The sequence below is a fragment of the Callorhinchus milii genome, unplaced genomic scaffold (genome assembly GCF_018977255.1).
Source record: "Callorhinchus milii isolate IMCB2004 unplaced genomic scaffold, IMCB_Cmil_1.0 Scaffold59, whole genome shotgun sequence".
Classification (NCBI taxonomy): domain Eukaryota; kingdom Metazoa; phylum Chordata; class Chondrichthyes; order Chimaeriformes; family Callorhinchidae; genus Callorhinchus; species Callorhinchus milii.
Window position 1 is genome coordinate 209,583 of NW_024704800.1, and position 131,662 is coordinate 341,244.

Here is a 131,662-nt window from a genome sequence, read left to right on the forward strand (position 1 = left end):
TGTGGGACGCTGCTGTGCGCAATTGGCTGCCACATTTCGGCCACAAAATGTACAGTCAATCCACTTTACAGTATATCCTGTGAAGCACATTGAGACGTCTTGAAGATGTGATATCAAATACAAGGATTACTATTATTATTATAATCCTGTCCACAACATAACTGGGCAAGAGATGTGAGCTAAATAACTGTACTCGCAGAGGGACAGCACATATTGTATTGGAGTTGTCTAACTGCCGCTAACTGAGGAGTACTCCCAGCAGTAGTGAATGGATCATTCACAGATCCACTGCCAGGGCTACACTGTGCTTTTTGGGGTTCCACAACTGGATTCAGAGATAGTTTCTGTATCTAAAGTACCAACTGAATAATAACAATAATAATAGCTCTGCGCAATTGGCTGCCGCATTTCAGCCACAAACTTTACAGTTAGTTCACTTCACAGCGTATCCTGTGAAGCGCTTTGAGACGTCTCGAAGATGTGATAAAGCGCTATATCAAATGCAAGGATTATTATTATTAATTATTATTACAAACACACAATACAAAATTACATTTACATGATACCCTTCACATTGGGAGGACGTCCCAAGTCAGGGATTTAGACCCGAGAGGGTGGGGGGGGGTTGGGATCAGGGAGGTGAGGGTAGGAGAAGAGAATCTTGAGACAGGCCTTGAAGGAGGCAAGGGAGGGGGTGAGGCAAATGGACTGGAGTTTCAAAGGTGGGGACAGAGAGGCTGAAGACCCAGCCGCCAATGTTGGGACAGGTAGAGCAGGGGACGTGGAGCAGACCAGAGCCCTCAGAGCAGAGGGAGCGGACAGGTAGATAAAGGGTTAGCAGGTCACAGAGGTAGGAAGTGGCAAGAACATGTCACTATACTTCACAGCAAACTCCTGTCGAGCACTTTGAGCGAGAAAAGGCAGGGATCATCAAATACAAGCACAATTATAATACAACAAGTCTTACATCGCCCGGCTGCCACTGCCTCTCCCCTCAGGCTGCAGAGACCCACATCCACGCATTCATCACATCTCGGCCCGATTATGCTAACTCCCTGCTTATCGGTCTTCCCAATTCTTCAGTCCAACAGCTGAAGATTATTCAGAACTCTGCAGCTCGTACCCTCTCCCCACACCAGGGTCTGTGATTCCATCACCCCCACCCTCGCCTGGCTCCACTAGCTCCCCATCTCCCAGAGGATGGAATTCAAAATCCTCGTCCTCGCCTTCAAAGCCCTCCATGGCTTTGCCCCTCCCTATCTCTGTGAAAGGCTAACCCCATACCATCCTGTCCACTCCCACCACTCAGTGGGCTCTGGCCTGCTCCCCGCCCCCCTCCTGCCCGCCCCATCATCGGAGATCGGGCCTTCAGCCTTTCTGCCCCCACCCTCTGAAACTCCATCCCACAGTCCCTTCGCCTCACTCCCTCCTTTGCCTCCTTCAAGGCACATCTCAAAACCTTCCTCTTCGACCGGGCCTTCGGGCATCCTCCTCACCAGACCCTCCCTGCCCTCCACCCTTCCTGATCCCAACCCCCAGCTCGGGTGCAAATCTCCCTCTTACCTCCTCTCCTCCCCCACCCCCCTCGGATAGTGACTAGTTGGTCGTTCGACATCCGACAAGTGTGGGTTTGAGCCAGGGTTTGAGTGGGTTTCCTATGTTCCTAGCCCTCACTAGGTGGTACCAGGAAACCAGGAAAGCCCTGCGAGTTTCCCAGTGGACAACACAGCTCAGCATGAAATGCATGAGAGCATTGCCACCATCCAAGACTGTTTATTATTGTTAATATCTTCCAGTCCGCAGTTCTGGCAAACGTCCTTTCCCATTGAACGATGGTTCCATCAATTGGCCTACAGGAAAACCTTTCACACACACACACAAAAATCAATTCTCAGCAGTGACACAGCTGTGAGCACCAGCAGAAAGGCCGTCCGGCCGGTGTTTCTGTCCTCTCCTTTCCTGGCCTGACACACAAGGGCTCAGCTGTGATGGACTGCTCACAATCAGAGCTGCATCATCTGAGCAAAGCACATTCAGCATCAATATAATATATTATACTCCTTGCATTTGAATAGCGCCTTATCAAATGCAATTATTATTTTGCCGACAAAATATAGTCAATTCACTTTACAGTATATTCTGTGAAGCACTTTGAGATGTCCTCACGACATAATAAGGTGCTATATCAAAGGATTATTAATATTATTATCACGCTCATCATTTCCAAGGCAACCAGCCTTCTTGACAATGTCCCTCGTGAGTGAATCATACAATATTTCAGCACAGAAGGAGGCCATTCGGCCCTTCTTGCCTGTGCCGGCTCTTTGAAAGAGCTACCAACTAGTCCCACTCCCCCGCTCTTACCCCACAGCTCTGCACATTTTTTCTTTTCAAGTACTTATCCAATTCCCTTGTGGAAGTTACTATCGAATCTGCCACCACCCTTTCAGGTCGTGCGTTCCGGATTGTCAGAACTCGCTGAGTGCAGGGAAGAAACAGCCTGTGTAGCCCAGGGACATCGAGGCCATTGTAGCCCTGGCTAGGATCAGCTGGCTCTGTGGGGGATAGGATTTTAACCCATAGCCCTCCCTCTCTGCTTGACCCAACACTGCTCCTAGTGGTGGAGCCTCTACCTCTCTTCGTGGGACATCAGGTGAGCCTTGTTTTTACAACAACAACTTGCATTTATATAGCGCCCTTCAGAAAGGGCAGCGTCTCAGAGCGCTTAACAATGGCAGAGCCTGACACTGAGCCAGGGGGTCGAAGAGGAAGGTCTTCAGTCATGATCTAAAAGAGGGGAAGGAGGGGCAAGCTGGAAGGATTGGGGAGAGAGTTCCAGAGATTCGGGGTGTAGTGGCTGAAAGCACGGTCGCTGATGGTGGAATGAGGGCACGAGGGGCAAGCACAAGGGATTTGTAGAAGAGTGCGAGGATCTTGAAAACGATCCATTCTAAAAACATAGAAACTGGAGTAGGCGATTCATATACCACTGATCTGTACCTCAAGTCCAATTACCCGCCTGTGCCCCGTACCTCTTGATACCCTGACCTAACAAATATCTATCCACCTCAGTCTTGATAGGGGGCGAGAGACAAGCAAGAGGTTGGGGAGTAAGCAGGTCGGAGAGGTAGGGAGGTGTCAAGTCATGAAGGGATTTGAAGATGAGTGTGAGGATGTTGACATCTTGAAAATAAGAGGAATTAGTCAAAGCAGCTTTGCTAATGGCTGTGGTAACCAGGGAAACCCTGTTTTAACGGGACACTGACTCCCAGGGCAAAAATCATCTGGTGACTGAGATTAATCCACATGATTTCAATACATAATCCAGTTATTCCAAGAGGGGAATCTTCCCGGGTGGGGGGGTGGGGGTAAACGGTGTCTCCTTGGACCTGAATTGGCTCCAAGGTGACGTGTCTGGCAACAGAAGGTTGGAATCGAGCCAGCCCTCTGTAACGGTCTCTAGTCCGATTCCTGAGCCAGGCGAGTCCGCAGTATTCCAGAGCACTGCTGATGACAGCACAGCCCGGCCTGGCTCATCAGCAGGACCTGAAAAGGCAGACCAGTCAATGGGGGCAGGGAATCCTCCCACTCGGCTCCTGTTAACCCCGAAAGCCTCAGCTTTAACTAACGGATAGGGTGGTCCTAGCTGGACAAGCAGCGGGAAAACTTGGCCAGACAGCGCTCTCTCAATGAGCAAGCTATGTGGGTTTAGCTAACAGGGAATCCATACAATTGGAAAGGAGTCATGTACTGGTATAAAGGAGATCCCGGTGAGGAGAGAGGGGGAAAGAGAGAGAGAGAGAGATCTCATTGTTAGTGCATTGTGTGGAATGTGTTGCGTGTTACCTCCACGCTGGACTGAGGGAGTGTGTGTGATTGTTGTTGAGGGGGGGGAAAGGTAAAAAATACAGACACTGATACCCTCCTCACTCTCGAAACACAACGAGAGTGAAATCAAGAGAAGCCTGTGTGTGTATATATGTATGTGTGTGTGTATATATGTGTGTGTGTGTATATGTGTGTGTGTGTGTATATATGTGTGTGTGTGTATATGTGTGTGCGTGTATATACGTGTGTGTGTGTGTGTGTGTTGCGTGTGTGCGCAGAGCCAAGCAAAATCGCTGTAAAAAAAAGGCATCTCATCTCTCGCTCTCTATCTATCTCTCTGCATTAAAAGAAGAAGACATGGTTCGATTTAATTTGTGTGCAGAATGCATTGCGTCTGCAGAGAATGAAATGCGATGAAATGCAACGGGACAGTGTGAAGAAAAATGCACACTGCTCTCTTTCTCAGCATTAAATGTGAAAAAATGCCTATTTTCCCCACTCTCTTTCTCATCATTAAACATTAAAAAAACATTTTCCCCCTCTCTTTGCCTCCCCCCCTCTCTCTTCATTGCAGATCACTCAGCTTTGTAGCAAGGCTAGCTTTGCAACATGCTTAAAAACGCGACAATGCACAAAGCGATGGGAATCCTTAAAGTAAAATTAAAAATATAAACCATCTCTCTCTCCCTTCCTTCCTGTCTCCCATTTGCCTCAAAAAATACAGCAAAATACCTTAGTCACCAACAAAAAAACCTGTAAGTCACAGATCCTTATTTTTAAGCAAAAAAAACAGGTCACAAATCCTTAATGTTGCATTTTTTTTGCACTTAAACCACAGGAATATTTAACGAAGGTTAATCAAAAACACTATTATATGTTATATTTTTGCACATACCTTAATAGGGAGACTTTTCCCACACCGTGCTGGGGCGAAATTTAGATTTTAAATCCACATTTCTCTCTCTTTCTTTCTCTTTCTCTCTCTCTCCGCTTTTTTCTCTCTCGCTCTCCCTGGTCAGAAGGTGTTCACTGGCTGGCTGGCTTTGCCTTGCTTTCAGTCCTGCCAATGAAATAATCCTGTGAATAAATTCTGTGCTTATTTTAACGCTTCTCTGCATCGGTGTGGCTGAGGTTTTTGCAGGCAGATGGCTGGATCTGAACGTATTGAAGGCACACACACACACTGGAGAGAGGGAGAAAGAGAGAGGCGGACTGATACAGACGCCAATAATGAGAGGACTCACAACAATGCAGCAATCTGGAACACAAGTCATCATTCAAGCACATGAACGGATCTTCCTGTGTTCAGACTGCATTGTTGTATTTTTCTAAAAACCAAAAACCTTTTACAAATAACAACAAAATTACATTGATATAGCGCCTTAATATCACTTACTTTTGCTTAAAACACAGTCAATTCATTTACTATGTATCCTGTGAAGCGCTTTGAGACTTATCAAAGACACGATGCGGCGCTGTATCGAATGCCAGGATTATTGTTGTATTATTGCAAAATGGGGTAATAATCCCTTCGCAAAAAAGAAATAATAATAATAATAATTAGGTCACTCGATCCACGACAGCAAGTAGGAACCCGGTCGTTAGTCGATCGGCGGATCGCTTTCCAGGGGTAATAATCCCTTCACAATAAAAAATAATAACGTGGTCACTCAATCCACGACTGTTTGTGGGGACACTGCTGTGCGCAATTGGCTGCCGCGTTTCGCCTACAAAATATACAGTCACTACACTTCACAGCATATCCTATGAAGCACTTTGAGACGTCTCGAAGACCTGATAAGGCGCCGGATCAAATTCAAGGATTATTATTCCAATTATTATTATAAAGCGAGACTGCAGCAGATTAAGCATCTCTCTGCAAATAAAATGAAACAAAGCATTGGAATAGGAACCTCAGAAAATATTAATTTGGAGGTCCTGAGCCATTGAGTGTGGTGTATAATGAACAGTGACTTATTCCAGATAATTCCAGCTCCCCCACCTCCAACCCCCCTTACTCTCTCCTAGATAGCCCACTGTTCTGTTCCACTTGCCTCCCACCAAGCCATCAGGAATAACTCTACTCACTCTCCCATCTCTCTCTGTGTCTGTCTCAGCACACCAAAGCGATGAAGCTTCATGCAAATTTACTCATGCAACCACACACACATTGTCTGGAGAGAGTGTGTGTGTGTGTGCGGTGTGTGTGTGAGGCGGTGGGGGGGGGAGAGAGGGTCTAATTGTCAGTCATAATAACAAAGGAAACACTCTGATAATTCTGTTATCGTTTGCTGCGTTTGGTTAACCCACAAATGCGTCCATATTTCCTTTCCCCCATTCCAACACACACACACACAACCCCAACATAGATAAACACACACACAAACATATACAACATACATAATCACACACAACACATCAGACATAATCAGACACAAAACACACCAACACCAACCCTCCTCAACATAAACACCAATGTCACCTCCTCCACACATGTACACACCACATACAAACTGCGATACATAAACATACATAACACAGAGAAACAGACAACACACACAAACAAATGCAGAAACATACAGAAACACAACATACACACACACCAAAAGAAACATACAATACACACAACGCAACACTATCCCTCCCAAACGCAGCCTGACACAGCAAGCCAGCTGGTTTAATTGGAAAGAAGCAGCTCCCAAATTAAGAATGAAATTACGAATTTATAATAAAATATTAATCCTTGCATTTTGTTTGTTGTGATGATAAGTCACTCCACTGATATGTCTCAAAGCACTTCACAAAATATATTGTAAAGTGTCGCGACTGTCNTTTTTTTGGCGAAACGCAGCAGCCAATTGCGCACAGCAGTGACCCACAAACAGTCGTAGATTGAGTGACATTTTTATTTTTGGAGGGAGGGGGTTTATTACCCCCAGAAAGCAATCTCCCAATCATCTAACAACCCTGCAAGGATAAAAGGGTTCCTACTTAATGCTTATGAGGCGAGTACCCTAACCAATACACTACAGGACTCCACAATTTTGCTCAATCTTAAAATTAAGACAAGAAGTCTTTTCAGGCTAAAACCAGGGGGAATTTCAGGACTGGTGAGTGGGAAACCTGCTCGTCTGTTATCCCACCTCCCGCCCCTCCAACCTTGCTGCCATGACTGAGAGATCAGGTAATTAACAGTCATACACTCCTCAGCACTGTCTTGGATTGTGATTAAGTGACAATGCATTTTGTATATAATACCTTACATTTAGCCACAAGGCAATCAGGAGACAGGGATGAATTTTTAACTTATTATAATAATCCTTATATTACAATAATGTACACAGTCAATACACTTTACAGTATATGCTATAAGGTGCTTTGAGATGTCTTGAACAAGTGATATGGCGCTATATCAAATGCAAGGGTTGTTATTATTATTATTAATATTCCCATCAGGAAGATGTCCCCAAAGCAGCCAGTAAGTAAGTGAACGACCAATTTTATCTGGAGGACATGGGAGAGAGAAAGTCCATTCTCTTTTTCCCGACAGCGCCGCAGGAGAACTTTAACTTTAACTTGAACTGGACAAAGATGGGGAGGGAGGTTTAACATCTCATTCAAAGACCGGCACCTCCGACCATGCAGCGCTCCCCAAGCAGTGCACTGGAGCGTCATCTTGATGAACACCAAGTCCTAATGTGGGCTTGAACCGCTAATACTTCAACAAACTCGCAAGGAATCCTGGAGCGTATTGGTTAGAGCACTCGCCTCACAAGCGAGAGGACCCGGGTTTAATTCCTGGGCAGGGCAAAACCTTAAGCAAAATTCCTTACTCCAAACGCCCAGTAAATAATAATAATAATCCTTGCGTTTGATATAGAGCCTTATCACGTCTTCTCGAGGTCTCAAAGCGCTTTACAGAATAGACTATAAGGTGATTTGACCGTATATTTGTGACCGGTAAGTAGGAACTCGGTTGTTAGTTGACAATAATCCCTCCAAAAAAACAAATAATAATGTGGTCATTCAATCCACGCCTGATTGTGGGACGCTGCTGTGCGCAATTCGCTACTGCATTTCGCCCCCAAAATATAGTCAATTCACTTTACGGTATATTCTGTGAAGCGCTTTGAGACGTATCGAAGAAGCGATAAGGCATTTGTGTCAAATGCGAGGATTATTATTATAAGAAACTGAAACATAAGGATTATTAGCGACCATGTTGTAGGCACACATTTTGCACACAAGTGACAAATTTTACCATTACACAAGTACAACAATAATAACTTGCACTTGTACAGCGGCCTGTATGCAGGGTGGCGTCTCAGAGCGCCTAACAGTGGCGGAGCCTGACTCTGAGCCTGGCGGAGGGGGAGGGCAGGTGGCTGTAAGCACAGGACATCACAAGTAACAGGGAAATCACAAGACTTACTTATTAACTAATCAAGAAAGACAGGGATAATAAACAGGAGATATGCTGACAGAAATTTTCCAAACAAAAGTAATGTGTAGCAGCTGGTCTGAGATCTATACCACTGACGGGGCTCGAGGGACTTCAACTCCAGCCGGTAACCCAATTTATTACGTTCTTAACCCCCCAAAAAAGCCAACGCTGTGATTAAATGATAACTCGAATTAACAAACTGCAAACTCAACCATGATGTTCTTCTTTATATCCTAACACAGTCCCTGTGTTGTAGTCCCGAACGAAAAGGATTTTTTTGGAGCACTTTATCATAATACTCCTTGCATTTAATATACAACAATTTATATACGCCCTCCACCCAGGGTAGAGTCTCAAAGCACTTAACAGTGGCAGAGCCTGATATAGTGTCTTATCACGTCTTCGAGACGTCACAGAGCTTCACAGAATATACTGTAAAGTGAATTGACTGTGGATTTTGTGGGCGAAATGCAGTAGCCAATTGCGCACAGCGATGTCCCACAAACTGTCGTGGATTGACCAACCAATTTGTTATTATTTATTTATATTTTTGAAGGGATTATTACCACCGGATAGTGATCAGCCAATCGACTAACAACCGGGTTCCTAGTTACTCCTGGGTAAACAGTGTGTGTGTATGTGTGTGTGGAATAAGAAAACCTGCCTAAGGCTTCGCACTGACCCGCCTGGGAATCGAACCTGGATCTCTGGCTTGTGGGGCGAGGGGTCTAACCCCTGAGCTTCAGGGACTAATCTGAAGACGAAGCAGACGGGGGCACAGGAGTTAGTTTTATCCGACTCTCGGGCATCTCTGACAACGGTATTCCCACCAAAGCACAGTCTCCTCTGCTTTCTGGAACTCCATCCCAGACTCCCTCCGACTCGCTATCTCCCTCACAAGCAAATCAGAGGAGACCCGGTTCGATTCCCGGGCGAGTCAGGACACGGTGAAACGTTGGGCAAGTTTCCTTACTCCCCCCACACACCCACACAGCGCACACACACACACTCACACACCCACACAGCGCACACACACACCCACACACACACCCACACAGCGCACACACACTCACTCACACACACACACAGCGCACACACCCTCACTCACACACACACCCACACAGCGCACACACACTCACACGCACACCCACACAGCGCACACACACTCACTCACACACACACCCACACAGCGCACACACACACCCACACAGCGCACACACACTCACACACCCACACAGCGCACACACACTCACACACCCACACAGCGCACACACACACACTCACACACACACACAGCGCACACACACTCACACCCACACAGCGCACACACACTCACTCACACACACACAGCGCACACACACACAGCGCACACACTCACACCCACACACCCACACAGCGCACACACACACACTCACACACCCACACAGCGCACACACACTCACACACACAAACAGCGCACACACACTCACACACAGCACACACACACACACACACACAGCGCACACACTCACACCCACACACCCACACAGCGCACACACACACACTCACACACACACACAGCGCACACACACTCACACCCACACAGCGCACACACACTCACTCACACACACACACAGCGCACACACACACAGCGCACACACTCACACCCACACACCCACACAGCGCACACACACACACTCACACAGCGCACACACACTCACTCACACACCCACAGCGCACACACACTCACACACCCACATAGCGCACACACACTCACTCACACACACACACAGCGCACACACACTCACACACACACAGCGCACACACACTCACACACACACACCCACACACACACTCACACACACCCACACAGCGTACACACACACACTCACACACACACAGCGCACACACACTCCCCCCCACACACCCACACAGCGCACACACACACACTCACACACACCCACACAGCGCACACACACACACTCACACACACACACAGCGCACACACACACACACACACACAGCGCACACACACTCACATACACACACAGCGCACACACACACTCACACACCCACACAGCGCACACACACACACATTCACACACCCACACAGCGCACACACACACACACTCACACACCCACACAGCGCACACACACACACTCACACACCCACACAGCGCACACACACACACTCACACACCCACACAGCGCACACACACTCACACACCCACACAGCACACACACACTCACACACCCACACAGCACACACACACTCACACACCCACAGCGCACACACACTCACACACCCACACAGCGCACACAACACACACACTCACACACCCACACAGCGCACACACACACACACTCACACACCCACACAGCGCACACACACTCACTCACACACCCACACAGCGCACACACACTCACACCCCCACACACTCACACACCCACACACACCCCCACACGCCTGTGTCCCCGGCAGTCAGTCGCTTGTCAGGCGATTGGGGGATCACTTTTCGGGGGTAATAATCCCTTCAAAACAATAATAATTCGGTCACTTCAACCCCCGGCGGCTGTTTGTGGGGACGTCGCTGAGCGCGATCGGCTGCCGCCATTGGCCCCCAAAACACACACACAGTCACTACACTCGACGGCGTGTCCCGTGAAGCGCTTTGAGACGTCTGGAAGCCGTGATGAGGCCCCGAGTCACACCCCGGGGGGGGGGGGGGAGGGGGGGACTGTTATTGTTATTATTGTCATCTCAAACCGCACCTGTTAACCGCACTGTTCCTCGTGTTTCCGCCTCAGCGCCAACACCGCACAACCACATCAGACAATACCTGAATAAGAATGACCTGAACCCCGTGACCCCGAACCCCTCCAACGGTCCCTCTCCCCCTCTAACGGTCGCTCTCGCGCTCGACGCCGCGCGCGGCCATTTGGGCGGGAAAACCTGTGGACTGTACCATTGCCCCCACACACACACAGCGAGGGGGGGGGAGAGGGGGAGCCCGGGGTCTCAATACCCCTTCCATCACAACCCCCTCCCCATCGATATCCGCCCTCCCACCGCTCTGCAGTGTGTCCAGTCCCCCCCTCCCCTCCCCCCGCCTTCTGATTCACTTGCTTCATTGCCGGGAGGGGGGTATCCAGTCAGTCCCCCCCTCTCAGTGGTTCAGTCCTAAGTGGAGGGGAAACTGACCCCCACCTTTGGACTGTACCACCATCTCCACAGAAGGGGTAGTCCGGGGGGTCGCCATCCCTCAATTGCCCCCGCACAGCCCCCCCCCCGCACTATGCCCACTCCCCCTTTACTTAACGTTAGTAAAGTTACACAAATGCAATCGTGGTGGTGTTGTTGTTTATTTCGGGGTTAATGTCCGGTTCATTGGGGCTCTTCCCCCCCCGCGCCACGTGGTTCATGCCCGAGGGGGGAACGCCCCCTGAACTGCACCATCCTCCCCGGGGGGAGGAATCCCAGTGGGAGATACCATCACTCAACCACCCCCACAGCCCCGCCCTCTATTGATTAACCCTCTCATTGGTAATCAATACCGACAATAACAATAATAATAATTGTCTGAACCCCAAACCTCGTCACGTGGTCTCCAAACCCACCGCTCCCCCCGAGACCACCGCCGTCACCAAACCCACCGCTCCCCCCGAGACCACCGCCGTCACCAAACCCACCGCTCCCCCGGGACCACCGCCGTCACCAAACCCACCGCTCCCCCCGGGACCACCGCCGTCCCCAAACCCACCGCTCCCCCGGGACCACCGCCGTCCCCAAACCCACCGCTCCCCCCGGGACCACCGCCGTCACCAAACCCACCGCTCCCCCCGGGACCACCGCCGTCACCAAACCCACCGCTCCCCCGGGACCACCGCAGTCACCAAACCCACCGCCCCCCCCCCGGGACCACCGCCGTCACCAAACCCACCGCTCCCCCCGGTACACCCCCGTCTCCAAACCCACCGCTCCCCCGGACCACCGCCGTCACCAAACCCACCGCTCCCCCCGGGACCACCGCCGTCACCAAACCCACCGCTCCCCCCGGGACCACCGCAGTCACCAAACCCACCGCCCCCCCCCGGGACCACCGCCGTCACCAAACCCACCGCTCCCCCGGTACACCCCCGTCTCCAAACCCACCGCTCCCCCGGGACCACCGCCGTCCCCAAACCCACCGCTCCCCCCGGGACCACCGCCGTCGCCAAACCCACCGCTCCCCCCGGGACCACCACCGTCGCCAAACCCACCGCTCCCCCCGGGACCACCGCCGTCACCAAACCCACCGCTCCCCCCGGGACCACTGCAGTCACCAAACCCACCGCTCCCCCCGGGACCACCGCCGTCGCCAAACCCACCGCTCCCCCCGGGACCACCGCCGTCGCCAAACCCACCGCTCCCCCCGGGACCACCGCCGTCCCAAACCCACCGCTCCCCCCGGGACCACCGCCGTCCCCAAACCCACCGCTCCCCCCGGGACCACCGCCGTCGCCAAACCCACCGCTCCCCCCGGTACACCCCCCGTCTCCAAACCCACCGCTCCCCCCGGGACCACCGCCGTCCCCAAACCCACCGCTCCCCCCGGGACCACCGCCGTCGCCAAACCCACCGCTCCCCCGGGACCACCACCGTCGCCAAACCCACCGCTCCCCCCGGGACCACCGCCGTCACCAAACCACCGCTCCCCCCGGGACCACTGCAGTCACCAAACCCACCGCTCCCCCCGGGACCACCGCCGTCGCCAAACCCACCGCTCCCCCCGGGACCACCGCCGTCGCCAAACCCACCGCTCCCCCCGGGACCACCGCCGTCCCCAAACCCACCGCTCCCCCCGGGACCACCGCCGTCGCCAAACCCACCGCTCCCCCCGGTACACCCCCCGTCTCCAAACCCACCGCTCCCCCGGGACCACCGCCGTCCCCAAACCCACCGCTCCCCCGGGACCACCGCCGTCGCCAAACCCACCGCTCCCCCCGGGACCACCGCCGTCGCCAAACCCACCGCTCCCCCGGGACCACCGCCGTCGCCAAACCCACCGCTCCCCCCGGGACCACTGCAGTCACCAAACCCACCGCTCCCCCGGGACCACCGCCGTCGCCAAACCCACCGCTCCCCCGGGACCACCGCCGTCGCCAAACCCACCGCTCCCCCGGGACCACCGCCGTCCCCAACCCACCGCTCCCCCCGGGACCACCGCCGTCGCCAAACCCACCGCTCCCCCCGGGACCACCGCCGTCCCCAAACCCACCGCTCCCCCCGGGACCACCGCCGTCGCCAAACCCACCGCTCCCCCCGGACCACCGCCGTCACCAAACCCACCGCTCCCCCGGGACCACCGCCGTCACCAAACCCACCGCTCCCCCCGGGACCTCCGCCGTCACCAAACCCACCGCTCCCCCCGGGACCACCGCCGTCACCAAACCCACCGCTCCCCCCGGGACCACCGCCGTCACCAAACCCACTCCTCCCCCCGGTACACCCCCCGTCTCCAAACCCACCGATCCCCCCGGGACCACCGCCGTCACCAAACCCACCGCTCCCCCGGTACACCCCCGTCTCCAAACCCACTCCTCCCCCCGGGATCTCCGCCGTCTCCAAACCCACTGTTCCCCCCCGATAATAATAATAATAATAATAATAATCCTTGCATTTGATATAGCGCTTTTCACGTCGGGAGGACGTCCCAAAGCGCTTCACAGAATATACTGTAAAGTGAATTGACTGTATATTTGTGGGCGAACGCGGCAGCCAATTGCGCACAGCAATGTCCCACAAACAGTCATGGATTGAAAATGACCAATTTATTATTGTTTTTGGTTTTGGAGGGATTATTATTAGGCTCTGTGTGGAGTAAGGAAACTTGCCCGAGGTTTCGCCCTCTGCCTGGAATTGAACTCAGGTCTCTCACTTGCAAAGCGAGTGCTCTAACCATTGAGCTACAGGACTCCACGATACACCCCCCATCTCCAAACCCACCGCTCCCCCCGGGACCACCGCCGTCACCAAACCCACCGCTTCCCCCGGTACACCCCCCGTCTCCAAACCCACTGCTCCCCCCGGTACCACCACCATCTCCGCTGCCAAAAAACCCAAACCCGTCTACTCGAGCGCAGATGGCGGAAAACTGGCCTGACAGTTCACCACCAACTGCGGCTCGAGCATCTCCACAGCTACCACCGTTCTTTGACACACACAAAAATGGTTTCCATTCCAACATCATCTTGGAGGCTAAACACAACCCTAAAATCCTTTTTCCACCTATTACCTCCTCCGTGCCCCCCCCTCAGGCCCCTCAATCTTCATATCAAATGCCAAGTGCGAGGAGGGCATGGACTTCTTTTCATCTAAAATACTTAACATCCGCCAGGCAGCCTCATCTACCTGCCTCTTGTCACCCACCACCACGCACTCTCCGTCCCCCTCACCCTCCCCATCATCTGCTCCTACCACCACCCCCATCCTATAATCCGTCCTTCCCATCTCTCCCTCCTCCCTCACACCCACCAGCACCTCCATGAAACCCACCATCTGCTGCCTCGACCCCCTCCCCACCAACTTTCTAACCTGCCCTTCCTCTCAAAAGTTCTAGAACATGTTGTTGCCAACCAACTCCGCGCAAACCTCTCCTCCCACTCCCTCTTCGAACCCCTCCAGTCTGGTTTCTGCCCACAGTACAGAGACTGCGCTTGTGAAAGTCACAAACAACATCCTTTCTATCTGTGGAGTCCTGTAGCTCAGTGGTTAGAGCACTCGCTTTGCAAGTGAGAGACCTGAGATCAATTCCAGGCAGAGGGCGAAACCTTGGGCAAGTTTCCTTACTCCACACAGAGCCTAATAATAATCCCTCCAAAACCACAGACAATAATAAATTGGTCATTTTCAATCTACGACTGTTTGTGGGACATTGCTGTGCGCAATTGGCTGCCTCGTTCGCCCACAAATATACAGTCAATTCACTTTACAGTGTGTTCTGTGAAGCGCTTTGTGATGTCCTCCCAACGTGAAAAGCGCTATATCAAATGCAAGGATTATTATTATTATTATTATCTGTGACCAGGGCTCCCTTTGCCTCCTTGTTCTCCTGGATCTCTCTGCCGCGTTCGACACAGTCGATCACGCCATCCTCCTCCACCGCCTTTCCTCCGTCGTCCACCTTAGTGGGACCGCATTCGCCCGGTTCGAGTCCTACCTCACAAACCGCAGCAATACATCTGCACCAACGGCTTCTCCTCCGCTCTCACCCGGTTACGTGTGGGGTACCCCAAGGATCCATCGTTGGCCCCTCCTCTTTCTGATCTACACGCTCCCTCTTGGGGATGTCATCCGCAGACATGGGGTACATTTCCACACGTACGCGGGCGACACCCAACTCTATTTTTCCACCTCTTTTTGCGCCCCCCGTCCCCCCCCTCGTCCCCTGATGTTCTGTCTGTCAGACCTCAGGGGTTGGATGAGCGCAAACTTCCTTCAGCTGAATGTTGACACGACGGAAGCCGTACTCTTTGGCTCTCGTCAACGTCTAAAATCTCACGGCTCTCACCTCCTCCACCGATCCGACCCCCCCCCTAAAGCTCTCCGAACCCATACACAACCCAGGGGGTCAGGCTCGACCCCCAATTATCCTTCCTCTCCCACATCCGGCCCCTCACCAGCACCGCCTTCTTCCACCTCTGACGCATCGCCCGTCTCCACCAATACCTCTCCCCAAAAGCCGCTGAAGCCCTGGTCCAGGCCTTTGTCACCTCTCAGCTGCACTACTCCAACGCCCTCCTCCTCCCCTCCACCACCATCCATACAACCCATGTCATCCAGAACTCTGCCGCCCGCATTCTCACCCGCACCAAACCCCTCTCCCCGATCTCCCCAGTCCTGGCCTTCCCCCCACCCCAAACCCCACTGCCCGATCCCCCCAGTCCTGGCCTTCCCCCCACCCCAAACCCCACTCCCCGATCTCCCCAGTCCTGGCCTTCCCCCCACCCCAAACCCCATTCCCCGATCCCCCCAGTCCTGGCCTTCCCCCCACCCCCAAACCCCACTCCCCGATCCCCCCAGTCCTGGCCTTCCCCCCACCCCCAAACCCCACTGCCCGATCCCCCCTTCCCTCACCCCTTCCCTTCCTATTTTCAGGTCACCACTGAGACTTTTCTTTTTGACTGTGCCTTTGGTCACCGTCCCCCCTCCCCCTCCCCCTGGCTCCTCTCCCTCCCCCTGGCTCAGCGCCAGGATCCGTTACTGTAAAGCTCTGAGACGCCCTCCGACTGACAGTGTGTCCCGTGAAGCACTTTAAGACGCCTCAAAGCCGTGATAAGGCGCTGGGTCAAACGCCAGGTTTATTATTATTATTATTATAAACTCAAGGGAATCCAGGCCAAGTTATAATCCTTGCATTTTGACCCGGCGCCTTATCACGTCTTCAAGACGTCTCAAAGCGCTTCACAGGATACGCTGTAAAATGTAGTAGTGACTGGATATTGTGCAGACGAAACGTGGCAGCCAATTGCACCCAGCGACGTCCCCACAAAGAGTCGTGGATTGAAATGACCAAATGAATATTATTATTTTGAGGGGATTATTACCCCCGGAAAGTGATCCTCCAATCGACTAACATCCAGGTTCCTACTTACTGTTGGTAAACAGAAGAGTGTAGAGTAAGAAAACTTGCCCAACCTTTCGTTCTGCTCAGGAATCAAACCCAGGTCTCTAACCACTGAGCTACACACTCCACCAAGTTTATGCAAACCTGCTCTCATCATTTAACCCTTCAAGCCCTGGTGAACCGGTGTCCAGAGGAGTTTCAGGACTGATCTGCCTGTTCCTGTTACCAATTTACATTCCCATTCCAGGCGGCAAGACTTGACAGAGAATTCCAATCAAATGATTTGTTTCCTGTTTACTGAACCAATGAGGGTCATGGTCAGAGATGGAGCAACATCCAGTCTGAGCAGATTACAAAGAAAACTGCAATACTCTCGGCTCTTTCAGATCAAATCACTCATTCACTTCATGGCTGTTTGCGGGGAAATAAGAATCTTCCGATGAAAGAAGGTCCATCCAGTTCGACTTCCACCATCCTGGCAGTCACTTGCACATGTCATGTCCTCAAACTACAGACTGTATTATTCCCAGATATTATTTCCTAACAGAAATCTATCTCATTTGTTCTTGAAACAAACATTTTCTGTTTCCACTCCCTCGGGATCCTGTTTTGTTCCATAAGTTTACTGCTCACTCCCTGAACTAGCATTTCCGAGGATTTGTTCTGAATTTACTCCCCTTTCAATCGCAGGCCGTGTCATCTGGTTCGACTGTTCAGTATAAGATAAAACAGCTTATCACAGACTACATTATCTCGTCTCTTTAGAATCTTAAAAACGTTAACCGTATCACCCCTCAAGCTTCTCTTCAGGGACATTGTTGCTGGCAAATTTGATGCCTTGTTCTGGATTCCTCCACCAGAGGAAACAGTTTTTCTGTATCTACCCTATCGAATCCTTTGATCATTTTATAGAGATTCGATAGGGCACTGCTGATGGCGGCACAGCCCGGCCCGGCTCATGGGCAGGACCCGGAGGCCCGACCAGTCACTGGGGGCAGGGAATCCTCCCCCTCAGCTCCTGTAACCCCACAGCCAAAGCCCCAACTAACTAACGGGGAGGGGGGTCCGAGCTGGACACGCAGCAGGAAAGCTTGGCCAGACAGCGCTCGCTCTCTCTCTCTCTCGATGGCTGAGCTGTGTGTGGGTTTAGGTGGTTAGACTCCAGCAGTTACCCCATCGCACACTCTGGGCTCCCCCCCCCCCCCCACAAGCCTTGGCTCTCGCCCAACCTGCGCCTAATACTCTCCGGAATTAGGTAACCAGAGGGCGTCCCTCCAGGGGAGAGAGAGAGAGAGAGAGAGAGCGCATTCCATCCCAACAATCTCTCTCTGGGGTTTCCGGGTGTGGAGGGGATGTGGGGAATTCTCAGTCGGATTTGGAGACTCTTAAGCAACGGTGACGGGTTTCCGTGTGTGTCAGACACCCGACCGGTCACGGTGACGGGTTTCCGTGTGTGACAGACACCCGGCGGGTCACGGTGACGGGTTTCCGTGTGTGTCAGACACGGCGGGTCACGGTGACGGGTTTCCGTGTGTCAGACACCCGGCTGGGCAAAAAAATAATTTTAGACACAGTGAGAGTGAGTGAGTGAGTGAGTGAGTGAGGGAGGGAGGGAGGGAGGGAGTGAGTGAGTGAGGGAGTGAGGGAGTGAGACAGGTGGGTGTTCATGGGGGTGTGGGGGGGGGGGAACTCACTGACTGTTAATCGACACAGCTGATTGATCGCTGACGTTGCGAGACACTGTGTTAAAGCTAAAGGACTGCGTAGTCAGTGAGTCTGGGATCTCTCATTCACCACAGAGCCCCTTGTGAATGGGTCGTGTCAGATATGGTTTGTCATTGATGCCGGATTGTGATCACACACAGTAACTATTTATCCTTCCGCTCTGCTGGCTTTTCCTGCCGCTCGACAGCGGGTATTATCAGTGGGATTAGGGCAGGACAACGGCCCCCAGGGCACTGATCCCACCTTTGGCTGACCCAACCAGACCCTCGTCTGTTTACAACCCAAAACATCCAGATTTTCGTACCCTTGAGCCGCGATCGAACCGGACAGCACTTTTTTTTAGTTCCTTCCGATTTCTCTCCCACTTGATATATAATAATCCCACTTAATAATAATTATCACGTTGGTGAAACGTCTCGAAGTGCTTCATAGGATATACCGTCAAGTGTAAGGACTTTGTGTTTTGTGGGTGAAACGCAGCAGCCAATTATGCCCAACGATGTCCCCACAAACAGTCGTGGGTTGAAGTAACCAAATAAGTATTATTATTTATTTTGAAGGGTTTATTACCCCTGGAAAGCGATCCACCAATCGACTAACAACTGGGTTCCTACTGACTGCTGGTAAACAGAGGCGCATGTGCATGACTGTGTGTGTGTGTGTGTGTGTAAGGAAACTTGCCTAAGGTTTTGCCCTGACCTGCCCGGGAATCGAACCCGGGTCCTCTCACTTGCGAGGCGAGGGGTCTAACCAATACACTACTTGTTGATGTGAATGCTACTCATGAATTTCTTCCGAGGAGAACATACAGAAAGCAGGTCTGCCCTGAAGCACGCCAGGTCTCTCCGTGCATTTCAAACAGTCTCTTCCTGTTCTGGTCAGTTGTGTATAACAGAGCCCCTCTTGGCTGTTGGCCGCCCCATTGCTGTAACGGAGACCAGATGGCTTTTGCTATCAAAGCAAACAAAATTCTGCTATCTCCATAGCCAGAACACCCACCAACTCCTGCTGTGTGTGTGCTCCACACCCCCAGGGCTGAAATTCTACCCATTCTTTGCCTTCAAGTCCAGACGTGCTTCTGCATAGGAACAGGACGAGGTCATTCAGCCCCTCAAGCCTGTTCCACCATTTTGTTACATAATAATAATAATAATAATCCTTGCATTTGATATAGCGCTTTTCACGTCAGGAGGACGTCCCAAAGCGCTTCACAGAACACACTGTAAAGTGAATTGACTGTATATTTGTGGGCGAACGCGGCAGCCAATTGCGCACAGCAATGTCCCACAAACAGTCGTAGATTGAAAATGAACAATTTATTATTGTTTTGGGTTTTGAAGGGATTATTATTAGGCTCTGTGTGGAGTAAGGAAACTTGCCCAAGGTTTCGCCCTCTGCCTGGAATTGAACTCAGGTCTCTCACTTGCAAAGCGAGTGCTCTAACCACTGAGCTACAGGACTCCACCATCATGGTTGATCTGTACCTCAAGCATGTTCTCCTTATCAATAGCCGAGCTGTGTGTGGGTTTAGGTGGTTAGACTCCAGCAGTTACTCCAACCCACACTCTGGGCTCCCCCCACCCCAAGCCTTGGCTCTCGTCCAACCTGCGCCTAATACTCTCCGGAATTAGGTAACCAGGGGGGCGTCCCTCCAGAGGAGAGAGAGAGAGCGCATTCCATCCCAACAATCTCTCTCTGGGGTCTTCAGGTGTGGGGGGGATGTGGGGAATTCTCAGTCGGGTTTGGAGACTCTTTAGCAACGGTGACGAGTTTCCATGTGTGTCAGACACCCGACCGGTCACGGTGACGGGTTTCCGTGTGTGACAGACACCCGACCGGTCACGGTGACGGGTTTCCGTGTGTGTCAGACACCCGGCCGGTCACGGTGACGGGTTTCCGTGTGTGACAGACACCCGACCGGTCACGGTGACGGGTTTCCGTGTGTGTCAGACACCCGACCGGTCACGGTGACGGGTTTCCGTGTGTGTCAGACACCCGACCGGTCACGGTGACGGGTTTCCGTGTGTGTCGGACACCCGGCCGGTCACGGTGACGGGTTTCCGTGTGTGTCGGACACCCGGCCGGTCACAGTGACGGGTTTCCGTGTGTGTTGGACACCCGACCGGTCACGGTGACGGGTTTCCGTGTGTGTTGGACACCCGACCGGTCACAGTGACGGGTTTCCGTGTGTGTTGGACACCCGGCTGGTTACGTATTCAATTTACGTATTCAAATTTAAGATGGAGCAGAACTATAGAACTGTAGAAATTTACAGCACAGAAGAAGAATATTGTAAAGTGTAGTGACTGTGTATTTTGTGGGCGAAACTCGGCAACCAATTTCGCGCAGCAGTGTCCCACAAACAGACAGGGATTGACTGTCCCATGATTTTATTTGGGGGATTGTTGGCGCAAGAGAGAGAGAGAGAAACTCCCTGTTTTCCCTGGCAGGGCCGGGGGAGATCTTTAACTTCCGCCTGAACAGAGCACAGAGGGAGGTTTTTAATGTCTCACCCGAAGGATATTTTAAGAATATTCCTTGCATTAGATACAGCGTCTTGTCACATCGTCGAGACGTCTCAAAGCATTTCACAGGACACATTGCAAATGAATTGACTACGTTTCTTGGGCGAAATGCGGCAGCCAATTGTGCCCAGCGACGTCCCCACAAACATATGATGCACCCCAAAAAAAAATGGTAAAGTGGAGTGACTGTGTGTTGGAGCTGACTTGCTGGGATACAGCGATGTTCCATCTGTAGAGCAGGGTTTGTGCACTAGACCCTGGTGGGTGACAGAATGGTGTCAGCAGCTGAATTCAGGGCTGTTCACTGTCCTCAATCCCTTTTTTAGTAATTAGTTCAACAGCGTGTGGCGGAGATCAGACAGTCAGGAGAGTTGGCGATGTACCCACTTCCTTCTCTCTCTCTCTCTCTCTTTTCCACCCTCCCCCTTCCCCCTCGCTTCACCCACCTCCACCGCACATCACCACCCACCATTGTGGAGTCCCATAGCACAGCGTAATAATAATAATAATAATAATAATCCTTGCATTTGATATAGCGCTTTTCACGTCAGGAGGACGTCCCAAAGCGCTTCACAGAACACACTGTAAAGTGAATTGACTGTATATTTGTGGGCGAACGCGGCAGCCAATTGCGCACAGCAATGTCCCACAAACAGTCGTAGATTGAAAATGACCAATTTAATTATTGTTTTTGGTTTTTTGGAGGGATTATTATTAGGCTCTGTGTGGAGTAAGGAAACTTGCCCGAGGTTTCGCCCTCTGCCTGGAATTGAACTCAGGTCTCTCGCTTGCAAAGCGAGTGCTCTAACCTCTGAGCTACAGGACTCCACATGGTAATGGTTAGAGCCCTCTCCTCGCATACACACAAGCGAGAGGAAACGCGTTCGATTCCCGGCCGGGCAAAGCAAAACGTTAGGCAAGTTTCCTTACTCAACTCACACACACACACACACACACACGCGCCTGTGTTTCTCGCCAGTCAGTAGGAACCCGCTTGTTAGTCGATTGGGGGATCACTTTCCGGGGGTAATAATTCACCCCCTTAAAAGAAAAATGGTCACTCAATCCACCACTGTTTGTGGGACGTACAGTCAATTCGTTTGCGATTGGCTGCCGCGTTTCGACCACAAAGTATACAGTGAATTCACTTTACAGTATATTCTGTGAAGTGCTTTCAGACATCTCAACGACTGTGGGACGCAGTTCCAGAGGGTGGGGTTAGAGAGGCTGAAGGCCCGACCACTGATGGTGGGTGGGCGGGCGAGGGCTGTGGAGCAGGCCGGAGGGAGCGGACAAGTTGAAATGGGGTTAGCAGGTCACAGAGGTAAGGGTGGGGGGTGGGAGGGAAGCCGTGGGGGGCTTCTAAGGCGATGACCAGGATTTTGAACTGTAAACTCTGGGGGACGGGGAGCCAGTGGAGTCGGGCGAGCGAGGGTGGAGCCTGGTACGGTAAATACTGAAGGTTCTTGGTTTCGGCTCAATACTTAAAACAAAACCGAACCCTTTTGGTCAACAGTGCAAATGTGATACTCTCTCTCTCTCTCTCTCTCTCTCTCCATCTGCCCATCGTTAAGTGCTCCTCCTGCTTTGAGTTGTTTGGTTGATAGGCACGACATGCGAAGCCAAATCAAACAGTTCAGTGAACGTTCCTGACCTGACAGTCTACTCGTTCCTGGGCGCAGATATTAATCCTTGCATTTTGATGCAGCGCTTTATCACGTCTTCCGAGACGTCTTGAAGCGCTTCACGGAATACACTGTAAAGTGTAGTGACTGTGTGTTTTGTGGACGAAACGCAGCAGTCAATTGCGACCAGCGATGTCCCCACAAACAGGCGTGGGTTGACTGACCAAATTATTATTTATTTTTGGAGAGATTATTACCCCTGGAAAGCGACCCGCCAATCAACTAACAACCGGATTCCTACTTACTGCTGGTAAACATAGGCATGTGTATGTGTGTGTGTGTGTGTGTGTCTGTGTCTGTGTGTGTATGTGTGTCTGTATATGTGTGTTTGTGTGTGTATGTGTGTGTGTGTGTTAAGGAAACTTGGCCAACGTTTTGTCCGGACATGTCCGGTAATTGAATCTGGGTCCTCTCACTGGCGATCTTAACTGAAGGATATTCATCACAATAAGTCTTGTCTATGTGCAAAAGAGTTACCATGTACAGTGATATGTGCGACAGGCAATGTTTCTTTTATTCTCTTAATAAAAAAATAAATAGCGTACTAAAATTACAAGTTTGGGTTGCTATGCTTCATCTATTAAGACTACTACGAAGCCTGCTCAGCGTGGGTTACAGCAAAGCAAATCACAATGACAGGAGAGTTACAATAATAATAATAATAATGATACAGCGCTTTTCATGTAAGGAGGATGTCCCAAAGCGCTTCACAATATATACAGTAAGGTGGTGTGACTGTGCGTGCTTTCGGTCACCCTCCTATCCCTACCCCCCCACTGCCCTCCATCTCTCTTGATCCCTACCCACAGCTTGGGTTCAAACCCTCAATTATCCAGTGCCTTGGAACGTCCTCCTGACATGAAAGAAAGGCGCTGTGTTGAGTGTAATTTTGCTGTTGTTGTTGCTGTTTTGTGGGCGAATGGGGCACCCAAACTGCGCAAAGACGAGTTTAAATGGGATTTGTTTGAGCAAATTAATGTGCGTGATGTACAGCGCGGCTAAATAATGTGACTGCACCAGTTGTTGTACAATGCTCTTGAGCACTTACAAAGGAAACTTGTGAAACAGGCGTAAAAAGCTGATTCAAGCCCTGAAGTGATGCTGTTTCGTTGGTCTGTCTGTCTGTCTGTCTGTCTGTCTGTCTGCCTGTCTCTGTGTCTGTCTATCTAACCTGTGATGTACAGCTCTGACAGAATCAGGGTCAGAGTCAGTTTGCACATCAGTCTCTAGCAGTGGTGAGTATTTATTTTGATCAGGAGGTGGGTGGGTGGGTGGGTGGGTGGGGAAAGAGTACTATTTCATCTCCAATTACCTTTTGTGAGCACCTCTCTCTAGGCCCTGTTCCCAGGGGATTCGTCTAGATCTGGGTTGGGGTCCAACCTTTTGGCTGCAGAGTGGGCCGCAAAAGTAATATTTTTGTGTTTCCCCTCCAGAAACATGACATGACATAACATTTACGGGTTACGGGGGGCGCAGGTGGGCCAGAAGAAATGGAGGGAGGGAGTGGGAGCCGGTTGCGGCCCACGGGCCGCCAATTGAACCAACCTAGTCTAGATGTTGCTCTTAATTAGTCTCTAAGAGATGTGCATGCCAGTGTAGCCCAGGGCAGAATATCTTGATCAACTTTCCATGACAAACATCCAATCAACCCCTCTCTGACATGCATGTGGTGGAGAGAGAGGGGAGGATCTCATTGGCCTCAAATTCCGCCTAGACTTAGCCGCAGACCATTCTGTTTTAAAATTTACGAGCTCCTAGAAATGTGGAAAATTATAAAATGCAGAGTCTTAATTTGGAAACAGTCGCTCCACAGCGCTTTATTAATAATAAAAAATTAATAATTTTTGCACTTGATACAGCGCCTTATTGTTTTGTTGAGACGCCTCAAAGTGCTTCACAGGATATACCGTAGAGTGTAGCGAGTATATTTGTGGGCGAAACGCGGCAGCCAATTGCACACAGCAGCGTCCTACAAACAATCGTGGGTTGAAGTGACCAATATTATCATTTTTTTTCTTGAGGGATTATGATCAGGTGTGTGGAGTAAGGAAATTTGCCCAAACTTGCCCCAAGTTTTGCTCTGCCAGGAATGGAACCCAGGTCTCTCGCTTGTGAGGCGAGTACTCTAACTACTGAGCAACAGGACTCTCCCACCCACCCCACCCCCCAAACCTGCTCGGTCCCCGCTAGAAAAATACGTACGAAGAAAGGATGACAGTGACTCGCAGCAGCTCAAGGTCTCAATATCTGGTGGTGAATTGGGAAAATTCCATTCTAGTGATGGGTTTCTCGTTGGCAAACTGGGTGTTTACGATCCGGGAGTTCGGGCTGCCTACAGCCCTCAGCCAGGTCATCCTGCACAAGGAAACAACAAAGAGAAACTGGAATCCAGCACGCACAAGACAAGACACACGAAACACGGGCTCACAGTAACACTCGTTAGATAAAACCAGCTGGAAAATGTTATCCAGTTCCGCGACTGCAACAACAACAACAAAACTACACTGAGGATTTGGGAGGGAAGGGGGGCAGGTGACTGTAGGCACTAGTCGAAGAGGAAGGTCTTCAGGCGCGACCTGAAGATGGAGGAGGAAGGGGGAGAGGCGGAGGGAGGGATAGAGGTGGAGTGTTCCAGAGTTTCGGGGCATAGTGGCTGAAAGCGCGGCCACCGATGCTGGAGCGGAGGGACAAGCAGGAGGCTGGACCCAGCCGAACAGATACAGCAGGTGGTGGGTTCGGGAGTAAACAGAGGTAAGGAGGTGCTGGGACAAAATATACAGTCACTCCACTTGACAGTGTATCCTGTGAAGCGCTTTGAGACGTCTCAAAGATGTGATAAGGCCCTGTATCAAATGCAAGGATGATTATTATTATTATTATTATTATTATTAATCTGTCCCCCAAGCCCCACCGTGCCGTGAAGGCGAGCGTGTCGGAGTGGGAGGGAGGGGCTCACCTTACCATTGTACGGAGCAGTCAACATTCCTCAATCTGGGCTTCTCTCCATGTGCTGTCAGGAGGTCGCTGTTCCAGGGTAACATTACAAGGATACTTGCAGACTTTCGAAGCAAGACTTTTTGTGTGGAACCTGATCCTCCCCTTCCTATCCCACACAGTGCCCCCAACTTCACCCCCCTCCCCCCCACACCCTGGGGGCACCGAGACGCTGGGGGAGGCAGGAGAAGGGGGTGGGGAGTGGGAAGGAGGGAATTTCCAATCTAAATCAAAGCAGCGTGTTGTTTTTGTTGGTTACAGTCATGTCCGTGATAGGATTTTTTTTGCTAAAAGCTGATCAATCAATAACTAATCCACAGTGGCTGAAACTTGTGTCATTGATTCAGATTCTGTTGCTCATTTCCAATAGTAATTATAATTCTAATAATAATAATCCTGGCATTTGATCCGGGGCCTCATCATGTCTTCAAGACGTCTCAAAGCGCTTCACAGGATATATTGTAAAGTGTAGCGACTGTGTATTTTATGGGCGAAACGTGGCAACCAATTGTGCGCAGCGACGTCCCACAAACAGCCGTGGATTGAGTGACCAAATTATTATTATTATTATTTCTTTTTTGGAGGGATTATTACCTCCAGAAAATGATCCGCTAATGGACTAACAGCCAGGTTCCTACTTACTGCTCAGTAAATAGAGGCGTATGTGTCTGTGCGTGTGTGTGTGTGTGTGTGTGGGGGGGAGTAAGGAAACTTGCCTAAGGTTTCGCCCTGACCTGACCCAGCTGGGAATCGAACCCAGGTCCTATCCCTGGTGAGGCAAGGGTTCTAATCACTGAGCTACAGGATTCCACACAGACTCTCTCTTGAAAAGCTAGTGAAAGTTTTCTGTGACAGACAGACAACAAAATTACATGTGTGTAGCGCCTTTCATGGCAGGAGGACGTCCCAAGGTGCTGGACAATTAGTGTTTGGGACCCGAGCTGGGGGTCAGGATTGGGGAGGGTGGAGGGCGGTGAGGGAAGGAGGGTGACTGAAGCCATGGTTGAAGAGGAGGGTCTTGAAACGGGCCATGAAGGCGGAGGGACTGTGGGATGGAGTTCTAGAGGGTGGGGGCAGAGTGGCAGAAGGCCCGCCTGCCAATGGTGGGGCGGGCAGGGCGGGGAACGTGAATCAGGCCGGAGCCGCTGAGCAGTGACAGACAAACGCCCATCTCTGAAGGTCGCACTGAAAATCATCAGGAATGTAACCACCGTATTAAATTGAACTCTGGACTGGAGCAAACTCCAAAAATAAAATGATTTTAAATCCGAGGCATTAATCATCAGATGGTGAGGAACAAAAATAACATAATCTAACAGATAGCAGCAAAGCAATTTCAGTTTTATTCCCTGCGATGGGGAAATGAGAGCCAAACTCAGAAGAGAGAACAAGAGAAAAGAAATCTGGGTCAATTCAAATGTCCGTGTTAACTCCCAGGTACTGACAGAGAGTAGGAGTGAGAGAAAGAATTGAACTAAGGCGTGAACTAGGGGAGAGTTTATTCACTGGGAAACAGATGCCAGTGATGATGATCACAATAATAATCCTTGCATTTGACCCAGTGCCTTATCACGTGGTTGAGATGTCTCAAAGCGCTTCACAGAACATACTGTAAAGTGTAGTGACTGTGTATTTTGCGGGTAAAATGCAGCAGCCAATTGCGCCCAGCGACATCCCCCACAAACAGTCATGGATTTAGCGACTAAATTTTTTGGGGAGGGGTTATTACCCCCGGAAAGTGATCTGCCCATCGACTAACAACCGGTTTCCTACTTACTGCTGGGTAACCAGAGGCGCGTGTGTGTGTGTGGGAGGGGTGGGGTGGGGAGTAAGGAAACTTGCCTAAGGTTTCGCCCTGTCCTGTCCCGCCCGGGAATCGAACCCGGGTCCTCTGGTTTGACCCCTGAGCTAATGTACCACACAGTTTGCCAGACTTCATCATGAACGAGGGACAAGTGACAATCAGATTGAAATGGAACTTCTGTAGAAGCAGTGACTTAGTAACTGGAGCGGTGCAGTCGCTCCTGATGACCGGGCCTCCAACTAATTTGAAAGGAATGTTCCCCGTGTGCCGGGCTGGGCTGCCCTCCCCCAGGTAATGGTTTCATAATACTATCTGGATTGTACGAGCCTATGTGTGATTTCAGCCCTTAAAATCTCCCTCTCACCACGGGTTTTTAATGGAACACATCTTTCTGTTCCAGTAATGGTGCCCATTTATAACCTGACCTCATTCTCACACCTTTCCCAGATGAATTTCCAAATTGTGTTAAATGGCCTCTCAAAAATAGCGCTCCTGGCCTAGTTATTTGTAAAGGATAAAGGACGAATCTTTCCCTTTCTTAAAAAAACTAAAGGGACCAAAAATGGATGTGAGAGGAGCTATAACGAACACCGCAACTTGTTAATTTGTCCTTTGACCAATTTGCCCATGAAGTAATTAAACTTGACTTAACTTCTATCATTTCTTTTAGAAACTTTAAGTGATTTAATGCTCTTACGAGGAGCACTTTAAGTAGGTCACTTGCGACACAACCCAATTCCTATGTCCGTGGTATTTTAATATAACCCAATTAATTTTTTTTTGAAGGAATTATTATCCTCGGAAAAGCGATCTGCCAATCAACTAAGTTGGGTTCCTACTTACTGCTGGTAAAAAGAGGCGTGTGTGTGTGTGTGTGTGCAGAAAGGAAACTTGCCCAATATTTTGTCGTGTCGGGGATCAAACCCAGATCTCTCGCTTGCAGGACTACTACAAGAGGCACACGGAACATCACTAGTTCTGTGTAAAAACCTTTTCCGATTCAACTAATCTGAAAAAGGTAGACACTTCTGGATGTATCGCAATGGGAATAGTTAAACCGAGCTCTTAAACAGTAAGCGAGTTTGGCAAAGTGCTGGATAATGTAGCATAATGCCTATTACAAAGTAGTTTCTGAAAGCTTACATTTCCTGCGTTGACTGAATTATTTGGCTGATTTACTGCCTTTGGCACTTTCTCAAAATGTGTTTTACAATTCTCTTTACAGCTGGCGTTAATGTTCACTGCTGATTAACCAACAAAAACTACAATTTAAGATTTTCTTCTCTTCCCCCTACAGTCCGTTGCCAAAGCCACGATATAATTTAGTCCCAGGAGGATTGCTGACCGGGCAGCAGCCGGCTGCCGTGCCTGACGCTGAGCCAGACCCTTGGAAATATACAACAAAGATCCCTATTCCCGGAATCATTTACACGGAGTCCTGTAGCTCAGTGGTTAGAGCACTCGCTTTGCAAGTGAGAGACCTGAGTTCAATTCCAGGCAGAGGGCGAAACCTTGGGCAAGTTTCCTTACTCCACACAGAGCCTAATAATAATCCCTCCAAAACCAAAAACAATAATAAATTGGTCATTTTCAATCCATGACTGTTTGTGGGACATTGCTGTGCGCAATTGGCTGCCGCGTTCGCCCACAAATATACAGTCAATTCACTTTACAGTGTGTTCTGTGAAGCGCTTTGGGACGTCCTCCCAACGTGAAAACGCTATATCAAATGCAAGGATTATTATTATTATTATTATTATTCCTAGTATTCACCATAACATCATAGAATCTTACAGCCAGCTCTTTGAAAGAGCTACTGACTAGTCCCACTCCTAACCCAACTAGTCCCCACTCCCCCGCACTTACCCCAACGAGTCCCACTCCCCCCGCTCTTACCCCAACTAGTCTCCACTCCCCCCGCTCTTACCCCAACTAGTCCCACTCCCCCGCTCTTACCCCAACTAGTCTCCACTCCCCCCGCTCTTACCCCAACTAGTCTCCAATCCCCCCACTCTTACCCCAACTCGTCCCACTCCCCCAACTTTTACCCTAACTAGTCTCCACTCCCCCCGCTCTTACCCCAACTAGCCCCACTCCCCCACTCTTATCCCAAAGCCCTGCACATGCTTTTCCTTTTCAATTCAATTCTCTTTTGAAAACTATTGAATCTACTTACACCAGCCTATCATGCAAAGCATTCCAGACCGCAACAACTTGCTGTGTAAAAAAAATTCTCCTCAACCCTGAAAAGTTTTCCTTTTCAAATACCTATCATATTATATTAGATATTTGAAAAGGGCCCCCTTCTCCCTCGCCTCCTTCAAGTCTCAAGACCCTCCTCTTTGACCAACTGCGTTTTCGGTCACCCTCCTACCCCCACCCTCCCTGCCATCCACCCCCTCCTGATCCCAACCCCCAGCTCGGTCCAGCGCCTGGGGACGTCCTCCTAATGTGAAAGACGCCATGTAAATGTCATGTGTTGTTGTTGTTGCAGTACTCTGATATCCTTTGCACTTACATGGTATTGACGTTCTCAACTGGGCCCTGCACTTGTCCCACTACAGTGCCCCTTACCGTATTCTTCACCCAACCCACCACGGACAGTTTTTTGGCTTGGTCTTCTGTGTACTGCGAAGAGTGAAGACAAATCACAAAGCACCGTTGGGGGAGTGTAAAATATCAAGGCCCATCTCAAGACCCTCCTCTTCGAGTGTGCACCTTCCTACCCCCACCCTACCCGCCCTCCACCCCTCCTGATCCTAACCCCCAGCTCGGGTCCAAATCCCTGACTGTCCAGCGCCTTAGGACATCCTCCCGATGTGAAAGGCTCCGTGTAAATGTTATTTGTTCTTAAGGAACAACAACAACAACAAATTCATTTTTGGAAAAATGATAATATAATATGCTATAATAATAATCCTTCCATTTGATACAGGGCCTTATCATGTCCCTGAGACGTCTCAAAGCGCTTCACAGCGTACACTGTAACTGTATATTTTGTGGACAATTGCGCACAGCGGTATCCCACAGACAGTCATATATTGAGTAACAAAATTATTATTTTTTACATTTTATTTTGGAAGAAATTATTAACCCCGGAAAGTGATCCGCCAAACAACTAACAATAAGGCGTTATACCAAATGCAAGGATTATTAAGTCTTCCTCTAAGTGTGGGTCTTTTTTTTATGTAGATGTAACGTTTATGCAAAGAGTTAATGTGGTTCAGTCGCTGGAATTCTAAGGCTCGGCTTTAGTGGTGCTCGAAAGCAGGATGAGATTGTTTAGAAATGAATAAGTGCAATGTTTATTCTTCAGTGGATCGGCTAGTGAGGTTTGCTACACGGGATTGCCAGACACATATGTAAATATTAATATATCTTAAGGTCTGACATTTACAGCTGTCGTGACATAGAGTATACAGTGTTTGAAGCAGAATTTACTTTTAAAAAAAGCACTGAAACAGCTAACTTGTGTGATTTTAATTGCAAAACTCACCCCTTTGACCACTTTAATTGATTTCCAGCCTGCTCTCCCCATTCTCCTGACCTGCTCCGCTAGCCTGCCCTAACCTAATAATAATAATCCTTGCATTTGATACAGAGCCTTATCATGTCGTCGAGACGTCTCACAGCGCTTCACAGAATACACTGTAAAGTGAATTGACTGCATATTTTGTGGGCGAAACACAGCAGCCAATTTACTGTATCATTACATTAATGATTAAGTGGAAAGACTGGGTTTGATAGTCATGCGGCATATAAACACTGGCACGGACAAGTTGGGTCAAATTGCCTGTTTCTGTGCTGTACAATCTATGTAAACATGGTATAAGGTTACCATTTTAATAATTAAGTCTCCTCAAATATGGAGCCCAAATAATTATTGTACGGCTATAAGGCATTTAATGTCCAACTCACACATGTCAGTCATTTTCCATCCTCTGTAAGGCCTTTCAATATCATCTAATTCAATTCACTTCTTAATTGTCAAAGTATGAGATTTATTCTAATTCAGAGCCTCATTCAATCACCCCTTAATTGGTAATATATGAGATTTATTGTACTCAAGGGCACAGAGACCTGTCAATCAGGGTTATTAAGCGGACTGTAATATGGTATGGTCTGAAGTCATTAAAACAAGCAACATGAGGAATCTTCACCTCTTAACACGGCTGAACTATCCCTAAGCTTAAAAAGGATTTAATTCTCTTCATTAATATTTGTTTTCCCAATTTTTTTCTCTTCCCCTCCTAAAGATATTTGACTCGTTTTCTCCTTCCAACTAGGATGCCATGATCTAACACAGGGTGGCCCAACTTGGGCCCGCGGGCCACATCCGGCCCCTGCCCACAGCCCCTCCATTTCATCGCCCCCCACAACCGCTCCCTCCATAATCCCTAAATGTTATCTTATGTTTCTGGAAGAGAAATACAAAAATATTGCTTATGTGGCCTGCCCATATTTCTCAAGTAGGGTATCCGGCCCTCAGCAGTCAAAAGGTCTAATCTAATAGAATGGCGGAACAGGCTTGAGGGGCTGAATGGCCTACTCCTGTTCCTATGTTCCTATGATGCATTTCCTGAGACACAGACACCCTCCAGTCGCTTGCCCAAGTGACCAATAATAATAATAATAATCTTTGCATTTGATATAGTGCCTTATCACATCTTCAAAATGTCTCAAAGTGCTTCACTGAATATACTGTGGAGTCCTGTAGCTCAGTGGTTAGAGCACTCGCTTTGCAAGTGAGAGACCTGAGTTCAATTCCCGGCAGAGGGCGAAACCTTGGGCAAGTTTCCTTACTCCACATTCCTAATAATAATCCCTCCAAAAAAACAAAAACAATAATAAATTGGTCATTTTCAATCCACAACTGTTTGTGGGACATTGCTGTGCACAATTGACTGCCGCGTTCGTCCACAAATATACAGTCAATTCACTTTACAGTGTGTTCTGTGAAGCGCTTCGGCACGTCCTCCTGACGTGAAAAGCGCTATATCAAATGTAAGGATTATTATTATTATTATTATTACTGGAAAGCGAATTGACTATATATCTTGTGGGCAAAATGCAGCAGTCAATTGCGCACAGCAGTGTCCCACAAACAGTTGTGGGTTGAGTGACCCAATTTGTTTTGAGCGATTATTACCCCCAGAAAGAGAGGAGAGAGAAAGAGAGGGCGAGAGGGAGAGTGGGGGGGGTGACCAATTTATTATTATATTGTTTAAGGAATGATTACCCCCGGAAAAGTGATCTGTCAATCGACTAACAAGTGGGTTCCTACTTACTGCTGGGTAAACAGAGGCACGTGTGTGTGTGCGGAGTAAGGAAACTTGCCCAAGATTTTGCCCTGCCCGGGAATTGAACCCAGGTCTCTCGCTTGCGAGGCGAGTGCTCCAACCACTGGGACTTCACTGCAATCTGCCTCTTGTCACTCTCAAAAGTAGATGCAGCCTAGTCCCGAGTGGATGAATTGCCCAGACAAAACCAGCCTGCTTAATCTCATTTCCACAATAACTTTTCTTCCTTATCTATCACTTTAATTGTTTATGTCTCAAGAGATGAGCATGTTGCTTCATAACTTTATTAAATGTATTCTGACATTCAACAGAAAGGTGAGGTCTAACCCTGGGTGGTAATCATTCACTTCTTCGCCCTCCCTCCCCACCCTCACTCACAGAGGAGATAGTTTACCTGATACAAAGAGACTATTTCCTCGGGTGGGTGGGGAAATCCAAAACAAGGGGTGTCATCTTAAAATCAGAGCCAGGCCATTTAGGAGTGAAATATATATATTTTATATGAATAAATATTTATATAAATATATAAAAATGTGTGTTTCGCCCACAAATATACAGTCAATTCACTTTACAGTATATTCTGTGAAGCGCTTTGAGACGTCGAGAAGACGTGATAAAGCGCTATATCAAATGCAAGGATTAATAATAATCCCTCCAAAAAACCAAAAACAATAATTAAATTGGTCATTTTCAATCTACGACTGTTTGTGGGACATTGCTGTGCGCAATTGGCTGCCGCGTTCGCCCACAAATATACAGTCAATTCACTTTACAGTGTGTTCTGTGAAGCGCTTTGGGACGTCCTCCTGACGTGAAAAGCGCTATATCAAATGCAAGGATTATTATTATTATTATTATTATTATGATTATTATGAAATTAGGAGGCAGCTTTTCACCCAAAAGCGAGCAGAAATCTGGAACTCTTCCCCCTCGCCCAAATAGCTGGGGATTACAGCTGGATCCATTCACATCTTCAAGACCGAGGTGGATAGATGTTTGTTAGGTCAGGGGATCAAGAGATAGTGGGTAAGGGCGGGTAATTGGACTTGAGGTACAGATCAGCCATGATCGTATAGAATGGCAGAACAGGCTCAAGGGACTGAATGGCCCTCCTCCTGTTCCTATGTTTCTTTGTTTCACCTTCCCCTACCCCCAAATAAGCAGAACTGAGGAATCTTTCACTACATACCCCCAATTCACAAGGTGGGAGTACACCATTCAGCAAAATTACACTTAGCTGTGGTAAGAAAAAAGATTCCTCAAGATTCAAACGTTCTTACCTTTCGAAAGAAGACACCTGGAGTTGGGGAAAGAGAAAAACATACTTGATATTGGACCAACGAACAGAACAGTAATATATAATAATAATAATAATGATAATAATCCTTGCATTTGATACAGCGCCTTATCACGTCATTGAGACGTCTCGAAGCGCTTCCCAGATTATATTGTGACGTGAATTGACTGTATTTTGTGGGCGAAACGTGGCAGCCAATTGCACACAGCAGCGTCCCACAAACAGTTGTAGATTGAGTGACCAGATTAGTATTTATTTATTGATTTGTTTATTTATTTAAGGGATTATTATTCTCAGAAAGCGATCTGCTAATCGTCTAATAACCAGGTTCCTACGTACTGCTGGGTAAACGGAGTTGCCTAGGTGGGATCTGGGTCTTTATAAATCTTGACCTCAATTGATTAGGGTGATGCCATGGTTCAATAAAAAAGTCATCTGGACTGAAAATAACCAGTTGTTTTTAGTTCTTACAAATGATTTTTCGCCCACAAAATATACAATCACTACACTTTACAGTGTATCCTGTGAAGTGCTTTGAGAAGTTTTGAAGATGTGATGCGCTACATTGAATGCAAGGATTATTATTATGATTTGGAGGCAAACGTTCATCAGCAATTCATAGACCTCAGGTACATTTGTACCGAGCTTAACGAAGGACTGTACACACTATCCAACGTGTAGATTTCAGATCGGCATTACTAGTCTGTAGCACCATCTAGAGGAACAAATTGTGCATTCGTTTTAAAACAACGCAGATGGAGGGGACTTACTGTCATTGTACAGTCGGATCCTAGCTACAGGATCAATCCCTCTGCCTTGCCCCCTCTCCCCCCATTTTCAAGTCCCATCTGAAAACCTTCCTCTTTGACCGTGCTTACCTGGAGGGTGCTGCATAAGTGCAAGTTGTCGTTGTTAGCTATAATATTAATAATAATAAGCCTTGCATTTGATGTAGCACCTTATCATGTCTTCGAGGCGTCTCAAAGCGCTTCACAGGATACACTGCAAATTGTATATTTTGTGGATGAAACGCGGCAGCCAATTGCAGCCAAGCAGTGTCCCATAAACAGTTGTGGATTGAGTCATGAAATTATTATCCTCTAATCGACTGACAAACCCGTTCCTAGATAAGCAGAGGCATGTGGAGTAAGGAACCTTGCCTAATGTTTCGCCCAGCCCACCCGGGAATCGAACCCGGTTCCTCTCGCTTGCGAAGCGAGTACTCTAACCAGTACACTACAGGACTCCACAATAACGTTATAAAATTGTGATTAAGTGCATAAATAAAATGCAATAATACCCACCACGCAAATCCCCGAAGACCTCATAATCCACAGACTTCAGTCCTGGGTTAGAGTAGCTCTGGTCTGCATTATCATCCTGGACTGTCTTGGAATTCATTGGTGCTTCTGGCTGGTGTTCACAGGGCCCTGGCAGAAACAAAAGTAGGCTATAGTCATGAGAGAAAGGGAGAGGTTAAGGAGCGGCTGAGGGAAATAGTATATTACAGTCTAGACCTGCATCCTTGCCCGATTCCACTGGCTCCCCATCACTCAGAGGATAAGATTTTGGTCCTCACCTTCAAGGCCCTCCACGGCCTTGCTCATCCCTACCTCTATGACCTCCTAACCCCCTACAAACCTGTCCACTCCCTCCGCTCCGCGGGCTCCGGCCGGCTCCACGTCCCCCGATGTCATAAGGTGTTATATCAAATGCAAGGTTTATTGACCTGCCCGGAAAGACCAAAATCCACACTCTCCCAGGCCAGAAAATTCATGGGCTAGAAATATATTGAGTATATTGAAGTCCTTCAATGGAATAGTCTGCCCACTCATTTAATGTTTGTCATTTTTAACATTTAACACTGACGTTTTGCCAATATTCTCAGATTTTATGATCATTTGTTGCGGTCTGGAAGTCACTGCCTGAAAGGGTGGTGGAAGCAGATTCAAAAGGGAATTGGAATAGGTAATTAAAAAACTAATAATTTAGTCACTGAAATCACAACTCTTTGTGCGCAATTGGCTGCCGCGTTTTGCCCACAAAATACAGTCACTCCACTTTACAGTATATTCTGTGAAATGCTTTGAAACATCTCAACGACGTGATGAGGTACTATATCAAATGCAAGGATTATTATTATTGTTACAATAATACACTAATATAGTTATTCCCCATTTTGTCCCTGAAAGGTTACAGAGTTGAGCAACCAAGATGATTCCTGGTGTTAAGAATCTGAATTATGAGAGAAAATGAATGAAACAATTATTCTAAAATGTCACCCTTTAATCAGATGCATTGGAAATAAATAACCTGAAATGCAAAACAATCTCATTTTATGTCTGTTACATTGATGTACACTGTGTTACCCTGAAATACTCCATTGCACTTGAACAACAAGGTTATAACACTCAGGTGTGTGTGGCTTAGCTGCAGTTGTCATAGAGATTCCATGTTACCACCTCCCATTCATTTTACGCTCACGAATAACATTCTATGTTAAAAAATAATTATCTTTGCAATGGGTTGTGGCTGCTGCTTAGCAAATTGTACTTATTTATAACAGTAAAAATAATAATCCTTGCGTTTGATATAGAGCCTTGTCAAGTTGTCGAGACGTCTCAAACTGCTTCACAGAATATACTCTAACGTGTAGTGACTGTTTATTTTGTGGGTGAAACGCGGCAGCCATTTGCGCACAGTAGTGTCCGACAAACAGTCATGGATTGAATGACCAAATTATTATTTTTATTTGAAGGTATTATTACCCCCGGAAAAGCGATTTTCCTTACTTTTTCCTAAGTGGTTAGAGCACTCACCTCGCAAGTGAGAGACCTGGGTTCTATTCCCGGGCAGGGTGAAATTTTGGCCAAGTTTCCTTACTCCACGCGCCTCTGTTTACCGAGCAGTAAGTAGGAACCCAGTTGTTAGTCGATTGGCAGATCAGGAGGGGAGAGGCGAAGGGACTTTGGGGTGGAGTTCCAAAGGGTTGGGGCAGAAAGGCTGCCGATGTTGGGGTGGGCGGGGGACATGGACCAGGCCGGAGCTGAACAAAAACAAAAAATGAGATTTGTATAGCGCCTCTCATGCCGGGAGGACGTCCCAAGTGGATGGGGATTTAAGACTATGAATTGACCCATCCGCAGGAGCACCAGAATGGTGTGGTTGGAGCAAGGACATTTCCAATCTGTACGTAGTAGTTGCCATGGAAACCTTCCTTAGAAACAGGAGGTTGCTCCCGAGTACTGCATCAGAAGGAAAAAAAAGGCTTGTTTGACAGTGCGACTGCACTGTATTTCCTCGTATTGAATGGATTTATTTATGCCTTTGCTCGTCTGTATTTAATTGTGGACGTGGATGAGTTTCAGGTAGCTGCTCGGTATATTGTTTATTCACCCAACCCGTGCATTTTCATCTGATTCTCTTTCAATTGATATCAAAACCTGCGGGATCTAGTCTGCACGGCTTCTCTCTGATGGAGATTCAGCACAATCTATCACCAGCCATGGTGTGACCCTGCCTTCGAACATAAACCGGTATGTATTAAACATTCAACCAATTTCACCACCAACGCTATGGTATTAATTGCAGAAACGTGATCAGATGAACATGTTCATTTCACCGTCAATGTCAAATTGTGTGCTTTGAAATTGTCACTGAGCGTCCACAGAAAAAAAATGCAGTATTTTCAGGAGGATTTTTTTTTGCAAAAGGCCTGTCAATAATAATAATAATCCTGGCATTTGATACAGCTCCTTATCACGTCTTCGAGATGTCTCAAGGCGCTTCACAGAATATACTGTAAAGTGTATATTTTGTGGGTGAAACGCGCCAGCCAATTGCGCACAGCAGCATCCCACAAACAATTGTGACCAAATTATTATTATTATTTTTGATGGGATAATTATTTATTGTTTAACATTATTTTCAGTAAATAACACTTTTACTGTAGCAAGACTACAGTTCACCTGCTATTTGCGTTATGAAATATTTGTCAATTCACATTACAGTGTATCCTGTGAAGCGCTTTGAGACATCTCGAAGACCTGATAAGGCGCTATATCAAATGCAAGTATTATTATTGTTATTATTTGTCATTCTGACTTGGAAATTAATATACTACATGAGCAACTGCTATATACTACATTCAATCACTGCAGCAGGAAGGGAAAGTCAAACATATACAGGAAAAGCATAATTTAAAAACAAATCTCATCTGCTCAGGAGGTATTTGTCAAATTTAGATACCTAAAAGGTATCTTCATCAGCAATTTTGACTGATGGATAGCTTGTGTTATGACTGCGTGCTGTCTCATATAGGGAATGTCCTTTTGAAACAGTCAGTATGTTTTCCGCATACTGCAGGAAAAACCTTGACGTGATAACAAGCAAAGAAGGTATTCACAAAGGATGCAATCCCATCGAGACTTTTCAAGATGATATCTTGCCTTGCAGACATCCTTTCCTCCCTGAATAAAGGCACCTCTCCTGGTCTGACATGTCAGTTCTCTTCCAGAAGAGACTCTAGCATAGATCCTAATCAATAACACCATATGCAGCATAATATCGCCATGAAACGGTGAACGCTATTTGACGTGCATCCCTAAAAGAAGGATGGTTCCAGTAAGAATCTTTGTATATGGAGTCGGCGTACACTTGCAGAATGACGGCTATAATGCAAGGTTGATAATAATAATAATCCTTGCAATTGATATTGCACTTTATAACATCTTCAAGACGTCTCAAAGCGCTTCAGCTAACATATTGCAAAGTGAATTGACTGTGGGCGAAACGTGACAGCCAACTGCACAAATCAGCGTCCCACTAACAGTCGTTGATTGAGTGACCAAATTATTCTTATTTTTAAATCTAGTTTTCTTCTTCGTTATGCCATTTCCCACATACCATAGCATTGCACTTTAGTACCGAGATGAAGGGAATCCCTCTGGATCAAGATGAAATACCAGCATTCATAACAGATTTGCAAAATCGCAGGGTATCTTGGCTGATAGATTGAGGCAATCTTGTTTAGCTGAGGTTAACAGAAGGCATACAAATGATGCTCAAAAGCAATGCTTTTCAGATTACCCCATGAAGTGGCAACAATTCCAGTTGACTGACCCTTAACCTTACCGAACGATTTCTTATCCAGTAAATATTAACAAAAGAAATATTCAACCAATTATTTTGTAACTCTAGTGGATGGGGTTGACAGGATTCTTCAAAGCTTTTGTTCACAATAGGTCAAACACCTTTTAGGATCTATTATGGACTTGCCAATCCAATTCTGAATTATGTTGGTAGCAAAAAGGGAATAATGATTTCCTGCCGCAACTCATATTCCAGGATAATCTTTTATGCAGGGCTTTAGAATGAGATATGGGAACATCTCTAACCACTGAGTCCTGTAGTCCTGTAGCTCAGTGGTTAGAGCATTCGCCTCACAAGCGAGAGTCCTGGGTTTAATTCCCGGCAGAGGGTGAAACCTTGGGCAAGCTTCCTTACTCCACACGCCTGATAATATTCCTCAAGAAAAAATAATCCAGTAATAAATCGGTCACTTCAATCCACAACTGTTTGTGAGACGCTGCTGTGCGCAATTGGCTGCCGCGTTTCACCCACAAATATACAGTCAATTCACTTTACAGTATATTCTGTGAAGCGCTTTGAGACGTCGAGAAGACGTGAAAAGCGCTATATCAAATTTAAGGATTATTATTATTATCTTATTAGTTTTAGGATGATATTGAGTTTCTAACTCTTACTTACTAAATGCTATGCTTGTGATAATTACACTGTAAATTCCGCCCTGTATATGCTACTGTTCCATTCTTCATTGTGCATAATATATATTTTGTATTATTAATAACAATCCTTGCATTAACAATGAAGCTATAGCGCTTCATCATGTCATTGAGACATTTCAAAGTGTTTTGTAGAATATATAAGCTTTGGAACTCTCTCCCCCAATCCCTCTGCCTTGTCACCTCGTTCCCCTCTTTTAGATCACGACTCAAGACTTTCGTCTTCGACCTTGCTGACGGTCACCTCCTCCCTCCCCTCGGCTTGGCGTCAGGCTCACTGTTAAGCGCTCTGAGTTGCTGCCCCGCATGAAGGGTGCTAAATAAATACAAATTGTTGTTGTTATATTGTAAAGTGAAGTGACTGTGTATTTTGTGGGCAAATCGCGGCAGCCAATTGTGCGCAGCAGTGTCCCACAAACAGTCATGGATTGAGTGACCGAATATTATTTTTTTTAAATTGCAGGTACCCCTATCGACCTATTAAAATGCTTCCAGAAATTGCCCCTCTTGCCACGTAAACTCTTCATCAATGGATATTCAACCAAGTTTTATTAAAGAGAATCAACTGCTTTTGAGAATGAACACAACCACCTTCCCTACTCTAGCCAACTGTTCCCTGCGCGAGAATGAGACAGGGGTCCAAGAAGCTGTCCATAAAGCTACGGTAGGCACTTGCATCCTGCTGCTTGTGCTGGTATTCTCTCTGGGCACGTATGGAAATGTTGTTGTCTTCTCCTCCTTCTTCAACCCAGCGTTTAGGAAGTTTAGGACGCATTTCGACTTCATGATCCTGAATCTTTCATTTTGTGACTTCTTTATTTGCCTCGTCACGGCACCCATGTTTGGTTTTGTTATGCTTTTCGACAACGGCAATAACATGTCAGATACTTTCTGCTTCACATTCCACCTCACGAGCACGGGATTTGTCATCATGTCCTTAAAAACGGTGGCTGTGATCGCTGTCCATCGCCTCCTGATGGTACTAGGCCAACAAACCAACCGCTCATCTTCATTCATCTGTACTCTTCTACTAATCATCATCTTATGGGTCATCAGCTTCACTCTAGCTACCTTGTCTGCCATGACGAAATACCACAGCTCAAAAATCTGTGTCCCATTACTCGGGCTCATCAATGATGATGGCAAGGCCATTTTGTATGCTTATGTGGTAGATTTTACTCTCTGTGTAGGTATTGTGGCAACATCCTATGCTATGATTGCTCAAACTCTGCACAAGAATGCTAAGGTGCGTCGATGTCCAGTAATCACAGTGGTTGATCCCACAAAACCCAACTGTTTTATCCCACCAGAGGGATCAGGCCTCTCTTTATACCGAAAGCAGAAATGCAACAAAGCTCCCCATGTGCAGACACACCTCTTCACCCAGAACCCAAATAAAAATGCTGCCAATTCCAGCAACAAACTGGACCAGACTCTGAACCTTTCAGCTGCTAAGGACTCCAAGGCAGTCATGACTTGTGTGATGATAGTGCTATCAGTGGTGTGCTGTTTGCCATTGGGAATAGCACTAGTACATGATGTCTTATCTACAGAGGCCAGCTTTATCATCTACCAGTTCGAGCTTTGTGGGTTCACATTGGTGGTGTTCAGGTCAGGCCTCAATCCATTTATCTATTCCCGAAACAACTCTGGCCTCCGAAAGAAGGTGGCTTGGTGCGCCCAGCTCTTTGCCCTGTTGCTGTGCTGCAAGCAGAAGACACGGTTGAAAGCGGTGGGAGACGGCAGCTTGGTCGTGAATAGGAACAAGTCTTCTCACCATGACACCAACTCAGCTTACATCCTCTCTCCAAAACCACCGAAAAAGCTGGTAGATCAGGCCTGCGGGCCGAGCCATTCAAAGGATGTCTTTACCTCTGTCGGCTGTCACCAGAACGCACAGAGTTCCTCTATGCCAATCAACACTAGGATAGAACCTTACTACAGTATCTACAACAGCAGTGTCTCGCAGGATGACAGCACCCCTACTACTCTCCAGCCCAGGAGATCTCCTTTTGGCTCCGCCCATTCTTATACTGGAATGTATTACCACATTTCCAAAACCTCGGACTTCGTGCAGGACTGTGACAGCCCCTCCGCCAAACACATCCCCATCCCATCTGTCTGAATCAATTGGTGCCATAGGAATGCAGGACTGAATGCTACCGATCATCTGTTTACAAAGAAAATCAGAAGGGTCACCGGAAATACTGACTAAAGTCTGCGTTTCTTCCTTTCCAGCAAGATATTTTGGTTACCAATACGAGTTGAGCAGGTCCTTTGAATGGGAATTTTACTGTATTTAATGCTGCATACACCATACACAATGAACAGTGCTTAATAATTAACAATTTGTAAACATCCTATAGCATGGCTCCTATATGTCTCGCTGTTAAATCATATGGATGTGTGCTGTAAATTACATAAGCTGTATACCTATAATATCAGAATATACCTGAAGGCAGGAAAGGTTGTGGTTGTGACAGAGGGACTCGTACTAATTTATCTAAAATATTAGATAGGTGCAAATGATGTGTATCCCTATGCAAGCTCATAACTTGCATTTATTATATTTTTTAGTCAGTCGTGTGTCTGACCCATCTGAAAACCCATCACCGTTGGTCTCCAAACCAAACTGAGAATTCCATGCATCCCACCTACACATGGAAATCCCAGAGATAAGATTGTTGGTATGAAATGCGCTCTCTCTCTCTCTCTCTCTCCCTGGAGGGACACATCCTGTTTACCTAATTCCAGAAAGTATTAGGCGCAGGTTAGCAAAAGTCAAGCTTGGGGACTCCAGGTTATATAATGGGGTAACTGCTGGAGTGCAACCAGCTAGAACTGCAATATATGTGTTTATATATTTATATATGTATGGATACATATATGTGTATTTACATAGGGCACTGCACACAGGTCTCGGAGCACTTACTGTTGATATACTAAATACTTTCCCCTCCCCTAATAACATCAGTTAGTTTTTCATGTACAGAATGGGGATTGGAGTGATAAATGGGGTCCATAGATGGTACTAGATCTGATTCCTTTGGTAAATTCCATTTTGAGTACAAAGACAGCATGTCCTGATACAAATAATATTAATTTTCATTCGTTTTTATCCACCTTTTTAGGTCCCCCTTGCCCTCCACATTTCCAAGTGAGTAGGCAGCTTGCTGTCAGACCAGTATTAGGAGGTGCGAAGTGGAACCTGGGGTGACTCATCCTTTACATGCCACCTCGTAGGGGAAAGGGTTCATGACCAGATTGACTTGTGCTTCATAAAGCTAATTTAACATTTAACTAACATTAATTAAATCTTAACATTCTGGAGTCCCAGCGTAGTGGTTAGTGAAACTTACCTCGCAAGCAAGAGGACCTGGGTTCAATTCCCAGGCAGGTCATGACAAAAGCTTAAACAATTCTCCTTACTCCACACGCCTCTGTTTACTTAGCAGTAAGTAGGAACCGGGATTTTTGACGATTGGCAGATCACTTTCCGGTGGTAATAATCCCTCAACAAAAAAAATTGGTGATTCAATCCACAACTGTGCGACACTAATGTTCACAATTGGCTCCCATGTTTCGCCCACAAAATACAGTCAATTCACTTTCTAAGCCATGGAGCGCTTTGAGATGTCTCAACGATATAATAATAATAATAATCCTTGCATTTGATATACCGCTTTTCACGTCAGGAGGACGTCCCAAAGCGCTTCACAGAACACACTGTAAAGTGAATTGACTGTATATTTGTGGGCGAACGCGGCAGCCAATTGCGCACAGCAATGTCCCACAAACAGTCGTAGATTGAAAATGACCAATTTATTATTGTTTTTGGTTTTGGAGGGATTATTATTAGGCTCTGTGTGGAGTAAGGAAACTTGCCCAAGGTTTGGCCCTCTGCCTGGAATTGATCTCAGGTCTCTCACTTGCAAAGTGAGTGCTCTAACCACTGAGCTACAGGACTCCAGATATAATAAGGCAGAATGTCAAATGTAAGGATTAAGGATTATTTAACAATCAAATGTGGCTAAATCCATATTATAAACTGTTTGGCTTTAAAAATTCTCTCGGCTTGATATGCCATGTAATAAATTCCTTATGTTCCAACCAAACTATCATGGATGTGTGAGCCCACACATCATTTGTACCTGAAAATGTAACAGGTCTGGGTTAGTTTAATCAATTCTAAGATCAACTACTAATTGGCATACAAAATGGTGCGACGTGATCCCACCAAGATCGCAAGCTTTTGTTTTTTTGGGTTAGCCGGGTATCTGACCCATCACCTTAAGAGTATCCAAACCCAACTGGGAATTCCAAGCATCCCACCTACACATAAGATAGTTGGAATGGAATGCACTCTCTCTCTCCATGGAGGTATACATCCTGCTTACCTAATTCCAGAGAGTATTGGCGAGAGCCAAGGCTTTGGGGGAGCCCAGAGTGTGCTTTGGGGTAACTGCTGGAATCTAGCTTGCCACTGATATCGCTGTCTGGTAAGCTTTCCTACTGCTTGTACAGCTGGGACAATGGAACTGATCAGCTGAAGCTTCCCTCTTTTGAATAATTTGTATATGATTATACATACTTACTGATGGTGCTTATTGGAAAAATGTTCAGCTGGAGATGAATACATGATACAAACCACAGGGCACAGATTGGTGAAAATGGAGCAAACATATTGATAAAATAATTCTGTTTATGCTTTGATTGATATGATTGTTTTCCGCTCCTTGCATGCTTTGTGGATGTAAAACTACATTAAATGTCTACAGAATAATGTGTGCGGTATAACTTTAGATAAAATACAATACAAAATTGCATTTATATAGCACCTTTCACATCTGGAGGACATCCCAAAGCACTGGACAGTCAGGGATTTGGACTCAAATGGGGGGGGAGGGGAGGGGTGAGGTTCAGGTAAGGGAGAGTGGAGGACAGGGAGGGTAGGAAGGTAGCCAAAGGCATGGTTGAAGAGGAGGATCTTGAAACATGACTTGAAGGAGGCAAGGGAGGGAGGGAGTGAAGGGAATGTGGGATGGGGGTGGAAAGGCTGAAGGGCCGACTGCCGATGGTGGGGCCGGCCGGGCCGGCTGAGCGGAGAGAGCGGGCAGGTCAATCAGGGGTTAGCAGGTCGCAGAAGTAGGAAGGGGGAAGGCCGTGTTGGGCCTTGAAGGCAAAGATGAGAGTTTTGCACTCTCTCCTCTGGGGAATGGGGAGCCAGTGGAGCCGGATGGTTCAACAAGGAGTTGGTTATACATAACCTTGTGCAGGGTCACCTCTGTCATAACTCAAGAGACGGTCGGTCCCCACTCCTACTTCTTTTGAGTTTGAGGCGAGATGAAGAGAGGGCAAGGACGTACACAAACCTTTCTGTACTTGCCATTGCTAAGCCTTGAATACAACATTGAAAATAAAGGATAGAAGGCATTATAATGGTATAATTTTTGGGGGTCATTTTTAAAGGTGTGACAAAAGGGGGAAATATATTTTTCCCGTTATAATTCCAGTCAGTCAGTTACAAACTGCTGCTCTCTCCATCCTTTATCACTCTCCCTCCCTCTATCTCTCTCTCCCCCACTATCTCTCCCCTCCCCCCTCTCTCTCTCTACCCCCTCTATCTCTCTCCCCATCCCCTCTCTCCCTCCTCTCTCTCTCCCCCTCCTCTCTTCCCCCCTCCCTCTCTCTCCCCCTCTCTCTCTACCCCCCTTCTCTCTCCCCCTCTCTACCCCCTCTCTCTACCCCCTCTATATCTCTCTCCCCCCCTTCTCTCTCCCCTCTCTCTCTCTTTCTCTCCCCTCTCTCTCTCTCTCCCCTCTCTACCCCCTCTATCTCTCGCTCCCCTCCCCTTCTCTCCCCCCTCTCTCTCCCCCCCCCTCTCTCTCTACCCTCTCTCTCTCTCTCTCTCTCTCCCCCTCTATCTCTCTCCCCCCCTTTCTCTCTCTCCCCCCTCCCTCTCTCTCTCTCCCCTCCCTCCCCCCCTTCTCTCTCCCCCCCTCCCTCTCTGTCTCTCCCCCTCCCTCTCTCCCCTCCCTCCCCCTTCTCTCCCCCCCTCTCTCTCTCTCCCTCACACTGCCGCTTGTCTTGTTGTTTCGGGTATTATTACCTTTTAATGTCAGCCTCTCTATGTGGTACCACTGGTCTCCAGGCGCATGCGCCGCTCCCTGCTCGGCGAGACCAACGGTCGGCGCACGAGACGCGGGAGCCCCGCCCTCCCTGCTCGGCGTCCAATCAGGTCGGCGGTGAAGGAGTCACGTGGTTACCTCCCTGCTCGGCGTCCAATCAGGTTGGCAGGATCTCGAGCCACGTGACACAGGCCTACCCGGCGCTGAGTGGATCACGTGGTCCGGTGGAGGCGCCAAGCCGTTTGAGCGCCAAGAGGCACGTGGCGCAGTGACAGTTGGTGGTGGAGGGAAAAGGGCGGGAAATTTGAAGCGTGGAATCGCCTCAGAAGAGAGAGGGAGAAGGAGAGAGAGGAGAGAGCAAAGGGAGGGAAAGAGAGAGGGGAAGGGGAGAGAGAGGGGGAAGGAGAGAAAGGGCCAAGGAGAGAGGGGGGAGGGGAGAGAGAAGGGGGGAAGGGGAGAGAAAGAAGAGAGCGAGGAAAGAGAGAAAGGGAAGCGGAGAGAGAGAGAGAGAGAGGAGGAAAAAGCCAAAGGAAAAGGGCTGACAAGACAAAACCAAAGGAATCAGCACATAAATGGAACCGGCAGTGCTTCAGGTAGTGAAGACCGGTCGATGACGTCTTCCTATCAACCCACCGTCCATCGCTCATCGACGTTAACCTTCAAAATGGAGGTCGACATCAACAGTGGAGGAGGGGTGGGGTGGGGTTGGGCGGGTGTGGGGGCTGTATTTGTGTGGGGGGGGGGGAACAGGCGAAGAAGTGATCCAAACATGTTGGTGCTTCCAATTCCCCCCAAATTTAAAATTCCCCCAATCCCAGGCCAGGCTGTGCATCGCTGGCACCTGCTCGTCATTTTGGGAAAGACAAAGCAAAAACCCAGATTGAATTTCTAACGTGACGTTGATCACCCTCACGCCCTTGAGGTGTCTCAGAGCGTTCAAAACTGTTTTTTGGTCAGCCAGGTGTCTGACACACGCGGAAACCCATCACCGTGCTGCAGATATCCAAACCCAACTGAGAATTCTGCGCATCCCATCTACACACGAAAATCCCAGAGATAGATTGTTGGAATGGAATATGCTCTCTCTCTCTCTCTCTCTCTCTCTCTTTCTTCCTGGAGAGTATTAAGTGCAGGTTGGCAGGAGCCAAGACTTGCTTAGATATAAATCAAAATAAACCCAAAGCATTTGCCCCAAGTTATTAGTTCAGTTTAACACACTGCTTACAGAAATGTCACAGTATCAGTTTCACTCAGAATTTATTATTTTTTGGTTGCCAGATTATAGAGTATCTCATAATTCATGTTAAAAGCCACAGAAGAGACAGAGTGCTAGCCGAGCTGGACGGAGATCTTATTGTGTCGGTTAACGCCATAAATTCCACATTCCACAATGAACGGCTTTTCTGTAATATAACAGGTAAGGTAAACAGTAACATATCAAGTGGCAGAATGATAACCCTTGTGTTTAATATATTGCTTTTAATGTTGGCACATCTCGGAGCACTTTATAGTACAGTAAATTAAGTGGTGTGTGTTTGTAGGCAGACTTGGCAGTTCATTTTCCCACAGCTCGGTCAAGCAGCCAAAGAAAGAAAGGAATGAGCCATTTTTTTCCGATAATGCAAAACACAATGCAGAATTACATTTGTAAAGCATCTTTCACGTCGGGAGGATGTCCCGAGGCACTGAACAATTAGGAATTAGGACCCGAGCGAGGGGGGGCATTGGGATCAAAAGGGGTGGAGGGCATGGAGGGTAGGAGTAGGAAGTGAATGAAGGCACAGTCAAAGAGGAGGGTCTTGAGGCGTGTCTTGAAGGGGGCAAAGGAGGGAGTGAGATGGAAGGACTATGGGCTGGAGTTCCAGAGGGTGGGAGAAGAGAGGTTGAAGGCCTGATCGCCGACGGTGGGGCGAGCCGGGTGAGGGACACGGAGCGGAGGGAGCGAACAGGTTGATAACGGGTTAGCAGGTCGGAGAGGTAGGAGGGGGCAAGGCCATGAAGGCCCTTGAAGGTGAGGATGAGGATTTTGAACGCGATCCTCTAAGGGATTGGGGATCTAGTGGAGCTGCTGACAGCTCAGGGCTCAGCTGACAGCTATCAATAATGTCACAAGATCTTTAGGATCTAACTGACAACACCCTAGACTCGAGCTGTGGGGCTTGAACCTACAATGCGACCAAGAGGTGAATTTGTATCCAACTGAGCTCAGCCGACAGCTATCATGTTTAACAATTTTTACATAATATTTGTTATATATTTGGCATTGTACCTTTTCACGTCAGAAGGACGTACCGAAGCACTTCACAGGATATTCTGTAAAGCGCAGTGACTGTGTGATTTTGTGGGCGAACATTTTTTAATAATCATAATAATCCTTGCATTTGATATAGCACCTTATCACATCTTCGAGACGTCTCAAAGTGCTTCACAGAATATACTGTAAAGTGAATTGACTGTATATTTTGTGGGCAAAACATTTGACAGAACAGTAATAATAAATAATAATGATAATAAGCTAGCTTAATTGGCACTTTTTTTGTCAGCCGGGTGTCTGACACACCTGGCAATCCATCACATGCTTAAGAGTCTCCAAACCCAACTGAGAATTCCACGCATCCCACCTTTACGTGGAAATGTAATTAATTATAAGTCATAGATTAAAGTAACATTTTTACCTAGAGATATGTGAAAAAAAGTCTGTGATCTTATTTTCAATTGATTCCAATCTTATCAGTTGCCGCCGCAGGACAATGGATCTCTAGCGATCATATGTCTGAGTTTTATGGAGGTAAGAATTTCTTATTCATTTTAAAATCTTATCTCTCCAAAAATGAGTATTAATTTCTCTCCATATTTTCCACTCCCTTACTGTGGCACGTGAAACCTGAGTGATTTGTTTTTTGGCCAGCCGGGTGTCTGTCTGTCCCATGCAGAAACCCATCGCCGTTGCTCAAGAGTCTCCAAACCAAACAGAGAATTCCATGCATTCCACCTACACATGGAAATCCCAGAGAGAGATTGTTAGAATGGAATGCGCTCTCTCTCCCTGGAGGGACGCCCGCTGCTTACCCAATTCCGGAAAGTATTAATTTAGGTTGGTGAGGAATTGAATTTGCCTGGGAATCAAACCCGGGCTCTCGCTTAGGAGGCGAGCGCACTAACCAATATGCCACAGGATTCCACAAACAGCAATTACCAAGTGAAATGGTTTAAAATTCTTTTGACATAAGCACTATATCAAAGACAAGAACTATTATGATAATAACTTTTGCTTCAGTAATAGGAAAGCTGTTACCCGAGCTATCGCTAAGTATCGTCCAGCCAGTTCAGGAGAATGATGCTATCAGTGAAAATGGCAAGTGTTCAGAATTCAGACTGGCATTTGAGGTGTGGTTCTTTGTATCTTCCATGTTGTAGATCCTTGTTAAATCCCACTAACTGGCTGCTTTCTCTCAGGTCATGAAAGGCATTAAAAGTTATTAGATGATATATAACAGACATTTTGCAACGACGACTTGCATTTATAGGTCCCTCACCCGGCCCGGCCCGCCCCACCATCGGCGGTCAAGCCTTCAGTCTCTCTGGCCCCACCCTTAGAACTCCGTCCCATAGTCCCTCCGCTTCATTCCCTCCATCGCCTCCTACAAGCCATGTTTCAAGACCCTCCTCTTCAACCGCGCCTTCGGTCACCCCCATGCCTCCACACTTCCTGCCCTCCACCTCTCCTGATCCCAGCCCCCACTTTGGGTGCAAATTCCTGACTGTCCAGTGCTTTGGGACGTCCACCCAACGTGAAAGCCGCTAAAGAAATATAATCTGTTGTTGTTATATAGCGCCCTCAGGCAGGATAACATTTTGGAGTGGTTTTATCTGAACGTGTTTGAAAACTGGTGGTTCCCTCTGATCTAGGACTGAATTGATGAATTTCTGATTGCAACATTTTAAGTGCAGTCCTGTAGCTCAGTGGTTAAAGCACTTGCTTTGCGAGCGAGAGACCTGAGTTCAATTCCAGGCAGAGGGCGAAACCTCGGGCAAGTTTCCTTACTCCACACAGAGCCTAATAATAATCCTCCAAAACCAAAAACAATAATAAATTGGTCATTTTCAATCTACGACTGTTTGTGGGACATTGCTGTGCGCAATTGGCTGCCACGTTCGCCCACAAATATACAGTCAATTCACTTTACAGTGTGTTCTGTGAAGCGCTTTGGGACGTCCTCTCCCGACGTGAAAAGCGCTATATCAAATGCGAGGATTATTATTATTATTACTAAGAAACTTTTGGTTTGCTCTTTGTTAGATTTCAGACCGGAGTTCCATTGTGATGAATCACTGCCTCGCCATTGAGAATTTTCTACACAGGATCAGTATTGTTCATCCACAGGTATTGAGTATCAAATGCTTTCATAGAAACTGGATAAGGTATGAAAAATAAAACATAGAGGCAAGTCAGAATGGTATTGTAACACAAGTAGAATTTCTTTCTAAAAAGAGCCCAAAAAATTAGGTTGTAAGATAAAGAGAGAACTTTTAAGCATAAAAAAAATTAAACTTACAATCTCTAAATATCAATATAAATATAGAGATTTAAAAATGGAGTCCTGCAACATGTTGGGTAGAGCACTCACCTCTAAGTAGGAACCCAGTTGCTAGTCGGTCAGCGGATCGCTTTCTGGGGGTAATAAGCCCTTCAAAATAAAAAATAACGTGGTCACTCAATCCACGACTGTTTGTGGGACACTGCTGTGCGCAATTGCCTGCCAGTATCACCCACAGAACATACAGTCAATTCACTTAACAGTATACTCTGTGATGCGCTTTGAGATGTCTCGACGACATGATAACAACAACAACTTATTTCCCGACGTGAAAAGCGCTATATCAAATGCAAGGATTATTATTATTATTATTATTGTATAGCGCCTTTTACGTCACGAGGACGCCCCAAGGCGCTGGCGGACGTCCTGAGGCACTGGATAAGGTGCTATATCAAATGCAAGAATTATTATTTGTTTTTTTAAAAATCTCTCTTTCAGATACAAATCCAGTTTTGTGTCAATGTAAATGGCGCAGTATCGTCTCAAACCTATCGGTAAGAATCAAAACCACTTTACTTAAAACTTAAAACATTTGCTGTTAATATGAACTATTCCTTTAATAATCTGCAATATTTTGTATCTTTCTAGTTATAGTTCAGTTGGGATATTGATTTTTTTATACACACGAGAGTTTCAGGTTAAATTTTTAAGAGTAAATTGATGCATTAAAAGCATTCCAGTGGAGTCCTGTAGGTCACAGCACTCGCCTCGCAAGCGAGAAAACTGCGTTCGATTCCCGGCAGGACGAAACATTGGGCAAGTTTCCTTACTCCACACGCACGCCTCTGTTTATCCAGCAGTAAGTAGGAACCCAGTTGTTAGTTGATTGTCGGATCGCTTTTCCAGAGGTAATAATTCCTTAAAAAAGATAATAACAATAAATTGTTCACTTCAATCCATAACTATTTGTGGGACACTGCTGTGTGCAATTGGCTGCCACGTTTCGCCCACAAAATATACAATCAATTCACTTTACAGAGTATCCTGTGAAGCGCTTTGAGACGTTTTGAAGACGTGATAAGGCGCTATATCAAATGCAAGGGTTATTATTATTGTTATAACACTCATCCTGTAGCTCAGCTTAAAGCTGAAGATCAATAATGATTTTATTGTTTGTTTCAGGGGTGAGAAGCAGGACTGTAAATTTTGCCGTCATGGACAAAATCTGCTTTGTAACAGTCTTCACTATATCGCGTAAGTGTGAAATAGTATGTAAATTAATGACAGAGGAATCATTGTGAAACAGCCTTTAAGACCGGCATACTTTTACTCACAATTTTGGTACAATGGTTTGGCCAAAAGCCTCCGATCGATACTATTGTTGTTGCTGCCAAACGAAGCGTGACATTTCAGTCCTGCTTCACAGAATACCAGCCTTAAAATGTAGCGTCCTGTAGCTTAGTAGTTAGAGCACTTGCCTCGCAAGCGAGAGGACCTGGGTTCATTTCCCAGCAGGACGAAACATTAGGCAAGTTTCCTTACTCCACACACACGCCTCTGTTTACCGAGCAATATGTAGGAACCCAGTTGTTAGTCAATTGGCGGATCGCTTTTCCAGGGGTAATAATTCCTTCAAAAAAATAATAATAATGTATTTGTTCATTCCACGCCTGTTTGTGGGATGCTGCTGTGTGCAATTGGCTGCCGCAATTCGCCCACAAATATGCAGTTAATTCACTTTACAGTATATTCTGTGAAGCGCTTTGAGACATCTCGAAGACGTGAAAAGCGCTATATCAAATGCAAAGATTATGATTATTATGATCCAAAAGTGAATGGAATAAGAATTCTTTATGTAAGCTATACTCTTACCTTGTATCTGTGTGGTCTGCCTGAACAGAGGCTTCAAGAGTGCAGATGATTCAAGTTGCAGCAAATTGCATCCTGTGGCTGGGATGCCTTTCTCTCTTTCAATCCCTACACAACTGGCGGAAGATGGATTTGGGGGAGCCTTTGAGTTATTATCAGTAGCTGCTCTCTGCCCCTGCCTTAAGAACTATCCCAACAAACCAGCTTATGTTTCTACACTATCTGTATCCTTAACAAAGATGGTGCACGAGGCCATAAACCCTTTGGAACTCCATCTCACAGTCCTTTCACCTCACTTCCCCCTTGCCTCATTCAAGGTAAGTCTCAAGACAATCCTCTTCAACTGTGCCTTCTAACCTCAGCCTCCCTGCCTGCCACCCCCCCTAATCCCAACCCCCAGCTCAGGTTCAAATCCCTGACTGTTCAGCGTCTTGGGATGTCCTCCGTACGTGCAAGGCACTGTGTAAATGTAATTTGTTATTGTTGTTGAAGAGGAGGGATATTAAAGAGTATGGGGAGAGGGAATCGGCAGGAGAGGGAATTAGATTGGGTGGACAAAACCCCCCAGCATGGGGCAGCCTTAATGGGCCAAATGGCCTGTTTGTGTCCTGCAACGTGCTCTGTTTCAATGAAATGAGAGTGCTACAATAGTTCAGACAATACGACTGTTTGTGGAACACTGCTGTGCACAATTGGCTGCCGCATTTTGCCCAGAAAGTACACAGTCACTCCACTTGACAGCATATTCTGTGAAGCACTTTGAGACGTTTCAACGATGTGATAAGGTGTTGTATCAAATGCAAGAAATATTATTATTAATACATGATCAGTAATGTTGTGTTTCATGGGGGAGTTTGAACTGTTCATATTTTTGGGGTTTGCAAGTTCATGCAGACAGTGAGAGTTACAGATGTCTGTGAGTGTCTGAAGCATGCTCACCACAGAACAGTATTCCTTGACGAGATACATATCTTTCTATATGGACCTGATGACTTGCCGTCTTTGTTCAAGCATCGACAGAATTCCTTATCCTTCTTCACGGATCCATCACATCTAGCGGACTGGAAGAAATACGATCAATGTCTCATACAAAACACTGACCAAAGGATGGTAGAAGGAATGTTTCTATTCTTTATTCCTCTATCAGGGCAGTTTTTTTACATATAATGTTTAACTATAATGTTTGGGACATCCATCGCTGAGCACAATTGGCTGCCGTGTTTACAATATATTCTTTGAAGCGCTTTGAGAAATCTCCATGATGTGATAAGGCGCTGTATCAAATGCAAGGCTCATTATATTATAAAGTGTAGTGACTGTGTATTAAATGGTTAAGATTAAGTAGCATTTTTGGTTTGAAGACTGAAACTTCCTGATTTCAGCTAAACTATCTTTGCTGCAGAAAGGATCATGTGTTTCAAGTGCTCTGGGACACTACCCTGCGTGAGGGGCGCTGTATAAATGCAAGTTGTTGTTGTTGTGTTCTGCCTTGATTTCAATTCCGCTCTGTATCCCTCCCTCCCTCCCTCCCCGCTTTCAAATCCCACCTAGAGACCTTCCTTCTTTGATCGTGCTTACGGTTACCTCCCTTCTCCCTCTCTCCCTGGCTCAATGGCAGACTCTGCCACCATCAAGCGGTCCGGGATGCTATCCGTATGAAGGACACTGTGTAAATGCAAGTTGTTGTTGTATATTTGTGTTGTGTTATAGGTCTTGTCTGTCCAGATGTCAGCTACACAGTGCAGTCGATCCCAGAGAACACCTGGGATGAATGCGGTGAAGCACAGTCACAGACAATACTACTCTTTCTATTCATTAAATACTGGGATGAATTTCATTTGGAGCTAGTGGATGTAATAGGTAATTTCATACAGCCTCGATTTCTGGATCCTCTCCCCTCTGGTGGATTCAAATGCTGGAAAATAGCAAATAGCATCAATGTATTTTAGAGAAAACTTGTTGCAGATATGAAAAGAAAGGGAAAGGTAATATAGTCCTGTAGCATAGTGGTGAAAGCACTCACTTTGCAAGCGAGAGGACCTGGGTTTGATTCCCGAGCAGGTTCGGCAAGTTTCCTTACTCCACACGCCTAACTAATACACTACAGTATTGCTTTATGTTTGGGGGGGGTGGGCAATATTTAGTTTATGGGAACCAATTATCATCATAATTTGTTTTCATTACTGAAATATTTGTGTGAATTAAATTAATTTTGCAAGTGAGAGACCTGAGTTCAATTCCAGGCAGAGGGCGAAACCTTGGGCAAGTTTCCTTACTCCACACAGAGCCTAATAATAATCCTCCAAAACCAATAATAAATTGGTCATTTTCAATCTACAACTGTTTGTGGGACATTGCTGTGCGCAATTGGCTGCCGCGTTCGCCCACAAATATACAGTCAATTCATTTTACAGTGTGTTCTGTGAAGCGCTTTGGGACATCCTCCGGACGTGAAAAGCGCTATATCAAATGCAAGGATTATTATTATTATTATTATTATTATTATTACAGGGACTCCACACTAACACACATAAGATCAGGAGCAGCTATTTGGCTTATCTTTAGATGATAAAAAGGTGCAATGATGATAGCGAGACTCTGTTTGAAATAGGCATTGATTGTATGGCTCGTGAGCGTGTTGGTTTTTCTTTTGAAAGATGGGCAAAAAAATGTTGAACAGCATCTAGACCAGATTCTTCATTGCAACAAAGAAGTTGTGAAGGAATCCATTCAGTCTGTGCTTCACAAGGTTCTGGATGAACATTTCACATCAAAGAAGGTATTATACAGTTCAGAAACTTAGAAAAGACATAGAGTACATAATACGATCAACATCTAATACAAAACACCAACCAAAAGATGGTGGCATACAAATTGTACCTCACAAGTCCAGTCCTTTGAAAAACTTGTCAAGTAATCCAACAACTTGCATTTATATTGCGTCTCTCACGCAGGGTAGTGTCCCAGAGCGCTTGATATTGGTGGAGCACGGTGCTGAGCCGAGGGAGAGGGACGGGGGAGGTGACCATAGGCACGGTTGAAGAGGAAGGTCTTAAGGCATGGCCTGAAGATGGGGAAGGAGGAGGCAAGGCGGAGGTAGACTTTCCAGAGCTTCAGGGCATAGTGGCTGAAAGCACGGAAGTTGAACGACCAGTGACTTGGGGTGGGAGCTAAGTGAGGGTCTCCTCAAGGCTGAACTGGCCCCAAGGTTACATGTTTGACAATATCGGAATTGAGCCCCCCCCCTCCCCCCCCGTGATCGTCTCTAGTCCGGTTCCTGAGCCAGGAGGGGCCGCAGTATTCCAGGGCACTCACATGACAGCACAGCCCTGCCTGGCTCATCGTCAGGACCTGGTAGGGCCGACCAGTCACTGGGGGAAGGGAATCCTTCTACTCAGCTCCTGTTAATCCTGCAGCCAAAGCCCTAACTAACGGGTAGGGTGGTCCTAGCTGGACAAGCAGCGGATGCTGAAAAACTGTAGTTACCTGAAATACTATATTTCTGCACAGAACCACAGAAGGACCCAGGTCGCAATCCCTGTCATCCGTGATGCCATTCACAGTATTATTTCGAGCAGCACAAATGGTGATTTCAGGAGAAAGTGTCTGCAAATGTTGAAGGTATGCTTCAGAGCCCTTTAATAATAATAATAATCCTTGCATTTGATATAGCGCTTTTCACATCACGAGGACGTCCCAAAGCACTTTAAGCGCTTTGCTGTGGTTGGCATGGATGACAACAACAACTTGCATTTATATAGCACCCTTCATGCGGGGTAGCATCTGGAGAGCTACCTATCTCCACCCTCCATCCTACAGTCCCTTCTCCTCATCCCCTCTCTTGCCTCCTTCAAGGCCCTCCTCACACACCCAATTACAACACACTGGCACAGGAGGGGGCACTGAGAGATGCATGAATTAGATTGCGCCAAGCAATATTGGACAGTTGCTGGACAGTCAGGGATTTGGACCCGAGCTGGTGGTAGGGATTAGGAGGGCTGGAGAGCAGGGAGGGTGGGGGTAGGAGGGTGACCAAAGATACGGTCAAAGAGGAAGGCCTTGAAGGAGGCAAGGGAGGGGGGCGAGGCGAAGGGACTGCATGTTGGCAGTTCCAGAGGATGGGGGCAGAGAGGCAGAAAGATCCACTGCCAATGGTGGGGCCAGCAGGATGGGGGTCAATTTACCGTCTCGTTCTTAAGATACTTGCCTTTGACTCTCTAGGTTTCAGATACCCAGGAGGCCAAGACATCCGTTCAGAGCATTCTACAAAATATCATCCAGAATCGATTTCATTTCAACAGAGCCTGTGACGCAAAGCGAGTATGTCTTCAAATAACCTGAGGAGAATCGGAGTCCCATAGAGCATAGTGGTTAGAACTTACGTTTATAAATCGTAAATCACCCCATTCAGTTTCCTATCAAAACCACTTAGATTTCTTTACTACTCGTATTAATCACCTCCTAACTCGTAACGCCACCTCCCCTACCCTCCGTAACTCCCGCACTTACCGATTGCATTGAATCACAGGAAATGACATCCTTAACCATCAACGCATGCACCCTAACAGTGCCAATTTCTAAGATCTTTTATTAATGCATTTTGTTGCCATTTGGTTTCAGTTGACATTTCTCATGTGTGATTGACCTCAAGTATACGAGCCACACACAATTAGTGTTGCTTATCTTTCTGCTGAAGGTTTATCCCGCAGACAGTGACCAGGTGCATTCCAGTTTGGATTCTGTAATCCCAGAGACCAGCCAGAAGAACATCTCTGACACAGACAGCTTCCAGAGAATCCACACAGACCTTAAAGGTTCTCAATCAGGTAGCAAGCTAGACTAGCATCAACTGTAGTTATTTTGTATTCTTTGTATCTATCATATTCCCCCGTTCCACATTATAATTATCCTTACATTTGATATAGTGCCTTATTGTGTTGTTGAGACATCTCAAAGTGCTTCACAGAATATAATAATAATCCTTACATTTGATATAGATCCTTATCACATCTTCGAGACATCTCAAAGCGCTTCACAGAATATACCATAAAGTGAATTGTCTGCATATTTTGTGGGCGAAATGCGGCAGCCAATTGCGCACAGCAAAGTTCCACACACAGTTGTGGATTGAGCGATCAAATTATTATTATATACATATTTTTGATTGGATTGTTACTCCAGAAAGCGATCCTCCAATCGACTGACAACTGGGTTCCGGCTTACTGCTAGGCAAAGAGAGATGTGTGTGGAGTAAGGAAACTTGCCAAAGGTTTTATCTCACCCGGGAATCGAACCCAGGTCCTCTTGCTAGCAAGGCAAATGTGCTAACCACTATTCTACAGGACTAGACTCCAAAGGAAACCTGCTTTGTGTTTCCAAGACATATATGCATCTCTAAGAGCCGCCCCCCCCTCCCCGCCCCCATCCCATCCCCAGGAGTTTATATTTTATCTCTCCTTGTCTGCCTCGTGCCTTCTGTTTCTGAGAGAGTGCAGATGATTGTTGGAGTCTAAACAGGATGCAAGATTAAGTGTGCAGACTCTGTGATAGTCAAACAGTTTACCAAGTTCACAGCATACGTGAATGCAAGTCCGTGAGCCAGCCAGCCAGGCAATACCAGATTTAACCAAACAGTGCTTCTTGTATAACCTCACAGTTCCGGCGATTGTGTTTTACAGACCCATCCCTCAGAGCAACGGATTGTGATATTCCTTGTGGGAGCAATGAGCCATGTGTGACAAAAAAGAAGTTCCTTTTTACCAGGAACATTGGACAAAAAGCAGGCACCAGGAAAAGAGGAGGAGGGGGAGTTTCCAGGGCGGAATCCTGTGAAGATCAGTACTGTACAGCTGTCAAAGAGCCAATGACTGCCAAATACAGCCATCCAAATATTAATCCAGACTGGGTCAGCTGCCTGCAAACCGACAGCTCAACTTCTGTTCCTACAGCATCAATGCCAGGGAAAGCTGAGCATGTTGAAGTGCAGTTAAAGCGATGCAGAGCAATGACCATCACTGGGGAAATGAGCCATGTGAAAACAAAGGAAGATCAGGTCTGTGGCTAAATGTATTCTGTGAAGCACTTTGAGTGGTCTCGATGACATGATAAGGCGCTATATCAAATATTCTCATGCAAAATCATCATTTGTAGAGTCCTGTGGCATAGTAGTTCGTGTGCTCGCCATGCAACTGGGTTCAATTCCTGGGCAGGGCGAAACGTTGGGTAAGTTTCTTTATTCCATACATACACCTCTGTTTACCAGCAGTAAATAGGAACCCACTGTTAGTCGATTGGCGGATCACTTTCCGGAGATAATCCCTCCAAAGAAAAGTGGTCATAAGAACATAAGACCATAAGAATTAGGAGCAGGAGTAGGCCATTCGGCCCCTCGAGCCTACCCCGCCATTCAATAAGATCATGGCTGATCTTCAGACCTGGTCATTCAAATCACGTCTGTTTGTGAGACATTGCTATTCACAATTGGCTATTGTGTTTCACTCATAAGGTCAGTGCACTTGACAATATATACTGCAAAGCGCTTTGAGATATAATGATAATAATAATAACAATAATAATCCTTGCATTTGATATAGTGCTTTTCACGTCTTCTCGACGTCCCAAAGCGCTTCACAGAATATACTGTAAAGTGAATTGACTGTATATTTGTGGGCGGACGCGGCAGCCAATTGCGCACAGCAGCGTCCCACAAACAGTTGCGGATTGAGTGACCAAATTATTATTGTTTTGTTTTTTTGGAGGGCTTATTATTAGGAGTGTGGAGTAAGGAAACTTGCCCAAGGTTTCGCCCTCACTTGCAAAGCGAGTGCTCTAACCACTGAGCTACAGGACTCCGTCTCAACGACATAAGGCGCTATATCAAATGCAAGGATTATTATTATTATAAGAATGTATCCATCAATTGTTGGATATATTAAGATCTTTTCTTTTAACACAGAGAGATACAGATTACCCAACCTCTCAAGTAATAATCCTAAATAATTTACTGTTCTGTTTGCAGGAAGAATATTTGTGGCTTCAGGAAGTATCCAACCTCTCTGATTGGACACACTGACATTTACAGTGGGGAAAGGCGAACAGGTTATTAGTTCTAAAGCCACAAACACACGCAAACACACTAACAAAAGCAGCTGCATAGTGAATGTGAGCTCCACAGTATAAAATGGTGCGCTCATCTCTTAAATTAACTGTACCAAAATTTTTAACAAAACCAAAAGGGAAAGCTGCCAAATAAAATTAATTCTTCGTTGCTTGGAAATATTCGTTTTTTTTACAAAAAATACTTTGGGAAGAAAACGCCCAGAGACTGGGGTCAATTCCTTTACCAAACAAGTCACCTTTGCTACAATCCCTAACCGATGCCTTGGAGTCCTCTGAACTCCTCTCCCTCTGGCCTTCAACCCTCACCGACCCCTCTTCTCCTCTCTCCCTCCTCCACAATACCCTCTCCTCCACACTCGATACTCTTGCCCCCATCACTTCCCGCACTGTCTCCTACTCCCGCTCCTCCCCCTGGTACACCACCCACCTCCGCTCACTGAAATGCCAGGTGCGGGCTGCTGAGCGCACCTTTGTCAAATCTGGCCTAACGGTCCACCGACAAATCTGGCTGGACCTCCTCAAAATTTACCGCTCCACTCTAGCCTCGGCCAAGTCGTCCTTCTACTCCAGGATAATCCTGGAGGCGAAGAACAACCCCAGGCTACTGTTTTCCACCACATCCCGACTCCTCCGTCCCCCCCGCCACCCCGCGCAGGTCATCTCCTCCAACCTTCACTGCGAGGAGATGCTGGATTTCCTTGAATCCAAGATCAAGGGAATCCGCTCCGCGGTCACTTCCCCTCCAACTTCCACCCACCACCCACCCCTTCCCTCCCACACTCCGACTCCTACCCATCCTCCCCTACACACCTTCGTACCCGTTTCCCCACCCTCTGTCACTGAACTCATCCTATCCCTAAAACCAACCACCTGCTCCCTTGACCCCATCCCCACTCCACTCCTTATCTCCCAGCTCCATTTTCTTGCCCCACACATCACTGACATCATAAACCTGTCCCTCTCCTCTGGCTCTGTCCCCATTCCATTAAAAACTGCCATCATCACGCCCACCCTGAAAAAACCCTCCCTTGATGCGTCGCAGCTATCAAGCTACCGGCCCATCTCCAACCTCCCCTTTCTCTCCAAGGTCTTGGAAAGAGTTGTCGCCTCCCAACTGCGCTCTTTCCTCTCCACCCATTCTCTTTTTGAACCCCTTCAGTCAGGTTTCCGTGCTGCCCATAGCACAGAAACTGCCCTGGTCAAGGTCACCAATGATATCCTGACCATCTGTGACCAGGGCTCCCTCTGTCTCCTCGTCCTCCTCGATCTATCGGCAGCATTCGATACGGTCGACCACGCTATCCTACTCCACCGCTTGTCCTCCCACCTCAACCTTCAAGGCGCTGTCCTTGAATGGTTTAGCTCTTACCTTTCCCACCGTCTTCACTTCGTCTCAACGAATGGCTTCTCCTCCACCCCCCGTACTGTCTCATGTGGTGTCCCTCAGGGCTCTGTCCTCGGTCCCCTCCTCTTCACCCTCTATATGCTCCCCCTGTGGTGACATCATCCGCAAACATGGGGTTAACTTCCACATGTATGCGGATGACACCCAACTCTACCTTTCCTCCTCTACTCTCAACTCCACGACAACAACAACAACAACAACAAGATTCCATTTATAGAGCGCCTTTCACGTCAGGAGGACGTCCCAAGGCGCTGCACAGTTGGGTCATGACCCGAGCAGGAGGGAAATGGTCAGGGTGAGGGGAGGGAAGGGAGGGAGAGAGGAGGGGGGAAATGGTCAGGGTGAGGGGAGGGAAGGGAGGGAGCGAGGAGGAGGAAGAGAGTCGAGAGGGGAGCTGAAGGCACGGTCAAAGAGAAAGGTTTTGAGACCGGCCTTGAAGGAGGAAAGGGAGGAAGCGGCGAAGGCACTGGGGGATGGAGTTCCAGAGCCTCGGGGCTGAGAGGCTGAAGGCCCGACCACCGATAGTAGGGCGGTTGGGGCGGGGGACGTGGAGCAGACCGGAGCCAGAGGAACGGAGGGTACGGGTAGGTAGGTAGGGGGATAGTAGGTTGGAGAGGTAGGAGGGAGCAAGGCCGTGAATGGCCTTGTAGGTGAGGATGAGGATCTTGAAATCAATCCTCTGGGGGATGGGGAGCCAGTGGAGGCGAGCGAGGGTGGGAGTGATGTGGTCGCGGAGCCTGGTGCGGGACAGTACACGAGCTGCAGAGTTCTGAATGACCTGCAGCTTGTGGAGGGAGGGCCGGGAAGGCCGGCGAGGAGAGAGTTCCCATAGTCCAGCCTTGAGGTGACAAAGGCGTGAACCAGGGTTTCAGCAGCGTGAGGGGTGAGGTAGTGCCGTAATCTGGCGATATTCCGGAGGTGATGGAAGGCGGTGCCAGTTGTGGTGCGGATGTGAGGGAGAAAGGACAGCTCAGGGTCGAACAAAACGCCGAGGTTCCTGACTGGCTTTGAGAGGTGGAGAGTGCAGCCTTGGATGCTGATGGTGTCAGCGCCTGAGGTGCGGAGGCGCTGACGTGAGCCAATCAGGAGGGCCTCGGTTTTTCGCACGTTGAGCTGAAGAAAGTTGTCTCTCGTCCAGGACTCGATGTCGGACAGGCAGGCTGTCAGGACATCGGTGGTCGTGGAGTTGAGAGTAGAGGAGGAAAGGTAGAGTTGGGTGTCATCCGCATACATGTGGAAGTTAACCCCATGTTTGCGGATGATGTCACCGAGGGGGAGCATATAGAGGGTGAAGAGGAGGGGACCGAGGACAGAGCCCTGAGGGACACCACATGAGACAGTACGGGGGGTGGAGGAGAAGCCATTCGTTGAGACGAAGTGAAGACGGTGGGAAAGGTAAGAGCTAAACCATTCAAGGACAGTGCCTTGAAGGTTGAGGTGGGAGGACAAGCGGTGGAGTAGGATAGCGTGGTCGACCGTATCGAATGCTGCCGATAGGTCGAGGAGGACGAGGAGACAGAGGGAGCCCTGGTCACAGATGGTCAGGATATCATTGGTGACCTTGACCAGGGCAGTTTCTGTGCTATGAGCAGCACGGAAACCTGACTGAAGGGGTTCAAAAAGAGAATGGGTGGAGAGGAAAGAGCGCAGTTGGGAGGCGACAACTCTTTCCAAGACCTTGGAGAGAAAGGGGAGGTTGGAGATGGGCCGGTAGCTTGATAGCTGCGACGCATCAAGGGAGGGTTTTTTCAGGGTGGGCGTGATGATGGCAGTTTTTAATGGAATGGGGACAGAGCCAGAGGAGAGGGACAGGTTTATGATGTCAGTGATGTGTGGGGCAAGAAAATGGAGCTGGGAGATAAGGAGTGGAGTGGGGATGGGGTCAAGGGAGCAGGTGGTTGGTTTTAGGGATAGGATGAGTTCAGTGACAGAGGGTGGGGAAACGGGTACGAAGGTGTGTAGGGGAGGATGGGTAGGAGTCGGAGTGTGGGAGGGAAGGGGTGGGTGGTGGGTGGAAGTTGGAGGGGAAGTGACCGCGGAGCGGATTCCCTTGATCTTGGATTCAAGGAAATCCAGCATCTCCTCGCAGTGAAGGTTGGAGGAGATGACCTGCGCGGGGTGGCGGGGGGACGGAGGAGTCGGGATGTGGTGGAAAACAGTAGCCTGGGGTTGTTCTTCGCCTCCAGGATTATCCTGGAGTAGAAGGACGACTTGGCCGAGGCTAGAGTGGAGCGGTAAATTTTGAGGAGGTCCAGCCAGATTTGTCGGTGGACCGTTAAGCCGGATTTGACAAAGGTGCGCTCAGCAGCCCGCACCTGGCATTTCAGTGAGCGGAGGTGGGTGGTGTACCAGGGGGAGGAGCGGGAGTAGGAGACAGTGCGGGAAGTGATGGGGGCAAGAGTATCGAGTGTGGAGGAGAGGATATTGTGGAGGAGGGAGAGAGGAGAAGAGGGGTCGGTGAGGGTTGAAGGCCAGAGGGAGAGGAGTTCAGAGGACTCCAAGGCATCGGTTAGGGATTGTGGGGGTAACTTCTTCCAAGGGCGGTAGAAGATGGTGGTGGGTCTGGTGGAGGTGGGGAGGGGGGTGGAGGTGGTGAAGGAGATGAAGTAGTGGTCGGAGATGGCCTTGTCGGTAATAGTGACATCCGAGACACTGAGGCCCCGGGTGATCACCAAATCGAGTGGGTGGCCGTGACTGTGAGTGGGGGAGTTTATGTGTAGGGAAAGGTTGAGTGAGGAGAGCAGGGAAGAGAAGTCTGTGGAGATGGAGCAGGAGGGGGTGAAGTGTAGGTTAAAGTCGCCCAGGATGATGAGGCGATCAGAGGAGAGGCAAAGAGATGTGAGGAGTGTTGAAATGTCAGAGATGAAGGTGGGAGAGGTTTTAGGGGGCCGGTAGAGGAGGAGGATTTTAAGGGAGAGGAATGAGGGGTGGGAGAGGGTGAGGTGCTCGAAGGAGGGGAAAGAGCCAGAGGAGTAGGGGGATAGGGCAAGTGGTGTCCTTGAGATAAGGGCAACACCACCGCCACGGCGGTTGGGGCGGGGGATGTGGTGGGAGGTGTAGCCGGGTGGCGTGGCCTCCGTGAGGGGGAAGGTGTCGCCTGGGGTGAGCCACGTTTCTGTCAAGGCCATGATATCAACGTTCTCATCAAGGATGAGATCGTTGATGACCAGGGCCTTGTTGCAGAGGGAGCGGACATTTTGCAGTCCGATGTGGAGGGAGCGGTTGACAGAAGGGTGTGTGGGAGGGGAGGGGGTCCAGGTTGTGAGGCAGGGGTGGGGGAGATGGGGATGAGGGAGGAGAGGTTGACTCCCCGGGTCTGTGTCCGGGGTGGGTGGCGAGTGTGGTGGGGAATGGGGCAGTCGGTGTGGCTGCTGCTGGACAGCCAACGCCGAGTGCCGCGGTGAGCCCGGCGGAGGATTCCCAGACTGGAACAGAGGGAGGTTGTGGGAGGGTCAAGTGGGGATAGAAGACGAGAGGGACGGAGAGAGAGGAGGAGAGAGCGGGAGAGATGGAGAGGGGGGAGGGTTTGGGGGGAGAGAGGAGGGGGGAGGGAGGGAGGGGGTGAGGGGGCTCGGGTCAAAGCGGCAGCCATAGTGCGCACGCGGGGACCGGGAGCGAGCGGTCAGGTGGATGGCATTATCCCGCAGATTGGGGCATCGAACCCAACAGGACCATAGTGGGCTCTGATGTGAGCCCTGGGGGGGGGGGGGGGGGGGCGCAGAGGGTTTTTTTTTTTTTTTTTTTTGTGCGCGCGCACTCACCTGAAAACTAATCTATGACGTCGCAGTTCCCCCGCTCCGCCCCCACACCTCCCTCCCCTCCCCCTAGTTGCACTCGCTCCGGCGTCGAGTTTAAGTACCTGGGTCAGTAGGCCCAGGCTCCTCCCCGCGCTGTCCTGCTGCCGCTCCCCGACTCAACCAGGACCACCGATGTCCTGACAGCTGCCTGTCCGACATCGAGTCCTGGACGAGAGACAACTTTCTTCAGCTCAACGTGCGAAAAACCGAGGCCCTCCTGATTGGCTCACGTCAGCGCCTCCGCACCTCAGGCGCTGACACCATCAGCATCCAAGGCTGCACTCTCCACCTCTCAAAGCCAGTCAGGAACCTCGGCGTTTTGTTCGACCCTGAGCTATCCTTTCTCCCTCACATCCGCACCACAACTGGCACCGCCTTCCATCACCTCCGGAATATCGCCAGATTACGGCACTACCTCATCCCTCACGCTGCTGAAACCCTGGTTCACGCCTTTGTCACCTCAAGGCTGGACTATGGGAACTCTCTCCTCGCCGGCCTTCCCGCCACCTCCCTCCACACTGCAGGTCATTCAGAACTCTGCAGCTCGTGTACTGTCCCGCACCAGACACCGCGACCACATCACTCCCACCCTCGCTCCCCTCCACCGGCTCCCCATCCCCCAGAGGATTGATTTCAAGATCCTCATCCTCACCTACAAGGCCATTCACGGCCTTGCTCCCTCCTACCTCTCCAACCTACTATCCCCCTACCTACCTGCCCGTACCCTCCGTTCCTCTGGCTCCGGTCTGCTCCACGTCCCCCGCCCCAACCGCCCTACTATCGGTGGTCGGGCCTTCAGCCTCTCAGCCCCCAGGCTCTGGAACTCCATCCCCCAGTGCCTTCACCGCTTCCTCCCTTTCCTCCTTCAAGGCCGGTCTCAAAACCTTTCTCTTTGACCGTGCCTTCAGCTCCCCTCTCGACTCTCTTCCTCCTCCTCGCTCCCTCCCTTCCCTCCCCTCACCCTGACCATTTCCCCCCTGCTCGGGTCATGACCCAACTGTGCAGCGCCTTGGGACGTCCTCCTGACGTGAAAGGCGCTCTATAAATGGAATCTTGTTGTTGTTGTTGTTGTTTGCGCCAGTTCAGCTCCAAAGAGACCCCGCTTACCTCCCCCTCCCCCTCCCTGAAAATAGCACCATACGTGCATTTTTAATACGGCTCGGGATTATTATGAGTATGGAGAATGTGTGAATACTCTTCACAGGATCACAGGCGTGTTTGGAAGCTTTCTCAAGGGAATTTGGGAATCCCCACAGCTGGGATGAATAATGAATGTACTTCACTTGAATGTACTGTCTTGTGCCAGGACTTTCCATTCACAAATGTATCAACAAGCATGGATGCCAGCATGGGTGAATAAGCGGAGTCTCATTCGACCTGAACCGGCCCCACGGTGACATGTTTGCCCACGGAATGTGGGGATTGAGCCCCCCCTCTGTGACCATCTTTAGCCCCGGTTCCTGAGCCAGGAGGGGCCGCAGGGTCCCAGAGCACTCACTGCTGATGGCAGCCCAGCCCGGCCCGGCTCATGGGCAGGACCTGGAAGGGCCGACCAGTCACTGGGGACAGGGAATCCTCCCCCTCAGCTCCTGGTAACCCCACAGCCAAAGCCCCAACTAACTAACTAAACTAACTAACTAACTAACTAACTAATGGGGAGGGGGGTCCGAGCTGTACACGGTGTAAGGTGAGCAACTTTACAGTGTGTTCTGTGAAGTACTTTAAGATGTCTCAACGACATGATAAGGCGCTCTATGAAATGCAAGGATTGTTATTATCTATAATAATACTAATACGGTCACCCTAGGTTTCACAGCACATACGCACAAAATACACAGTCACTACACTTTACAGTACATTCTGCGAAGCACTTTGAGACATCTCGAAGATGTGATTATTGTTATTGTAACAAAAACAAGTCCAATTGGGCATAAAAACAGCCCAACCCTCTGGCAATACAATACAGCTCAGGAGCGAGGTGTGTTTGTGTGGAAAGGGCGCGCAACTCGCTCCATCACGTGGTTGATTTTTGTGAATGGGAATGGTTGGCGTTTGGTGCGCTTGCGTACTCCGTGCCACTTCGGTGGATCGAGTGTGGGGATGCCTTGGCGTGCCGTGCGTGATGACGCAGTGCGTGTAGCTGCCTGCCTGCCTGCTGAGGGCCAACCGGCGTGGGCGGCGTGAGTTGCCCGCCGCAGCTTGGCTTGCGTAGTGACGCAGTGCGTGCCAGCCCGTTGTGCGCGGTGACGCAGGCGCGTGATGACGCAGGTGCCTGGCTGCCTCTGGAGGTCGGGGGCAAATGGCCGCTGCCGCCGCCGAGCTGTGCTCCGTCTCGGTCGCGGCCTGCCTGCTGCTGGCCTGCGGCTACGTGGGCAGCCTGTACGTATGGAGGAGCCCTTTGCCCAGGTAAGGGGGTGGGTGAGTGTGTGGGGGGTGTTGTCGCCATGGTGACACAGCGGCGGAGGGGGGGGAGGGGTCGCCATGGTGACACAGTGGGGGTGGGGAAAGGGGAGGGATCGCCATGGTGACACGAGAGGGGGCGGGGGGGGGGGGTCGCCAGGGGGCGGGGTCTCCATTGTGACAGGGGGCGGGGCTAGTTGCCCCTGGCAACTCCAGAGTAAAGCTCAGCATCAGCAGCATCACCGTCACAGGGCGCGCCGTCGAGTGTAGTGACTGTGCGTGTGTCCCGGGGGCCGATCGCGTCCGGCGACGCCCCCACAAACAGCCGGGGGTTGAAGCCCCCGAATTATTATTATTGTTTTGAAGGGATTATTGTTATTACACGGAGTCCTGTGGCTCAGGGGTCGGAGCGCTCGCCTGGCAAGCGAGAGACCGGGGTTCAGCCCCAGCCCGGGGGAAGCCTCGGGCAAGTCTCCGTCCTCCACACGCGGCTGATAACAACCCCTCCAAAACAAACAATCACAACAAATTGGTCATTTTCAACCCGCGGCTGTCTGTGGGTCAGACGCCGCTGTGCGCAATTGGCTGCTGCGTTTCGCCCACAAATATACGGTCAATTCACTTCACAGTCTATCCTGCGAAGCACTTTGAGACGTCGAGAAGACGTGAAAAACGCTATGTCAAATGCAACGATTATTATTATGTTACCCCCGGAAAGTGATCCCCCAATCGACTAACAAGCGGATTCCTACTGACTGCCAGAGACACAGGCGTGTTTGTGTGTCTGTGTGTGCGTGTCAGTCTATGTGTAAAGGGGACTAAACAGAGGTGCTGGGACAAAATATACAGTCACTCCACTTGACAGTGTATCCTGTGAAGCGCTTTGAGACGTCTCAAAGATGTGATAAGGCCCTGTATCAAATGCAAGGATGATTATTATTATTAATCTGTCCCCCAAGCCCCACCGTGCCGTGAAGGCGAGCGTGTCGGAGTGGGAGGGAGGGGCTCACCTTACCATTGTACGGAGCAGTCAACATTCCTCAATCTGGGCTTCTCTCCATGTGCTGTCAGGAGGTCGCTGTTCCAGGGTAACATTACAAGGATGCTTGCAGACTTTCGAAGCAAGACTTTTTGTGTGGAACCTGATCCTCCCCTTCCTATCCCACACAGTGCCCCCAACTTCACCCCCCTCCCCCCCACACCCTGGGGCACCGAGACGCTGGGGGAGGCAGGAGAAGGGGGTGGGGAGTGGGAAGGAGGGAATTTCCAATCTAAATCAAAGCAGCGTGTTGTTTTTGTTGGTTACAGTCATGTCCGTGATAGGATTTTTTTTCTCCCTCATATCCGCACCACAACCGGCACCGCCTTCCATCACCTCCGAAACATTGCCAGAGACTACGGCACTACCTCACCCCTCACGCGGCTGAAACTCTGGTCCACACCTTTATCACCTCAAGGCCGGACTATGGGAACTCTCTCCTCGTCGGCCTTCCCGGCCCTCCCTCCACACTGCAGGTCATTCAGAACTCTGCAGCTCGTGTACTGTCCCACACCAGACACCGCGACCACATCACTCCCACCCTCACCCTCACCCTCACTCCCACCCTCACCCTCACCCTCGCCCTCACTCCCACCCTCACCCTCGCCCTCGCCCTCACTCCCACCCTCACCCTCGCCCTCACCCTCGCCCTCACTCCCACCCTCACCCTCGCCCTCACCCTCGCTCCCCTCCACTGGCTCCCCATCCCCCAGAGCATCGAATTCAAGATCCTCATCCTCACCTACAAGGCCATTCCCGGCCTCGCTCCCTCCTCCCTCTCTGACCTACTATCCCCCCACGTACCCTCCGTCCCTCTGGCTCCGGTCGGCCCCCCATCCCCCGCCCCAAACGCCCGACCATCAGTGGCCTTCAGCCTCTCAGCCCCGAGGCTCTGGAACTCCATCCCCAGTGCCTTCGCCGCTTCCTCCCTTTCCTCCTTCAGGGCCGGTCTCAAGACCTTTCTCTTCGACCTTCAGCCTTCAGCTCCGCTCTCGCCTCTCTACCCCCTCCTCGCTCCCTCCCTTCCTTCCCCTCACCATTTCCCCCCTCCTCACTCCCTCCCTTCCCTCCCCTCACCCTGACCATTCCCCCCCTCCTCACTCCCTCCCTTCCCTCCCCTCACCCTGACCATTTCCCCCCTCCTCACTCCCTCCCTTGCCTCCCCTCACCCTGACCATTTCCCCCCTCCTCGCTCCCTCCCTTCCCTCCCCTCCCCCTGACCATTTCCCCCCACTGATCGGGTCCTGACCCAACTGTCCAGTGCTTTGGGACGTCCTCCCGACGTGAAAGGCGCTCTGTAAATGGAATCTTGTTGTTGTTTCGCCCTGACCTGACCCGCCCAGGAATTGAATCTGGATCCTCTGGCTCGCACGGAGAGTGCTCTAACCCCTAAGTTACAGGATATTAATAACAATTCTTGCATTTGATGCAGCGCTTTATCACATCTTAGATATGTCTCCACGCGCTTCATGGGATACACTGTAAAGTGTAGTGACTGTGAGTTTTGCAGGCTAAACCCGGCAGCCAGTTGCGCACAGCAGTACCCCACAAACAGGATTTCACCGCCAAGTGTAGTGACTGTGTGTTATGCAGCAGCTGATTTGCACACAGCAAAGTTTCCCCCACTTACAGCCGAGAAGCGTTTTTTTGATTTTTGAATGTAGTGACTGTGTATCAAGCGTTCTGGGACGCTGCCCTGCGTGAAGGGCAGTATGTAAATCCAAGTTATTCTTGTTGTTGTATATTTTGTGGGTGAAAAGTGGCAGCCGGTTTGCCCACAGCGATGTCCCACAAACAGCCATGGAGTGAGCGACCAATGTTATTCGAGGGATTGTCGTCCAGGACGCCAGGAGAGAGAGAGAAACTTCTTCTCTTTTCGAATAGCGCCGTGGGAAATCTTTAACGTCCACCTGAACGGGGCTCGGACAGGGAGTGAGTGAGGTTTAACGTCTCATCTCCGACAATGCAACTCCCCCCCCACCCCACCAGCGCTGCATTGGAGTGTCAGCTTAGACTGTGATTCCAAGACCTGACGTGGGGGCTTGAACTCACAACCCTTCTGACTCAGAGACGAGAGCGCTGCCCTCTCTGCTCCGGCTCACAACGCGAGCCTGTGAACCCAGGCAGCCCCCACCTCCCACCCCGTCCTCCTCTGCTAACCTGCACTCTTCCCATTTATGTGTGAGAATCACATCACACAGTCTTAAAGTGACACTCGAATGCAACACCTGGGGAGTGTGTTCCATTGTTGAAGGCGCCGTCCCTCGGATGAGATGTTCAGGCAGACATTAAAGACAAGACTTGATAAAGCGCTGCATCAAATACAAGAATAATTATTATTATCATCATCCTGTAGCTCAGTGGTTAGAGCACTCGCTTTGCAAGTGAGAGACCTGAGTTCAATTCCAGGCAGAGGGCGAAACCTCGGGCAAGTTTCCTTACTCCACACAGAGCCTAATAATAATCCTCCAAAACCCAAAACAATAATAAATTGGTCATTTTCAATCCACGACTGTTTGTGGGACATTGCTGTGCGCAATTGGCTGCCGCGTTCGCCCACAAATATACAGTCAATTCACTTTACAGTGTGTTCTGTGAAGCGCTTTGGGACGTCCTCTCCCGACGTGAAAAGCGCTATATCAAATGCAAGGATTATTATTATTATATTATCAATTATTAGAGCTTAGTGGCGAGAGCACTCGCTTTAGAAGCGAGAGACCTGGGTTCATTTCCCGGCAGAGGGCGAAACCTTGGGCAAGTTTCCTTACTCCACACAGAGCCTAATAATAATTCCCTCAAAAAACAATAATAAATTGGTCATTTTCAATCCACGACTGTTTGTGGGACATTGCTGTGCGCAATTGGCTGCCGCGTTCGCCCACAAATATACAGTCAATTTACTTTACAGTCTATTCTGTGAAGCGCTTTGAGACGTCGAGAAGACGTGAAAAGCGCTATATCAAATGCAAGGATTATTATTATTTTTATTATTATTATTATCAGTCTGGCAGTCATGCTTTCATCCACTATGCTGCAAACCTCAGTCACTCCCTCCCTGTAACCCTCTGCCTCGCTCACCCACTCCTGCTCCATCTTCAGGTCGCACCTAAAGTCCTTCCTCTTTGACCGTGGCTACAGTCGCCTCCCCTCTCTGTCCTCAGCACGGCGTCCGTCCCTGCCACTGGTGAGTGCTCTGAGACCCTGCGTGATGGGTGCTGTTGTCTGTCGTAATTCTGGGCATTTTACTCTAATTCCAGTTAATACAAGTGAAAGCTTGCAAAATGTGTCCCGCCTTTCTCAGGCAAGTCTGGGCTTTCAAAAACCTCCTTTCTTCTCCCCCTCCCCCCCCCACCCTCCACCCCCCTCCACCCTCCATGTCAGAGCTTTCAGCAACCCCCCAAACCAGTTTGCTTGTCTTCAAAAACCCTCTTAAAATCCTATGACTTTGACAACACTTGCAATCCCCCGCTTTCCCTTCTGCTTGCCAAGTGGAGTTCCGTGGCCTATAGGTTAGGCCGTCTGTGGCACATTGTGGGACACTGCTGTGTGCAGTTGGCTGCCGAAAATATAATAGCAATAATAATCCCTGCGTTTCACCCAGCGGCTTATCGTGTCTTTGAGACGTCTTAAAGCGCTTCACAGGATACACTGTCAAGTGAATTCACTGTATATTTTGTGCGTGAAACACGGCAGCCAATTGCGCTCAGCGACGTCCCACAAACAGTCGTGGATTGAAGTGATCAATTTGTTATTGTTTTTTTTTCTTGAGGGATTATTATCAGGCGTGTGGAGTAAGGAAACTTGCCCAAGGTTTCGCCCCCTCTGCTGGGAATCGAACCCAGGTCTCTTGCTAGAGAGGCGAGTGTTCTAACCACTGAGCTACAGGACTCCAAATACAAGGATTATTATTATTACAAATCACTCGCCTTGCAAGCGAGAGGACCCAGGTTCCATTACTAGGTTTTAGGCAAATTTCCTTGCTCCACACGCCTCTGTTTACCTGCAATAAGTAGGAACCCTGTTGTTCCATGACTGTTTGTGGGACGCTGCTGTGCGCAATTGGCTGCTGCGTTTTGCCCACAAAATACACATTCCCTACACTTCACAGAACAATCTGTGAACTCTTTAAGACGTCTCGACGACTTGACAAGGAGCTATATCAAATGCAAGGATTATTATTACTGCTATAAAGCATTTCATCCCTACGTCTAAGCTGCTGCCTATTGTAAGACCAGGTTATTTACGGTGTGGGTTACTTAACAGCTCTTTGCGGTTACTCTAGATGGGCTGGCAGAATATTTTTGATTTAAAGGAGATTTTAATTGCAATGACTAAAGCTGTCGTGGTCTACAACTTCAGCCCTGCCTGACACAGCCACAGTGCAATGTGTTTTGAATCCCAGTGGGGTTTATGTGCTTAATGTAGGGAAAGTGTATATATTTGATCTCTTTCTCCCTCCCCCACTCACTCTCCCTCCCTCTCTTCCTGTCCCTCCCTCTCCCACCTCTTCCCCCTCCCTCAACCACCTCTCTCCTCCCTCTCTCCTTCCCTCGCTATCTCTCTCCCTCTTTCACTAAGGTCAGCGTTTTCAAATTAAGAACTTGAATTTCCTCCACAGCCTCAGCAAACAGACGGAGAGGCACTGCGCCACAGCTCTGCCTTTATACAATAAAAGAAATCCTTGCATTTGATACAGAACCTTATCATGTCGTCGAGACGTCTCAAAGCACTTCACAGGATTTATTGTAAAGTGGGCGAAGCGTGGCAGCCAATTGCGCACAACAGTGTCCACAAACAGTCATGGATTGAGTGACTGAATTTTTTTTAAGGGATCAGAGGGATGAAATGCATGATTTAGATAGTGCCAAGCGGTAACGATAATTATAATCCTTGCATTTGATAATGACATCTTTGAAGCGGCTCAAAGCGCTTCACAGGATCTATTGTAAAGTAAATTCACTATGTTTGTGGGCGAAACGCCTGCAGCCAATTGTGCACAGCAGAGTCCCCACAAACAGTCATGGATTGAGCGACCACATTTTGAAGGGATTATTACACCTGGAAAGCAATCCGCCATTCGACTAACAACCGGGTTCCTAGTTACTGCTGGTAAACAGGCGCGTGTGTGTGTGTGTGAAGAAAACTTGCCTAAGGTTTCGCACGGGAATCGAACACGGGTCCTCTCGCTTGCGAGGCGAGTGCTCTAACCACTGAGCTACGGGACTTCTGTTTGTTGGTAAATCCCGGAGCTAAATAACCACTTAGCTATGAGACCCACGATATCCTCCAGTCCATCTTGTGTATCTCTCTGTGTTCCAGGGACCATCCGACAGTCATCAAAAGGCGGTTCACCAGCGTCCTCATAGTCTCAGCACTTTCCCCTTTAGGCCTCTGGATATGGCGGGAATATACAGGTAACAAGGTATGCTCGCACACTCCGGCCTCCTGCTGGTCCCTCGGCCCCTCCACTCCACCATCGGTGGCCGCACTTTCAGCCACTGCACCCCGAAACTCTGTCACTCTTCCCTCTGTCCCTCCCTTCGCCTCGCCCTCACCCTCCTTCCCCATCTTCAGGTCGTGCCTGAAGACCTTCCAGTTCGACCAGTGCTTACGGTCACTCCTCCCCCCACCTCCTCCCACCACCTCCGGCTCGGAGTTGTGCTCCGCCACTGTCAAGCGCTCTGGGACGCTACTTACCGCGAGGTAAACAGAGGTGTGCGTGTATATGTGTGTGGGGGTGGGTGTGGGGGTTAAGGAAACTTGCCTAAGGTTTCGCCCTGACCTGACCCGCCCGGGAATCAAACCCGGGTCCCTCTGGCTTGCGAGAGGAGGGGTCTAACCCCTGAGCTACAGGGGCTGTGGCTTACGAGGCGAGGGGTCTAACCCCTGAGCTACAGGGGCACCATCTCCAACCTCCCCTTCCTGTCCAAGGTCCTTGAAAGAGTCGTCGCCTCCCAGCTGCGCTCTTTCCTCTCCATCCATTCATTATTCAAACCCCTTCAGTCGGGTTTCCGTGCTGCCCATAGCACAGAAACTGCCCTCTGGTCAAGGTCACCAATGACATCCTGACCATCTGTGACCAGGGCTCCCTCTGCCTCCTCGTCCTCCTCGACATATCGGCAGCATTCGATACGGTTGACCACTCTATCCTCCTCCACCACATGTCCTCCACCTCAACCTTCAAGGCCCTGTCCTTGAGTGGTTTAGGTCGTACCTCTCCCACCGTCTTCATTTTGTCTCTGCAAATGGCTTTTCCTCCACCCCCCGCACTGTTTTGTGTGGTGTCCCTCAGGGCTCTGTCCTCGGTCCCCTCCTCTTCACCCTCTATATGCTCCCACTGTGGTGACATCATCCGCAGACATGGGGTTCACTCCCACATGTATGCGGATGACACCCAACTCTACCTTTCCTCCTCTACTCTCAACTCCACGACCCCGATGTCCTGACAGCTGTCTGTCCGACATCGAGTCCTGGACGAGAGACAACTTTCTTCAGCTCAACGTCCGCAAAACTGAGGCCCTCCTGATTGGCTCACGTCAGCGCCTCCGCACCTCAGGCACTGACACCATCAGCTCCGCACTCTCCACCTCTCAAAGCCATCAGGAACCTCGGGGTTCGACCCTGAGCTGTCCTTTCTTCCCCACATCTGCGCCACAACCGGCACCGCCTTCCATCACCTCCGAAACATTGCCAGACTACGGCACTACCTCACCCCTCACGCGGCTGAAACTCTGGTCCACACCTTTATCACCTCAAGGCCGGACTATGGGAACTCTCTCCTCGTCGGCCTTCCCGGCCCTCCCTCCACACTGCAGGTCATCCAGAACTCTGCAGCTCGTGTACTGTCCCACACCAGACACCGCGATCACATCACTCCCACCCTCACCCTCGCCCTCACTCCCACCCTCACCCTCGCCCTCACCCTCACTCCCACCCTCACCCTCACCCTCGCCCTCGCTCCCCTCCACTGGCTCCCCATCCCCCAGAGGATCGAATTCAATATCCTCACCTACAGGGCCATTCCCGGCCTCGCTCCCTCCTACCTCTCTGACCTACTATCCCCCTACTTACCTGCCCGTACCCTCCGTCCCTCTGGCTCCGGTCTGCTCCACGTCCCCCGCCCCAACCGCCCTACCATCGGTGACCGGGCCTTCAGCCTCTCAGCCCCGAGGCTCTGGAACTCCATCCCCAGTGCCTTCGCCGCTTCCTCCCTTTCCTCCTTCAAGGCCGGTCTCAAGACCTTTCTCTTCGACCGCGCCTTCAGCTCCGCTCTCGCCTCTCTACCACCTCCTCGCTCCCTCCCTTCCCTCCCCTCACCCTGACCATTTCCCCCCTCCTCGCATCCTCCCTTCCCTCCCCTCACCCTTTGCCCCCTCCTCGCTCCCTCCCCCTGACCATTTCCCCCCTCTTCGCTCCCTCCCTTCCCCCCCCTCACCCTGACCATTTCCCCCAATGCTCGGGTCCCGACCCAACTGTCCAGCGCCTTGAGACGTCCTCCCGACGTGAAAGGTGCTCTATAAATGAAATCTTGTTGTTGTATCTTGTTGTGGCTTGCGAGGTGAGGGGTCTAACCCCTGAGCTACAGGGGCTGTGGGGTGCGAGGTGAGGGGTCTAACCCCTGAGCTACAGGGGCTGTGGGGTGTGAGGGGAGGGGTCTAACCCTGAGCTACAGGGGCTGTGGGTGCGAGGTGAGGGGTCTAACCCCTGAGCTACAGGGGCTGTGGGGTGCGAGGGGAGGGGTCTAACCCCTGAGCTACAGGGGCTGTGGGGTGCGAGGGGAGGGGTCTAACCCCTGAGCTACAGGGGCTGTGGGGTGCGAGGTGAGGGGTCTAACCCCTGAGCTACAGGGGCTGTGGGGTGCGAGGGGGGGGTCTAACCCCTGAGCTACAGGGGCTGTGGGGTGCGAGGGGAGGGGTCTAACCCCTGAGCTACAGGGGCTGTGGGGTGCGAGGGGAGGGGTCTAACCCCTGAGCTACAGGGACTCGGCGAGTCTGGTTCTGACTTCCTGCGTGTTTTGATCAGACAGGTCCCTCGCTGCTATCACTGATGGGGTTCCGCTTGGAGGGGGCTTTGGCTGCTGCCTCTCTACCGCTCCTGCTGACGATGGTGAGTGAGCTGGACTTTAGCGCTGTGACTGGGACTGGGACAGGACGGGGCTAGGTTTCACTGTGACGTTTAAGTCATTGAAACACAGGTGCTGTGGCATGCAATCTTCATTCAGGTGCTATCGGAAAACTTCCGAGCTGAACATCAGTCAGTTGCAGGCAGGGGTGGGATCTTGCTGTGCACTGGATCTTGTTGAGGTTTCCTGCAAAATACAGGCACAAAAGGCAGCAAATCTCTGTCTTGAGACATTTCGTTGAACGATGTAAAGTCGCGAGGTTTTCCCTTGTTTGAATCTTGTGGTAATTCCTGCTATAACGTGGCTGGGATTCAGGGTGAGAGTGGACAGAACTTCTATCAGCCACTGGTGGGCACCCCATGTTGTTATAATACAACAACAACAAGATTCCATTTATTGAGCGCCTTTCATGTCGGGAGGACGTCCCAATAATTAATTGACAGATTAATAATAATAATAATAATCCTAGTATTTGACACAGCGCCTTATCACGTTTTCGAGACGTCTCAAAGCGCTTCACAGGACACACTGTCAAGTGAATTGACTGTATATTTTGTGGGCGAAACGCGGCAGCCAATTGCGCACAGCAGCGTCCCCACAAACAGTCGTGGACTGAGTGATCTCCAAGTGCTTCACGGAATATACTGTAAAGTGTAGTGACTGTGTGTTTTGTGACTGAAACTGAATGTCCCACAAACAGCCGTGGAGTGAGCAATCAATTTGATTTGGGGTGTTTGTCGGCCAGAACACTGTGAGACAGAGAGAGGGGGAGAAACCCCCTTCTCTTTTCCAACAGCCCTGCGGGAGATCTTTAACATCCGCCTGAACAGGCAGATGGGGAGCGAGTGAGGTTTAATGTCTCAGATTTAAAGGCGGCGCCTCCGACAATTCAGCGCCTTCTCTCTCTCTCTCTCCTTAACCCCCAGCACTGGGCTGGAGCTTCAGCTTAGACTGTGTGATTCCAGGTCCCGACTTGTGGCAGCTTGAACCCACAACCTTCTGACTCCGAGACGAGAGAGAGAGAGACCGAGCCAGGCTGATAGTTGTTAATCTTTGTTTGCTGTTCCACAGGTGTTGTTCTTTGGCCCACTCATTCAGCTGTGTATGGATCTTCCGTGGGGCTTTGTGGACGGGGTGAAGGTTCTTATTGGTGAGTACGTAAGGGCAAGCTCCTCCTGACGGTGTTTTGTTCAGTGATCCACACCCTCCACATCAAACGTTTGAGATGTCCTCCAACGTGAGAGCTGTTGTGGACCGGGGTTCTATTCCCGGGCAGGTCAGGGCGCAAACTTAGGCAAGTTTCCTTACTACACGCGCACACACGCGCCTCTGTTTAACCAGCAGTTAGTCGGAACCCAATTGTTAGTTTTCCAGGGTAATAATCCCTCCTCCCACAAATAATAATAATAATAAAATGGTCACTCAACCCATGACTTTGTGGGGACGTCGCCGGGTGCAATTGGCTGCCGCGTTTCGCCTGCAAAACATATAGTCACTACAGTTTACAGTGTATCCCGCGAAGCGCTTTGAGCCGTCTTGACGACGTGATAAGGCGCCGGATCAAATGCAAGGATTATTATTATGATTATAATCGGTCGAACCTCCCAAAGCTTTTGCTGTTGCCCTCTGTAACTCCATCCATTGGCGTCTGATTAATGACCTGAACACAGTCAGTCTGTGGGCAAGTAACATCGACTCAACAACAACAACACATGACATTTACACGGAGCTTTTCACATCGGGAGCACGTCCGCAGGCGCTGGACAGTCAGGGGTTTGGACCCGAGCTGGGGGTTGGGCTCAGGAGGGGTGGAGGACAGGGACGGTGGGGGTAGGAGGGTGTCAGGAGGCGCGGTTGGTCGCAGAGGAGGGAGGGAGGGAGGGACTGTGGGATGGAGTTCCAGAGGATGGGGGCAGAGAGGCTGAAGGTTGATGGGGTCGGGCAACCTCCTGTACTTGAGGTTAATGTGTTGCCCCCCGGTGCAGACGTGCGGTTCTGGGTGCAGTGTGTGACGGACATGCGGTGGCTGAGGAACCAGGTGGTGGCGCCGTTGACAGAGGAGCTGGTCTTCCGAGCCTGTATGCTGCCCATGCTGGTGCCCTGCACCGGCCTCAACCGGGCCATCTTCACCTGCCCGCTCTTCTTTGGCGTCGGTGAGTAGATGTGAGTCCTCCCACCCCTCCCTGTGACTCCTCCCACCCCTCCCTGTGACTCCTCCCACCCTCCCTGTGACTCCTCCCACCCTCCCTGTGACTCCTCCCACCCTCCCTGTGACTCCTCCCACCCTCTCTGTGGCTCCTCCCACACTCCCCGTGACTCCTCCCACCCCTCCCTGTGACTCCTCCCACCCCTCCCCGTGACTCCTCCCACCCTCCATGTGACTCCTCCCACCACTCCCCGTGACTCCTCCCAACCCACCCCCTGACTCCTCCCACCCTCCCCGTGACTCCTCCCACCCCTCCCCATGACTCCTCCCACCCCTCCCCGTAACTCCTCCCACCCCACCCCGTGACTCCTCCCACCCTCCCTGTGACTCCTCCCACCACTCCCTGTGACTCCTCCCAACCCTCCCCCTGACTCCTCCCACCCTCCCCGTGACTCCTCCCACCCCTCCCCATGACTCCTCCCACCCCTCCCTGTGACCCCTCCCACCCCTCCCCGTAACTCCTCCCACCCCTCCCGTGACTCCTCCCACCCTCCTGATCCCATCAGTGTGTGTATTGCACCATCGATGGTCGGGCCTTCAGCCTCTCTGCCCCCACCCTTTGGAACTCCATCCCACAGTCCCTCCAACTCACCCCCTCCCTCCCTCCCTCTCTCCCTCCCTTCCTTCAAGACCCTCCTCTTTGATCGCGCCTTCATTCCCCCTCCTGCCCACACCCTCCACCCCCTCCTGATCCCAACCCCCAGCTCGGGTCCAAACCCCTGACTGTCCAGCGCTGGGCACGTCCTCCTGACGTGAGAGACGCCGTACAAGTGTCATGTGTTGTTGTTGTTGTTGAATGGGTCTTTGTGAGCGAGCGGCCGTGCCTTCGACCACCTGGCCCCGAAACTCTCGTCAGTCTCTCCCTCAATCCCTCTTCCTCGCTCCCACCTTCCCCATCTTCAGGTCACACCTGAAGACCTTCCTCTTTGACCAGTGCTTACGGTCACCTCCCCCCGGCCCAGCGTCGTGTCTGCCACTGTCAAGCGCTCTGGGAGGGGCGACCCTGTGTACACGCAAGTTGTTGTTGTTGTCTTGTGGGCACTGACACCTTCTCTGTCTCATTCTTGTCGCAGCTCATTTCCACCACGTCATTGAGCTGCTCAAATTCAGGCAAGGGACGGTCTCTGGAATCTTTCTATCTGCAGGTACAAGCCACGTGGCCGACAGCCACCAATACAGTAAGGTGTCTGACAGCACGGGATTACTGCGGTCAGACTGGCTCAGTGCGGCTCTCTCACAATCTAACAATCAAATGCTGTATCAAATGCATGGATTATTATTATTGTTTATATTATAGAAAATAAGTGCCAGTTTCTGTTGTATGATTATTAATATTAATAACAGGTACAGTCGGATTGATGCAGGTTATTTCCCTTCTCTTCCCAGTTTTCCAGTTCTCCTACACTGCCGTGTTTGGGGCCTACACAGCATTCATTTTCATCCGGACAGGTCAGCTCTTTCACATTCTCTTCCTCTGGCCTCTCCTGTCTCCTCACATCCTCGTGAAACCCTGTAGCTCAGGGGTTACACCCCTCGCCTCGCAAGCGAGAGGATCCGGGTTCGATTCACAGGCAGGTCAAGGCGAAATGTTAGCCAAGTTTGTTTACTCCACACAGACACACACACAGACAGACACACACACACACAGACACACACACACACACAGACAGACACTCACACACAGACACACACAGACACACACACACAGACACACACACACACAGACAGACACTCACACACAGACACACACACAGACAGACACACACACACACACACACACACACACACACAGACACTCACACACACACACACACACAGATAGACACTCACACACAGACACACACACAGAGACGCACACACACTCACACACAGACACACAGAGACACACAGACACACACACACAGACAGACAGACTCTCACACAGACAGACACACAAACACACACAGACACTCACACACAGACACACACACACACACACAGATAGACACTCACACACAGACACACACACACACACACACACACACACACACAGACACTCACACACAGTCATACACACAGAGACACACAGACACACACACACACACACACTCACACACAGTCATACACACAGAGACACACAGACACACACACACACACACACAGACAGACAGACTCTCACACACAGACACGCCTGTGTTCCTCAGCAGTCAGTAGCTTGTTAGTCGATTGGAGGATCGCTTTCTGGGGGTAATAATCCCTTCCAAAAAAATTATTTAAAAAAATAATAATTTGGTCATTGAATCCACGGCTGTTTGTGGGGATGTCGTTGGGCGCAATCGGCTGCCGCATTTCGCCCACAAAACACACACAGTCGTCACTACACTTTACAGTATAATAATAATAAACCCTGCATTTAATACAGGTACTTATCACAATGTCGAGACGTCTCAAAGCGCTTCACAGGATACACTGTAAAGTGAAGTGATTAATTTTTGGACAGAATTGTGTTCTGTAATGCACTTTGAGACGTCTGAACAACGTGATAAGCTGTGATATCAAATGCAAAGATTATTATTTTATTGCTATGCTCAAACGGGAGAGATGATTCTGTTGATAAATTCTGTTCCTCGCTCACTCTCCTATTGCAGGTCACCTGATCGGGCCGGTTCTCTGCCACTCCTTCTGTAACTACATGGGATTCCCAGCCATCGGAGCTGCTTTCGATCACCCCCAGAAGCTCACCATCCTGCTCTTCTACCTGCTCGGAGTCTCCCTCTTCTTCCTGCTCCTCTTCCCCATGACCGATCCCGTCTTCTTCGGGGAACTTCCCGTCTGCCAGCTCACCAAACCAGACACCGGGCTGTCCATCTGCACCTGATGTCAGCCTCCCTCCCTCCCTCCCTCGTTCTCTCTCTCTCCCTCCCTCCCTCCCTCCTCACCCTTGTTCTCTCTCTCCCGCCCTCTCTTCCCTCATTCTGTCTCCCTCCTCTCCCCACCCTCGTTCTCTCTCCTCATCCTCTCTCTCTCCCTCCACTCCTCACCACTCTTGTTCTCTCTCTCTCTCCCACCCTTGTTTTCTCCCTCTCCCCGCTCTCCACCCTCATTCTCTATCTCCTTCCCCTCTTTCTCCTTGTTCTCTCCTCTTCCCTCCTCATTCCCTCTCCCCACCTTTCCCTCTCTCGTTCTCTCTCCCTCCTCCTCACCCTCGGTCTCTCTTTCCCCTCCCTCCTCACCCTCGTTCTCGCTCTCTCCCTCTGCCCACTCCTCGTCCCCCCTTCCCAATCATCCCCATCCCACATTGCACTGCCAGTGACATTGATTTTTTTTGGAATATCAGGGAATCCGGGAACCAGGAATTGTCTCAGGAATTGGGGGCAGATGAGATGGTGTGAGAATTGAGTAATGAGTCTTAAAACTGGGAATTCTCTCATTCAAACCCCACCAGTTGGCATTGCTGTGTGCAAATTGGCTGCTGCATTTGCCTACAGAATACACAGTCACTCCACTTTGCAGTGCATCCTGTGAAGGTGCCATTCAGACGTCAAAGGCCCCGCTGATTCAAATGTCAGGAGTTATAATTATTCTTATTTATTTTAACATAACATGTCAGAGCAGGAGTAGGCCATTCGGGCCTTCGAGCCTCTGCCCCGCCATTCAATCACGGCTGATCTTCTAATCTAACTCCAGCTAATAACCTGACCCGGCCTTACCCCCATATCCCCCCTCCCCCCCCCCCTCCCCGGCCTTACCCCCATATCCCTTAATCCCTTTTGCAATAAGAAATCTATCTCTCAGTCTTGAATATGTTCAAGGACTGAGCATCAACAGCCCTTTGCGGTAGTGAGTTCCATACATTCACCCCTTTGAGTGAAGAAGTTCATCCTCAACTCAGTGCGAAAGGGTTGGCCTCTGATTTTAAGGTTGTGACCCCTGGTTTTAGTTTCTCCAACCGGGGAAACAATCTCCCACTATCTACTCTATCATTGCCCTTTGATGATCTTATAGGTTTCTATAAGAGGCCCTCTAATTCTTCTATATTCCAGAGAATATAAGCCCTTGGAATTGTCTTTTGTCTTGGAATTGTGGAACGTTTTTGGATCAGGTGTGAATTTGGAGACCAGTTTCTGTCAAAGTCCTGTAGAAAAAATCGGCTTTCATGTTAAGACAGAATTTAAGAATTAGCTGTATTTTTAATTATAAATAATAATAATAATGATCCTGGCATTTGACACAGCGCCTTATCACATTGTTGAGACGTCTCAAGAGCTTCACAGAATACACTGTAAAGTGAATTGACTGTGTGTTTTGTGGGTGAAACGTGACAGTAAATTGTGCACAACAATTACTTAATTAATTATGATTAGGACCAAATGGTCTCACAAGCTAAAACTAGGAGGGATTTGGGGGCTTCTGTGTACGTGTGTGTGTGTGTGTGTGTGTGTGTGTGAGAGGGGGTGGTGGGAGGGGGGGCTACCAGAGGCTTTGTACAGAATCTTCTCAGGATAAGGGACATCTGAGAATGCAGAGAGGTCACTGTACAGTTGCTTGCTCTGGTATTGGGAAGCTGAACCCATTTCACCCATCAGTGAGGACCCAAAATAATTCAAGTGTCTTAGCCTTAAGACCACTGTGTCAGTCTGGCTCAGTTGGTAATGCTCTTGTCTCTGAGTCGGAAGGTTGTGGGTTCAAGGCCCCCCAACACGTCGGGGATTGGAATCACAGCCTCAGCTGACGCTCTGGGGGGGTGTTGCTGCGTTGTCAGAGATGCCGTTCTTCAGATGAGATGTTAAACCAAAGCTCCCTCTGTCTGCCTTGTTCATAAAAGATCTCCCGCTGCGCTATGTGAAAAGAGAAGGGTCCCTCCCGCTGTCCTGCCCGACAATCCCCCAAATATGAAATTGGTCAGTCATTGCCCGGCTGTTTGCGGAGTGTGGCTGTGCGCAAATTGGCGGCCGCGTTTCGCCCACAAAACGCAGGCACTTTCCTGTGACTCCCTTCAGGACTCCCGTCCCAGTTGAGCTATAGGGGAGTTTCTTTACTCCCCACAGCGGTAAGTAGGAACCCGGTTGTTAGTCAATCGACGGATCGCTTTCCGGGGGTAATAGTCCTTCCCGCCAAAAATATGTGGTCACAAAAAATAGCAGTCAATCCCACTTGGTGAAGCGCTTTGAGGCGTCTCGACAACGTGTTAAGGCGCTATATCCAATGCAAGGATTATTATTATTAAATGTGTTGCAGTGGGCAAACCCACCATGGCACACGCCATTATTCCCGACAATTTAACGTCTCTGCAAACTGAAATTTGGATAACTGTTTTACTCCCTTGTCCATGGATTCCGTGACCTCTTGGACTCACCGGCCCTGGATCAGCAAAGCCGAGCAGGCGTTTATTCACAAAAGGGAGGAAGCTGTTTCGAGACATACGTTGCGCGTGTGAGCAATTCAGAGCTCCCTCCCTCCTTCCCTCCCTCCCTCCTCCCTCCCTCAATCCTCACCCATCCCCCAAACCTGCGTAAACGACTGCAGCACTAAGACAGTTGTCCTGTGGAGCAATACAGTAGGAACCCATGTTGACGGCCTTTCCTAATGGTGCTTTTGTTGGGTGTGTTATGGAGTTCAGGGGTTCCCGACGTTCATCAGTGAGCCATTTTACTCATTTTTACCGAGGATCCCACACCCCAGCGTGTCTGGGAAAAGGTGGGATGACTTCAAGAGAAAGTATTTTTTCTAACATTATACCGCGCAGATATTTGTAAATCGAGCACTATATTTTGTAACAGTGACTATTTTTCCTGATGAGAAATTGTATTCCGACAAAAACTGAGAGAAAGAAAAACACCAGAGATTTAAAACGAGTTTTACTTGAACAGAACGAAAACGACAATCTTGACAGATGTATAATGTATCGTATAAATGTATGATTTATATTAAAAGGATTATATTGGCGGGACTCGCTGACTGAGTGACACACGTATGATGCTTAACACTTTCGCCCACAAAATACACAGCCAATTCACTTGACAGTATACTCTGAAGCGCTTTTAGGCGTTTCAATGACATGATAAAGCGCTCCTGTTGTGAAAGGGACTATATAAATGCAAATTGTTACTTGTATTTCGACTCGTTCACTTGAGGGCTGGTTAGCCATTTGCCTTGCCGGGTATGTCCCGAAACCCTGGTGACCATGTCCTGGTTGGGTCCGCGTGTCGTTTGGACTTGCTCGTTGGACACCGAAGTTGGGGAACGGATGGCGGGCCGGATGCGGCCCGGGGGCCGCCAGCACACTCCCCTCGTGTGACCGTTGGCTTGCTGCACGCGGCAGGGAAGGACGGGCGGAGGGCGGGGCTGGTGACGTCACAGGGGTGACGTGCGCGCGGGGGAGATCTCGAGAAGTTTTGATAGCGGCGGGTGACGAGGTGAGTGAGAATGGCGGCAGCTGTGGGAGCGCGGGGGAGGCGCTGAGGGGGGAGGGGGAGGGGGAGGGGAGAGTAACGGCCGCCCCTGAGGTGAAGAGAGGGTCCACGGACGCCCTCTCAGGTGGGAAGAGAGCGTCGACGATGACAAGTGAGGGAGGGCGGTTGAAGGCCGTGCACGTGCGCATTGTGAGCCTGGCGGCGGCGGCGGCGGCGGGAAAGGAAGGAACTACAACTCCCAGTGTCCCTCCGGCGTGCGCGGGCGGGGCTGCAGGCGCGCAAGCGCAGTGGGTCTTTCGGCGGGGAGGGAGAGACTACGATTCCCGGCGTGCACTGCGGCCCCAGAGCGGGATCTGCTGTGGTTTAGTGCGCATGCGCGAATTGTACGGAAACTGTAGGGAAGAGAAGCCTGAGGGTGAGGGAGAGAGAGAGTGAGGGTGTGTGAGGGAGAGAGAGGGGGAGGGAGAGAGTGAGAGAGAGGGTGTGTGTGAGGGAGAGAGAGTGGGAGTGGGAGGGAGAGAGTGAGAGAGAGGGAGGGAGAGAGAGGGGGAGTGGGAGGGAGAGAGTGAGAGGGAGGGTGTGTGTGAGGGAGAGAGAGGGGGAGTGGGAGGGAGAGAGGGGGAGTGGGAGGGAGAGAGTGAGAGGGAGGGTGTGTGTGAGGGAGAGAGAGAGGGAGTGGGAGGGAGAGAGGGGGAGTGGGGGGAGAGAGAGGGGGAGTGGGAGGGAGAGAGAGGGAGTGGGAGGGAGAGAGAGGGGGAGTGGGAGGGAGAGGGGGGGGAGTGGGAGGGAGGGGGAGTGGGAGGGAGAGAGGGGGAGTGGGAGGAGAGAGGGGGAGTGGGAGGGAGGGAGTATGTGAGGGGGAGAGAGAGAGAGGAAGTGAGAGAGAGAGGAAGTGAGTGAGTGAGGGAGAGAGTGTGAGGGAGGGAGGCGGTAAGTGAGTGAGTGAGTGAGGGTCTGGCTCAGTGACCCAAGGGCTGAACTCTCCAAACATCCCGTGCCTTTCACAGTGAGTATCTGCATTGCTTTCACTCCTTCCCACCCTCGTTAAAAAGGTCGGTCGTGTGTGACGGGATACAGTCAATAGGGAAGACGATTGAGTCGAGCTTTACTGGAGGTGTTCGCAACTATGGAGGGTTTTGAGAAGAGTCAAATAGGGAGAAGATTAAGGAGAGATTTCATTGAGGTGTTACAATAAAATAATCCTTGCATTTGATTAGAGTGTATTGTCACGCCTTCGAGACGTCTCAAATCGCTTCACGGGATACACTGTAAAGTGTATTGACTGTATATTTTGAGGCTGAAACGTAGTCGCCAACTGTGCTCAGTGTTTACTGACAGAGCTGATGGGGAGAAACTATTTCTGGTGGCGGGCGCGTGGGCCGGTAACCAGAGGGCACAGATTTAAGATAATTGGCAAAAGAACGAGAGGGGAGATGAGGAGAGTGTGTCTGTGCAGAGAGTTTGTAATTACGGTCTGGAACGCACGGCCCTGAACCGGTGGTGGAAGCAGATTCGATAGGAGCTTTCAAACGGGTACAGGATACCTATGTGAAAATGGAAAACGTGCATAGCTATGGTGTGTCGGTGGCCGGACGTTCAGCCACTACACCCCGAAACCCTGGAACTCTCTCCCTTGATTCCCCCGCCTTGCCCTCTCCCTACCCACTTTCCAATCCCGCCTAACGACCCTCCTTTTTGATTGTGCTTACAGTCACCTCCCCTCCTCCCTCTCTCACTGACTTGTTGTCAGATTACACCACCGTGAAGCTCTCCGTCTGAAGGCTGGGGGGAGCGGGGACTTAGGTGGGTAAGAATGGGGGGAATCCGATCAGTTGGTGGCTCTTCCAAAGATCCAGCACAGGCCCCGATGGGTAGAATGGCCTCCTTCTGTGCTGCAAGATCCTACGATTCTAAGGAAGGGTAAAACAGTATGAATCGTTGTTTGTGGAGTTTCTCAGAGCAGAGCAGACAGAGCCCGACTGCTGCTGCTGCCATTATTGTGGAGTAAAGCTGCCAAGTGACTCACCCTGAGGCACCCTCAGTTCGGGTCAGTCACGTGGCTATTTACTCACTTTGATTTTACTCTGAAACAATACACAGGGCCTCGGAAAGTTTTCCCCTTTCCCACAACCCCCCTCACTTTCTCCCCGCTCTTTCTCTCCTCTCTCCCTGCTCCTTCTCTGCTCCCTCCCTCATCTTTCTCTTCTCCCTCCCTCCCCTTTCCTCCCTCCCTGCTCTTCCCTCCCTCCCTGCTCTTCCCTCCCTCCCTCCCTGCTCTTCCCTCCCTCCCTCCCTGCTCTTCCCTCCCTCCCTGCTCTTTCTCTCCTCCCTCCCTCCCCACTCTTTCTCTCCTCCCTCTCCCTCTGCTCTTTTCTCCCTCCCTCCCCACTCTCTCTCCTCACTCTCCCCCGTTCTTTCTCTCCTCACTCTCCCCCGCTCTTTCTCTCCCCCCACCCTTCTACCCCCACCTTCTCTGCCCTCCACCCCTCCTGATCCCAACCTCCTCCCTAGCTGGGGTTTGGGATCATGAGGGGTGGATGGCAGGGAGGGTGCGGGGTAGAAGGGTGACCGAAGGTGCGGTTGGTTGAAGAGGAGGGTGTTAAGGCGGGTCTTGAAGGAGGCATGGGATGGGGCGAGGTGAAGAGACTGTGAGATGAAGTTCCAGAGCAGGGGGGGCCGGGAGGCTGAAGGCCCAACTAACGATAGTGGGGCAGGCAGGGTGGGGGTCATGGAGCAGGCGAAAGCCCGCTGAGTGGAGGGAGCAGACAGGTCAGTATGGAGTTAGCAGATCACAGAGGTAGGGAGGAGTGAGGTCACGGAGGGCTTTGAATCAAGTACTGAACCCTTTTGATTTTGAGGGGATTTAAATAGAAGTCAACAGTCAGGTCAGTGTCTGACACACGCGGAAACCCATCACTGTGCTTAAGAGTCTCCAAACCCAACTGAGAATTCCATGCATCCCACCTACACCTGGAAATGTAGAGGAAATGTGGAGTCCTGTAGCTCAGTGGTTAGAGCACTCGCTTTGCGAGCGAGAGACCTGAGTTCAATCCCCGGCAGAGGGCCAAACCTCGGGCAAGTTTCCTTACTCCACACAGAGCCTAATAATAATCCTCCAAAACCAAAACAATAATAAATTGGTCATTTTCAATCCACAACTGTTTGTGGGACATTGCTGTGCGCAATTGGCTGCCGCGTTCGCCCACAAATATACGGTCAATTCACTTTACAGTGTGTTCTGTGAAGCGCTTTGAGACGTCGAGAAGACGTGGAAAGCGCTATATCAAATGCAAGGATTATTATTATTAAATCTCACAGATGGATTGTTGGAATGGAATGTGCTCTCTCTCTCTCCATGAGGGATTTCTCCTGCTTATCTAATTCCGGAGAGTATTAGGTGCAGGTTGGCAAGAACCAAGCCTTGGGGGGAGCCCAGAGTGTGCGTTGGGGTAACCAGCTAAACCCATGTAGCTTGGCCATTGAGAGAGAGAGAGAGAGAGAGAGAGCGCTGTTTGCCAAGCTTTCCCGCTGCTTGTCCAGCTAGGACCACCCTACCCGTTAGTTAGGGCTTTGGCTGCAGGAGCTGAGGGGGAGGATTCCTATTCCCAGAGTAACCTTCCCACACAAGATCATTTGTAGTCTCGTTAGAATCACAGGAAGCCAGTATTAGTGCTGTTAAAGCTCTGACTTATGTGGGGGGAAAAAAACGCATATCATATTATCAGCCTGTGCCAACAAAGATAATAACAGCGGTAATATAATATTGCTGTTGCATTGGGTGATTTTTCATTGATTCCGAGGCATTAATGAAAGCAATTGTGAGAGCATTAAGCTACTCTGGAAAATGGAACCCTTCTGGCAGCTGCAAGGAAGTGATCAACACACAGCCCTGGGATTTACCGACTAACAGGAGCTCTGTAGCGTAATGGTTAGAGCACTCGCCTCACAAGCGAGAGGACCGGGGTTTGATTCCCAGGCGGGTCACGGCGAAACCTTTGGCAAGTTCCTTTACTCCATACACACGCCTCTGTTTACCTAACAGTAAGTAGGAACCCGGTCATTAGTCGATTGGTGGATTGCTTCCCGGCGGTAATCCCTTCAAAAAAAATTGATCACTCAATCCATGGCTGTTTGTGGAAAACCGCTTTGTGCAATTAGATGTTGTGTTTCACCTGCAAAATACACAGTCAATTCCCTGTACAATATATTCTGTGAAGCGCTTTGAGATGTCTCAACAATGTGGAAAGGCATTATATCAAATGCAAGTGTTATTATAAATAACAGTGGAAATATTTTGACAATAGATGCACTGAAAGAGATTATTAACCACTTGTAGCTGTCAGAAAGGAGCCAGTATGTCGAAGCCATGTTCATTGTACTGTATTTAGGGATGGAAGAGAAATGACCTTGTGTTTGTTAACAAATGACACAGTTAAGACGCCTCTTCCCCATCCCCACCTCCTCTTCCCCACCGACAGTAACATCCCTGCTTTATTTAGTGATTTCTTGCGCACAGTTGTCTGAATAATTTCTCCTTTGTCCCTCGTGCCCCTCTGCTCGACCATTAGCAGCCGTGCTTTCAGCCATTGCTCCCCGAGTCTCTTTCACTCCATACTTCCACACCTCCCTCTTTGTCTGTCTTCAGATTGTACCTGAAGACTTCCTCTTCAACTGCGCCAATGGTCACCTCCCCGCTCTTGCTCTCTCCCCGACTTGGGGTCAGACTCCGCCACTGTTCAGAGCTCAGGCTCTGCCTCACTTGAAGGGCGCTGTGTAAATCCAATTATTGTTTCTAACATTTGAAAGCTAGTCAGGAGGTGAAAGTGTGAAGCGCTTTGAGATGTCCTCCTCACATGAAAGGCGCTGTTAGAAAATGTACATAGTTTCTAATCTCCTCCTTTTGGAAGATTGTCCTATTATAATGATGATAATCCTTGCATTTGAATATAACCCCTTTCCTGTTGGGAGGACATTTCAAAGCACTTCACAGACTATATTGTAAAATGAATTGACTGTATATCTTGTGGGCCAAAAAATATTATTGAATCTGCTTCCACCACTCTTTCAAGCATTGCATTCCAGATACTATATTTCGCCCGCGAAATATACAGACAATTCACTTTACAGTGTATTCTGTGAAGGGTTTTGAGGTGATTTAAGATCATTATTATTAATATAAGTGTAGTGACTGTATTTAGTAGGTGAATGAGGCAGCCAATTTGTGCACAGGGACGTCTGTAAACGGGCGTGAAATGAATGAGCGATTTTATCTGGGGGATTGTTGGCCAGGACACAGGGAAAGAGATTTCCTGCTGCAGTGAATTCCTTGTGTTGTTCCAGATGGATCCAAATGAATCGGGAAATCTACCGGATTCGGCCGGTGGCTCTCATCGAGGCAGCGTGTCCTCCACTGTGGCCAGGAGTGAGTTACCTTCCTCTCGCAGTAATAATAATTAATATTAATCCTTAATATAATAAATCATATCAATCCTTAATCTAGTGATAATAATAATAATCCTTGCATTTGATACAGCGCCTTATCATGTCTTCAAGACGTCTCAAAGCACTTTGCCGAATATACTATAAAGTGTAGTGACTGTATTTTGTGGGCGAAACACGGCAGCCAATTCCGCACAGCAGTGTCCCATAAACAGTCGTGGATTGAGTGACCAAATTCTCATTGTTTATTAATTTCGTTTGTGGAGGGATTATTATTCCCGGAAAACAATCCGCAATTGACTAACAACAGTTTTCCTGTGTTCCTACTTACTGCCAGGTGTGTATGGAGTAAGGAAACTTGCCTAAGGTTTAACTCTGACCCGCCCGGGAATCGAACCCGGGTCCTCTCGCTTGCGAGGCGAGGGAGCACACAGATACCACTCCACAATGCACTGATTCTGATTTTCAGTCTCTCTCTATTCTCCCCTCAGATCCAGCGATCCTGGTGTACCTGGCAAACGACACAGTCGTTCAGCTCCTGGTCGAGAACCTGGGCTGTATCACAGCGGGCGAGCTCAGTAGGATGGTCCGGGAATCACTGCAGTTACCCGATCAGGCCCAGGAGATCTTCTCCCTCTGGCTCATCTCCCCCTTTCTGGGTGAGTCTCCACAGCCTATGAAACAGTTATGAAACAGGCTCCCGAGGAAGACAGATGGTGGAAGCAGAAAATGTCAATCTGTTTCAAGAGCAAATGAGATAGATTTCTGCTAGAAAATAATATCTGGGGATACAGTATATAGACTCACAGATAGAGGCCACCTCTATCCCATAAACCATGACTGTTTATGGGATGTCGGTGTGTGCAATTGGCTGCCAAGTTTCACCCACAAAATATATACAGTCAATTCACTTTAGAGTACATTCTGTGAAGTGCTTTGAGACGTCTTGAAGAAGTGATAAGGTGCTATATTAAATGCAAAGATTATTATATTATATAAGTTCCAAGTCCTCGTGAGGATTTGAAGCTGCAGCCTTTTGACTTGTGAGGCGATAGTGTGAGCGACTGAGCCAGTCTGATGCACAGTTGACTCCCACCCCCTTAAGGTTTGGGCTGTGCACCAGAATTTTAGCTGTTGTTGTAGATTGTATAACTGGGCCCCTTTTTGTTTTGTAAGTGGGGGGATGGGGGGAGGGAGAGAAATTAATGAGACTATGCACACTTCTGATCTATGCAGATGCACTGAATGCTTAGCATCGTGCCCTGCCATTGAACTGATCCACAGAGAGTGAATGAATGGATTTTTTTTTTGTGTGTGTGTGTGTCAGCCTGACACATGCGGAAACCCATCACCGTTGCTTAAGAGTCTCCAAAACAAGCTGAGAATTTCAGGCATCCCACCTACACATGGAAGCCCCAGAGATAGATTGTTGACATGGAATGCGCTCTCTCTCTCCCTCTCTCCCTGGAGGGACACATCCTGCTTACCTAATTCCGGAAAGTATTAGTTGCAGGTTGGGCAAGAGCCAAGGCTTGGGGGGAGCCCCGAGTATGTGTTGGGGTAACTGCTGGAGTCTAACCAGCTAAAACTACATAGCTTGTCATTGATATTGCTGTCTGGGAAGATTTCCCGCTGCTTAGGGAGACGGTTGAAGCCGGAAATGTTCCTAAAAAATGTTTATGAAATATCTAAACACAGATTAGATAACATTATGGGATATAGTACATAGGTTGTTTGGGACGTGTCTGCATGTGACCGTCAGGAAGGTGAAAGGCGAACTAGATGGACCTTGTTCTTTTTTTTTCGTCTAGCATTTCTTATGCTTGTCCAACTAGGACCACCTACCCATTGGATAGGGCTTTGGCTCACAGGGTTAACAGGAGCTGAGGGGGAGGATTCCTTGCCCCCAGTGACTGGGCATTAAGTAAGACACACAAGCCCGGGAGTTAGTTAAACAGCAAGGATTTGCATGGTCACAATAACTGTATTGTCTGCTTGTGAAAGTCATCGAGTCAGTCAGCCCTTTGACCGAAATGAGCTCATTCCCCCCCATCCCCCACACAGATTGTTTTTTTTAAATAAAAATAAAGGAGGAAATTTCGGAGCAGGGTATTGTCTTAACTTGGGATATTAGTATGTGGAGTCACATAGTGGTTAGAGCGCCCTTCAAAAAAAATAATGATAAGGTCACTCCATCCACGACTGTTTGTGGGGACGCTGCTGTGCGCAATTGGCTGCCTCGTTTCGCCCACAAACATACAGTCAATTCACTTTACAGTGTATCCTGTGAAGCGCTTTGAGACGTCTTGAAGACGGGATCAGGCGCTGTATCAAATGCCAGGATTATTTTTATTACATAGTGCTCACAAGTCAGAGGACCTGTATAGGTCAAAGCCTTAAGCAAATTTCCTTAATCCACACACACTCTGATTTCCTAGCAGTCAGCAGGAACCTGATTGTTAGTCGATCGGTGGATCGCTTTCTGGGGGTATAATCCCTCCAAAAAAAGAAAGCAATCCACCAATCGACTAACAACTGGGTTCCTACTTACTGAGGTACACAGACTTGCAAGAGTTGGGAGGGCTCATTGACTTTATCTCTCTTCCCCTCCCCCCCCCCCCGCCGCCCATTTTCAGATCGCACTCAAAGAGCCTTCTCTGCGGCCATGACAACAGTCACCAACCCGTCAAACTGCGCTATTGTTAAACGCTCAGACTCGGGAGTATAAGTATGTATTTGCCTCATTTACGATAATAATATAATAATAATCCTTACATTTGATATAGCGACTGATCACGTCATTGAGACGTTTCAAAGCGCTTCACAGGATATACTGTAAGTAGGATTGACTATATTTTGTGGGTGAAATGCAACAGCCAGTTGCACACAGCAGTGTCCCACTGTCACACACCCTCTCATGCCCACGAAATTCAGATGACGGCTGAAAGGAGTTTAAAGTTTGCCTGAGGGCCAGATGGATTCCTGTTCAGTTTGTGTAGTCCATTATCCTAACTCCTAATGGAACAACATGCTGAGTGCTCAGTAATGGGTGACAGCGGAAACCAAGACAAACATTCTCCTGTTAGTAAAACATTTACATCGTGTCTGTGTTGGTGCTCACTAACCCCATTCCCTGCTCTCTCTCTCTCCCCATCGTGTCTGTGTTGGTGCTCACTAACCCCATTCCCTGCTCTCTCTCTCTCTCCCCATCGTGTCTGTGTTGGTGCTCACTAACCCCATTCCCTGCTCTCTCTCTCTCTCTCCCCATCGTGTCTGTGTTGGTGCTCACTAACCCCATTCCCTGCTCTCTCTCTCTCTCTCCCCATCGTGTCTGTGTTGGTGCTCACTAACCCCATTCCCTGCTCTCTCTCTCTCTCTCTCTCTCCCCATCGTGTCTGTGTTGGTGCTCACTAACCCCATTCCCTGCTCTCTCTCTCTCTCTCTCTCCCCATCGTGTCTGTGTTGGTGCTCACTAACCCCATTCCCTGCTCTCTCTCTCTCTCTCCCCATCGTGTCTGTGTTGGTGCTCACTAACCCCATTCCCTGCTCTCTCTCTCTCTCTCTCTCTCTCTCCCATCGTGTCTGTGTTGGTGCTCACTAACCCCATTCCTGCTCTCTCTCTCTCTCTCCCCATCGTGTCTGTGTTGGTGCTCACTAACCCCATTCCCTGCTCTCTCTCTCTCTCTCCCCATCGTGTCTGTGTTGGTGCTCACTAACCCCATTCCCTGCTCTCTCTCTCTCTCTCCCCATCGTGTCTGTGTTGGTGCTCACTAACCCCATTCCCTGCTCTCTCTCTCTCTCTCCCCATCGTGTCTGTGTTGGTGCTCACTAACCCCATTCCCTGCTCTCTCTCTCTCTCTCCCCATCGTGTCTGTGTTGGTGCTCACTAACCCCATTCCCTGCTCTCTCTCTCTCTCTCTCCCCATCGTGTCTGTGTTGGTGCTCACTAACCCCATTCCCTGCTCTCTCTCTCTCTCTCCCCATCGTGTCTGTGTTGGTGCTCACTAACCCCATTCCCTGCTCTCTCTCTCTCTCTCTCCCCATCGTGTCTGTGTTGGTGCTCACTAACCCCATTCCCTGCTCTCTCTCTCTCTCTCTCTCTCTCCCCATCGTGTCTGTGTTGGTGCTCACTAACCCCATTCCCTGCTCTCTCTCTCTCTCTCTCTCTCTCCCCATCGTGTCTGTGTTGGTGCTCACTAACCCCATTCCCTGCTCTCTCTCTCTCTCTCCCCATCGTGTCTGTGTTGGTGCTCACTAACCCCATTCCCTGCTCTCTCTCTCTCCCTCGTTCTCTCTCCCTCTCTCTCCCCATCGTGTCTGTGTTGGTGCTCACTAACCCCATTCCCTGCTCTCTCTCTCTCTCTCCCCATCGTGTCTGTGTTGGTGCTCACTAACCCCATTCCCTGCTCTCTCTCTCTCTCTCTCTCTCCCCATCGTGTCTGTGTTGGTGCTCACTAACCCCATTCCCTGCTCTCTCTCTCTCTCTCCCCATCGTGTCTGTGTTGGTGCTCACTAACCCCATTCCCTGCTCTCTCTCTCTCTCTCTCTCTCTCTCTCCCCATCGTGTCTGTGTTGGTGCTCACTAACCCCATTCCCTGCTCTCTCTCTCTCTCTCTCTCTCCCCATCGTGTCTGTGTTGGTGCTCACTAACCCCATTCCCTGCTCTCTCTCTCTCCCCATCGTGTCTTTGCTGGGGCTCGCTCCCCCACTGGAGCTCTCTCCTCTAATCCCATTCCCCTATGCTCTCCTGGCTCCCACCACTCAGCGGGCTCTGGCCTGCTCCACATGCCCTGCCCACCATCGGCGGTCAGGCCTCCAGCCTCTCTGCCCCCATCCTCTGGATCTCCACCCCACAGTCTCTCCGCCTCGCCCCTCCCTTGCCTCCGTCAAGGCCCGTCTCAAGACCTTCCTCTGACTGCGCCTTCGATTTCCCCCTCCTACCCCTACCCTCCCTGCCCTCCACCCCCTCCTGGTCCCAGTCACCAGCTCGGGTCCAAATCCCTGACTGTAGAGCTCTTTGGGACATCCTCCTGACGTGAAAGGCGCTGTGTAAATGTGAGTTATTGTTATTATTTACCCAGTTCCCTTCGAAGCACTTCAGCACTTCTTTGAGGTGAGAGGCTGTTAGAAGCTGACAGGAATCCTGGTGTTTGCTCTGGTCTGTAGCAGGAACAAGGCTGCCGATTCCCTCAGGCTCCTTCTCGCAACATCAAACGCTCCTGGAGATGTTGGCTGATTTCTCGAGAGATCGTCCGAAAAATCTCCACAAAGCGGTGCTGTCTGTCCGGGGGGCAAGTGGTCATGTAGTGCGTCAGGAGGTAACCCTGACCCGACTCCCGGAACCTCGCAAACCGCCCACTAGTTTACCTTGGCTCCGTGCAGAATATACTCCTGTGTTTGAGTTTACACACAAGCGTTTAAAAAATGTTCACACATCACCCCCCCTCCCCCCCAAAGTGTGAAGTTCGTGTGTGTGTGTGTGCCCTCAGAGTCACAGTGAATGGAGTCCTGTAGAGTGCTTGCCTCGGGTTCGATTCCCGGCCAGGGCGAAACCTTTTAGGCAAGTTTCCTTACTCCACGCACGCACACCTCTGTCTACCTAACGGTAAGTAGGAACTCAGTTGTTAGTCGATCAGCGGATTGCTTTCCTGGGGATAATAATCCCTCCAAAAAAAATAATAATGTGGTCACTCAATCCACGACTGTTTGTGGGACGCTGCTGTGCGCAATTGGCTGCTGCGTTTTGCCCACAAATATACAGTCACTACACTTTACAGTATATTCTGTGAAGCGCTTTGAAACGTCTTGGGGACGTGATAAGACGTTGTATCAAATGCAAGGATTATTATGGAGTCCTGTAGCTCAGTGGTTAGAGCACTCGCTTTGCGAGCGAGAGACCTGGGTTCAATTCCAGGCAGAGGGCGAAACCTCGGGCAAGTTTCCTTACTCCACACAGAGCCTAATAATAATCCCTCCAAAACAAAACAATAATAAATTGGTCATTTTCAATCCACGACTGTTTGTGGGACATTGCTGTGCGCAATTGGCTGCCGCGTTCGCCCACAAATATACAGTCAATTCATTTTACAGTGTGTTCTGTGAAGCGCTTTGGGACGTCCTCCCGACGTGAAAAGCGCTATATCAAATGCAAGGATTATTATTATTATTATTATTATGTAATATATAAATGTAATTAATTGTTGTCGTCGTTGTGTCCCACAGAGTTGCAGCTGAAGCCTAAGCACCTGCCCTACAAGTTGTGCCGCCAGTGGCCGGACCTGCTCTACCGCTTCACCAACTGCTCTGCTGATGATATCATTCAGGGTGAGTGTTGAGGCCGAGGTGGGGCAGGGGTTGTGAAGCTAGCCAGCGCCCACTGAGCGGAGACTGCCTGGGTTGGTACAGATCGATACCCTAGATAGAGTACCTGTGGACTATTTGGAGTCCCTGTAGCTCAGTGGTTGGAGCCTCGCAAGTGAGAGGACCCAGGTTCAATTCCCGAACGGGTCAGGGCGAAAGGTAGGGCAAGTTTCCTTATTCCACACACACATACGTGCCCGCCTCCTCGATTCACCCACAAATATGCAGTCAATTCACTTCACAGTATATTCTGTGAAGCGCTTTGAGACGTCTCGAAGACATGAAAAGCACTACATCAAATGCAAGGATTGTTATTAATATTACTATTATTTAAGATAATTTCCAAAAGCGGGGGAGTGGGACAAGTTGGGGTAAGAGCGGGGGGGAGTGGGACTAGTCGGTAGCTCTTTCAAAGAGCCAGCACAGGCACGATGGGTCGAATGGCCTCCTTCTGTGCTGTGAGATTCTATGATTCTCCGTTGGCCGGTAGATAGTGGCACTGCTCGATTATAGCACTGAGCCCTCCCCTCTGGGTGCTGAGTTAGTGCAAACATTACTTATTTGTCGATGGCCCGGCTTTTCCAACCATCTTATTTTTCCACTTGACTGACAGATGAACCTTCATTGCAGTTCCGGAGAAATGTCTTCTTCCCCAAAGTCAGGGAACTTCAGGTGGGTCCCCTTCACTCTTCCCTTCGGAAACTTACCCCGTATCAGCCTCTCCACTGAGCGGGCACCGGCCTGCGCCATATCCCCTGCACTTCCCCGCCCCACCATTGGCGATCGGCCATTCAGCACTCTGCCCCAACACTCTGGAACACTATCCCGCAATCCCTCCACTTCAGCCCCTCTCTTACCTCCTTCAAGTCCCGCCTAAAGACCTCATCTTCAACTGTGCGTGCCCCCGCGTGTTGGGGCACTATATAAGTGCAGGTTGTTGTTGTCCCCCCCACCCCAGTAATTGAACCCGGGTCCTCTCACTTGTGAGGCGAGTGCGCTAACCACTGTGCTCCGGAACCACGTTATGAATGATTTTTAGTGGAGTGCAGTTCTGTAGCTTACTGTTTCCCAGCAGTCAGTGGGATCCCAGCGGATCGTTTTTCCGCGGCTAATAATTCCTCCAACAAAAAAACAAATGATTTGGTTACTTCAATCCACGACTGTTTGTGGGGACGTCGCTGGGCGCAATTGGAAGCCGCGTTTCGCCCACAAAACACACAGTCACTATACTATCCTGTGAAGTGCTTTGAGACGTCTCGAAGACGTGATAAGGTGCTGTGTCAAGTGCCAACAACAACAAAATTACATTTATAGAGGGCCTTTCATGTTGGGAGGACATCCCAAGGTGCTGGACAGTCAGGGGTCAGGACCTGAGCATGAGGGAGAGGTGGGGGAGGGGAGAGGGAAGGCAGAGAGGTGGGAGGGCAACCAATGGCACGATCGAAGAAGACAGTCTTGAGACCGGCCTTGAAGGAGGCAAGGGAGGAAGCGAGATGACCGGACCGTGGGATGGAGTTCCAGAGTGTGGGGGAGGAGAGGCTGAAAGCCTGGACACCAATGGTAGGGCGGGTCGGGCAGGAGACATGGAGCAGACTGGAGCCCGCTGAACGGAGGGAGGGAGCAAGTCCATGGATGGCCTTGAAAGTGAGGACGAGGATCTTGAATTCGATCCTCTGGGGGATGGGGAGCCGGTGGGTCGGGCGAGTGCCAGGGTTGTTGTTGTTGTTGTTATTGTTGTGGCCCGTTGTGATCCCGCCTTTGTGGCAGGTGGAAAACGACAGGATCCTCAGGCTGCTGTACGAGGAGGCCAAGGCTAACATCCTGGAGGGCCGTTACCCCTGCGACATGGAGGACTGCCGGCAGCTGGGAGCCATCGCCTGTCGAGTCGAGCTGGGCCCGTTTGACCAGGCACAGCATACACACAACTTCTTCCGGTGAGAGGAGAGGAGGGGAGAGAGGAGAAGAGACGGGGGAGGAGAAAGGAGAGGAAAGGCCAGACACAGAGAGATGTCCGTCTCCAAAACACACAGTCGCCGCGCTTTAGACTATACACCGTGAGACGCTTTGGGACGTTCCTCCCGACGTGAAAGACGTTGGACCGACTGTAACCATTAAGTTGTCTCGTCTGTTGTCTGCCGTTCGAACACAATACACCCAGTCACTGCGCTTCACATGGTAAAGCAACAACAACAACACGTTACACTCACATAGAGCCTTCCATGTCGGGAGGACGTCCCCAGGCGCTGGACAGTCAGGGATTTGAACACGAGCTGGGGGTTGGATCAGGAGGGGCTGAAGGGCAGGGAGGGTGGGGGTAGGAGGGGTGACTGAAGGCGCAGTCGAAGAGGAGGGTCTTGAGACGGGCCTTGATAAAGGCGAGGGAGGGAGGGAGCGAGGCAGAGGGACTGTGGTTTGGAGATCCAGAGGGTGGGGGCAGAGAGGCTGAAGGCCTGACCGCCGATGGTGGGGCGGGCCAGAGCCCACAGCATCATCCCCGTCTTTTCAGTCCAGCATTGCTTGTGCTCATATAACTGATGACCCCCTCTGTGCCTACAGGGATAAGCTTGCCTTGTTCCTGCCCGCACACCTGTGCAAGAAGGCGGGAGGCTTCCTGGCGGCGTTCCGGGGTCGTGGAGGGAAGCAGCACGGACACGAGGAGGAACTCCGGGAAGCTTACCAGCAGTTGACAGACGGAGCGGCCTGTGAGGAGGCCGAGGCAGTGAAACATCATCACAAGGAGTATCTGCAGAGGTGTCACCTACTGCCGTACTATGGGTAGGCTGACAGGGGAGAGGGGGTGTGGGGGGTGCTGTGTGGGTGGGGTGGGGTGGGTGGTGGGGGGCTGAGTGCGGGGTGGGGTGGGGGGCTGTGGGTGTGTGGGGTGGGGCTGGGTTGTATTTAATGCAGCTGAATGCCCACTGTCCCCTCCGCTCAGCCAGCTCCATCCTCCTGCACATCCCTCCCCCCTTAGCTCCACCCTCGGCGGCCATTCTTTCAGCCGCTACTCCCCGAATCTCTCACTCCCTGCCTCTACCCCTCCGCCTCACCCCCTCTCTGCCCGTCTTCAGATCGCACCTGTAGACCTTCCTCATTGACCGCGAGTATGGTCACCTCCTCTCCTCCCCCGGGTCGGCATCGTGCTATGCCACTGTTACGCGCTCTGAGACTCTGCCCCACTTGAAGGGCGCTGTGTAAACGCAAGCTGTCGAGGGGCAAATGTTAGGTTTGTGACTCAAACGGACATAAAGAGTGTCCTCTCGCCCACACTCTTCTCTCTCTCTCACACATTCCCTTTGTCCCCCACTCTCTCTCTCACACTCTCTCTTCTCTCTCACATTCTCTCTCTCACACTGTCTCTCTCAGCTGTGCAGTGTTCTCGGGTGAGATCGATCGGTTGCCCCAGGGCTTCCTACACCGAGGCTCGAGGAAGCCAGTGAACATCGGCATCAGCCTGGGGGGAGTTTCCATCATGGACAGTAAAGAGAAGGTAGGAACATAGAAATTACTGGAACAAAAAAGCCAGGGAGAGAGCGAGCGAGAGAGAGAGAGCGCATTCCATCCCGACAATCTCTCTCTGGGGTTTCCGGGTGTGGAGGGGATGTGGGGAATTCTCAGTCGGGTTTGGAGACTCTTAAGCAACGGTGACGGGTTTCCGTGTGTGTCAGACACGCGGCCGGTCACAGTGACGGGTTTCCGTGTGTGTGTGTCAGACACCCGGCCGGTCACGGTGACGGGTTTCCGTGTGTGTGTGTCAGACACCCGGCCGGTCACGGAGACGGGTTTCCGTGTGTGTCAGACACCCGGCTGGTCACGATGACGGGTTTCCATGTGCGTCGGCTGACCCCAAAAAAGCACCTGAGCTGTGAGGAGAGCTGAGGGCGGGTGAGGAGGGGGAACAACAACAACAAAATTATATTTGCACAGCGCCTTTCATATCGGGAGGACCTCCCAAGGCGCTGGACAGTCAAGTTTTTTGGACCCGAGCTGGGGATTTCAACCCCACCATTGGTGGTCAAGCCTTCAGCCTCTCTGCCCCCATCCTCTGGAACTCCATTTCACAGTCCCTCCTCCGTGCCCCCTCCCCCGCCTTCTTCAAGACCCGTCTCAAGACCCTCCTCTTCGATGTTGTCTTCAGTCACTCTTCTGCCCCCACCCTCCCCGATCTCCACCCCAATCCCCAGCTTGGGGTCCAAACCCCTGGCTGTCCAGCGCCTTGGGACATCTTCCTGACGTGAGAGACGCCATGTGAATGCCATGTGTTGTTGTGGTGATGATGATTCCAGGATTGAATGCTGATCCTCTCTGTGCTCCAGCACGTGCTAGTGGCTCTGGCCTTCCACGAATTGTCGTGGGACCACACGCGCTCGGAGGACGAAGATGGGGAGGACATGCTGTTGCTGGAGTTTGATGGAGAGGAGGAGGGGGGAGCAATGGTGAACAAACTGCTAAAGATCTACTCCAAACAGGTAGGGAAGGATGTGGTTCTGCCTGTGCATTGGGAGCCCTGTAGCTCAGGGGTTAGACCCCTCGCCTCGCAAGCCACAGCCCCTGTGGCTCAGGGGTTAGACCCATCGCCTCGCAAGCCAGAGGACCCGGGTTCGTTTCCCGGGCGGGTCATTTCAGGTCAGGGTGAAACCTTAGGCAAGTCTCCTTACCCGCCCCCCTCCCCATACACGCAGTCACACACATAGTCACACACACACACACACACACACACACACAGTCTTGCGCGCATGCGCACACAGTCTCACACACGTACACAGTCTCACACGCGCACAGTCTCACGCTCAGTCTCATGCGCGCGCACACAGTCAGTCACATACACCCCCACACGCCTGTGTCCCCAGCAGTCAGTCGCTTGTCAGGCGATTGGGCGATCACTTTTCGGGGGTAATAATCCCTTCAAAACAATAATAATTTGTTCACTTCAACCCCCGGCTGTTTGTGGGGACGTCGCTGAGCGCGATCGGCTGCCACGTATTGCCCTCACAACACATAGTCACTATACTTTGCAGTGTATCCTGTGAAGCGCTTTGAGACGTCTCGAAGACGTGGTAAGGTGCCGGGTCAAATGCGATTATTATTATTATTATTGGAGCATCAGCTTAGACTCTGTGATTCCAAGTCATGACGTGGGGACTTGAACCCACAATCTTCTGCCTCAGAGGTGAGAGAGTGCAGCACCACATGTCAAATGTGAGGATTATTATTATAATAAATGAAGTGACTGTGTGTGGCGAGTGCCCTGGAACATTGGATTATAATAATCCTTTCATTTGGTACATTGCCTTTCCTGTCGGGAGAATGTCTCGAAGCGCTTCACGGGATTTCATTGTCATGTGTAGTGACTGTGTTTGGCGAGCTCTCTGACCTGTGTGCTGTTTTCCAGGCCGAGCTGATGAGTGGGATGATCGAATATTGCATCGACTTCAACAGTGCCTTTGAGCCCCCCGTGGCTGAGCCCGGAGCAGCCAAGCCTCCGCTGGCGAGACCCCGAGAGAAACGTGGCAAACTCAAACGCCAGAACAGTGTGGTGGCTAACCGCATCCAGCAGCTGTCGACCATCGACTACGTGGAGGAGGGTGAGTGGCCAGCTGTTTTGACGAAGGGTCGTGGACCCGAAACGTTGACTCACTTTCCTTTCTCCAGGATTGCTGCCTGTCCTGCTGAGTTTTTCCGGCGGTTCCTGTTTTTTGTTTCGGATTTCCAGCCTCTGCAGTGTTTTGTGTTTCGAGTCTGTCTGTCTGTCTGGTGCGTCTGTCTGGTCTGTCGGGTCGGTCGGTCGATGCGTCGGTGTCTCCTATATTTTTTTTTCTCTTACGGGCTACTCTGTTGTAACCATTTTACCGCATATACCTACAAAACACAGTCGCCCCGATTCGTCGTGAATCCTGGGAAGCGCTTTGGGATGTCTTCCTGACGTGAAAGGCGCTGGGTCAAACCCAAGAGTCCTGGAGTGTGGCGGTTCTCTAACTCACTTAGCAAGCGAGAGGACCCGGGTTCGATTCCCAGCCGGGTCAGGTCAGGGCGAAACCGTAGGCAAGTTTCCTTACTCCGCACACACGCACACGCCTCTGTTTACCCAGCAGTAAGTAGGAACCTGATAATAATTGGTCACTCAATTCACGACTGTTTGTGGGACACTGCTGTGTGCAATTGGCTGCCGTGTTTCACCCACAGAATTCCACTTTACAGTGTATCCTGTGAAGCGCTTTGAGACATCTCAAAGACGTGAAGAGGCACTGGGTCAAATGCCAGGATTATTATTATATTCTTGCTCCCGATTGCTGACCTAACGCAGCCCCCTCGCCTGAGGCTCATTTGCAATTCAGACTTCCGACAGGCGCCCACCACGGAGGCAGAGGGAGGGGAGAATTGGCGGTAGGTTTGCAAACAGCTGTCAGTGCTGCAGTGGCAAGTTCTGCCAGGAGAAGGTGCTCTTGGGCAATGCAGGACAGACAGAAACAAAAACAGGGAGCTGGGAAAATTCAGCAGAGCAGGCAGCATCTATGGAGAAAGGAAAGTGAGTCGAAAGAACCCTGGCATAAATCGCACAGCTAACCCAGAGAGGCATAGCTCTGGGGTGCCTCTCCAGCTCTGCACTAACCTAGAGAGGCTTTAGTGTCTACAATCTGGGAAGATTAGAGAGAGGTGGTGTGCATGTGTGTAGGACTTGCTGGGAAAACCCTGAGTCTGGGGCAAAGTTTTGTATTGACCTGTCCGCTCCCTCCGCTCAGTGGGCTCCAGCTGCTTCACATCCCCGCCCGGCCCACCCCACTATCAGCAGTCGGGCCTTCAGCCTCTCTGCTCCCACCCTCTGGAACTCCATCCCACAACCCCTCCGCCTCGCCCCCTCCCTCACCTCCTTCAAAGCCTGTCTCCAGACCCTCCTCTTCGACCAACTGCGCCTTCAGTCACCCTCCTATCCCTGCCCTCCCTCCACCCCTCCAGATCCCAGCCTCCAGCTCGGGTGCAGATCCCTGACTGTCCAGCGCTTTGGGACATCCTCCTGACGTGATGGGCACTGTGTAAATGTCACATGTTGTTGTTAGTGGTTGCGATAATAATAATAATCCTTGCTTTTGATATCGCGCCTCATCACATCTTTGAGAAGTCTCAAAGCGCTTCACAGGATATATTGTAAGGTGTGTTTTGTGGGTGAAACGCTGTAGCCAATTGCGCCACAAACAGCTATGGATTGAGCGACCAATTTTTTTTATTGGGGGGAATTGTCGTCCAAGAGAGAGAAAGAAACTCCCTTTTCGAATAGCGCCCCAATGGATTTTTGAATAGCGCCCCTAACCCTAAGGATGGTCCCTCCGATATTGCACTGGAGGTCAGCTTAGACTCTATGATTCCAAGTCCCAACGTGGGGGCTTGAAGCCACAACCTTCTGACTCAGAAGCGAGAGCAAGACCAACTGAGCCAGGCCGGAGCATCAGTCAATCTATCAGCATTGACTCATCGCTGACTGTTATTCCTGTGGAGTCTTGTCGTGGTTAGAGCAATAATCCCTCCAAAATAAAAATAATTTGGTTGGTCAATCGATCCACGACTGTTTGTGGGACGCTGCTGTGTGCAATTGGCTGCTGTGTCTTGCTCACAAAATACAGTCAGTTCACTTTAAAGTATATTCTGTGATGCACTTTGAGACGTCTCGAATGTGATAAGGCGCTATGTTAAATGCAAAGATTATTATTATATTACATATTATTCAGTGAGAATTGTCTCATATAATTCCTGTGTTTTCCCTTTCTCTCTTTCACTCTCTTTCTCTCCCACATTCTCTTTCTCTTACACATTCTCTCCCTCTCTCCCGCAGGAAAAGAAATCAAACGGGTCAAACCCAAGCGAGCAGCATCATTCTTCACCCGGCAGCTGTCCCAAGGCCCAACCGCCTACACAGCGGTGGAGGTGACAGAGACCCTGGAGTGTTGAGGGACCACTGGAGAGGGGGAAAAAAAACTGTTCCAGAGAGAGAGACAGCGCTGGGCAACAGACACACGTTTCTCTCATCGGTAACTGAAGGCAATCTGCAAGAGATCGAACTCTTCTTCCCACCAACACGTACGTGCCCACCTGTCTGACTTGCACCCCGACCATTCTAGACCCATTTCCCGCCCGATGTGTTCGTCAAGTTTCCTCGCATCCAGGAATTCCGACCTTCCCCAGACCCCAATCTCAGTGGCTGGCGTATCCTGAAAACCATCTTGGGTGTTGAGAAGAGAAAAAGATCCTTCTGAATATACAGTGGAAGCCACTTTAGCTTGCGCCTGTTGATGCTGGTTAAATCAGACAAAACACCCGCCCCCCACGTTCATTTGTATTCGTCCCGGGGGTCAGTATGCCTGTTATTTCAGACACATGACTGGTTAAGCCGGACAATACGCCTCTGCTCTCTGGCGCCTTCTGTGGCTCCAATCAGCTGTGAGCAGCTCTGGGATGGGGGGGGGGAGGGACTCAGAGCTGATTGGAGCCACAGGAGGCGCTAGAGAGCAGAGTGATTTTGCGATTGATTGATCTATTGATTGACAGTGGACTCCAGCCATTCACAAGCAGCTGCCAATTGGTGCGGCGGGGGGGGGGGGGGGATGGGGCGTGGGCGTGGAGGAACGGGGAGGGAACAAGAGAGGGAATGGGAGGAGTCAAATCGCAATTGATTGACAGCTAGAGCCGCTTGTATTTGGCTGGAGCCCATCCAATGGGAACGACAGTGGGAGGGAGGAAAAGCCATGGCTGGGCAGCAAGAGGTGAGGGTTTTTGTTAACTTTGGTTAACCTCGGACGCCCCTTAATCCGGACAAAATGGCGTGTCCGGCTTAAGCGACTTCCACTGTTATCTCTTAAGAAACAATAAGTTGTTTAAATGAAATAGATTGTGGGGACCGCGGGTTATTGAGGCTACTGGTTTGCCTCGATGTGACTTAACCTCAGTTAGAAGTTCCCAGATGACATTCCCAAAGGCAATCTAAAGGGATGATAGAGGGAGCGGATTTTCCGGGAGATTGGTGGGCTGCTGGGAGCGAGTGTGCCTCCTTGACAAAGTCCTACCTGTGTCTGACCCTCACACTGGCTGATCCCGAAAAAAAGGTGGGAGCGGGAGAAGAGAATTCCCCAAGTCTTGTTTTTCTGGGACTCGGGATTCTAATTGCCTGAAAATACACCCCAGAAAATCCCATTTATAAATAACCTTTCATTCTAGGAGCGCTTCACAGGATTTTCCTGCAAAGTGACTGTGAGTATTGTGGGCCAAAAGGGGCAGCCAGTTTACGCACAGCGACGTCCCCACAAACAGCTGTGAAGCGAGCGAGCGATTTTAACTTGGGGAATTATCGGACAGGACACCGGGAACTAGCAAATCGGACTCTCATCCCTCAGCTCTTTTCCTCTACCCTAGAAATATAACTAAAGAAGTGATTAATATACAAAGTAGAGAAATTTCTCAGTATCTAATTGCACTACCCAGTAATCGGCCTTCGGACTAAATAGGCAGGTTACTCTTTTCTTCCTTAGTTTCTTGTGATTATACTTTTTTCAAAGAAAGTTTGGGTTTAAATAACCTTCAGAAATATTCCACTCTCCTGCTGTAGATATTTGTGATACTAATTTCCAACGCACATTATCACTTAAGAGTTAATTGATAGCGTTTGTACAATCTTCTTTCTGCTAAGATGAATAAATGTCTTTGTTTCTTTGCAATCCCCTCACCCTGTGGATGTAATTTCTAGGGCTTGAACCCACAATCTACGAGACTTTGATCGACTGAGCCAAGCTGATACTCTGCGGATGGACTATCCAATTAGGGCCTGGTTGGTTGGTTTCCAATGGAAGTGGATTACCTTTGTAGGAATGTTAAATGTTGACTCAATGCCTTTACCATCAAAGCATCGTCAGGCACTTCACAGGTAATTTAGTCAAGTCTAGTTGGTGTCTATTTGGGAGCCAGGTAATTTGTGGAGTCCCTGAGTATAGTGGTTGGAGCGCTCGCCTCACAAGCGGGAGGACCCGGGTTCACTTCCCGGTCGGAGCGAAACCTTAGGCAAGTTTCCTTACTCCACACACACGCCTCTGTTTATCTAGCAGAACCGGGTTCCCGCGGGTAATAATCATATTTGATATAGCATGCCGTCGAGACGTTTCAAAGTACTTTACAGTAAAGTGTAGTGACTGTATATTTTGTGGGCGAAACATGGCAGCCATTTGCGCACAGCAGCGTCCCACGAACAGTCAAGGACTGAGTGACCACAATTTTTTTTGTGGGATTATTATCCCTGGAAAGCAATCCTCCAATCGATTAACAACTGGGTTCCTACTTACTGCTGGTAAACAGGTGTGTGTGGTGTAAAGAAAATCAGCTGAGGTTTTGCACAGGAATCAAACCCAGGTCCTCCTCCAACCAATACGCTACCCGTTTCCATCATATCCTGGCCTTGGATTCGGGTGCATTCAGGCCCCAAGGAGGCAGAGCGGCCGGTACTGACTGGTTGTCCAGGCTGGAGGCACCTCACAAGCCGCTGAGGTGCCCTGGTTGAGTAGGAGGTCTGTCTTTCTCTTGAACAGTTTATGGGACTAGTTCCAGAGGGTGACTTCAGTGGCAGGCTATGTGAGTAATGCCTGGGAACCCACAGCATTCTTTCCGCCCAGAGTCTGTTTTAACTTCCACAAAGACAAAACACAGCGCTGGCCTAAAATAACACTGTGCAGGTAGGCCGGGCTCCCAGCTCCTGCTCGCTCCCACTGGAGCAGGGAGTCATCCCAGTCAGCTCCTGTTAACCCTGCAAGCCACAGCCTCAACAGGTAGGGTGATCCTAGCTGGACAAGCAACTGGAAAGCTTCCCAGGCCGCGCTCTCAAAACAGGGCCAGCCCTGCTGTGACAGTGAACACAGGTTGGATTGAATCCCGTAAGCCAGTGGGTAGAGGAGGTTCTAGCTCCACAAGCAGGTGGAAGTTTGCCAGACTTTGCAACGGCAAACTGGCTGCCTACAATCCAATACAATACAAAATTACACTGGAATAGCACCTTTCATGTTGAGAGGGTGTCAAGTGGCGCTAAATGGTAAGCTGTCTGGCTGCACCAATATTATATGGGTTAGTGACAGCACAGAGGAGAACAATCACTGGGGGCAGGGAATCCTCCCCCTCAGCTCCTGTTAACCCTGCGGCCAAAGCCCTAACTAACGGGGATGGGTTTCCGTGTGTATCAGACACCCGGCCGGTCACGGTGACGGGTTTCCGTGTGTGTGTGTCAGACACCCGACTGGTCACAGTGACGGGTTTCCGTGTGTGTCAGGCACCCGGCCGGTCACGGTGACGGGTTTCCGCGTGTGTGTGTCAGACACCCGACTGGTCACAGTGACGGGTTTCCGTGTGTGTCAGGCACCCGGCCGGTCCCAGTGACGGGTTTCCGTGTGTGTCAGACACCCGACCGGTCACGGTGACGGGTTTCCGTGTGTGTCAGACACCCGGCCGGTCCCAGTGACGGGTTTCCGTGTGTGTCAGACACCCGGCTGCCAAAATAAATTTGTGCTATGTAGCCAATGTTGTGAGGCATTTACAAGAAGATGCTGAATGGGATTCAGCAAGTAACCCCGGCTGTCCTCCAAGGTAACAAGAAAAGAGATTGCCCTGCCAGGGGTATTATTAATAATAATAATTACATTTGATGAAGCGCCTTTCAAATCAGAAATCCATCTCAAAATGCTTCCCAAGATAGACTGTGAAGTGCAGTGACTGTGTTTTGTGGGTGAACATGGCAACCAATTTGCGCACAGTGACGTCCCCACAAACAGCTGTGAAGTGAATGAGTCATTTTATTTGGGCGATAGTTGGCCAGGACAGTGGGGGTGGGGTGGTGGATGGGGGGGGTGCGCGGTGTATGGGAAGAGAAACTCCCTTCTCAAAAAAAAGTCACCAGGAATTAAAGTGTCCAATTTTTCTAGTTGTGTCCCCACTGGAACGTTGCTGCTCCCCCTAACCCTCCCGCCTGTTAATATTATTAATCATAATAATAATCGTTGCATTTATATAGCCCCCTTCATCCATCTGAACAGGGCACAAACGTAGAGTGAGTCTTAACGTCTCATCCGAAGGACGGTGTGTCTTCACAGGATAGAATGTAAAGAGAATTGACTGTATTTTGTGGGCGAAACGCGGCAGCCAATCGCACACAGAATGGGAGAGGCCAGTGATTTATACGTTGCTATAATGCCGAGCCTGGCTGCTGGTTGCACTTGGAGAATGCTCTGTTAAATACCCTTGGCTTCCAATGTAATTACATTGGCAGCTCTCCCGAAGAGAGATCCCATATCCAGCTTTGCACTCTGGCCATCTCACTGAGGGGAAGAAACAAAAAGCCTGAGCTAAAATGAGAGGTACTGAGCGGATGTGTTTGCGGGTTAGGGACTGAGGAACTGAGGAAAAGCATGAAACAGAGGTCCATCCGCTGAGCCCGCCACCATCCTGGCAGTCACGTATATGTGTCATGGAATCGTAGAATTATACAGCACAGAAGGAGGCTGTTTGGCCCATCGAGCCTATGCCGGCTCTTTGAAAGAGCTACTGAGTAGTCCCACTCCTCCCGCTCTTACCCCAACCAGTTCCCACTCCCCCCGTTCTTACCCCAACCAATCCCACTCCCCCCGTTCTTACCCCAACCAATCCCACTCCCCCCGTTCTTATCCCAACCAGTCCCAATTCCCCCCGTTCTTAGCCCAACCAGTCCCAATTCCCCCTGTTCTTACCCCAACTGGTCCCCGCTGTTACCCCAACTGGTCCCCGCTCTTACCCCAACTGGTCCCCGCTCTTACCCCAACTGGTCCCCGCTGTTACCCCAACTGGTCCCCGCTCTTACCCCACAGCGCTGCACATTGTGCCTTTTCTAGTCCCTATCCAATTCCCTTGTGAGAGCTGCTATAGAATCTGCTCCCACCAGCCTTCCAGGCCGTACGTTCCAGCCCGTAACAACTCTCTGGGTAAAACAAAAAGACTCCTCGTCTCCCCTCTGGTTCTTTTGCCATTTATCTTAAATCTCTGTCCTCTGGTTATCGACCTGACGGAGGAAACAACTTCTCTTTATTTACTCTTACCAAAACCTCTCATAATTTTGAACAGCTCTGTTAAATCTCCCCTTAACCCCCTCATCCCCGGTATCTTTCTGGTAAATCTTCGTTTGCAACCTCTCCAAGGCCTCATCTTACATATTATATATAATATATATTTAATATGAGACTGTGGAGTCCTGTAGCGTAGTGGTTAGAGCACTCGCCTCGCAATCGAGAGTGCACAGATTCGATTCCTGGGTGGGTCAGGTCGAAACCTTAGGCAAGTTTCCTTACTCCGCACACACACACACACACGCGCCTCTGTTTACCTAGCAATAAGTAGGAACGCAGTTATTAGTCAATTGGCAGATCCCTTTTCTGTGGGTAAAAAATAATCCCTTCAAAAAAAATAATAATGTGGTCACTCAATCCACAACTGTTTGTGGGACACAGCTGTGCACAATTGGCTGCTGCGTTTCACCCACAAAATATTCACTTTCACTTCACAGTATATTCTGCTTTGAGACGTCTCGAAGACCTGATAAGACGCGATATCAAATGCAAAGGATGATTATTATTCAGCAAGTCTTGAAACTGCCTTAAGAGCAGCATTGGCCTGGACTTCGGTTGCCATGGGAGACTTTCTGTTGATGCCACATACGATGAATAACATTGAAAGAACGATTGAAATGAGGTCTGGAATAATGCGTTGATCAAAACTACTCTGCAATGGGTCTTGGCGGGATAAACTCCTGCAATTACCTTGAGAGGTAAAAGGGCTGAATTTTACAGCGAATTCTTTCAAGTCAAACTTGCATTTTCTTGGTGCTTTCTGATGTCAAACCTTCTTGGTTGATTACCATCAACGGCTTGTTTTTCTCGGCAAGCACGGCAGGCAGGAATATCCTGCAAAAGCAAGCCTGATGAGGCTGGAGGTTTGCGGGTCAGGACACCAGGAGAAACTCCCTTGGTTTTTCCTGGGCAAGCCTGAAACTCTTCTCACAATCCTTCCTATTTGACCGTGCGTACGGTCCCCTCCCTCTCCCCCCCTCGGGGTCAGACTCTGCCACTGTCAAGTGCTCAGGCACCAACCTGTCTACAATTGCTTAGTCGACCGTTTGATCTCTTGAAAGAATAATAATCCTTGCATTTGATATAGAGCCTTATCACGTCACTGAGACGTCTCAAAGCGCTTCACAGGATACACTGAAGTGTAGTGACTGTGTACTCTGGGCGAAACGTGGCAGCCAATTGCGCACAGCAGTGTCCCATAAACAGTCGTGGATTGAGTGACCACATTATTCTTTCAAGGGAACTGACTGGCAAATTTCTATCTCGTTGAGGAGCCAGGCTCCCCCCACCCCCACCCACCGACTGGTCTATGGGACCCAATACAACCTGAGTTGACTGTCACAGCAGGGCAGATGTCACGAGTTGTGAGAATCATTTACTGTTCTCTTGAGGAATGAATTGGCTTGCTGAGAGCCCAGTTGGCAAGGCTGACCAGAGCCGTTCCACCATCACAGCTGCACTCATCACGTGTGATGTGTCGAAGAATGTTTTCTTGTTTTTTCTTCTAACTTGTTTCGAACCAGGGTTTATTTGGAATTAATCCATTTGGGACGCGAAAGAGGGTGGGGGGAGACCAGATCTTTGTTTGCTTGGGAGGTAAGCAACCATGCTTTTAATAACAATATCAGGCCTTATCATGTCTTCGAAACGTCTCAAAGAGCTTCATAGCATACACTGTAAAGTCAATTGACTGTATATTTTGACCATTATCAGTCGGGCCTTCAGCCACTCTGCCCCCACCCTCTGAAACCCCCTCCCACAGTCCCTCCGCCTCACCCCCTTCCTTGTCTCCTTCAAGGCACGTCTGAAGACCCTCTCTTTTGACCGACCACGCCTTCGGACACCCTCCTACCCCCACCCTCCTTGCCCTCCACCTTCCTTTACCCCAACCCCCCACCCCCCTGCTCGGGTCCAAATCCCTGACTGTCCAGCACGTTGCGACATCCTCCCGACATGAAAGGAGCTGTACAAATGTAATTTTGTATTGTAGACACAGCACCTCTCCTGATGACTCAAGTGGGCAGTAAAGGTCCCACTAGCTATTTGGAAGAAGGTTGAAGAATGTCTCCTAGCGTCCTGGCCGATTAATCCACCCTGATCCTGAATTCACCCCAAAGTATAGACGCTCCCTTCATGCTGCCCCATCCAACACTGGGGGAATCCAGAACTAAAGGGAATCATCTTAAAATCAGATCTTAAACTCCAGGCCATTTTGGAGTGAAATCAGGAGGCAATTTTTCACCAAAAAGATAATGGATATCTGGAACTCTCTCCCCCTTTCTCCAAAAAGGCTGTGGATTTTGGCTGGATCCATTCACATCTTCAAGACTAAGGTGGACAGATAATAATCATCCTTTGCATTTGATACAGTGCCTTATCATGTCTTTGAGATGTCTCAGCTCTTCACAGGATATACTGTAAAGTGGAGTGACTATTTTATATTTTGTGCGTGAAAAGATGTTTGTTAGGTCAGGGCATCAAGGGATACGGGGCAAAGGCGGGTAATTGGAGTTGAGGGACAGATCACCCATGATCTTACAGAATGGCGGAACAGGCTCGAGGGGCTGAATGGCCTCCTCCTGCCCCTATGTTCCCGAATCAGTTATAGAACACGTTAGATGGTGTCTGACAATGAGCTGGTTTAGTGACCAACATGAAACCCAACCCTGGTGCTAATTGATCTGCTTTGAATGCTTCACCTTGAAGCCAACTTGTCAGAGGTCCCCTGCTGTGAATTCCTCGTGCTCAATCAACCCCCTCATACGTTCTCATAGTTCAAACATTTCACTCCCGTCTAAAACTCTTAAATAAATTGTGGGTGACCTTTCAGGATTGGCTCAGGCTGGGGTCAGCTCATAATTATCCACGACTGTTTGTGGGGACGCTGCTGTGCGCAATTGGCTGCTGCATTTTGCCCACAAAATACACAGTCACTACACTTTACAGTGTATCCTGTGAAGTGCTTTGAGACGTCTTTGAAGACGTGATGAGGCGCTGTATCAAATTTAAGGATTATTATTATTGTTCTGTTTTTCACATCAAAAACCCAAGCTTTGGCAGGAGCCAATGTTTGAATCCCTTAGGGAGAACGTCCCAAGGCTCTGGACCGTCAAGGATTTGGACCTGAGTGGGGGTCTGGGATCAGGAAGGGTGGAGGGCAGGGAGGGTGGGGGTAGGAAGGTGACCTAAGGCGCTGTTGAAGAGGAGGGTCTTGAGATGGGTCTTAAAGGAAGCAAAGGAGGGGGCGAGGCAGAGGGGCTGTGGGATGGAGTTCCAGAGGGTGGGGGCAGAGAGGCTGAAGGCTCAACCACCAATGGTGAGGGGCCGGCGGGGGATGTGAAGCAGGCCGGAGCCCGCTGAGCAGTGGGAGCAGACAGGTTGGTATGGGGTTAGAAGGGCACAGAGATAGGGAGGGGCAAGGCCGGGGAGGGCTTTGAAGGCGAGAACGAGGATTTTGAACTCTATCCTCTGGGGAGCCAGTGGAGCCAGACGAGGGTGGGGGTGATGGGGTCACGGAGCCTGGTGCGGAGAGAGGACACGAGCCGTAGAGTTCTGGATGGATGATCTGTAGCTTGTGGAGGGAGGCCAGGGAATCGAACCCGGGTCCTCTTGCCCTGCGAGGTGAGCGCTGTGGGACTCCAATGAAAACAACTGTTTGGGCTCAGACACCACGCATTGTCTAGACGGTGTTTTGGGTGGAATTTGCGTTGTCAAGCCAAAGCCTTTCTACTCTTTGCTTGTCTCAATAGAGAGGGAAAAAAACGAGCGGAGAAGCCAATAATGTTTAACTCATACCATGCTAGAACCAGCTAGTGTTTCTGGAACCATTGCATTAATTGAAAGAGCGAGTAGTTTATAACGCCTGTATTTTTATTAATAAAAAAAATTATTCATAATAATGAAAGGCAAGAGGACCCGGGTTTGATTCCCGGACGGGTGAAACCGTAGTCAAGTCTCCTTACTCCACACACACACACACACACACCTCTGTTTACCAGCGGTAAGTAGGAACCCGGTTGTTAGTCGATCGGTGGATTGCTTTCCGGGGTAATAATCCCTCCAAAAAATTAATTATAATTTGGTGGCCCACAAAATTGACAAAAAGTCAATTCATCTTAGAGTATGTTCTGTGAAGCGCTTTGAGACGTCTCAACAACACGATAAGGCGCTGTATCAAATGCAAGGATTATTATTATTACTTAATTTACTTATTTGAGGGATTGTTGGCCAGGACACAGAGAGAGAGAGAGAGAGAGAGAGAGAAACTCCCTTTTTTCAAAGAGATATTTAACATCCACCTGAACAGGCAGACAGGTCCTTGGTTTAACTTCCCATCCAAACGGCACGTAGAAACAGGAGGAGGCCATTCAGCCCCTTGAGCCTGTTCTGCTATTCTATAAGATCCTGGTTGATCTGTACCTCAACTCCAATTATCCGCCTTTGCCCCGTATCCCTTGATACCGCGACCCCACAAACATCTCCGCCTCAGTCTGGATGACGTGAATAGATCCACAGCCATAATCCACAGCCTTTTGGGGAGGAAGGGGAGAGAGTTCCAGATTCCCACTAACCCTTTTGGGGAAAAACTGCCCCCGATTTCACTCCTAAATGGCCTGGCTCTGATTTTAAGATGATGCCCCCCCCCCCACCCCATTCTGGATTCCCCCCCTCCCATCCACCAGAGGAAATAGTTTTTCAGTAGCTGTCCAATCGAACCCCTTTATTATTTTAAACACCGCTTTCAGATCAGCCCCTCAATCTTCTAAACATGAGGGATTAGAGACCGAGTTTGTCCTTTGACACCTTTGACAGTGCAACACTCCCCCCATCTCACAAGTTATATTGGAACAACAGCTTAGACTATATCAGTTCCATGTCCTGACGTGGGGCTCGAACCCACGACCTTCTGACTCAGAGATGAGAGTGCGACAGAATGAGCCACCGGCTGACACACACCGGGGCTCATTTGTGTGCAGGCTCTGTTGTTATTGCCGCTAACCTGACCGCAGAGTTAGCCGGAGGCTCTGTCTCATTGTGTGAGGGTTGCACTTAGTTTCAGTTACTGGAAACCCGTCATCGTGACTGGATGGGTGGGTGTGTTATAATCAGAGTTCGCAGTTCCCCCCGAGGGTGGGAAGGGAGAGGAGAGTGTGTATGTGTGTGTGTGAGAGAGAGAGAGTGGTGAATCATTCAACTCTTAATAAAGCCTTGATTTGGAGTCCTGTAGCTCTGGTTACCGCCCTCGCCTCGCGAGCGAGAGGACATGTGTGCGGTTCCTGGGCAGGTCAGGGCGAAACCTCAGGCAGGTTCCCTTACTCCACACACACACACAGACACACGCCTCTGTTTACCAGTAGTAAGTATGAGCCCGGTTGTTAGTCGATTGGTGGACCGCTTTTCCAGGGATAATAATCCCTCAAAATAATAATAATTTGGTTAGTCAATCCACGACTGTGTGTGGGACAGAGCTGTGCGCAATTGGCGTTTCACCCACAAAATATAAGTCACTCCACTTTATAATGTATCCTGTGAAGCACTTTCATATGTCTCAACGACATGAAAGGCGCTGTATCAAATGCAAGGATTATTATTACAGTAAAACTCACATAAATCATATAGTTACCTAAGTCGTACATCAAGTCCCGTTGAATTTCCTATTGTTTATGAGGTTCACATAACTCACACTTTGCCTCAGTCATATTAAATGTACGGTCCCAAGTGATACAACTGATCTGAGCCTTAACGGACTATACAATGTTTCGCCTGTAAAAATACACAGTCACTCCACTTTACGGCATATCCTGTGAAGCGCTTTGAGACATCTCGACGACGTGATTTATTATGTATTATAAACATCGCCTTTCTTGAAGCCGCAGACTGACCTGGGGGTCCAGTGGGAAGCTCGCGATCCCAACTGACTTGCGGCTGAGATCTTGTCCGTGTTTGTGTGTGAGAGAGACAGAGAGAGAGAACGAGAAGACGTGAGTGCGATTTGATTTGATTCCTTCAAAAATTTGCAGCAAAGCAGTGATTTGGAGCATCAGAACAGCCCCTTTACAGTCTCTGCAAATCCTGGATTCCAGCCAAACATTCCAGATCAAGTCAAGGGACTCTCTCTCTCTCTCTCTCCCACTTACACTCTCACTCTCTCTCTCTCTCTCTCTCCCAACATTTCGAGGAACTTCAGAAAACTTTGTTGGACTTTTACTGTCCGAGTTATCAGCTTCTCCCAACCGTGAGGGGGACTTCTCTGACTCACATGTGAGCTACTTATTTTATTTGTTGTGGGTCGTGATTGCACCACTCCCTCTCCCTCTCTCTCCCTCTCCCTCCCTTCATCCACACACAGAGAGAGAGAGTGAGAGAGAGAGGACAGGAGCACAGACAGACAGACACAGACAGAAGAGAGGAACGAAGAAAGATAAAGAGAGAGAGAGAGAGAAGGAAGAAAGAGACAGAGAAGAGAGAGAGAGAGAGAACACGAGAGGAAAGGAACACAGAAGGAACGAAGGTAGAAAAAGAGAGAGAACAGGAGAGGAAAGAAGGAGAGAGGAGGAACGAAGGAAGAGAGAGAATAAACGGAGAGAGAGAGAAGGAACGAAGGAAGAAGAGAGACAGAAGACACAGAGAGAGTGAGAAGGAAGAGAGAATAAACAGAGAGAAGGGAGATAGAGAGAACAAACGGAGGGAGAGAGAGTGTGTGAGAGAGAGAGTGAGAAGGAAGAGAGAGACAGAGAGAACGAACTGAGAGAGTGTGAGAGAGAAGGAAGAGAGCGAGAGTGTGAGAAGGAAGAGAGAGAGTGTGAGAGAAGGAAGAGAGAGAGTGTGAGAGAAGGAAGAGAGAGAGTGTGAGAAGGAAGAGAGAGAGTGTGAGAAGGAAGAGAGAGAGTGTGAGAAGGAAGAGAGAGTGTGAGAAGGAAGAGAGAGAGTGTGAGAAGGAAGAGAGAGTGTGAGAAGGAAGAGAGAGTGTGAGAAGGAAGAGAGAGAGTGTGAGAGAAGGAAGAGAGAGTGTGAGAGAAGGAAGAGAGAGAGTGTGAGAAGGAAGAGAGAGTGTGAGAAGGAAGAGAGAGAGTGTGAGAAGGAAGAGAGAGTGTGAGAAGGAAGAGAGAGTGTGAGAAGGAAGAGAGAGAGTGTGAGAAGGAAGAGAGAGAGTGTGAGAAGGAAGAGAGAGTGTGAGAAGGAAGAGAGAGTGTGAGAAGGAAGAGAGAGTGAGTGAGAGAGGGAGTGAGAGAGAGGAGGAGTGAGGCAGGGCATGTGAGGATGCGGTCCCTGGTTGGCAAACTGGGGTCCAGGGGGCAGGGGTTGGTGCAGGGGTTGGTGCAGGGGTTGGTGCAGGGGTTGGTGCAGGGGTTGGTGTTGGTGTTGGTGGGAGAGGTTGTCTATGGTAACGTGGCTCAGGGTCGCTTCAAAGTGGTCTTCACCCCCACCATCTGCAAGAGGACGTGTGTGAAGGGTCAGTGTCACCACAGCTGTGAACGAGGCAACACCACCACTCTGGTCAGCGAGAACGGCCACGCTGCCGACACACTGACCGGCTCCGGCTTCCGAGTGGGTAAGTCCTGCCGTGTTCACCCACCGCGCTTACCTGTCCTGTTTACCTGTGCTCGTGTTTACCTGTCCTCGTGTTTACCTGTGCTCGTGTTTACCTGTCCTCGTGTTTACCTGTCCTCGTGTTTACCTGTGCTCGTGTTTACCTGTGCTCGTGTTTACCTGTGCTCGTGTTTACCTGTCCTCGTGTTTACCTGTGCTCGTGTTTACCTGTCCTCGTGTTTACCTGTGCTCGTGTTTACCTGTGCTCGTGTTTACCTGTGCTCGTGTTTACCTGTGCTCGTGTTTACCTGTCCTGTTTACCTGTGCTCGTGTTTACCTGTGCTCGTGTTTACCTGTCCTCGTGTTTACCTGTGCTGTATTTACCTGTCCTCGTGTTTACCTGTCCTCGTGTTTACCTGTGCTCGTGTTTACCTGTCCTCGTGTTTACCTGTGCTCGTGTTTACCTGTGCTCGTGTTTACCTGTGCTCGTGTTTACCTGTGCTCGTGTTTACCTGTCCTCCCTCCCTCCCTGTGCTGTATTTACCTGTCCTCTTTTCCCTGCTCCGTGCTGTGCTGTGTTTACCTGTGGTATGTTTACCTGTCCCTCCGCACTGTTTACTTGTCGTGTTTACCTGTGCCACGTTTACCTGTTCGTACCCGGCCTCCTGTGCTATATCATGTTTACCTGCCCTCCCCCCCATGCTGTGTTTTCCTGTCCTCCCTGCTCCATGCTGTGTCATGCTTACCTGTCGTGCTGTGTTTACATGTCCTCACATACTGTGCCGTGTTTACCTGTCCCACTGAGACACACTCACAAGCCGTCCAGCACAGGCAGATGTGTGTGCGCGTGCGTACATGTGTGCCTTTGTGTGTGTGCGCCTGTGTGTTTGTGCATGTGTGCGCGTGTGTATCTGTGTGTGTGTCTGTGCGCATGTGCGCGTGTGTGACTGCATGTGTACCTGTGCGTGTGTGTCTGTGCATGTGTGCGCGTCTACGTGTGTCTATCTGTCTCTGTGCGTGTGCATCTGTGCGTGTGCATCTGTGCATGTGCGTCTGTGCACGTGTGTGTGTCTACATGTGTGTGTCTGTTCGTGTGCGTGCGTGTGTGTGCGCATACCGTGCGCATGTAGTATGTGTGCGTGCGTGTGTGTATGTATGTGCGTGTGTCTCAGTGCCAGCTCCCAGGTTAAGAAAGGAGCCCTATATTTAGCAGTAGGACGGCCTCTCTTCGCTGACAGTGAGCGAAGTTAATCTGTGCATTATCTCAGACGAGGAGTAGTTTGTGTGATATGTTCCTGTTTTAGCTTAAACATCACTGTGTAAATCACTGTGTAACCACTGAAACCTGTAACAGTCGGGCCGGACCGGGCAGGGCCGGGCTGGGCTGGGCAGGGCAGGGCAGGGCAGGGCAGGGCAGGGCCGGACCGGGCAGGGCCGGGCAGGGCTGGGCAGGGCAGGGTCGGGCAGGGCAGGGCAGGGTCGAGCAGGGCAGGGCCGGGCAGGGCAGGGTCGGGCAGGGCAGGGCAGGGCAGGGCAGGGTCGGGCAGGGCAGGGCAGGGCAAGGCAGGGCAGGGCAGGGTCGGGCAGGGCAGGGCAGGGTCGGGCAGGGCAGGGCAGGGCAGGGCAGGGCAGGGTCGGGCAGGGCAGGGCAGGGCAGGGCAGGGTCGGGCAGGGCAGGGCAGGGCAGGGCAGGGTCGGGCAGGGCCGGGCAGGGCCGGGCCGGGCAGGGCAGGGCTGGGCAGGGCAGGGCAGGGCAGGGCCGGGCCGAGCAGGGCCGGGCAGGGCCGGGCAGGGTCGGGCAGGGCCGGGCCGGGCAGGGCCGGGCCGGGCAGAGCAAGGCAGGGTCGGACAGGGCAGGTCAGGGCCGGGCAGGGCCAGGCCGGGCAGAGCAAGGCAGGGTCGGACAGGGCAGGTCAGGGCCGGGCAGGGCTGGGCTGGGCAGGGCTGGGACGGGCCGGGCCGGGCAGGGCAGGGCAGGGCAGGGCAGGGCCGGGCAGGGCAGGGCTGGGCCGGGCCGGGCCGGGCAGGGCAGGGCAGGGCAGGGCTGGGCCGGGCAGGGCAGGGCTGGGCCGGGCAGGGCAGGGCAGGGCTGGGCCGGGCAGCGAGGGAACGGGGATATGCCCAGAGTATGACGAATTTTGGTGTCAGTCTGGCTCAGTTGGTTACGTCACTAAATACAACCGTGGATTATTATTAATAATAATCCTTATTATTAATAATAATAATAATAATCCTTGCATTTGACCCGGTGTCCTATCACATCGTCGAGACGTCTCAAGGCGCTTCTCGGGATACACTTTAAAGTGTAGTGACTGTGTGTTTTGTGGGCGAAACGCGGCAGCCAATTGCGCCCCCAGCGATGTCCCCGCAAACAGCCGGGGGTTGAGTGAACAATTCCTTTTTGGAAAGGATTATTACCCCTCTCCTCCTCTCTCATTCTCTCTCTCTCTCTCTCTCTCTCTCTCGTGTTCTCTCTTTCTCATAGTTTCACTCTCTTTCTCATTCTCTCACTCCCGTTCCCTCTCTCGTTCTCTCTCTTTCTCTCATTGTTGTGTTCTCTCTCTTTTCAAATGTTTTCACTCTCTCTCTCTCCATCCGCACTCTTACAGAGCCATATTCATTCTCTCTCTCTCGTGCTCTCTCTCTCTCTCTCTCTCTCTCATGTTCTGTCTATCTCACCTCTTTCTCTCTCTCTCTCTCTCTCTCTCATCTCTCTTTCTCTCACTGTATTTTCTCTTTCACATGTTTTTACTCTCTTCTTTCTCTCGTGTTCTTTCTCTTTCTCTTTCTTGTGTTCTCTCTCTCTCTCTTTTGCTCTCTCACTATCCACAGTCCCATAGAGCATTACACAGCTGCATTAATTCTCTCTCTCTCTCATATGTTTTCTCTATCTCTCTCTCCCTCGCTCTAGTTTTCTCATTCTCTCTCTCATTCTCTTTCTCGTGTTCTGTCTTTCTCTCTCTCTCTTCTGTATCTCTCTCTCTCTCTATCCAGTCACAGAGAGAGGCACACAGTTGCATTCATTCTCGCTCTCTCTCTCTTGTATTTTCTCTCTCTCTCTCTTGTTTTCTCACTCTCATTCTCTTTCTCGTGTTCTCCCTCTGTCTGTCTCTCTCTCTCTCTGTCTCTCATCTTCTCTCTCTCTCTCGGTCTTGTTTTCTCACTCTCTCATTCTCTTTCTCGTGTTCTCTCTCTCTCTCTCTCTCTCTCTCTTTCTATCCGCAGTCACAGAGAGCAGCACACAGCAGCATTCATTCTCTGCCTTTTAATGACTTCCCAGGAGAGATGATAATATTCTTTACTGCCAGGACTGAACCCTGCAACCATACTGGGCTCGCTCACTCGCTCGCTCGCTGTCTGCACGAACTGCGATCACAAGCCAGGCTTCAGCCGCTCCAATACGCTGAGCAAAGATCCCCAGTGATTGCACACCAGCCAACAATCCCCCAAATAAAATTGGCCTTTCCTTTCACGGCTGCTTAATAATCATAATAATAATCCTTGCATTTGCACTTGATACTTCGAGACGTCTCAAAGCACTTAGCAGAAAACCCTGTCAAGTGTAGTAACTGCGTATTTTGTGGGCAAAACGTGGCAGCCAATTGCGCCCAACGACGTCCCCACAAACAGTGGTGGGTTGAAGTGACTGAATTATTATTTTTTTTGTTTGTTACCCCCGGAAAGAGATCTGACAATTGATTAACAAGTGGGTTCCTACTGACTGCTGGTAAACAGAGAGGCGCGCATGCCTGTGTGTGTGTGTGAGTGTGTGTGAGTGTGTGTGTGTGTGTGTGGAGTAAGGAAACGTACCTAACGTTTCTCCCTGTCCTGCCCGGGATTCAAACCCGGGTCCTCTTGCTTGCGAGGTGAGGGCTCTAACCCCTGAGTACAGGCCTCCAGGATACAGTATAGGATACGGTCAAAATCTGTGCTGTAAGTCCATGACCCCGCGGTCAGATCTGCTGCCGTAGGTCATTGTCAGGGCTGACACACGAGGATTGGACACTAGACGTTTCACCCATAAAACACAGTCACTACACTTTACAGCGTATCCTGTGAAGCGCTTTGAGACGTCTTGAGGACATGATAAGGCGCTGTATCAAATGCAAGGATTATTATTATTATTATTATTATTATTATTATAGGCCGAGGCAGGCAACTGGAAACAGTGTCCTCGTCAAATGTCTTCAGTCCTGCTCGCACCGTACTCCCCTACACTCAGTTGGCTCCGGCCTCCTACATGTCCCTCTTCCCCTCCGCTACACCCCAACCTTCTGTCACTCCCTGCCTCGCTTGCCCCCTCTCCGCCCCACCCTCTGGAACTCCATCCCACAGTCCCTCCGCCTCGCCCCCTCCCTCGCCTCTTTCAAGGCCCGTCTCAAAACCCTCCTCTTCGACCGACCGCGCCTTCGGCCACCCTCCCTCCCCCGCGCTCCACTTCCTCAACCCCCAACTCGGGTCCAAACCCCTGACTGTCCAGCGCCCGGGGACGTGAAGGGAGTAAACGCAAGTTGTTGCTGAGGGAGCCAAAGATTCGGCTTGTGACTCTCAGACGCACATACAGAGCACAAAGGCGGAGGAAGCAATATTTGAGAAGGGTTTGACGGCCACAGGTATAAAGGACACGGATGTGAGGGTGTGAGAGGGGTCTCCCAGATTACGGAGCTACAGGGGATGAATAGGGTCAAGGAATGTGCTGGAGAGGAAGGAAACATTGCGGTAACAGAAGAAATAAATATAAAAACATACAACATAAACGAGGAATTCCATCCCATGTTCCCTCCGCCTCCTCCCTCGCCCCCTCCATTGCCCCCTCCCTCACCCCCTGCCTCGCGCCCTCTCTCGCCTCCATCTCAAGACCCTCTTCTGACCCCAGCTCGGGTCCAAATCCGTGACTGTCCAGCGCCTTGGGACATCCTTCCTGACGTGAACCCACTTGTTAGTCGATTGACGGACCACTTTCTGGGGGTAATAATCCCTTAGAAAAATAATAATGATAATAAATCGGTCACTTCAATCCACGACTGTTTGTGGGGACGCTGCTGTGCACAATTGGCTGCCATATTTCGCTCATAAAATACGCACGTTACAGTATATCCTGTGAAGCCCTTTGAGGCGTCTTGAAGACGTGATGAGGCGCTGTGTCAAAGCGCTTCACAGGATAAACTGCGAAGTGTAGCGACTGTATTTTGGGGGCGAAACGCGGCAGCCAATTGCGCACAGCAGCGTTCCCACAGACAGTCGTGGAGTGAGTGACCGATGTTATCTGGGGGGGAATTATTGTCCAGGAGAGAGAGAGAGAAGGGGGTTCTCTTATCCCCCGGACAGCGCTGCGGGAGATCTTTAACGTCCGCCCAAACAGAGCACAGACAGGAAGTGCCTCGGGACGTCCTCCCGACGTGAAAGGCGCTCTATAAATGGAATCTTGTTGTTGTTGTTGTTGAGTGAGGTTTAACATCTCATCCGAACGACGGCATCTCTGATAATGCGTCGCTCTCTCTCTCTCTCCCCTCTCTCTCTCCCCCTCTCTCTCTCCCCAGCGCTGCGTTCTAGTGTCAGCTTAGACTGTGTGATTCCCAGCTCCTGACTGAGTCAGCGCAGAGGGAACACACACACACACACTGACATCACTGATTCATGTGCGGCATTGATTTATTTATCTATTTATCTATTTATTCTCGTTTACAAACAAACCTCTTTATTCACAACATTTTGTGGTAAATTCCCACCCAGCCCCAAAACAGTGGTTGTGTGTTTTCCTAATGAGATGTTTTAGGACGGAGTAAGGTTGGGGTCAGCAGGAAGGTGTTTGCTCGTGTGGGTATCAGTTCTGAAAGGCAAACACACAGCAGCATTGAGGAATACAAGATGATAAACAGAGTGTTTATAGCTATATATACATATATATATATATATATATATAAACACAGGAAACTCTGCCCCTAAAGACTACTTTACTTGGAGCCGTCGGGGCAAATGGAATAGAATTATGGTTTTACAAAGCGTTAAGGCGATACCTCTTAAAGGGACACCGCCATCGTTTGAGTGCACATCGAGGATCTCAACCCATGACTGAGCGTGCGACGCCGCATCTCACCCCCACACAGCACACAGTCACCACACTGTGCTGCGGGTCCGGTGAAGCGCTTTGAGACGCCTCGAAGAGGTGATGAGGCGCTGCACAAAAATGCAATGATTGTTATTGTTATTATTATTATTATTTCGGCGCAGAAGATTCAGCCCTTTGTGTCCACATGGACTCCCTTAAGAGCAATCCATACTGTCCCATTTACCTGTTCACCCTCCCCACCCCCTCCCCCCCACCCACCCCCACCGCTCCCCACTACACCCCCCACCCCCAGCCCCCCCACCCTACCGCTCCCCTCTACAACCCCCACACCCCCCACCCCCAGCCCCCCCACCCTACCGCTCCCCTCTACAACCCCCACCCCCCCCACCCCCAAAGCGCTTCACAGGATACACTGTAAAGTGTAGTGACTGTGTATTTTGTGGGCAAAATGCGGCAGTCAATTGCGCACAGCGACGTCCCCACAGACAGTCGAGGATTGAGTGATTACATTATTTTTTTTACCCCCTTTATACCCATCCTGGAGCGCTTGACAGTGTCTGACCCTGACCTGGGGAGATGGGGGGTGGAGGGGAGGGGAGAGGGGGGGGGAAGGTGACCATAAGCACGATCAAAAAGGAGGGTCTTTAGGCGGGATTTGAGGTGGGGAGAGAGGGAGAGGGGGAGGGAGGGATCGAGGGAGAGAGTGACAGAGTTTCGGGGTGTAGTGACTGATGGTGGAGCAGAAAGGAGGAGGGACAAGCAGGAGGCGGAGGCAGCCGAGCGGAGGCAGCGGGTAGTGGAGTTGGGGGGTAAGCGGGTGCGAGAGGTCGGGAGGTGCCGAGGAATGATAGGGATGTGAAAGCGAGTGAGAGGGAAATTTCCCAGTTGATGCGGTCGGAAGAGGAGTGGAGACGAGAGAGGGTTAATGGTGGTGTCAGTGTTTCCTGACGATCCCTATCAGTCTCATCCCCTCCGGCACTTCCCAACAGTCGCACCGAGTGGGAGTCACTGGGATCGGGTCACTTCACGGGAGGGAACTGCGACTGCCGTTCATTCAGCCTTAACGCTCCCACGTTATTGTAATAATAACATTAATCCTCGCATTTGACCCGATGCCTCATCACGTCTTCGAGACGTCTCAAAGCGCTTCACAGGACACACTTTCGAGTGTGTTTCGGGGGCCAATCGCGGCAGCCGATCGCGCTCAGCGACGTCCCCACAAACAGCCGCCGGGGGTTGAAGTGACCGAATTATTATTGTTTTGAAGGGAATATTACCCCCGAAAAGTGATCCCCCAATCGCCTGACAAGTGGGTTCCAACTGACTGCCTTCAGCCCCCCCCACCCCGAAACTCTGTCACTCTTTGTGTGTGTGTGTGTGTGTGTGTGTGTGTCTGTCTGTCTGTGTGTCTGTGTGTGTCTTTAAGATCAGAACTGAAGACCCTCCGTGTTTAAGGTCACCTCTTCCCCCTCCCTCACCCGTGTTCAGGTCAGGCTCAGCCACTGTCAAGCGCTTTGAAGCGCTGACCCACGTGAAGGCCGTGTACTTTGTGGGCGAAGCTTTGTAAACTCATACTTCCCTCCGCCCCCCACCCCAGTCTCCAGGTGTCTGTTGCTGCCATCTCAGCTTCCACGGTCTGAGCTGGATCAGGTCCACCCCTGCACAGCCAGATACCTGCTCAGCCAAGAGTAAAGGCAATCTTTATCATACCCCCAACACTCCCAGGTCAGGGTTAGAGACACAGTAAAGCTCCTCTACACTGTGTGTCCACACTCCCAGGTCAGGGTTAGAGACACAGTAACGCTCCCTCTACACTGTCCGTCCACACACTCCCAGGTCAGGGTTAGAGACACAGTAAAGCTCCTCTACACTGTGTGTCCACACTCCCAGGTCAGGGTTAGAGACACAGTAACGCTCCCTCTACACTGTGTGTCCACACTCCCAGGTCAGGGTTAGAGACACAGTAAAGCTCCTCTACACTGTGTGTCCACACTCCCAGGTCAGGGTTAGAGACACAGTAACGCTCCCTCTACACTGTGCGCCCACACTCCCAGGTCAGGGTTAGAGACACAGTAAAGCTCCTCTACACTGCGTCCACACTCCCAGGTCAGGGTTAGAGACACAGTAACGCTCCCTCGTTACTGTGCGTCCACACTCCTGGGTCAGGGTTAGAGACACAGTAACGCTGTGTCACAGGTGAAACTCAAGGGATGAGAGTTCAAGGCATTAACAACCTCATCTTGAAGTTGCCCTCTGTTACAGACTCACTGACACCTGAGCCTCTCAGACACGCTCGACTTCCCTGGCGCTCTCCGCTCCTCACAGGCTGAGAACCCGAGAAAGGCAGTTGATTGTCACAGTAAACTGTGCCGTACGGTGTGGAATGTAAGACCATCGTATCGAATTCAGGCCTTTGTGTGTTCATTGCCCGAAGCGCAGCCTTGTCCGGATCCTACACAATCTGCTTAATCCCTTCCACACTGGGCCATGGGAGTGTCGGGTACAGAACTCTGTCTCTATCTCCATTCCTCTGCCTCGCCCTACAGAGCCCTCGCCTCGCAAGCGAGAGGACCTGGGCTCCATTCCCGGGTGGGTCAGGTCAGGGCGAAATGTTGGGCAATCTTCCTTATTCCCCCCCCTCCCCCCCCCCCCCCCCCCCCCACACACACACCTCTGTTTACCAGCAGTAGGCAGAAACCCGCTTGTCAGTCGATTGGGGGATCACTTTTCCGGGGGTAATAATCCCTTCAAAACAATAATAATAATTGGTCACTTCAAACCACGACTGTTTCCAGGACACTGCTGTGTGCAAGTGGCTGCCGCGTTTCACCCACAAAACACACAGTCACTACACTTTACAGTGTATCTTGTGAAGCGCTTTGAGACGTCTCAAGGATATGATAAGGAGCTGTATCAAATGCCAGGATTATTATTATTATTATTATTATTATTATTGTCCCTTGTGCCAGCTTGGCTCAGCAACAACAACAACTTGCATTTCCATGAAGGTCTTGATCTAAAAGAGGCAAAGCAGAGGGATTGGGGGGAGAGAGTGACAGAGTTTTGGGGGCGTAGTGGCTGAAAGTGCGGCCAACGATGGTGGAGCAGAGGGGACGAGTGATTTTTTTTGCCCAGCCGGGTGTCTGACCCACGCTGAAACCCGTCACCGTGACCGGTCGGGTGTCTGACACACAGGGAAACCCGTCACCGTGACCGGTCGGGTGTCTGACCCACCGCTGAAACCCATCACCGTGACCGCCGGTGTCACCCACGCTGAAACCCGTCACCGTGACCGGTCGGGTGTCTGACACACACGGAAACCCGTCACCGTGACCGGTCGGGTGTTTGACACACACGGAAACCCGTCACCGTGACCGCCGGTGTCTGACACACACAGAAACCCGTCACCGTGACCCCCCCCACCGTCGGTGTCTGACACACCGAACCCGTCACCGTGACCGGTCGGGTGTCTGACCCACGCTGAAACCCGTCACCGTGACCGGTCGGGTGTCTGACACACACGGAAACCCGTCACCGTGACCGGTCGGGTGTTTGACACACACGGAAACCCGTCACCGTGACCGGTCGGGTGTCTGACACAGAAACCCGTCACCGTGACCGTGTGTCTGACACACACGGAAACCCGTCACCGTGACCGGTCGGGTGTCTGACACACAGGGAAACCCGTCACCGTGACCGGTCGGGTGTCTGACACACAGGGAAACCCGTCACCGTGACCGGTCGGGTGTCTGACACACACGGAAACCCATCACTGTGGCTTAAGAGTCTCCAAACCCGACTGAGAATTCCCCACATCCCCTCCACACCCGGAAACCCCAGAGAGAGATTGTTGGGATGGAATGCGCTCTCTCTCTCTCTCTCTCCCCTGGAGGGACGCCCTCTGGTTACCTAATTCCGGAGAGTATTAGGCGCAGATTGGGCGAGAGCCAAGGCTTGTGGGGGGGGGGAGCCCAGAGTGTGCGATGGGGTAACTGCTGGGGTCTAACCACCTAAACCCACACACAACTCGGCCATCGAGAGAGAGAGAGAGAGCGCTGTGTGGCAGCTTTCCCGCTGCCTGTACAGCTCGGACCCCCCTCCCCATTAGTTAGTTAGTGCTTTGGCTGTGGGGGTAACAGGAGCTGAGGGGGAGGATTCCCTGTCCCCAGTGACTGGTCGGCCCTTCCAGGTCCCGCCCATGAGCCGGGCCGGGCTGAGCCGCCATCAGCAGTGAGTGCCCTGGGACCCTCCGGCCCCTCCTGGCTCAGGAGCCGGGGACTAGAGACCAGCACAGGGGGTGGGGGGGGGCTCGATCCCCACATTCTGTTGCCAGGAACACGTCACTTTGGATTCCGGTAGCGTAGTGGTTAGAGCACTCGCCTCACAAGTGAGAGGACCCGGGTTCAATTCCCAGACAGTGCAAAACCTTCGGCCAGTTTCCTGACTGCACGCAGCTCTGTTTCCCAGCAGGAACCCGGTTGTTAGTCGATTGGCGCATCGCTTTCCGGGTGTAACAATCCCTCAAAAAAATAATGTGGTCCCTCAGTCCACGACTGTATGTGGGACGTCGCTGTGCGCCATTGGCTGCCGCGTTTCGCCCACAAAATACGGAGTCACTACACTTTGCAGCTCTTTGAGACATCTCAACCGCCTGATAACAGGCGCTGTGTCAAACCAAGGATCGTTCCTGGAGCCAGTCCAGGATCTTGGTCCTTCTTGGCCGAGATTGTCATCTCATTTTTGATTTTCTGTGCATAAATCTGGGGTCTCGTTGGCCTTCAGTGACCTCGGAGGAAGTGGACAGCGTTGGTTAAGCAGTTTGATTTGTAGGAACCGTGTAGGAATTTGATACATGGACTGGCTTTGATGTTGGTGCCATTGACAATAAAACTGCGAGCATCGATCCTGACATGACAGGACATTGTTTTGGACGAGTTTCAAGACTTCCTCCTTCCTCCTTGCTGCCATAAATATACTTTATTCTTCTTGCTTGTCTTCACTAAAACCCCCTAATAAATCCCAGTCGAGTCCCGTAGCTCAGTGGTTAGAGCACTCGCCTCGCAAGCGAGAGGACCCGGGTTTGATTGCCGGCCGGGTCAGGGCGAAATGTTCAGCAAGTTTCCTTACTCCACACACTCGCCTCTGGTTACCAGGAGTAAGCGGTTGTTAGTCGATTGTCGGATCGCTTTTCCGGGGGTAATAATTCCTTCCAAAAAAAAATGCTAAATTGGTCACTTGGATCCACGGCTGTTTGTGGGTACGTCGCTGTGTACAATTCGCCCACAAAACACACAGTCACTACACTTTACAGTATATTCCATGAAGCGCTTTGAGACGTGGATTGAGTGACCGATATGTTTTTTTTGAAGGGATTATTACCCCCGTAAAAGCGATCCGACAATCGACTAACAAGCGGGTTCCTACTGACTGCTGGTAAACAGAGGCGCGCGCGTGTGTGCATGTGTGTGTGCGTGTGTGTGTCTTATGTGTGGAGTAAAGAAACTTGCCCAAGGTTTCGCCCTGTCCTGACCTGAGCCCAGGTCCTCTCGCTTGCGAGGCGCGGGCACTAACCACTGAGCTACAGGGACTCCATGATAAACCCTATTACCTTATCCCCCTCTACCCCCCACACTCCCTCTCCACCCCCCGCTAAGGCCTAATTAAGGTTTAAGTACACTCAGCGCCATTCACTGGGTCACCACTGTGCGTTTCCTGTCAACTAAGCGATTGTGAGAACCTTTGTTAATTGGGGAAACAGAGAGAGGGTTTAAAGGCGCTCAGAAACCGTGACCTCTGACCTGCAGGAATCCGCCACACATATTTGTGGGCGATTAAATTGCCCTCAGTGGAGCCTAATTTATCACAACCATCTTCTCAAGCGGAAAATTTGCCCTCGTTCAGAGGAATTTCTGTCCTGTTGAGGCCTAATTAAGTAGTGAGGTTCCCCCCCACCCCCCCCCCCCCCCGAGGAACTTTCTAGAACTGAAGGGGTTTCAGTTTCTGAGGAACTGGATAAATATCCTAAGAGACGTCGACTGCAATGAGCAGCAATTTATATAAGTCGTCGGCTAACAACAACAACAACAGCCTATCTGCCCCCACCTCTGGAGCTCTATCCCCTCCCACTCTCTCTCTTGCCTCCTTCAAGGCCCGTCTAAGGACCTTCCTCTTCGACCAACCGCCCTTTGGCCCCCATTCCACCCCCTCCACCGCCACCGTGCCCTCCACCCCTCTCCTGACCCCAACTCGCACCTCGGGTCCTGATTGTCCAGGGTCCTGGGACCTCTTTTGGGTTGCGAAGGGTCCTGTGCAGGTGTGGTTTGTCGTTGTGGCTCTGTGATATCCTGTGAAGCGTTTTGAGACGTCTCGACGACGCGATCAGGCGCCGTGTCGAATGCGAGAATTATTATCAATGTTAATATTATTGCAATCTGATTTTTTTTTACAGTGGTGTGTCCGCTGCCGTGCAAGAATGGAGGGCAGTGCAGCTCCAGGAACAGATGCCACTGCCCGCCAGACTTCACGGGAAAGTTTTGCCAGATCACGGTGTACGGGCAAACCCCAACTCACCACCATCACCAGCTTTCATCCCAGCACCAGCCGGGTGACCTCCAAATTCCCGCCAGGAATCTGGACACTTCCTCCTCCTCCTCATCATCATCCTCCGCCTCATCCTCCTACAAACATTCTGTCTTCACTCTCCACCTGACTCCAGACTCTCCCAATCCGGGAGACAAACTCCAGGAGAAATTCGGGCCTGGCTCACACAGCGTCCTGTCCTCATCCGGGCACATGCACCGTGGAGAAGGTACCTTTGTCCGTTTCTAATATTAATATTAATAATTATTATTAATAATGGTAATAAACCTGGAGTTTGACCCGGCGCCTTATCGTGTTTTCAAGACGTCTCAAAGTGCGTCACGGGATACACTGTAAAGTGTAGTGACTGTTTTATGGGCGAAACACGGCAGCCAATTGCGCCCAGAGACGTCCCCACAAACAGTCGTGGGTTGAAGTGACCAATTTTTGGAGGGATTATTACTCCCGGAAAAGCGATCCGCCAATCGACAAACAACCGGGTTACTACTGACTGCCGGTAAACAGAGTCCTGTTAGGGCACTCGCCTCGCGAGCAAGAGGACCCGGGTTCGATTTCCAGGCAGGTCCCGTCAAAACCTGAGGCAACTTTCCTTACTCCACACACACACACAGACACACACACCCATAGACACGCACACACAGACAGACACACACACACACACACACACGCACACACGCGCAGTCAGTAGGAATACGGTTGTTAGTTTCGCTCACAAAACACAAAGTCACTACACATTACAGTATATTCTGTGAAGCGCTTTGAAACGTCTCAATGACGTGATAAGGCGCCGTATCAAATGCAAGAATTATTATTATTCCTAGTCCTGGTCTGGCCCAGTTGGCGAGACAGATCAGAGCCCACAGGGAGAGAGGGAGGGAGGGAGGGAGGGAGGGAGAGGGTCGCTTTTAGTCACGTTTCAATGGGTGATTGCACTGTACGAGAGAGAGCGAGAGAGAGCGAGAGAGAGATGTGACAGGAATGAACACACCCTGAGCTGGACCAGAATGATTAGTGGTCAGTCAGTTTTACAGTCAGCTTTGCAGTCAGGTCCTGACTCAATAAAACCTGCGGGAAAATTTCTTTTGCATTGTTTTTTACCAGCCGAGCATCGCCAATCTTCCGATGACCCCGACATACAGTCTGAGCCTAGTTGCTCACGAGCCGTGAGACTGTACACAATGTGGAGTCCCTGTAGCTCAGGGGTTAGACCCCTCCCCTCGCACCCCACAGCCCCTGTAGCTCAGGGGTTAGACCCCTCCCTCACACCCCACAGCCCCTGTAGCTCAGGGATTAGACCCCCCCCCCACCCCACAGCCCCTGTAGCTCAGGGGTTAGACCCCTCCCCTCACAAGCCAGAGGACCCGGGTCGATTCCCAGGTGGGTCAGGACAGGACGAAACCTAAGGCAAGTTTCCTTACTCTCCCCCCACCCCCCCCACACACACATGCGCCTCTGTTTACCAGCAGTCAGTAGGAACCCGCTTGTTAGTTGATTGGTGGACAGAGAGAGCGGGGGAGTGGGGTTGATCAGGGCTATGGGGGAGAG

At 50.1% G+C, this 131,662-nt stretch overlaps 3 protein-coding genes across 4 annotated transcripts in view; 2 read left to right on the forward strand and 1 right to left on the reverse strand.

Moving 5' to 3' along the window:
- Positions 1 to 11,147, reverse strand: part of LOC103190679 (spectrin beta chain, non-erythrocytic 1-like) — a gene marked incomplete at its 3' end in the record, with an annotated part of 84,850 nt that extends 73,703 nt beyond the window's left edge. The window contains 2 exon segments of the mRNA XM_042345540.1: positions 4,724 to 4,888; positions 11,024 to 11,147.
- Positions 11,148 to 67,131: 55,984 nt separating this feature from the next.
- rce1a (Ras converting CAAX endopeptidase 1a) lies at positions 67,132 to 81,471 on the forward strand. Its single transcript, XM_042345542.1, has 8 exons — positions 67,132 to 67,253; positions 73,606 to 73,708; positions 76,309 to 76,392; positions 77,480 to 77,558; positions 78,394 to 78,561; positions 79,688 to 79,759; positions 80,001 to 80,063; positions 81,242 to 81,471. The coding sequence occupies exons 1-8, from the start codon at positions 67,147 to 67,149 to the stop codon at positions 81,469 to 81,471; spliced, it is 906 nt and encodes a 301-aa protein (XP_042201476.1). The 5' UTR covers positions 67,132 to 67,146.
- Positions 81,472 to 85,926: 4,455 nt separating this feature from the next.
- Positions 85,927 to 105,252, forward strand: frmd8 (FERM domain containing 8). Of its 2 annotated transcripts, XM_007912216.2 has the most exons (11): positions 85,927 to 86,012; positions 90,347 to 90,428; positions 90,937 to 91,104; positions 96,668 to 96,769; positions 97,419 to 97,477; positions 98,573 to 98,739; positions 99,362 to 99,580; positions 100,169 to 100,292; positions 101,119 to 101,271; positions 102,195 to 102,387; positions 104,628 to 105,252. In XM_007912216.2, the coding sequence occupies exons 2-11, from the start codon at positions 90,347 to 90,349 to the stop codon at positions 104,741 to 104,743; spliced, it is 1,383 nt and encodes a 460-aa protein (XP_007910407.2). In that variant the 5' UTR covers positions 85,927 to 86,012; the 3' UTR covers positions 104,744 to 105,252. The 2 variants fall into 2 exon arrangements, with proteins under 2 accessions (XP_007910407.2, XP_042201479.1); XM_042345545.1 differs by lacking the exon at positions 90,347 to 90,428.
- Positions 105,253 to 131,662: the final 26,410 nt, after the last annotated feature.

Coding starts and splice junctions, on each gene's coding strand:
- rce1a (XM_042345542.1), top strand. CDS start 67,147: ATGGCCGCTGCCGCCGCCGAGCTGTGCTCCGTCTCGGTCGCGGCCTGC. Junction 73,709..76,308: donor GGGAATATACAGGTAACAAG/GTATGCTCGCAC, acceptor TGTTTTGATCAG/ACAGGTCCCTCGCTGCTATC. Junction 78,562..79,687: donor CCCGCTCTTCTTTGGCGTCG/GTGAGTAGATGT, acceptor TTCTTGTCGCAG/CTCATTTCCACCACGTCATT.
- frmd8 (XM_007912216.2), top strand. CDS start 90,347: ATGGATCCAAATGAATCGGGAAATCTACCGGATTCGGCCGGTGGCTCT. Junction 90,429..90,936: donor GTCCTCCACTGTGGCCAGGA/GTGAGTTACCTT, acceptor TTCTCCCCTCAG/ATCCAGCGATCCTGGTGTAC. Junction 91,105..96,667: donor GCTCATCTCCCCCTTTCTGG/GTGAGTCTCCAC, acceptor TGTGTCCCACAG/AGTTGCAGCTGAAGCCTAAG.